We start from the raw sequence: 144,179 nt of genomic DNA on the forward strand, positions 1-144,179 counted from the left end.
TGAGTTCTCCAATACCTCCCTCTCGGAGGACACTTAAAGATAAGGTTTCTAGAGCCTCCCTAGGCCTAACAAATTTGAGCAGTGCACCCACCCCTCACAGTTTGACAGCAACTCTCTCTCGCTGTAGCCAAATCATAGCTAAAACATTTGATAAATTATCCAACCCAAATTCAGAATGACAGTCCTTAGTGTTTACTTTGAGTCTATGACTCGAATTCAAGCTTCTCAACCTGGCACACATCATCACGGTTAGAATGTACATTTATAAACGGCACCTTTTATTGTCGGTAATAACTTTTCTCAATACAGCCCCCCCCTTTGTCCCTGTTTTCCTGTCGCGAGTGCCCTGGTAAGGAAAGATTGGTATCTCAATGCATTCTTAGTTTAAATTGTTCAGTGTGTAGACCCCCCCCCCCCTTCTCCCGGCACTTATCATTCTAGCGTGTCTTCTTCAGATATCATTACAGTTCATCTTCCCAACGGCACATGTAACTCTTGCCTGTCACATTTGATGGCCCTTGATAATGTCCCGATTTCTAAATGGATACATCTGTTTTTCCCACGTACACGAGTCTCTCACCTGAGCCGCTACCACCATTCTGTCTGGTCCATTTCTCCCACCAGCACACCAGCATGAGAGAAGTTTGTATGTTCTCTCTCCACATTCACTCCATATGCACGGTCTCAGGACTCCGGTGCATTCCTGCCACCGGTACACAGGTTAATGGCTCGGACTCAGATAGGAGTGTTAAAAGTCACTGTCGCATTGAACGCCTTTGTCACTCTTTCTTCAGCCGGTTAGGGAGGGTTTTGAGTTTCACACACACTGTGGCCAAAATATTCCTACATGTATTAACACACCATCTGACAACACCTTCCATGATAATCTCAAGAGAAGACAGATCTGAACAACAGTTTAGTTCAATTAATTTCTGTTTCAGGAGATCCAGACTGACACAGTTTCTGTTTCATTTTTGAGTGTGCTCCCTGAGGTTACCGCTGGAGGGCACCCTTACTTTTTTTCTAGTGTCCAGGTTACCCTGATTGTTATTATTGGTTTCACCTGTGTTGATTTCCCTCTTGGTTCACCTGTTGACTGGCTTTTTAGGTTCCTCTGTGGACAGGTATCTTTGCTTAGATCTTATGTTTTGATTAGTGTGCTTGTGTGCTATTGCGTTGTTTTTTTCTGTGAAGACCTTAGTAAATGTCCTAGATTTACCCTTACCTCTGCCTGCTGTGTTTCTCTGCGCCTGGGTTTGTACTAGCATTATTGTCACACAGACAAGCATTGACTATATGACAAATTATTACAATCCCAATTTTCTTAATAACGTTATCACTACGACAAATGTCAAAGGGCATAACAACATACAGTTGCTATTGAAACCACTTTCAAAATTAGTTCATACTCCCTTATTTTACTGGCGACTTCTCGGAAGAGTTACCAGATCAGGGAGTTAGCACCCTAACCCTTCGTGGAATCCTAACCATCCAGCAGACCCAATCTGGTGAAATTTGTATCGAAACATTTTTTTTGGGGGGGGTTTGGTAACCCCTATGCTAATTCCTCGTGACACCTCCCCCCTTTCGTCCATTCTAGAAATTTATTTCAGAATAAGACAACATAAAATGTAAAACTATTTCATAATAAAACCACAGAACATGTCTCATGAGATCAACCCCCCCAAAGGTTTTCTGAGTTTTTCAAGGAGTGTTTGGACAGATCATTTAAATGTTTTTACCTCTTTAGAATCCATCCCTCTGGCATTTCTCCTAGATTCTTCAACCCAAAATATTTTTCCCTTTGGCAAATTTTGCCAATTTCTCATCATAAGGAATCCGTGATATTTGTTCCCTGGCATCTATTAAAAAGTTGTGTAAGACGTGATCTCATACGTATTCTTTCACATAGAAAATCTAATCTCTATGAACCACTATCGAGCGAACCGGGGCCATACATCGCTATGTGAATGTTTCCTGTCCTGCTATTTTCCGCTGCGTTTCTTTGTCTTACCTTGGGCATTGAAACTATATTTAGTGACTTTCCCTGTGGCCGTATTAACCCCTCGCACGTCTGCGAAGTGAGCAGTGTGTCACGACTCCTACCGAAGGTGGCTCCTCTCCCTGTTCGGGTGGCGCTCGGCAGTCGTCGTCACCGGTCTACTAGCTGCCACCAATACCTTTTCCCTTTTCTGTTTGTTTTGTCTGTTTAGTTTCACCTGTTCCTTGTTGAGGTTGATTAGTTGGGCTATTTAAGCCGGTAGGCCCGCCTGCTCTTTGTGCGGGCTTAACTATTTTTCCCACTGTGTTACTGTGTGGCAGTACGTATTGTGTTGGGCATTTGTTATTGTGCGCCCGGTATTCTTGGCGAGCGCTATTTTTTCCCTGTGCGTAATAAACGCTATCCTGAACTCGTCCGGCTCCAGCGCACTTCGAGGGAGTACGATGAAGCGGCGGCTGGGTGCCAGGGTTTTCTACTCCAGCTCGAGTTGTACCTGGCTACCGTGAGGCCGACTCCCTTGGGGGAGGAGAGTGTGAGCGTCCTCGTCTCCTGCCTGACGGGTCGAGCTCTGGAGTGGGCCAACGCTGTCTGGAATGGCCCAGACTCGGCGAGGGAGCACTATCCGGAGGGAGCGGGGGAGCGACTATTCCACGTCAGGCATGAGAAGAGGAGCGCGCAGGACTTTGCGTTGGAGTTCCGGACCTTGGCCGCTGGGGCCGGGTGGAACGACAGGGCCCTGATGAACCACTACCGGTGCAGCCTCCGGGAGGACGTCCGCCAGGAGCTAGCGTGTCGGGACGCCACTCTCTCCCTCGACGAACTTATAAACATGTCATTCCGGCTGGACAATCTGCTAGCTGCCCGCGGGTGTTCAGAAAGGGTCCTGTCAGTTCCATCTCCTAGCCCTCCTGCTCCCATTCCTATGGAGTGGTCAGCTGTGGTCGGAGAGGACACACGGCCGACCGGTGCTGGAGGAGTCCGTCTGGGAGTCGAGAGGGCAGGCAGAACACTTCTCGGTCACCCCAGGTGAGTCAGCATCAAACTCACCCAGAGCCCCCTGTTGGTCACATGTTTGTATTATTTTTTTCCCTTGATTTTTCTCCCTCTTCCCAGCATAAGGCGCTAGTATATTCAGGCGCAGCTGGGAACTTTATGGATCGCGGACTCGCCCTCAAGCTGGGAATTCCGCTGGTGCCGATAGAGTCCCCCCTTCCCCGTGCACTCCCTAGATAGCCGGCCATTAGGGTCAGGGCTGGTCAGGGAGGCCACGGTTCCACTGGACATGGTAACGCAGGGGAATCATAGGGAGAGGATTAGTCTCTTCCTTATCGATTCACCTGCGTTTCCAGTGGTGCTGGGGGTCCCCTGGCTGGCCAGTCACAATCCCAGGATTTCGTGGAGACAGGGGATTCTCCAGGGGTGGTGAGAGGAGTGTTCAGGTAGGTGTATGGGAGTTTCCATCGGTGCCACGGCGGTGGAGAGTCCAGACCAGGTTTCCACTGTGCGCATTCCCTCTGAGTATGCTATCGCTTTCTGTAAGAAGAGGGCGACTAAATTACCACCTCATCGACAGGGGGATTGTGCGATAAACCTCCAGGTAAACGCTGCGCTTCCCAGGAGTCACGTGTACCCATTGTCACAGGAGGAGACGTTGGCTATGGAGACACATGTCACGGAATCTCTGGGACAGGGGTACATTCGGCCCTCCATTTCACCCGTCTCCTCGAGTTTCTTTTTCGTGAAGAAAAAGGAGGGAGGTCTGCGTCCGTGCATTGATTATAGAGGTCTCAATTCCTTCACAGTGGGGTTTAGTTACCCGCTACTTTTCACGAAACTACGAGTGGAAAACCGTGTTTAGTACCACATCGGGCCATTATGAGTACCTCGTCATGCCGTATGGGTTAAAGAATGCTCCAGCCGTCTTTCAATCCTTTGTAGACGAGATTTATTTCAGGGACCTGCACGGGCAGGGAATGGTTGTATATATCGATGATATCCTGATCTATTCTGCTACACGCGCCGCGCATGTGTCTCTGGTGCGCAAGGTGCTTGGTAGACTGCTGGAGCATGACCTATATGTCAAGGCTGAGAAGTGTGTGTTCTCCAAACTAGCCGTCTCTTTCCTGGGTTATCGCATTTCCACCTCGGGGTGGTGATGGGGGTGGTGATGGAGTGTGACCGCATTAAGGCCGTGCGTAATTGGCCGACTCCAACCACGGTGAAGGAGGTGCAGCAGTTTTTAGGGTTTGCCAATTACCACCGGAGGTTTATCCGGGGTTTTGGCCAGGTAGCGGCCCCCATTACCTCACTGCTGAAGGGGGGGCCGGTGCGTTTACGGTGGTCGGCAGAGGCTGACAGAGCCTTCAATCGGTTGAAGGGCTGTTCACTGATGCGCCTGTGTTGGCGCATCCGGACCCCTCTTTAGCGTTCATAGTGGAGGTGGACACGTCTGAGGCTGGGGTGGGTGCCGTGCTATCACAGCGCTCGGGTACGCCACCGACACTCCGCCCCTGCGCTTTCTTGATGTGGGGGACCGGGAGTTGTTAGCTGTGGTAAAGGCCCTGAAGGTGTGGAGACACTGGCTTGAGGGGGCTAGGCACCCCTTTTTCATCTGGACTGACCACCAGAATCTGGAGTATATCCGGGCAGTGAGGAGACTGAATCCGCGTCAGGCAAGGTGGGCCATGTTCTTCACCCGATTTAGGTTCACAATCTCGTATAGACCAGGTTCCCTGAACACGAAGGCTGACGCGCTGTCCCGTCTCTATTACACAGAGGATCGGCCCATCGATCCTACTCCCATCCTTCCAGCCTCTAGGCTGGTGGCACCGGTGGTATGGGAGGTGGACGCGGACATTGAGCGGGCGTTAGGGGTGGAACCTGCGCCTCCACAATGTCCTACAGGTCGCAAGTACGTGCCGCTTGGTGTTCGTGATCAATTGATTCGGTGGGCTCACACACTACCCTCTTCGGGTCATCCTGGTGTGGCGAGGACAGTGCGGGGTCTTAGGGGGAAGTACTGGTGGCCCACCTTAGTTAGGGACGTGAGATTCTATGTCTCTTCCTGTTCGGTGTGCGTCCAGAGTAAGGCTCCTAGGCACCTTCCTAGAGGGAAGTTACAACCCCTCCCCGTTCCACAACGGCCGTGGTCTCACCTGTCGGTGGATTTCCTTACCGATCTTCCCCCGTCTCAGGGGAACACCACGGTCCTGGTTGTTGTGGATCGGTTTTCTAAGTCCTGCCGTCTCCTCCCGTTGCCCGGTCTCCCTACGGCCCTACAGACTGCGGAGGCCCTATTTACCCACGTCTTCTGATCGGGGTTCACAGAGGACATCGTCTCTGATCGGGGTTCCCAGTTCACGTCCCGAGTGTGGAGGGCGTTTATGGAACGTCTGGGGGTCTCGGTCAGCTTGACCTCCGGTTATCACCCCGAGAGTAATGGGGATTTTACTGAGTTATAAGGAAATCAATCAATAAAAATTAATTAATTTGGCCCTAATCTATGGATTTAACATGACTGGGCAGGGACGCAGCCATGGTGAGCCGATGCCTTCCCAGGACCACCGCCCTTGGGAGCAAGGCCCACCCACTGGGGAGCCAGGCTCAGCCAATCAGAATGAGTTTTTCCCCACAAAAGGGCTTTATTACAGACAGAAATACTCCTGTTTCATCAGCTGTTCGGGTGGCTGGTCTCGGATGATCCCGCAGGTGAAGAAGCCTGATATGGAGGTCCTGGGCTGGCGTGGTCTGCGGTTGTGAGGCCGGTTGGACGTACTGCCAAATTCTCTAAAATGACATTGGTGGCTTATGGTAGAGAAATAAACATTGAATTCTCTGGCAACCGTTCTGGTGAACATTTCTGCAGTCATGACAATTGCACGCTCCCTCACATCTGTGGCATTGGGTTGTGACAAATTTGCACATTTTAGTGGCCTCTTATTGTCCCCAGCACAAGGTGCACCTGTGTAATGATCATGCTGTTTAATCAGCTTCTTGATATGCCACACCTGTCAGGTGGATGGATTATATTGGCGAAGGAGAAATGCTCACTAACTGGGATTTAAACAAATTTGTGAGAAACATTTATTTCAGCTCATGGAACATGGTACCAACACTTTGAGTTTATATCTTTTTTCAATTATAAATACACACACACACACACACACACAGTACCAGTCACAAGGGTTTTTCTTTATTTTTTACTATTTTCTACATTGTAGAATAAACTATGAAATAACACACATAGAATCATGTAGCAACCAAAAAAGTGTTAAACAAATCAAAATATATTTTAGATTCTTCAAAGTAGCCACCCTTTGCCGTGACAGTTTTGCACACTCCTGGCATTCTCTCAACCAGCTTCCCCTGGAGTTCCCACATGCTGAGCACTTGTTGGCTGCTTTTCATTCACTCTGTGGTCCAATTCATCCCAAACCGTCTCAATTGGGTTGAGGTTGGGTGATTGTGGAGGCCAGGTCATCTGATGCAGCACTCCATCACTCTCCTTCTTGGTCAAATAGCCCTTACACAGCCTGGAGGTGTGTTGTGTCATTGTCCTGCAGAAAAACAAATTATAGTCCCACTAAGCGCAAACCAGATGGGGTGGCGTATTGCTGCAGAATGCTGTGGTAGCCATGTGTGCCTTGAATTCTAAAAAAATCACCTACAGTGTCACCAGCAAAGCACCATCACACCACCTCCATGCTTCACGTGGTGTTCACACATGAGGCGATCATCTGTTCACCTACTCTGCGTCTCACAAAGACACAGCGGTTGGAACCAAAAATGTTACATTTGGACTCATCAGACCAAAGGACAGATTTCCACGTGTCTAATGTCCATTGCTTGTGTTTCTTGGCCCAAGCAAGTCTCTTCTACTGAAGGCCTGATTTATGCAGTCTCCTCTGAACAGTTGATGTTCAGATGTGTCTGTTACTTGAATTGCGTGAAGCATTTATTTAGGCTGCAATCTGAGGCTGGTAACTCTAATGAACTTATCCTGTGCAGCAGAGGTAACTCTGGGTCTTCCTTTCCTGTGGCGGTCCTCAAGAGAGCCAGTTTCATCATAGCGCTTGATGGTTTTTGCGACTGCACTTGAAGAAACGTTCAAAGTTCTTACTTTCTGGATTGACTGACCTTCATGTCTTAAAGTAATGATGGACTATCGTTTCTCTGCTTATTTGTGCTGTTCTTGCCATAATATGGACTTGGTCTTTTACCAAATAGGGCTATCTTCTATATACCATCCCGACCTTGTCACAACACAACTGATTGGCTGAAACTCATTAAGAAGGAAAGAAATTCCACAAATTAATTTTTAACAAGGCAACCTGTTAATTGAAATGCATTCCAGGTGACTACCTTATGAAGCTGGTTGAGAGAATGCCAAGAGTGTGCAAAGCTGTTTGGCAAAGGGTTGCTACTATGAAGAGTCTCAAATATAAAATATATTAAAATTAGTTATTGTCTGGTATCTCCTTGCTAATGTAGGTGGGATTACTTTGTACAATACCATATTCTGTGATAATTGACAAATAGTTTCAAAAAGTAAAACGTTTAACTCATTGCAATATCATCACATCTATTTTAGTCTACTCTCCTTGTATTTTATATTATATTCTATTCATCCCAAAAGCATCAACCCACTGGGCATACTGGTTGAATTAATGAAATTAGGTTGAATTGTCATCTGCACAACGGGATGCTTTTCTACCCTAATGGGGCACTACCAGGCCTATACAGAAGATGGCGTACGTGTGCTATCGTCAAGGAATATCATGGTGGACGGCAGAGAAGCTTCCATTATCCTGCTTGTCGTTCATGGTGTATATTTCAAAACTGGAGTTGATTTTGATAGTGTTGATGAAATATGTCTAGTTGCATTGTATTCCCCTAAGGCTAATTGTAACCTTTTGTATCAACCATCTTTACCTGTACCTGAGTATCCTCTGACTGGACTCCGACTTTCCGACAAATTACCATTCCATATGTTTATCAGAAGGAAAGACAAGTCTACAACAGATGTTATATTAGAGTATTTTTATTTTTGTCCTTGCTATGCGGGATCCTTGTGACGTCCCAACTCTGACGTCACTGAATTGAAGTGGTTTATCTAATCTAATGGTTTAATTAAGGTTAGGGCAGGGTTCAAACGTTCCAGATAGCACTAGACTTTTCCTTTTGGTGCATATTTTTTAGGACAATTCTATTGAAATACAGACATTTAAACAATATATTATATGTCTGTGCAAATATCATTACACATTTTGAACAAAAAAAACAGAAAGAAAATAAAAAAACATTCTACAACATGAACAGGCCAGGCTGTAATACATTTTCATGTTGCGGCTAGGACATGTTTCCCCACCAGGTGGTGCACTTTCACCACTTCTCGCCTGAGGCGGGTTGTGTGACTGGGACATCGAATTAATTAAATTGAACAAACTGTTCTCGAAACTACTACAGATCCTGCAATTTAGGTTTCAAGCCGATATGAGCTTAAATAATTAATTAATGTGACAAATAGATTCTAGTCCTGTCACATGAAATGTTGATTGTGTTGCATTGCTCTTCAGCTACTCTTTTACTTTCATACTACACCATGTCAATCAGAGGAGGCTGCTGGGAGGAGCTATAGGAGGACAGGCTCATTGTAATGACTGGGATGGTATGAAGAATCAAACATGTTTCCATATGTTTCATGTGTTTGATACCATTCCATTAATTCCATTCCAGCCATTGCAATGAGCCTATCCTCATATTGCTCCTCCCACCAGCCTCCACTGATATCAATGCAGTCAAACAATGACCAAACCCTGTAATCATATTCCCAGCTGTATAAGAAACGAGAGCATATTTCAACACCATTTAGACTCAAGCTTGGAGAAATTAAAAAAAACTTTATTATGAACAATTTGAGTAAACCAAACTCTCGATTTTTTTTCTTTCTTTCTCAAAATCATTTATTTACTATAATACATAGCAGATGTTAAAATCTTAAGAGTTTGTACACCGGCTTGAATGAGGCAGATCTTATGAATAAAATACGGTTGTGTTTTATTGAAACTACACAAAAGGTATATTCTATCTAGCAGCTGCACACTCCTTTCTCCCCTTCCACCACATTATCTGGAGTGTCTCTATAGAGAATAGCAATAATAGGTTGTCTGAAATGGCATCCTATTCCCTATATAGTGCACTTCTTTTGAACAGGATCCATAGGGCTCTGGTGAAATGTAGTGAACTACGTAGGGAATAGGGTGCCATTTAAGTCACAGCCTTAAGTCACAGAAATGTCTTTGATCTGTCAATCTGTTTCCCCCTTCATCCCACCAAGCTCCTCTCTCCCTCTACTTACACTTTTCCTTTCCAGAACATTCTAAGCAGCATCTTTTACTTACAGCAAAACAAAATTCCGTACCATTTACAAAGAAGCAATGGTTCTTTATTCATAAGATGAATGGCATTAAGTACACAGTCAATTAATCTAGCCCAAACATTTTTGTACATCATACCACAAATAAATCTGATTATAGTAGGTTTTACAAGATTATACAGAATTTCAGTACCCCATGGTATTTTGCTATATCAGCAATCTTATCTGCTGATATATATATATATATATATATATATATATATGTATATATATATATGTGTATATATATATATGTGTATATATATATATGTGTGTATATATATATATGTGTGTATATATATATATGTGTATATATATATATGTGTGTATATATATATATGTGTGTGTATATATATATGTGTGTGTATATATATATGTGTGTGTATATATATATGTGTGTGTATATATATATATAATTTCACCCCCTCTATTTAAGGGAAACAATTAGACAGATAACCAAAATATGATATTAAGAGTTAACTTGCATGGCAAAAATAATGAATGAACAATAGATACAATTTCAGCCCTGTTTCAATGTTCCCTCAATCAAGTTAGATAAAAAAATATCACCTGAATGAAAGCGGTTAATATTGAGTTGTAATTTCAGTCTTTTTTTTTTATTGTTCATTTTTTGGAGGCAAAAAAATACATGCAAATTTAGTTGAACAAACAGAAGAACACAAAGGTCTCTTATTGGTGAGTATCACCACCGCCAAGACATTTCATCAATTAAACAAAACAAAGTTGAACAAAACAAAACAAGAGAGACTGAGACTGCTTTGCAATGCGTTCATTTCAGAGTTAACACAGAGATGTGCCAGCAGGGTTCTAGTAGTGGGATGCTTCCTTCATAAGCTTCAGGAATTGCATGAGTTCTGCTCCAATAGGAGATAGAAGGCCAGTCTGTCTGTCTGTCTTATGTCCCGGTCTGGTGCAGTACAGCATCAGTCTTTCACGTAGAGTCCCCTCCCTCCCAAACAGTGCGAGGCATTGGGAGCAGGTAGAGAGACAAAGCCTGCCAACGTTCACTGTCTTTCTGACCCTCAAACCATTCAGATAAAAATGTAAATCATACTGGTAAAAATACAAGAATCCATCATCATCATCATCATCATCGCCAAATCATAGAAAAATAAACAAGCAGAAGAATATCTACGCTGGTAGAAGTATCATAACAGATGGTGCATCATCTAACGTCAAGTTCACTTGAATGAATAAAGGGTTTAAAAAAACAAAGCACAACTAGTATAAATATATTTTCCTTATATTTTGCAAGGTGTTGTAGAATTTAGCAAATCATTTTTGCATCGCATGTTTTTGTCCCTCTGCTGGAGGCATACAGCATCTTTATTACTGTGTATTACTGTACAGCACTGAATGTTTTTTGCTCCTGGTGGATAGCTCGATGAGTCAGTCACCCCTGAATCCAGTCAGTCGCCCAGAAAGGGGAGCAGAGAACAAAGTTGATCATTTAGTAATGTTGTTGTTTTGTTTTGCAGTCAGAGGGACTCCAAAGGGAAGGGAAAGGAGGACACATCACATCCCCCTATGTCCCCCCACCAGCCCAGCCTTATACCTACCCCACCTGGGTCCTCCAATCCTGGGGCTTGGGGGGATGGGTGGGGGGGTCTATATGAGTGGTTCAGGCTGCAGGGACATACTGTGCTGGATCTGCTGGGGCTGAAGAGGAGGGGGCAGCTGCAGGGGCCTCAGGGCCTCCACCATGCTGTGACAGTGGTGGGGTGGTGGGGTGCTCTCGGTGCTGGAGCTCTCCTGGATGTCTCCGCCGTAGAAGAAGTAGTGGCTCTGCTGGATGAAGGACTCGATGACAGACTGGTTGAGCTTGGTGGTGGAGAGTGTGTCCTTGTTCTCAAAGTCGGGACGCATCAGCGTGGGCCAGAAGCAGATGGATAGATTGTCGGCCGTCATCAGGGTGGTCTTACTCTGCTGGCTCACCCTGGGAAAACACACAATTTCACTGATTTATTCCAACCATACTTATTTTGTACTTTATTTAAAAAATAAAGAATCAGGTACTCAATTAGAGGGGATTGCAGATAACTCTGGTCTCCAGAACAGTAGCTCTACACTAAATATACCTTCCTAATATTGAGTTGCATTCTTGATACACACAGGAAACTGTTGAGCATGAAAAACCCAGCAGCATTGCGTTTTTTGACACAAACCGGTGTGCCTGGCACCTACTACCATACCCTGTTCAAAGGCACTTAAATATTTTGTCTTGCCCATTCACCCTCGTCTCAATTGTCTTAAGGCTTAAAAATCCTTCTTTAACCTGTCTCCTCCCCTTCATCTGCACTGATTGAAGTGGATTTAACTTCTTATGGCTGGGAGGCAGTATTGAGTAGCTTGGATGAATAAGGTGCCCAGAGTAAACTGCCTGCTACTCAGACCCAGAAGCTAAGATATGCATATTATTAGTAGATTTGGATAGAAAACACTCTGAAGTTTCTAAAACTGTTTGAATGATGTCTGTGAGTATAACAGAACTCATATGGCAGGCAAAAACCTGAGAAGAAATCCAACCAGGAAGTGGGAAATCTGAGGTTTGTAGATTTTCAACTCTTTGCCTATCCAAGATAGTGTAAATTTGGTCCGATTGCACTTCCGAAGGCTTCCACTAGATGTCAACAGTCTGTAGAACCTGTTGCAGGCTTCTACTGTGAAGGGGGAGAGAATGAGAGCTGTTTCAACCAGAGGTCTGGCAGAGTGCCATGAGCTCAGTCTCGCGCGCACCCGTGAGAGTTAGCTGCGTTCCATTGCATTTCTAAAGAGAAAGGAATTCTCCGGTTGAAACATTATTGAAGATTTATGTTAAAAACATCCTAAAGATTGATTCTATACATCGTTTGATATGTTTCTACGAACAGTAATGGAACTTTTTGACTTTTCGTCAGGACCTAGTGCTCGCGCCTCCTGAGTTTGGATTTGTGACCTAAACGCGCGAACAAAAAGGAGGTATTTGGACATAAATGATGGACTTTATCGAACAAAACAAACATTTATTGTGGAACTGGGATTCCTGGGTGTGCATTCTGATGAAGATCATCAAAGGTAAGTGAATATTTATAATGCTATTTCTGACTTCTGTTGACTCTGTTGACTTTTATGTCTGAGCGCCGTACTCAGATTATTGCATGGTGTGCTTTTTCCGTAAAGTTTTTTTGAAATCTGACACAGCGGTTGCATTGAGAAGTGGATCTATAATTCCATGTATTTTCATCAACATTTATGATGAGTATTTCTGTAAATTGATGTGGCTCTCTGTAAAATCACCGGATGTTATGGGAGCAAAACATTACTGAACATAATGCGCCAATGTAAACTGAGATTTTTGGATATAAATATGAACTTTATCAAACAAAACATACATGTATTGTGTAACATGAAGTCCTATGAGTGTCATCTGATGAAGACCATCAAAGGTTAGTGATTAATTTTATCTCTATTTCTGCTTTTGGTGACTCCTCTCTTTGGCTGGAAAAATGGCTGTGTTTTTCTGTGACTAGTTACTGACCTAACATAATCGTTTGGTGTGCTTTCATCGTAAAGCCTTTTTGAAATCGGACACTGTGGTGGGATTAACAACAAGTTTATCTTTAAAATGGTGTAAAATACTTGTATGTTTGAGGAATTTTAATTATGAGATTTCTGTTGTTTGAATTTGGCGCCCTGCACTTCCACTGGCTGTTGTCATCTCGATCCCGTTAGCGGGATTTCAGCCGTAAGAAGTTAACAAGTGACCTCAATAAGGGATCAAAGCTTTTCCCTGGTCAGTCTCTGTCATGGAAAGAGCAGGTGCTTGTAATGTTTGTATACTCGGTGTATATCACAACAGAAAACGGAATTATGTTTATGTAGCATCTCCACGTATCACTACGTTTTCTCCCTACTGAACACGACCCGGTCCAACTACACGACTGTATGACATGCTTGTTTCCATGACTATTGTCACATAACAAACATCATGTATACTTTGCAGCTTACTTCAGACATACTTCAAATTGCACCCAGTATCAGTCAGCTGAAGGCCTGAGACTGTTTCTGATCTAGGGTCACAGGGTTGTCTCTTACCTGTTCAGGTGAGTGATGACGTATTTAAACACCTTGTAGTTCACTGCAGGGAAATTCCTTACTATTTCTTTCAGCACTTGGAGTCTTTCTATGTGGTCCACAATTTCTGAAAGGAGGAGGAGGAGAACAGAGTTTTTACTCATTCCTTCCCTTGGGAGTAGAAGAAAAAATGAAAGGAGTATCACGAAGCCGACCGGGCTGCCAATGACCTCCCACACAAGAAACACATTCAAACACTAGCTAGACCTTCAGCAGATACAACACCAGCCCACTACGTTGACAGTACTACATACCAAAATACATAGTCCATGAGCCGGACCCCCAGATTGGGGCTGTCGGTATAATCTGGGGGCGCAATGTCTCATAGTGATTTTCTTGTCACTCTTTCTCCAATTAATAACAGCATCAATATGCACTCCTGTGTTGGATGAGTAGGCCTAACTCCACGTAAGATTGCCAAGTAATACGAGATGTAGGGACAAACCATGTATTAGGACGTCAACTCTGTCAAGGCATTTAACATATCATCTAATATTAGACCAATCACAGCCTGCCAATTAACTCTGACCAAAGTGCTATTGTGGAGGTCAACCGTCCGAGACTACTGGGCTAATCAATAGTTAGAGCGTCATGAGAGGAATATGAGTGTTTGTGTTATGTGTCCCAGAGGCTGGCCAGGGCCTGAGACCAACGCTGCATCCCAGATGGCAACCTATTTCCTTTATAGTGCACTACTTTTGACCAAAGTACTACACTCCATAGGGAATAGGGTTGTATTTGGGACGCAGTCTGAGACTTGGAGGTCCTAGTCCAAACTAGAGGTCGACCGATTAATCGGGGCCGATTTCAATAACAATAATAATAACAATCGGAAATCTGTATTTTTGGGCGCCGATTTGCCGTTTTTGTATTTTTATTTTTTTAATTATTTTTTTAACACCTTTATTTAATCTTTATTTAACTAGGCAAGTCAATTAAGAACACATTCTTATTTTCAATGACGGCCTAGGAACGAGGCAGAACGACAGATTTTTAACCTTGTCAGCTCGGGGGATCCAATCTTGCATTGATTACATTGCACTCCACGAGGAGCCTGCCTGTTAGCGAATGCAGTAAGCTAAGGCAAGTTGCTAGCTAGCATTAAACTTATCTTATAAAAAACAATCAATCAATGACTGTCATTGCTCCAATGTGTACTTAACCATAAACATCAATGCCTTTCTTAAAATCAATACACAAGTATATATTTTTAAACCTGCATATTTAGCTAAAAGAAATCCAGGTTAGCAGGCAATATTAACCAGGTGAAATTGTGTCATTTCTCTTGCGTTCATTGCACGCAGAGTCAGGGTATATGCAACAGTTTGGGCAGCCTGGCTCTTTGCGAACTAATTTGCCAGAACTTTACGTAATTATGACAACATTGAAGGTTGTGCAATGTAACAGGAATATTTAGACTCGTTAGATAAAATACGGAACGGAATAAACGTTTTGTTTTCGAGGTGATAGTTTCTGGATTAGTCAAAGGTATATGGTTTAGAGAGAAATAGTCGACGCGTTATAATTCCTGTGATAACTTGCGGCTGAATTTGAAAGGGGTTCCTTCGTTATTTTACCGTTCATGTCTTCCATAGAGAATGTCTTGATCTACTTCAAATAAGGTCTGTGTTTCGTGCAGGCTTAAACCGCCTCGACGTTTTGATACCCGTGTAAATCTCACTAGGATAAGGTAACGTTTGTCAACATATTTTCATAAATCTACTCTACAATTTTTTTTATCTTCGCTTATAATTTGCCAATATTGATCAGAGTTACCTTGTCCTATGGATATCTACACAGTTATAAAATTGGCACGGTGATGTAAGCCTACACGAAACACAGACCTTATTTTAAGTGAATCTAAAAATATCCTATGGAATAAATGAAGGAACCGCTTTTCAGATTTTGCTAGTTGTCATGGGAATTATGACTCGCACTTTGGTTGTCAATTCTTACCATGCCCATTATTAAAATAGGATTTCCTGCATATAGAAATTAAAGTTTTTGTTTTCAACATTCATCACAGGTAACTTAAACTCTATTTTTATTCAAACAGTTGAGAGTATTTGTCTCCTAAGCAGACTCTTCAGTATCATTGTCACTTCAGAGCTGTGTGCGTGTGTGTATTTATGTATTATATTAAGTTAAAATAAAAGTGTTCATTGTTCATTCAGTATTGTTGCAATTGTCATTACAAAAATGTGTGTGTGTGTGTGTATGATATATATATATATATACATATATATATTTAAAAATATATATATTTTTTTAATAAAATCGGCCGATTAATCGGTATCGGCTTTTTTTGTCCTCCAATAATCGGTATCGGCATTGAAAAATCATAATCGGTCGACCTCTAGTCCAAACACCTCCACATTATGCTACTTGCAGAATGATCATTTCTACAGAGCTGCTCCAAACTCTTAGAGACAAGCTCCAGGGCTCTCTCTCTTCCTCCACCCATCTCCCGCTCTGTCTCTTTCCTTCCTTCCCTCCATCCAGGGGACAGTAGATGGAGGCCTATTTCTGGGACATTAATCTGCAGCAGTGAGCCAGAGAGGAGGCCGACAGCCGGGTTGGTTTCAACACTGATCCAGGATCACATGACTCCAGCTCGGAGATCATACAGAACCACACATGCTGGGGCCTCCAGCGACCGGGAGTCCCATGGGGCGGCGCACAACTGGCCCAGCGTCGTCCGGGTTAGGTCGGCAGGGATGTCCTTGTACAATCACGCTCTAGCGACTCCTGTGGCGGGCCGGGCGCAGTGCACGCTGACACGGTCGCCAGGTGTTTCCTCCGACACATTGGTGCGGCTGGCTTCCGGGTGTCAAGAAGCAGTGCGGCTTGGTTAGGTTGTGTTTCGGAGGATGCACGGCTGTCGACCTTCACCTCTCCCGAGTCCGTACGGGAGTTGCAGCGATGAGACAAGACCGTAACTACCAATTGGATACCACGAAATTGGGGCGAAAAAAAAATATATATAAAAATTAAACACACATGTTGTGTCCCAAATGGCACCCTATTCCTTATATATTGACTATCCTATGGGCCCTGGTAAAAAGTAGTGCACTATATAGGGGAAAGGGTGCCATTTGGGACACAGCGAGCCAGGCAGACAGGGGGAAAAGATGCAGATGCATGAAAATCGTTTGGCATCCTTGGGCAGGAATTTGTCTTTCAGGAAGACGACTGTAAACCGAGTGTGATGTGACTTAGAGGTGTTAATTCTAACTGGGGTTAGAATGTTAATGCAGGCTTGCAGTTCTACAGCAAAAACACAGAGAGCAGTGTGTATACAGTCGTGGCCAAAAGTTTTGAGAATGACACAAATATTAATTTTCACAAAGTCTGCTGCCTCAGTTTGTATGATGGCAATTTGCATATACTCCAGAATATTATGAAGAGTGATCAGATGAATTGCAATTAATTGCAAAGTCCCTCTTTGCCATGCAATTGAACTGAATCCCCAAAAAAATTTCCACTGCATTTCAGCCCTGCCACAAAAGGACCAGCTGACATCATCTCAGCGATTCTCTCGTTAACACAGGTGTGAGTGTTGACGAGGACAAGGCTGGAGATCACTCTGTCATGCTGATTGAGTTCGAATATCAGACTGGAAGCTTCAAAAGGAAGTTGGTGCTTGGAATCATTGTTCTTCCTCTGTCAACCATGGTTACCTGCAAGGAAACACGTGCCGTCATCCGTGCTTTGCACAAAAAGGGCTTCACAGGCAAGGATATTGCTGCCAGTAAAATTGCACCTAAATCAACCATTTATCGGATCATCAAGAACTTCAAGGAGAGCGGTTCAATTGTTGTGAAGAAGGCTTCAGGGCGCCCAAGAAAGTCCAGCAAGCACCAGGACCGTCTCCTAAAGTTGATTCAGCTGCGGGATCAGGGCATCAACAGTACAGAGCTTGCTCAGGAATGGCAGCAGGCAGGTGTGAGTGCATCTGCACGCACAGTGAGGCGAAGACTTTTGGAGGATGGCCTGGTGTCAAGAAGGGCAGCAAAGAAGCCACTTCTCTCCAGGAAAAACATCAGGGACAGACTGATATTCTGCAAAAGGTACAGGGATTGGACTGCTGAGGACTGGGGTAGTCATTTTCTCTGATGAATCCCCTTTCCGATTGTTTGGGCCATCCGGAAAAAAGCTTGTCCGGAGAAGACATGGTGAGCGCTACCATCAGTCCTGTGTCATGCCAACAGTAAAGCATCCTGAGACCATTCATGTGTGGGGTTGCTTCTCAGCCAAGGGAGTGGGCTCACTCACAATTTTGCCTAAACACAGCCATGAATAAAGAATGGTACCAACACATCCTCCGAGAGCAACTTCTCCCAACCATCCAGGTTTGGTGATGAACAATGCCTTTTCCAGTATGATGGAGCACCTTGCCATAAGGCAAAAGTGATAACTAAGTGGCTCAGGGAACTAAACATCAATATTTTGGGTCCATGGCCAGGAAACTCCCCAAACCTTAATCCCACTGAGAACTTGTGGTCAATCCTCAAGAGGCGGGTGGACAAACAAAAACCCACAAATTCTGACAAACTCCAAGCATTGATTATGCAAGAATGGGCTGCCATCAGTCAGGATGTGGCCCAGAAGTTAATTGACAGCATGCCGGGGCGGATTGCAGAGGTCTTGAAAAAGAAGGGTCAACACTGCAAATATTGACTCTTTGCATCAACTTAAAAATTGTCAATAAAAGCCTTTGACATTTATGAAATGCTTGTAATTAAACTTCAGTATTCCATAGTAACATCTGACAAAAATATCTAAAGACAATGAGGCAGCAGACTTTGTGAAAATGTATATTTGTGTCATTCTCAAAACTTTTGGCCACAACTGTACATACAAAGAGAGAGAAGTGTGTATACATACAGAGAGAGAGAAGTGTGTATACATACAGAGAGAGAGAGGTGTGTATACATACAGAAAAAGAGAGAAGTGTGTATACATACAGAGACAGAGAGAAGTGTGGATACATACAGAGAGAGAGAGAGAAGTGTGGATACATACAGAGAGAGAGAGAAGTGTGGATACATACAGAGAGAGAGAGAGAGAGAGAGAAGTGTGGATACATACAGAGAGAGAGAGAGAGAGGTGTGGATACATACAGAAAAAGAGAGAAAAGTGTATATACATACAGAGAGAGAGAGAGAGAGAGAAGTGTGTATACATACAGAGAGAGAAGTGTGTATACATGCAGAGAGAAGTGTGTATACATACAGAGAGAAGTGTGTATACATACAGAGAGAAGTGTGTATACATACAGAGAGAGAAAAGTGTGTATACATACAGAAAGAGAAAAGTCTGTATACATGCAGAGAGAGAAGTGTGTATACATACAGAGAGTGTGTATACATGCAGAGAGAGAAGTGTGTATACATAGAGAGTGTGTATACATGCAGAGAGAGAAGTGTGTATACATACAGAGAGAGAGAGAGAGGAAAGTGTGTATACATACAGAGAGAAGTGTGTATACATGCAGAGAGAGAGAAGTGTGTATACATACAGAGAGAAAAGTGTGTATACATACAGAGAGAAGTGTGTATACATACAGAGAGAAAAGTGTGTATACATACAGAGAGAAGTGTGTATACATACAGAGAGAAAAGTGTGTATACATGCAGAGAGAGAAAAGTGTGTACACATGCAGAGAGAGAAAAGTGTGTGTACATGCAGAGAGAGAAAAGTGTGTATACATGCAGAGAGAAAAGTATGTATACATGCAGAGAGAGAAAAGTGTGTATACATGCAGAGAGAGAAAAGTGTGTATACATGCAGAGAGAGAAAAGTGTGTATACATGCAGAGAGAGAAAAGTGTGTATACATGCAGAGAGAGAAAAGTGTGTATACATGCAGAGAGAGAAAGGTGTGTATACATGCAGAGAGAGAAAGGTGTGTATACATGCAGAGAGAGAAAAGTGTGTATACATGCAGAGAGAGAAAAGTGTGTATACATGCAGAGAGAGAAAAGTGTGTATACATGCAGAGAGAGAAAAGTGTGTACCGTAATTTCCGGACTATAAGCCGCTACTTTTTTCCCACGCTATGAACCTCGCGCTTTATACAATGACGCGGCTAATTTATGGATTTTTCCCGCTTTCACAAATTCATGCCGCCAAAAAACTGAGCACCGTCACATAATGTGACGTAAATCGAGCGCGCTCAAACTTCCCATCATTCTGATTACGGTAGTCATTTTGTCACCCTCATCATGGCAAAGACACGGAGAAATGCATATGATGCAGCTTTCAAGTTGAAGGCGATCGATCTGGCTGTTGGAAAAGGAAATAGAGCTGCTGCACGGGAGCTTGGCCTTAATGAGTCGATGATAAGACGTTGGAAACAGCAGCATGAGCAACTGACTCAGTGCAGAAAGACAACAAAAGCTTTCAGAGGGAAGAAAAGCAGATGGCCCGAACTAGAAAATGAGCTTGAAGACTGGGTCAACACACAGAGAGCAGACGGCCGAGGTGTTTCAACTGTGCAGATCCGACTGAAAGCCAAAACAATCGCCACCGCAATGAAGTTTGAGGATTTTAGAGGTGGACCATCTAAGATTTATGAGACGTAAAGGCCTGTCCATCAGGGTACGGACGAGTCTGTGTCAGCAGCTCCCTCCCGACTACGAGGAAAAAGTTTCAAACTTCCGTAAATTCACTGATGCAAAGATAGCGGAGCATTCCATCGGCCCGCACGACATCATAAATATGGACGAGGTTCCTCTGACGTTTGACCTGCCTCTCACTCGGACTGTCAACAGGAAAGGCGAATCATCCATCACGCTGAAAACAACTGGGCATGAAAAAACGCACTTCACCTGTGTTCTGAGCTGCACGGCATCGGGAGAAAAGCTTCCACCGATGTTGATTTTCAAACGCATGACGATGCCAAAAGAAAAATTCCCGAGAGGAATTGTTGTGAAAGTCAACAAGAAAGGATGGATGACGGAAAGCCTAATGCATGAATGGCATACGGAGTGTTACGGCAAGCGACCGGGAGGATTCTTTCACAAGAACAAGGCATTGCTCGTGTTGGACAGCATGAGGGCCCACATAACAGATTCTGTGAAAGAAGCCATCAAGAGGACAAACTCAATTCCAGCTGTGATTCCTGGGGGCACAACAAAGTATTTGCAGCCACTCGACATCAGTGTAAATCGTGCATTTAAGGTGGCGCTCCGTGTTCAGTGGGAGGCTTGGATGACAAGTGGGGAGAAATCCTTCACTAAAACGGGCCGCATGCGAAGAGCAACTTATGGTCAAGTCTGCCAGTGGGTCCTGACAGCGTGGAGCATTGTCAAAAGATCCACTATCATCAACGGGTTTCGAAAGGCTGGACTGCTGCGTGTTGAAGAGGGCAGCATGAGCTCAGCGGGGAATTCGCCTCCGGATGAAAGTGACGAGAGCGACAATGAAAACGATCCAACATCGGATGAAGCAATTCTGAGGCTATTCAACTCCGACACCGAAGGAGATGACTTCAGTGGTTTCAGTGCACAGGAGGAGGAAGATAGTGACCAATGACTTTCTTGGTAGGCTACTGTTTACTGCTATTTTTTTTATTTTTGTTACAAGCCGTGTTTCGTTAAAGCCTATTTATTTTTGTTACAAGCCGTGTTTCGTTTAAAAGCCTATTTATTTTTGTTACAAGCCGTGTTTCGTTTAAAGGCTGTGTAAAGTTCATTTGTTTCAATGTACCGGTAGGCACCTGCGGCTTATAGACACGTGCGGCTTATTTATGTACAAAATACATATTTTTTAAAAATTCAGTGGGTGCGGCTTATATTCAGGTGCGCTTAATAGTCCAGAAATTACGGTATACATGCAGAGAGAGAAAGGTGTGTATACATGCAGAGAGAGAAAAGTGTGTATACATGCAGAGAGAGAAAAGTGTGTATACATGCAGAGAGAGAAAAGTGTGTACACATGCAGAGAGAGAAAAGTGTGTATACATGCAGAGAGAGAAAAGTGTGTGTACATGCAGAGAGAGAAAAGTGTGTGTACATGCAGAGAGAGAAAAGTGTGTACACATGCAGAGAGAGAAAAGTGTGTATACATGCAGAGAGAGAAAAGTGTGTATACATGCAGAGAGAGAAAAGTGTGTATACATGCAGAGAGAGAAAAGTGTGTATACATGCAGAGAGAGAAAAGTGTGTACACATGCAGAGAGAGAAAAGTGTGTATACATGCAGAGAGAAAAGTGTGTACACATGCAGAGAGAGAAAAGTGTGTATACATGCAGAGAGAGAAAAGTGTGTACATATGCAGAGAGAGAAAAGTGTGTATACATGCAGAGAGAGAAAAGTGTGTGTACATGCAGAGAGAAAAGTGTGTGTACATGCAGAGAGAGAAAAGTGTGTATACATGCAGAGAGAGAAAAGTGTGTATACATGCAGAGAGAGAAAAGTGTGTACACATGCAGAGAGAGAAAAGTGTGTATACATGCAGAGAGAGAAAAGTGTGTGTACATGCAGAGAGAGAAAAGTGTGTGTACATGCAGAGAGAGAAAAGTGTGTACACATGCAGAGAGAGAAAAGTGTGTATACATGCAGAGAGAGAAAAGTGTGTATACATGCAGAGAGAGAAAAGTGTGTATACATGCAGAGAGAGAAAAGTGTGTATACATGCAGAGAGAGAAAAGTGTGTACACATGCAGAGAGAGAAAAGTGTGTATACATGCAGAGAGAAAAGTGTGTACACATGCAGAGAGAGAAAAGTGTGTATACATGCAGAGAGAGAAAAGTGTGTACATATGCAGAGAGAGAAAAGTGTGTATACATGCAGAGAGAGAAAAGTGTGTGTACATGCAGAGAGAGAAAAGTGTGTGTACATGCAGAGAGAGAAAAGTGTGTACACATGCAGAGAGAGAAAAGTGTGTATACATGCAGAGAGAGAAAAGTGTGTATACATGCAGAGAGAGAAAAGTGTGTATACATGCAGAGAGAGAAAAGTGTGTATACATGCAGAGAGAGAAAAGTGTGTACACATGCAGAGAGAGAAAAGTGTGTATACATGCAGAGAGAGAAAAGTGTGTATACATGCAGAGAGAGAAAAGTGTGTATACATGCAGAGAGAGAAAAGTGTGTACACATGCAGAGAGAGAAAAGTGTGTACACATGCAGAGAGAGAAAAGTGTGTATACATGCAGAGAGAGAAAAGTGTGTACACATGCAGAGAGAGAAAAGTGTGTACACATGCAGAGAGAGAAAAGTGTGTGTACATGCAGAGAGAGAAAAGTGTGTACACATGCAGAGAGAGAAAAGTGTGTATACATGCAGAGAGAGAAAAGTGTGTACACATGCAGAGAGAGAAAAGTGTGTATACATGCAGAGAGAGAAAAGTGTGTGTACATGCAGAGAGAGAAAAGTGTGTGTACATGCAGAGAGAGAAAAGTGTGTACACATGCAGAGAGAGAAAAGTGTGTATACATGCAGAGAGAGAAAAGTGTGTACACATGCAGAGAGAGAAAAGTGTGTACACATGCAGAGAGAGAAAAGTGTGTATACATGCAGAGAGAGAAAAGTGTGTGTACATGCAGAGAGAGAAAAGTGTGTGTACATGCAGAGAGAGAAAAGTGTGTATACATGCAGAGAGAGAAAAGTGTGTACACATGCAGAGAGAGAAAAGTGTGTATACATGCAGAGAGAGAAAAGTGTGTATACATGCAGAGAGAGAAAAGTGTGTGTACATGCAGAGAGAGAAAGGTGACTGACTGGTACTAAGAGAGGCACTATGAGGGGCATGGAGGAAACGGCACAAAGGCCTGTTCAAACTAAATGTGTAACTAAAGACAAAAGCTTTCAAATGGGGGGGAGGAGGGGACAGAGCTAATCCTAATTTATATACATTATATACAGTGCATTCAGACTGGGGCGAAGGTTCACCTTCCAACAAGACAACGACCCTAAGCACACAGCCAAGACAATGCAGGAGTGTCTTCGGGACAAATCTCTGAATGTCCTTGAGTGGCCCAGCCAGAGCCCGGACTTGAATCCGATCGAACATCTCTGGAGAGACCTGAAAATAGCTGTGCAGCAACACTACCCATCCAACCTGACAGAGCTTGAGAGGATCTGCAGAGAAGAATGGGAGAAACTCCCCAAATACAGGTGTGCCAAGCTTGTAGCTTCATACCCATGAAGACTCAATGCTGTAATCACTGCCAAAGGTGCTTCAACAAAGTAAAGGGTCTGAGTACTTATGTAAGTGTGATATTAGTGTTGCCATCCCCACGGCCTCCACAATGGATCAGTCCACTCAGACAGGCTCCAATCACACAGGTGTCTTGTACACCATTCTTTTTTCTTTTTTTTAATTGGGATAATGCTTGACTAAAGAAATCTCGGTCGAACAACAGCATATTGATTAAACAATCAACCAATCGACTAAATGAGGTCAGCCCTACAGTAAAATAAACAACACAGAAATGAACCGAGCAGGACAAGGACAGACTGGGGCACTGTAGAGTAAAATACCTTCTATTTAGCAGTACTTTAGAGAGAGAGAGGGGGAGATAGACAGATATGGAGAGAGAGGGAGATAGAAGAGAGACAGAGATAGAGAACTGGTTGAACCCCTCTTCTCTAGCTGCTGTGTGTGATTTAAGGGGGAGGTCTGAGGCGCTGGGTGTCAACCCTCCCCACAGCTGGTAGTTAGTGAGTTAGGACACTGGCCTCTACAGACCAGACATGGGTTGATATAAGATGTTTTTTCTTTCAATAGCATTTTGTTGAGCCTGCCTGAGAATGCCAGATGGGCAGGGTTTGTACTGCCACGGTTGGGAGTTGTGCACTGGGCAAGCTTAACCAAGCGTAGCTAAAAGCATTTGAAAGAGACACAATACTATCTGAACCCAGGTCAGCCCTCCAGAGAATGTGTAGCTAACAGTACAGGATAGTACTCACTGGCTGCCTCCACCAGCTCTGGGTGCAGGGTGTAGGGGATGAGAGGGCCAGGTAGGTCAGAAAAAAAGGCCTTCAGAGCCCCCGCCACAGCATTCACAGCCACATCCATCACTATCAGGTCCATACTGTGGTCTGTAGGGAGAGAGAAAGGGGGACAGGGTTAGACTGGAGGGGGGCTACAGAGACAGAGAGAGGGGAGAGAGTAAGAGGGAGAGGGAAGAGAGTAAAGGGAGAGCGAGGGAAGAGAGTAAGAGGGAGAGAGAGAGGAGAGGGAAGAAAGTAAAGGGAGAGAGAGGAGGGAGAGTAAGAGGGGGGAGAGAGTAAAAGGGAGGAGGGAGAGAGTAAAAGGGAGAGGGAGGGGAGAGAGTAAGAGGGAGGGGAGAGAGTGAGAGGGGAGAGAGTAAGAGGGAGAGAGTAAGAGGGGAGAGAGGGGGGAGAGTAAGAGGGAGAGAGTAAGAGGGGAGAGAGAGGAGAGAGGGGGGAGAGTAAGAGGGAAAGAGAGAGGAAAGAGTAAGAGGGGAGAGAGAGGGGGAAAGCGAGAACGAGAGCGGGAAGAGTAAGAGGGACAGAGAGTTGGTGAGACAGTAAGATAAAGAGTGGTGAGAGGAGGAAGAGGCTGAGAGAGAACGAGCTGGTGAGAGCAGGACAGGGCCTAAGATGAACTGACAGCTGTCAGAGTAGATCTCTCTCCCAGAGAACGGAAAGGGAAAGAGGGAGAAAAATGCACTTAATTCCCCAAATTCCTGTGGTGAAAGAAGTGAGAGGGTGAAAGAGAGTGAGTGAGAGAGAGTGAGAAAGAGTGATAGAGAGTGAGAAAGAGTGAGAGAGTGAGAAAGAGAGAAGTGGCTTCGGTAAACAGTGTAACGTGGATAGGAAGTCATTTGGCCACTCGATGGAAGGAAGGCTGCCCCCCAGGGAAATACAGACAACCTTACGCAGTAATTCAGTCCCAGGCAAAATAACATAACATAACATTGATTGCTTGTGTAAGTCAAGCTATAAGGCAAATTGGAGTCATTTTGACTTGGTCCGGGCGTATATAGAGACCATATTTACTGCACTACACCCCAAACAGTATTTATAACTTCTAAATGTAAAGATAATAAGGAAAACAGTGAGTTTGTGAAGATAATAAGGAAAACACTGAGCTTGTAAAGATAATAAGCAAAACATTGAGCTTGTAAAGATAATAAGCAAAACATTGAGCTTGTAAAGATAATAAGCAAAACATTGAGCTTGTAAAGACAATAAGGAAAACATTGAGCTTGTAAAGACAATAGGCAAAACATTGAGCTTGTAAGGATAATAGCAAAACATTGAGCTTGTAAAGATAATAAGCACAACATTGAGCTTGTAAAGACAATAAGGAAAACATTGAGCTTGTAAAGATAATAAGGAAAACATTGAGCTTGTAAAGACAATAAGGAAAACAGAGAGCTTGTAAAGACAATAAGCAAAACATTGAGCTTGTAAAGATAATAAGCACAACATTGAGCTTGTAAAGATAATAAGCAAAACATTGAGCTTGTAAAGACAATAAGGAAAACATTGAGCTTGTAAAGACAATAAGCAAAACATTGAGCTTGTAAAGATAATAAGCAAAACATTGAGCTTGAAAAGACAATAAACAAAACATTGAGCTTGTAAAGACAATAAGGAAAACATTGAGCTTGTAAAGATAATAAGGAAAACATTGAGCTTGTAAAGATAATAAGCAAAACATTGAGCTTGTAAAGACAATAAGGAAAACAGAGAGCTTGTAAAGATAATAAGGAAAACACTGAGCTTGTAAAGATAATAAGGAAAACATTGAGCTTGTAAAGATAATAAGGAAAACATTGAGCTTGTAAAGATAATAAGCAAAACATTGAGCTTGTAAAGATAATAAGCAAAACATTGAGCTTGTAAAGATAATAAGGAAAACACTGAGCTTGTAAAGATAATAAGGAAAACATTGAGCTTGTAAAGCTAATAAGGAAAACAGAGAGCTTGTAAAGACAATAAGGAAAACAGAGAGCTTGTAAAGATAATAAGCAAAACATTGAGCTTGTAAAGATATAAGGAAAACATTGAGCTTGTAAAGATAATAAGCAAAACATTGAGCTTGTAAAGACAATAAGGAAAACATTGAGCTTGTAAAGACAATAAGGAAAACAAGAGAGCTTGTAAAGATAATAAGGAAAACACTGAGCTTGTAAAGATAATAAGGAAAACAGAGAGCGTGTAAAGATAATAAGGAAAACATTGAGCTTGTAAAGATAATAAGGAAAACATTGAGCTTGTAAAGATAATAAGGAAAACAGAGAGCTTGTAAAGATAATAAGGAAAACAGAGAGCTTGTAAAGCTAATAAGGAAAACAGAGAGCTTGTAAAGATAATAAGCAAAACATTGAGCTTGTAAAGATAATAAGCAAAACATTGAGCTTGTAAAGACAATAAGGAAAACATTGAGCTTGTAAAGATAATAAGGAAGACATTGAGCTTGTAAAGATAATAAGCAAAACATTGAGCTTGTAAAGATAATAAGGAAAACAGAGAGCTTGTAAAGATAATAGGGAAAACCCTGAGCTTGTAAAGATAATAAGGACAACATTGAGCTTGTAAAGATAATAAGGAAAACATTGAGCTTGTAACGATAATAAGCAAAACATTGAGCTTGTAAAGATAATAAGCAAAACATTGAGCTTGTAAAGATAATAAGGAAAACAGAGACCTTGTAAAGATAATAAGGAAAACATTGAGCTTGTAAAGATAATAAGGAAAACAGAGAGCTTGTAAAGACAATTAGGAAAACAGAGAGCTTGTAAAGATAATAAGCAAAACATTGAGCTTGTAAAGATATAAGGAAAACATTGAGCTTGTAAAGATAATAAGCAAAACATTGAGCTTGTAAAGACAATAAGGAAAACAGAGAGCTTGTAAAGATAATAAGGAAAACATTGAGCTTGTAAAGATAATAAGGAAAACAGAGAGCTTGTAAAGATAATAAGGAAAACAGAGAGCTTGTAAAGCTAATAAGGAAAACAGAGAGCTTGTAAAGATAATAAGCAAAACATTGAGCTTGTAAAGATAATAAGCAAAACATTGAGCTTGTAAAGACAATAAGGAAAACATTGAGCTTGTAAAGATAATAAGGAAAACATTGAGCTTGTAAAGATAATAAGCAAAACATTGAGCTTGTAAAGATAATAAGGAAAACAGAGAGCTTGTAAAGATAATAGGGAAAACCCTGAGCTTGTAAAGATAATAAGGAAAACATTGAGCTTGTAAAGATAATAAGGAAAACATTGAGCTTGTAACGATAATAAGCAAAACATTGAGCTTGTAAAGATAATAAGCAAAACATTGAGCTTGTAAAGATAATAAGGAAAACATTGAGCTTGTAAAGATAATAAGGAAAACATTGAGCTTGTAAAGATAATAAGGAAAACAGAGAGCTTGTAAAGACAATTAGGAAAACAGAGAGCTTGTAAAGATAATAAGCAAAACATTGAGCTTGTAAAGATATAAGGAAAACATTGAGCTTGTAAAGATAATAAGCAAAACATTGAGCTTGTAAAGACAATAAGGAAAACAGAGAGCTTGTAAAGACAATTAGGAAAACAGAGAGCTTGTAAAGATAATAAGCAAAACATTGAGCTTGTAAAGATATAAGGAAAATATTGAGCTTGTAAAGATAATAAGCAAAACATTGAGCTTGTAAAGATAATAAGGAAAACACTGAGCTTGTAAAGATAATAAGGAAAACACTGAGCTTGTGAAGATAATAAGGAAAACACTGAGCTTGTAAAGATAATAAGGAAAACAGAGAGCTTGTAAAGACAATTAGGAAAACAGAGAGCTTGTAAAGATAATAAGCAAAACATTGAGCTTGTAAAGATAATAAGGAAAACAGAGAGCTTGTAAAGATAATAAGGAAAACATTGAGCTTGTAAAGATAATAAGGAAAACAGAGAGCTTGTAAAGACAATTAGGAAAACAGAGAGCTTGTAAAGATAATAAGCAAAACATTGAGCTTGTAAAGATATAAGGAAAACATTGAGCTTGTAAAGATAATAAGCAAAACATTGAGCTTGTAAAGATAATAAGCAAAACATTGAGCTTGTAAAGACAATAAGGAAAACAGAGAGCTTGTAAAGATAAGGAAAACACTGAGCTTGTAAAGATAATAAGGAAAACATTGAGCTTGTAAAGATAATAAGGAAAACACTGAGCTTGTAAAGATAATAAGGAAAACAGTGAGCTTGTAAAGATAATAAGGAAAACACTGAGCTTGTAAAGATAATAAGGAAAACACTGAGCTTGTAAAGATAATAAGGAAAACATTGAGCTTGTAAAGACAATAAGCAAAACATTGAGCTTGTAAAGACAATAAGGAAAACAGAGAGCTTGTAAAGATAATAAGGAAAACACTGAGCTTGTAAAGATAATAAGGAAAACACTGAGCTTGTAAAGATAATAAGCAAAACATTGAGCTTGTAAAGACAATAAGCAAAACATTGAGCTTGTAAAGACAATAAGGAAAACAGAGAGCTTGTAAAGATAATAAGGAAAACACTGAGCTTGTAAAGATAATAAGCAAAACATTGAGCTTGTAAAGACAATAAGCAAAACATTGAGCTTGTAAAGACAATAAGGAAAACATTGAGCTTGTAAAGATAATAAGCAAAACATTGAGCTTGTAAAGACAATAAGGAAAACAGAGAGCCTGTAAAGATAATAAGGAAAACACTGAGCTTGTGAAGATAATAAGGAAAACACTGAGCTTGTAAAGATAATAAGGAAAACAGTGAGCTTGTAAAGATAATAAGGAAAAAACTGAGCTTGTAAAGATAATAAGGAAAACATTGAGCTTGTAAAGATAATAAGGAAAACATTGAGCTTGTAAAGATAATAAGGAAAACACTGAGCTTGTAAAGACAATAAGGAAAACATTGAGATTGTAAAGATAATAAGGAAAACACTGAGCTTGTAAAGACAATAAGGAAAACAGAGAGCGTGTAAAGATAATAAGGAAAACACTGAGCTTGTAAAGATAATAAGGAAAACAGAGAGCGTGTAAAGATAATAAGGAAAACATTGAGCTTGTAAAGATAATAAGGAAAACATTGAGCTTGTAAAGATAAAACAGAGAGCTTGTAAAGATAATAAGGAAAACAGAGAGCTTGTAAAGCTAATAAGGAAAACAGAGAGCTTGTAAAGATAATAAGCAAAACATTGAGCTTGTAAAGATAATAAGCAAAACATTGAGCTTGTAAAGACAATAAGGAAAACATTGAGCTTGTAAAGATAATAAGGAAAACATTGAGCTTGTAAAGACAATAAGCAAAACATTGAGCTTGTAAAGACAATAAGGAAAACAGAGAGCTTGTAAAGATAATAAGGAAAACACTGAGCTTGTAAAGATAATAAGGAAAACACTGAGCTTGTAAAGATAATAAGCAAAACATTGAGCTTGTAAAGACAATAAGCAAAACATTGAGCTTGTAAAGACAATAAGGAAAACAGAGAGCTTGTAAAGATAATAAGGAAAACACTGAGCTTGTAAAGATAATAAGCAAAACATTGAGCTTGTAAAGACAATAAGCAAAACATTGAGCTTGTAAAGACAATAAGGAAAACATTGAGCTTGTAAAGATAATAAGCAAAACATTGAGCTTGTAAAGACAATAAGGAAAACAGAGAGCCTGTAAAGATAATAAGGAAAACACTGAGCTTGTGAAGATAATAAGGAAAACACTGAGCTTGTAAAGATAATAAGGAAAACAGTGAGCTTGTAAAGATAATAAGGAAAACACTGAGCTTGTAAAGATAATAAGGAAAACATTGAGCTTGTAAAGATAATAAGGAAAACATTGAGCTTGTAAAGATAATAAGGAAAACACTGAGCTTGTAAAGACAATAAGGAAAACATTGAGATTGTAAAGATAATAAGGAAAACACTGAGCTTGTAAAGACAATAAGGAAAACAGAGAGCGTGTAAAGATAATAAGGAAAACACTGAGCTTGTAAAGATAATAAGGAAAACAGAGAGCGTGTAAAGATAATAAGGAAAACATTGAGCTTGTAAAGATAATAAGGAAAACATTGAGCTTGTAAAGATAAAACAGAGAGCTTGTAAAGATAATAAGGAAAACAGAGAGCTTGTAAAGCTAATAAGGAAAACAGAGAGCTTGTAAAGATAATAAGCAAAACATTGAGCTTGTAAAGATAATAAGCAAAACATTGAGCTTGTAAAGACAATAAGGAAAACATTGAGCTTGTAAAGATAATAAGGAAAACATTGAGATTGTAAAGATAATAAGCAAAACATTGAGCTTGTAAAGATAATAAGCAAAACATTGAGCTTGTAAAGATAATAAGGAAAACAGAGAGCTTGTAAAGATAATAAGGAAAACATTGAGCTTGTAAAGATAATAAGCAAAACATTGAGCTTGTAAAGACAATTAGGAAAACAGAGAGCTTGTAATGATAATAAGCAAAACATTGAGCTTGTAAAGATATAAGGAAAACATTGAGCTTGTAAAGATAATAAGGAAAACATTGAGCTTGTAAAGACAATAAGGAAAACAGAGAGCTTGTAAAGATAATAAGGAAAACACTGAGCTTGTAAAGATAATAAGGAAAACACTGAGCTTGTGAAGATAATAAGGAAAACACTGAGCTTGTAAAGATAATAAGGAAAACACTGAGCTTGTGAAGATAATAAGGAAAACAGTGAGCTTGTAAAAATAATAAGGAAAACAGTGAGCTTGTAAAGATAATAAGGAAAACACTGAGCTTGTAAAGATAATAAGGAAAACACTGAGCTTGTAAAGATAATAAGGAAAACATTGAACTTGTAAAGATAATAAGGAAAACACTGAGCTTGTAAAGACAATAAGGAAAACAGTGAGCTTGTGAAGATAATAAGGAAAACATTGAGCTTGTAAAGATAATAAGGAAAACATTGAGCTTGTAAAGATAATAAGGAAAACATTGAGCTTGTAAAGATAATAAGGAAAACATTGAGCTTGTAAAGATAATAAGCAAAACATTGAGCTTGTAAAGATAATAAGGAAAACAGAGAGCTTGTAAAGATAATAAGGAAAACACTGAGCTTGTAAAGATAATAAGGAAAACATTGAGCTTGTAAAGATAATAAGGAAAACATTGAGCTTGTAAACATAATAAGCAAAACATTGAGCTTGTAAAGATAATAAGCAAAACATTGAGCTTGTAAAGATAATAAGGGAAACAGAGAGCTTGTAAAGATAATAAGGAAAACATTGAGCTTGTAAAGATAATAAGGAAAACAGAGAGCTTGTAAAGACAATTAGGAAAACAGAGAGCTTGTAAAGATAATAAGCAAAACATTGAGCTTGTAAAGATATAAGGAAAACATTGAGCTTGTAAAGATAATAAGCAAAACATTGAGCTTGTAAAGATAATAAGGAAAACAGAGAGCTTGTAAAGATAATAAGGAAAACACTGAGCTTGTGAAGATAATAAGGAAAACACTGAGCTTGTAAAGATAATAAGCAAAACATTGAGCTTGTAAAGATAATAAGGAAAACACTGAGCTTGTGAAGATAATAAGGAAAACACTGAGCTTGTAAAGATAATAAGCAAAACATTGAGCTTGTAAAGATAATAAGGAAAACACTGAGCTTGTAAAGATAATAAGGAAAACACTGAGCTTGTGAAGATAATAAGGAAAACACTGAGCTTGTAAAGATAATAAGGAAAACATTGAGCTTGTAAAGATAATAAGGAAAACAGAGAGCTTGTAAAGATAATAAGGAAAACATTGAGCTTGTAAAGACAATAAGGAAAACATTGAGCTTATAAAGACAATAAGGAAAACATTGAGCTTGTAAAGATAATAAGGAAAACATTGAGCTTGTAAAGATAATAAGCAAAACATTGAGCTTGTAAAGATAATAAGCAAAACATTGAGCTTGTAAAGATAATAAGGAAAACATTGAGCTTGTAAAGATAATAAGCAAAACATTGAGCTTGTAAAGATAAGAAAAGAAACAGAAGAGAAAAAGAAAAAATACATTTCGGTGAGAGGATCGCAAGTAAAATAGTGAGTTGACAATTGCAGCTGTGTTTTACCTTGATCAAACTGCTTCTGAATATTGTCTTGATCAGTCTTGTTACCACTCACGCGATACAGGCCCTCTGTCGTAAGTCCTGGAGGACAAAAGAACAGACATATTTAGAGCATAAGTACAGGCAGTGTGAAGCTACTACTTGACCTGCTATCAACATGGTTCCACTGTGAAAAGGGCAGAAGAAGTTTAAAGACACTTTTCCATTTAGCAATGATTTCAGATCAGAGAAAAATAAAACACAGACACAACCACCGTGATATTAAGCATGGCCCGAGACGATTTTTACACACACACACACACACACACACACACACACACACACACACACACACACACACACACACACACACACACACACACACACACACACACACACAGTGTGAAGGAGGTGAAGGAAGAGGCTGTCAGTTTTGAGGGGTAGAGGATAAACAGGCCCTGGCCCTGGGATACAATAAGCAGCACCTCCAAACCTAATCTAACCAAACCAAACCTAACCACACCTAACCAAACCTAACCTAACCAAGCCCAACCTAACCTAACCTAACCAAACCTAACCAAACCTAACCTAACCTAATCTAACCAAACCTAACCACATCTAACCAAACCTAACCTAACCAAGCCCAACCTAACTCAACCAAACCTAACCAAACCTAACCTAACCTAATCTAACCAAACCTAACCACATCTAACCAAACCTAACCTAACCAAGCCCAACCTAACCCAACCAAACCTAACCAAACCTATCCTAACCTATCCTAACCAAACCTAACCTAACCACACCTAACCACACCTAACATAACCAAGCCCAACCAAACCTAACCTAACCTAACCAAGCCTAACCAAACCTAACCAAACCTAACCAAACCTAACCTAACCTAACCTAACCAAACCTAGCCTAACCTATCCTAACCAAACCTAACCTAACCTAACCAAACCTAACCAAACCTAACATAACCAAGCCCAACCAAACCTAACCTAACCTAACCAAGCCTAACCACACCTAACCAAACCTAACCAAACCTAACCTAACCAAGCCCAACCAAACCTATCCTAACCTAACCAAACCTAACCAAGCCCAGCCAAACCTAACCTAACCTAACCTAACCAAACCTAAACTAACCAAACCTAACCAAAACCTAACCTAACCTAACCTAACCTACTTACAAACCAGCCCAATAGCCAGGCCTATTTAGATGATTATTCATATTAAACATGATGAGGCATTGTCCTTGCATCGTCTAGAGACAGTCATTTGTCATTTTTATTAGGATCCCCATTAGCTAACGCCGTAACTCTAGCTAATCTTCCTGGGGTCCAACACCAATTAACAATACATTATAAATAACCACAAATCAAGACTTCACAAACATTCAACAAGTAGACAATACAGACAATTAAAATACCTGACAGGAAACACATTTAACATTCAGTTGATAATTTCTACTTCCTGTCCAGTCATATGGTCTATAGCATTAGATGTTCTTTCTATTTCCTGTCCAGTCATATGGTCTATAGCATTAGATGTTCTTTCTATTTCCTGTCCAGTCATATGGTCTATAGCATTAGATGTTCTTTCTACTTCCTGTCCAGTCATATGGTCTATAGCATTAGATGTTCTTTCTACTTCCTGTCCAGTCATATGGTCTATAGCATTAGATGTTCTTTCTATTTCCTGTCCAGTCATATGGTCTATCACATTAGATGTTCTTTCTATTTCCTGTCCAGTCATATGGTCTATAGCATTAGATGTTCTTTCTATTTCCTGTCCAGTCATATGGTCTATAGCATTAGATGTTCTTTCTATTTCCTGTCCAGTCATATGGTCTATAGCATTAGATGTTCTTTCTATTTCCTGTCCAGTCATATGGTCTATAGCATTAGATGTTCTTTCTACTTCCTGTCCAGTCATATGGTCTATAGCATTAGATGTTCTTTCTACTTCCTGTCCAGTCATATGGTCTATAGCATTAGATGTTCTTTCTATTTCCTGTCCAGTCATATGGTCTATAGCATTAGATGTTCTTTCTATTTCCTGTCCAGTCATATGGTCTATAGCATTAGATGTTCTTTCTATTTCCTGTCCAGTCATATGGTCTATAGCATTAGATGTTCTTTCTATTTCCTGTCCAGTCATATGGTCTATAGCATTAGATGTTCTTTCTATTTCCTGTCCAGTCATATGGTCTATAGCATTAGATGTTCTTTCTATTTCCTGTCCAGTCATATGGTCTATCTCATTAGATGTTCTTTCTATTTCCTGTCCAGTCATATGGTCTATAGCATTAGATGTTCTTTCTATTTCCTTTCCAGTCATATGGTCTATAGCATTAGATGTTCTTTCTATTTCCTGTCCAGTCATATGGTCTATCACATTAGATGTTCTTTCTATTTCCTGTCCAGTCATATGGTCTATAGCATTAGATGTTCTTTCTATTTCCTGTCCAGTCATATGGTCTATAGCATTAGATGTTCTTTCTATTTCCTGTCCAGTCATATGGTCTATAGCATTAGATGTTCTTTTATTTTTCTTGAAGGTGGATTTACTTTTTGCCTGAGAAATATGTATTGGTAAAGAGTTCCATTCAGCTATGGCTCTACATAAAAATGTAGATTTAAGGCGATTTGTCCTGTGCTTGGGTTGTCTTAGATGCCCTGAATTTACCTGTCTGGTTTGTTGGTTATGTGTGTTGCTAGTATGTACTAACTGGTCTGAAAAATACTGTGGGTTTTTGAAAAATATAACATTCCTAAAGAAAATCAGAAGACTGGATAGTAATTTGTTTTCAACGTGAAGCCATGAGAGATTGTGATGCATTTGGATAATATTCATATAGATAGAGCAATGAAGAGCTAATCTGGCAGCCCTGTTTTGAGCCATTTGGAGCTTTTTTATATCTTTGCTGCTGATGACCATATAACTGGACACTACTCTAAGTGTGATAGGACCAGGGATTGACCATATAACTGGACACTACTCTAAGTGTGATAGGACCAGGGATTGACCATATAACTGGACACTACTCTAAGTGTGATAGGACCAGGGATTGACCATATAACTGGACAGTACTCTAAGTGTGATAGGACCAGGGATTGACCATGTAACTGGACAGTACTCTAAGTGTGATAGGACCAGGGATTGACCATGTAACTGGACAGTACTCTAAGTGTGATAGGACCAGGGATTGACCATATAACTGGACAGTACTCTAAGTGTGATAGGACCAGGGATTGACCATGTAACTGGACAGTACTCTAAGTGTGATAGGACAGGTTGGTTGTTTAGCAACAAAACCGACGCATTGCGCAACTATGGGGCAAAACAGACGGGGTTGGCTTAGACTGTTGACAACATGTCAATTATATTTAGTCTCCAATGTTTATTGTAAACAAGACATTGAATCAAGAACAAGATAAAACTAACTGAAATGAGCCACCTACTATTCTCCTCATGGCAGTTTGTTGTCATTGTGCTAGCTATCTGGTCATCCAGAATCACAAAAGCACACAGCCTTCTGCCCCACTTAAGCGTGCACATCGTTTTCGTGACGTTGTCAGCTAACCTGTCTAAACAATCTGAACTCCCCTCACATTGTCCATAATTTATTAATGGTTCATGTTTCTATCCATCATTGCATGATGAGACACAATAGCGTGTTTGCAGCATCAGTTTGCCGGTTGGATGGTTGTCAGTCACACCAGCTGATCTGGGGACAGCACTTGGGGAGCATCTGACCAGCAGAATAATGCAGGCACTGTGTGTGTGTGTGTGTGTGTGTGTGTGTGTGCATCTCAGACACAGAGCTGAGCAGCGCTGAGGCACACACACACACACACACACACACACACACACACACACACACACACACACACACACACACACACACACACACACACACACACACACACACACACACACACACACACAGGCATACAGGCACACACATAGTGTGGGACTAGCTAGCTACAGTACACATTCCTGAGATGCTGTAACATGTCAGAGCAGGTCCTCTCTTAGATTACTGATGTGATGGCACAGTGTGTTTATATAATCATTTATTATATAGTGAAGAACAGGGGTACAGGAAGAGGGGAACGGTAGGAGCTGAATGTAATATATAGTGAAGCACAGGGGTACAGGAAGAGGGGAACGGTAGGAGCTGAATTTAATATATAGTGAAGCACAGGGGTTCAGGAAGAGGGGAACGGTAGGAGCTGAATTTAATATATAATGAAGCACAGGGGTACAGGAAGAGGGGAACGGTAGGAGCTGAATTTAATATATAATGAAGCACAGGGGTACAGGAAGAGGGGAACGGTAGGAGCTGAATGTAATATATAATGAAGCACAGGGGTACAGGAAGAGGGGAACGGTAGGAGCTGAATGTAATATATAATGAAGCACAGGGGTACAGGAAGAGGGGAACGGTAGGAGCTGAATTTAATATATAATGAAGCACAGGGGTTCAGGAAGAGGGGAACGGTAGGAGCTGAATTTAATATATAATGAAGCACAGGGGTACAGGAAGAGGGGAACGGTAGGAGCTGAATGTAATATATAGTGAAGCACAGGGGTAGAGGAAGAGGGGAACGGTAGGAGCTGAATGTAATATATAGTGAAGCACAGGGATACAGGAAGAGGGGAACGGTAGGAGCTGAATTTAATATATAGTGAAGCACAGGGGTTCAGGAAGAGGGGAACGGTAGGAGCTGAATGTAATATATAATGAAGCACAGGGGTACAGGAAGAGGGGAACGGTAGGAGCTGAATTTAATATATAATGAAGCACAGGGGTACAGGAAGAGGGGAACGGTAGGAGCTGAATTTAATATATAATGAAGCACAGGGGTACAGGAAGAGGGGAACAGTAGGAGCTGAATTTAATATATAATGAAGCACAGGGGTACAGGAAGAGGGGAACGGTAGGAGCTGAATGTAATATATAGTGAAGCACAGGGGTTCAGGAAGAGGGGAACGGTAGGAGCTGAATTTAATATATAGTGAAGCACAGGGGTACAGGAAGAGGGGAACGGTAGGAGCTGAATGTAATATATAATGAAGCACAGGGGTACAGGAAGAGGGGAACGGTAGGAGCTGAATGTAATATATAGTGAAGCACAGGGGTAAAGGAAGAGGGGAACGGTAGGAGCTGAATTTAATATATAGTGAAGCACAGGGGTTCAGGAAGAGGGGAACGGTAGGAGCTGAATTTAATATAAAGTGAAGCACAGGGGTAAAGGAAGAGGGGAACGGTAGGAGCTGAATTTAATATATAATGAAGCACAGGGGTTCAGGAAGAGGGGAACGGTAGGAGCTGAATTTAATATATAGTGAAGCACAGGGGTAAAGGAAGAGGGGAACGGTAGGAGCTGAATTTAATATATAGTGAAGCACAGGGGTTCAGGAAGAGGGGAACGGTAGGAGCTGAATTTAATATATAATGAAGCACAGGGGTACAGGAAGAGGGGAACAGTAGGAGCTGAATTTAATATATAATGAAGCACAGGGGTACAGGAAGAGGGGAACGGTAGGAGCTGAATGTAATATATAGTGAAGCACAGGGGTTCAGGAAGAGGGGAACGGTAGGAGCTGAATGTAATATATAATGAAGCACAGGGGTACAGGAAGAGGGGAACGGTAGGAGCTGAATTTAATATATAATGAAGCACAGGGGTACAGGAAGAGGGGAACGGTAGGAGCTGAATGTAATATATAATGAAGCACAGGGGTACAGGAAGAGGGGAACGGTAGGAGCTGAATTTAATATATAATGAAGCACAGGGGTTCAGGAAGAGGGGAACGGTAGGAGCTGAATATAATATATAATGAAGCACAGGGGTACAGGAAGAGGGGAACGGTAGGAGCTGAATTTAATATATAATGAAGCACAGGGGTACAGGAAGAGGGGAACGGTAGGAGCTGAATTTAATATATAATGAAGCACAGGGGTACAGGAAGAGGGGAATGGTAGGAGCTGAATTTAATATATAATGAAGCACAGGGGTACAGGAAGAGGGGAACGGTAGGAGCTGAATTTAATATATAATGAAGCACAGGGGTACAGGAAGAGGGGAACGGTAGGAGCTGAATTTAATATATAATGAAGCACAGGGGTACAGGAAGAGGGGAACGGTAGGAGCTGAATTTAATATATAATGAAGCACAGGGGTACAGGAAGAGGGGAACGGTAGGAGCTGAATTTAATATATAATGAAGCACAGGGGTTCAGGAAGAGGGGAACGGTAGGAGCTGAATGTAATATATAATGAAGCACAGGGGTTCAGGAAGAGGGGAACGGTAGGAGCTGAATGTAATATATAGTGAAGCACAGGGATACAGGAAGAGGGGAACGGTAGGAGCTGAATTTAATATATAGTGAAGCACAGGGGTTCAGGAAGAGGGGAACGGTAGGAGCTGAATTTAATATATAATGAAGCACAGGGGTACAGGAAGAGGGGAACGGTAGGAGCTGAATTTAATATATAGTGAAGAACAGGGGTACAGGAAGAGGGGAACGGTAGGAGCTGAATTTAATATATAATGAAGCACAGGGGTACAGGAAGAGGGGAACGGTAGGAGCTGAATTTAATATATAATGAAGCACAGGGGTTCAGGAAGAGGGGAACGGTAGGAGCTGAATTTAATATATAATGAAGCACAGGGGTACAGGAAGAGGGGAACGGTAGGAGCTGAATTTAATATATAATGAAGCACAGGGGTACAGGAAGAGGGGAACGGTAGGAGCTGAATGTAATATATAGTGAAGCACAGGGGTACAGGAAGAGGGGAACGGTAGGAGCTGAATTTAATATATAATGAAGCACAGGGGTTCAGGAAGAGGGGAACGGTAGGAGCTGAATTTAATATATAGTGAAGCACAGGGGTAAAGGAAGAGGGGAACGGTAGGAGCTGAATTTAATATAAAGTGAAGCACAGGGGTTCAGGAAGAGGGGAACGGTAGGAGCTGAATGTAATATATAATGAAGCACAGGGGTACAGGAAGAGGGGAACGGTAGGAGCTGAATTTAATATATAATGAAGCACAGGGGTACAGGAAGAGGGGAACGGTAGGAGCTGAATGTAATATATAGTGAAGCACAGGGGTTCAGGAAGAGGGGAACGGTAGGAGCTGAATGTAATATATAATGAAGCACAGGGGTACAGGAAGAGGGGAACAGTAGGAGCTGAATTTAATATATAGTGAAGCACAGGGGTACAGGAAGAGGGGAACGGTAGGAGCTGAATTTAATATATAATGAAGCACAGGGGTACAGGAAGAGGGGAACGGTAGGAGCTGAATTTAATATATAATGAAGCACAGGGGTTCAGGAAGAGGGGAACGGTAGGAGCTGAATTTAATATATAATGAAGCACAGGGGTACAGGAAGAGGGGAACGGTAGGAGCTGAATTTAATATATAATGAAGCACAGGGGTACAGGAAGAGGGGAACGGTAGGAGCTGAATGTAATATATAATGAAGCACAGGGGTACAGGAAGAGGGGAACGGTAGGAGCTGAATTTAATATATAATGAAGCACAGGGGTTCAGGAAGAGGGGAACGGTAGGAGCTGAATGTAATATATAATGAAGCACAGGGGTACAGGAAGAGGGGAACAGTAGGAGCTGAATTTAATATATAGTGAAGCACAGGGGTACAGGAAGAGGGGAACGGTAGGAGCTGAATTTAATATATAATGAAGCACAGGGGTACAGGAAGAGGGGAACGGTAGGAGCTGAATTTAATATATAATGAAGCACAGGGGTTCAGGAAGAGGGGAACGGTAGGAGCTGAATTTAATATATAATGAAGCACAGGGGTACAGGAAGAGGGGAACGGTAGGAGCTGAATTTAATATATAATGAAGCACAGGGGTACAGGAAGAGGGGAACGGTAGGAGCTGAATGTAATATATAATGAAGCACAGGGGTACAGGAAGAGGGGAACGGTAGGAGCTGAATTTAATATATAATGAAGCACAGGGGTTCAGGAAGAGGGGAACGGTAGGAGCTGAATTTAATATATAATGAAGCACAGGGGTACAGGAAGAGGGGAACGGTAGGAGCTGAATTTAATATATAATGAAGCACAGGGGTACAGGAAGAGGGGAACGGTAGGAGCTGAATTTAATATATAATGAAGCACAGGGGTACAGGAAGAGGGGAACGGTAGGAGCTGAATTTAATATATAATGAAGCACAGGGGTTCAGGAAGAGGGGAACGGTAGGAGCTGAATGTAATATATAGTGAAGCACAGGGATACAGGAAGAGGGGAACGGTAGGAGCTGAATTTAATATAAAGTGAAGCACAGGGGTAAAGGAAGAGGGGAACGGTAGGAGCTGAATTTAATATATAATGAAGCACAGGGGTACAGGAAGAGGGGAACGGTAGGAGCTGAATTTAATATATAATGAAGCACAGGGGTACAGGAAGAGGGGAACGGTAGGAGCTGAATTTAATATATAATGAAGCACAGGGGTACAGGAAGAGGGGAACGGTAGGAGCTGAATGTAATATATAGTGAAGCACAGGGGTAAAGGAAGAGGGGAACGGTAGGAGCTGAATTTAATATATAGTGAAGCACAGGGGTACAGGAAGAGGGGAACGGTAGGAGCTGAATTTAATATATAATGAAGCACAGGGGTACAGGAAGAGGGGAACGGTAGGAGCTGAATTTAATATATAGTGAAGCACAGGGGTACAGGAAGAGGGGAACGGTAGGAGCTGAATTTAATATATAATGAAGCACAGGGGTACAGGAAGAGGGGAACGGTAGGAGCTGAATTTAATATATAATGAAGCACAGGGGTTCAGGAAGAGGGGAACGGTAGGAGCTGAATGTAATATATAGTGAAGCACAGGGGTTCAGGAAGAGGGGAACGGTAGGAGCTGAATTTAATATATAATGAAGCACAGGGGTACAGGAAGAGGGGAACGGTAGGAGCTGAATGTAATATATAGTGAAGCACAGGGATACAGGAAGAGGGGAACGGTAGGAGCTGAATTTAATATAAAGTGAAGCACAGGGGTTCAGGAAGAGGGGAACGGTAGGAGCTGAATTTAATATAAAGTGAAGCACAGGGGTAAAGGTAGAGTTGAACGATAAATGGCAGGTGGAAATCCAGATGAATCCCACACTCCCTATTCCCTATATAGTGCATTACTTTTGATCCTTTGGGACACGGCCCTAGCTTAGTTATGAAATGAACAGCAGTGTCTTATGGGAATGGGAAGCGTAAATTTCCTCCCCAAACGGCCCTGCAATTTGTTTGAAAGAGTGTGTATTTGTGTGTGTGTGTGTGTGTGTGTGTGTGTGTGTGTGTGTGTGTGTGTGTGTGTGTGTGTGTGTGTGTGTGTGTGTGTGTGTGTGTGTGGTGTTAGGCCCCTCCTGACACACACACAGAAAACACTACACAAGAGCAGCTGCTTTACGAGAGGCACTGGGGACATTTCCATGCATGATAAGATAGAGATAAGAGCTTCTACTTTATAGTGCAGAGTGTAACACTGACTCCCTCTTAATGCTGTCATTCATGACTTATGTTCATATTTCCTGTAACTATTTCATTTGAAGCCAGTTAAGCTATGTTTCCTGTAACAACTAAAAAGCCATTCAATGTTTGTTAGGGTCTATTCTGAGAAGCGACCGAAAGCATCATACTAAGACAGCGCTAGGGCTAAATAACCCAGTCTAACGACTTACTTTACATACAGACATGCAGGTCACAGCCATAGAATCTATCTAGCCTAATCTTGTTCTACTCATTCTATTTCTATGTTCACAGCACCTGTCAGTTCTAGAGGTCGACCGATTATGATTTTTCAACGCCGATACCGATTAATCGGCCGATTTATTTATTTGTAGTAATGACAATTACAACAATACTGAATGAACACTTTTATTTTAACTTAATATGATACATCAATAAAATCAATTTAGCCTCAAATAAATAATGAAACATGTTCAATTTGGTTTAAATAAGGCAAAAACAAAGTGTTGGAGAAGAAAGTAAAAAAGCTAACGTTTAAGTTCCTTGCTCAGAACATGAGAACATATGAAAGCTGGTGGTTCCTTTTAACATGAGTCTTCAATATTCCCAGTTAAGAAGTTTGAGGTTGCAGTTATTATAGGAATTATAGGACTATTTCTCTCTATACCATTTATATTTCATATACCTTTGACTATTGGATGTTCTTATAGGCACTATAGTATTGCCAGTGTAACAGTATAGCTTCCATCCCTCTCCTCGCCCCTACCTGGGCTCAAACAAGGAACACATCGACAACAGCCACCCTCGAAGCAGCGTTACCCATCGCCCCACAAAAGCCGCGGCCCTTGCAGAGCAAGGCAAACAACTACTTCAAGGTCTCAGAGCGAGTGACGTCACCGATTGAAACGCTATTAGCGCGCACCCCGCTAACTAGCTAGCCATTTCACATCGGTAACACCAGCCTAATCTCGGGAGTTGATAGGCTTGAAGTCATAAACAGCGCAATGCTTGAAGCACAGCGAAGAGCTGCTGGCAAACGCACTAAAGTGCTGTTTGAATGAATGCTTACGAGCCTGCTGCTGCCTACCACCACTCAGTCAGACTGCTCTATCAAATATCAAATCATAGACTTAATTATAACATAATAACACACAGAAATACGAGCCTTTGGTCATTAATATGGTAAAATCCGGAAACTATCATCTCGATAACAAAACGTTTATACGGAACCGTTGTGTATTTTATCTAACGGGTGGCATGCCTAGTCTAAATATTGCTGTTACATTGCACAACCTTCAATGTTATAATTATGTACAATTCTGGCAAATTAATTACGGTCTTTGTTAGGAAGAAATGGTCTTCACACAGTTCGCAATGAGCCAGGCGTCCCAAACTGCTGCATATACCCTGACTCTGCTTGCACGGAACGCAAGAGAAATCGGTCCTAATTAATCGCCCATTCCAATTAATCGGTCGACCTGTGTGTGTGTGTGTGTGTGGATGCTGATGGGCCAAGGTTTTTGACTGGAAGGGACCCTGCCTGCACTTTAGTCAAATAACTGGGAAGAAGGTTGCAGCCAAAGACAATAAGAACAAAATGAACTCAACTGGGGGAGGGAAGCACAATAGGGAAGTTACCCGAATTGAGATGTGTTCTACAAGCCGGATGTTTCATTGTCCTGCTCCCTAACTACACATTAACTGAACATCACCTCCACTACTACTACCACCACCACTACTACAACCACTACCTTCACTACTACTACCTCCACTACTACTACCTCCACTACTACAACCACCACTACTACAACCACTACCTTCACTACTACTACCTCCACTACTACTACCTCCACTACTACAACCACTACTACTACAACCACCACTACTACAACCACTACTACTACCTCCACTACTACTACCTCCACTACTACAACCACCACTACTACAACCACTACTACTACAACCACTACTACTACCTCCACTACTACTACCTCCACTACTACAACCACCACTACTACAACCACTACTACTACCTCCACTACTACTACCTCCACTACTACAACCACCACTACTACAACCACTACTACTACAACCACTACTACTACCTCCACTACTACTACCTCCACTACTACAACCACCACTACTACAACCACTACTACAACCACCACTACTACCACCACTACTACTACCTCCACTACTACTACCTCCACTACTACTACCTCCACTACTACCACCTCTACTACTACCACCACTACTACAACCACCACTACTACAACCACTACTACTACAACCACCTCTACTACTACCACCACTACTACAACCACCACTACTACAACCACCACTACTACTACCACCACCACTACTACTACCACCACTACTACTACCACCACTACTACAACCACCACTACTACTACCACCACCACTACTACCACCACTACTACAACCACCACTACTACTACCACCACCACTACTACAACCACTACCTTCACTACTACTACCTCCACTACTACTACCTCCACTACTACTACCACCACTACTACCACCATTACTACTACAACCACTACCTTCACTACTACTACCACCACTACTACTACCACCACCACTACTATAACCACTACCTTCACTACTACTACCTCCACTACTACTACCTCCACTACTACAACCACCACTACTACAACCACTACTACTACCTCCACTACTACTACAACCACTACCTTCACTACTACTACCTCCACTACTACTACCTCCACTACTACAACCACCACTACTACAACCACTACTACTACCTCCACTACTACTACATCCACTACTACCACCACCACTACTACTACCTCCACTACTACAACCTCCACTACTACCACCACTACTACTACCTCCACTACTACTACAACCACTACCTTCACTACTACTACCTCCACTACTACTACCTCCACTACTACCACCACCACTACTACAACCACCACTACTACCACCACTACTACTACCTCCACTACTACTACCTCCACTACTACTACCTCCACTACTACCACCTCCACTACTACCACCTCCACTACTACCACCTCCACTACTACCACCACTACTACTACCTCCACTACTACTACCTCCACTACTACTACCTCCACTACTACTACCTCCACTACTACCACCTCCACTACTACCACCTCCACTACTACTACCTCCACTACTACTACCTCCACTACTACCACCTCCACTACTACCACCACTACTACTACCTCCACTACTACTACCTCCACTACTACCACCACCACTACTATAACCACTACCTTCACTACTACTACCTCCACTACTACTACCACCACCACTACTATAACCACTACCTTCACTACTACTACCTCCACTACTACTACCTCCACTACTACTACCACCACTACTACAACCACCACTACTACTACCACCACTACTACTACCACCATTACTATCACTAATACCACTACTACCACCACTACTACCACCACTAATACCACCACTACTACTACCACCACCTCCACTACTACTACCACCACTAATACCACTACTACGCTCTAACCACTAGACTGCCTGCCGCCCCACTAGGCTGCTGTTGCCACTGCCGCTACCACTACCAATACTACTACCACTACCAATACTACTACCACTACTACTACCACTACCAATACTACTACCACTACCACTGCCACTACTACTACCACTACCAATAGTACTACCACTACCAATACTACTACCACTACCAATACTACCACCACTACCACTACTACTACCACTACCAATACTACTACCACTACCAATACCACTACCAATACTACTACCACTACCAATACTACTACCACTACCAATACTACTACCAATACTACTACCACTACCAATACTACTACTACTACCACTACCAATACTACTACCACTACCAATACTATTACCAATACTACTACCACTACCACTACCAATACTACTACCAATACTACTACCACTACCAATACTACTACTACTACCAATACTACTACCACTACCAATACTACTACCACTACCAATACTACTACCACTACCACTACTACTACCACTACCAATACCACTACCACTACCAATACCACTACCAATACTACTACCACTACCAATACTACTACCACTACCAATACTACTACCACTACCGATACTACTACCAATACTACTACCACTACCAATACTACTACTACTACCAATACTACTACCACTACCAATACTACTACCAATACTACTACCACTACCAATACTACTACCACTACCAATACTACTACCACTACCAATACTACTACTCCCATTATGTCTCTGTCTGGGAGTCAGAGCACTTGATTAAGTGATTAGCATCATGTTCTACATATCACTATACAAAGTTAGCCTGGTCCCAGATCTGTTTTTGCCATCTTGCCAATGCTAACTCCTATGGTCATTGTCAGGAGTTGGCAGGTGCAAGACAGCACAAACAGATCTGGGACCAGGCTAGTACAGAACATAAGCTCTCTTTACAACTACAACTTTCATAAATAGTGTAGCAGACTGATGGCAGCACTAGAATCTTTGCATTTCAAAATCTGACCTCCAGCGGTAGATAAACTTCTGATATCCTTTTGGATGGGCGTGACCGGTAGTTCCTCACGACGTCATAACGTCCTAGAAACAGTGGAACAATCCACTATAGCGTTTAGTTTAACTGCCGGGCAGCTGCCTGGATTGTTTTATGACTAACTTTTATCTGCTGCAACGGAAACAATAAAATCCACTAACCTGGCCTCTGCTTGTCACATGATGCTAGTACAAAAGGTCAGCAGTTAGCTAGAGTTGTACTCTACCACTGCTTCCATAATGTTGTTGAACACAAATATATATATAGAGTTTAGGCTTAAATAATGTAGCCTGTGTGCTGTCAGTAATTCCCCTAGTTTAAATTCCAGGCCAAACAAGTGCGGCATCAAAACTGTTAATTGAAACTAAATAGAAGCCAAATTCTTCTAGGTAACAATGGTATGAGAAATATGCTTTGTTAAACCAGTCAGGGGGCAGGGTTGAGCAAATTGGGGTCTTCACTATCCTACACTATCCTTCACTATCCTACACCAGTAGCAGCAGCAGCTCACAGATTCCCATCCACACGCCACAGGAAATTGGTTTAAAAATAAACCGTGGTTTATTAAATCCATTCATCACAAGACCTCAACTAATTCAGTCAGAGAAATAAAACAAGGAAGCTACTATCGCCCAAATGACCTTGACTGTTGTGGTGGTGACTGAACCCAAACATCACAGCCAAATCTATTGCAATGTTCTGGTCGTTTGTAGCTAGTATCTACTCTGTCATCTATCCTGTATGGAATAGTCTAGGAGCCCTATTCCATCCTCAGCGGTGAGAGGCGGAGGCTCAGGCTAGTGCTTTGTGCATCCTAAATGGCACCTTATTTCATATACTTACTTCTGACCAGGGCCAAAAGGCCTGGCAGGCATAATTCCAGTAGTAGCCCATCCTCCAGCAGCAGTAACAGTTACTGCACTGTGTCAAGAGACCAGAGCATCCGAGCCAACTCATCAATTTCCAGCCTAGTGCGTTAATAACTGTCCTTCCTTGCAGCCCTCTGCGCCCATAAATCACCAGCCCAAGATGCAATGCGGGGGTGGGGGGGTGACTAGTCTGTGTCCCAAATGGCACCCTATTCCCTATATAGTGCACTACTTCTGACGTAGTACTAGGGCTTTGGGCAACAGTAGTGCATTTTAAAGGGAATAGATGAGCAACCAGACACCCATTCCTCACACACACCTTCAACACTGACTCAATATCCAGACACCCATTCCTCACACACACCTTCAACACTGACTCAATATCCAGACACCCATTCCTCACACACACCTTCAACACTGACTCAATATCCAGACACCCATTCTTCACACACACCTTCAACACTGACTCAATATCCAGACACCCATTCTTCACACACACCTTCAACACTGACTCAATATCCAGACACCCATTCCTCACACACACCTTCAACACTGACTCAATATCCAGACACCCATTCCTCACACACACCTTCAACACTGACTCAATATCCAGACACCCATTCCTCACACACACCTTCAACACTGACTCAATATCCAGACACCCATTCTTCACACACACCTTCAACACTGACTCAATATCCAGACACCCATTCCTCACACACACCTTCAACACTGACTCAATATCCAGACACCCATTCCTCACACACACCTTCAACACTGACTCAATATCCAGACACCCATTCTTCACACACACCTTCAACACTGACTCAATATCCAGACACCCATTCCTCACACACACCTTCAACACTGACTCAATATCCAGACACCCATTCCTCACACACACCTTCAACACTGACTCAATATCCAGACACCCATTCTTCACACACACCTTCAACACTGACTCAATATCCAGACACCCATTCCTCACACACACCTTCAACACTGACTCAATATCCAGACACCCATTCCTCACACACACCTTCAACACTGACTCAATATCCAGACACCCATTCCTCACACACACCTTCAACACTGACTCAATATCCAGACACCCATTCTTCACACACACCTTCAACACTGACTCAATATCCAGACACCCATTCCTCACACACACCTTCAACACTGACTCAATATCCAGGACCAGCCAGACAGGACACTTATAGTAGGCACAATTACAACTAAGCGTCATAGCTGGAGTCTTTTGTCATTCGAGCAAGGCAAGATTACCTCATCATTGATTCCCTTATCAAATGTAATTTGGTCTCTACCGTTTGCAGTAAAATGGTCAAATAACCCAGCAGGCCAGTGTTGAAACAATTTAAACTTGGACCACAAGCTTGGATAGACAAGACACATAACTGCTTCTCTCCTCGCTGGGGCTGAGTGAGCACACCCTAATCCAGTTTGCATTCCATATGCCACCCTATTCCCTAGATAGTGCACTACTTTTATCCAGAGCCATTTGGGCCCTGGTTAAAAGTAGTGCACTAAATAGGGAATAGGGAGCCATTTGGGAGGTAGTAGCAGAGTAAAGGAGTGAAGGATGAGCTCATAGATGTCAAGCCCAGTTTCCAGAGCAGAGCGCTGTCTGTCTGAGTGTCTGTCTGTGGACGTAAGGTGTTATCACACAGGAATGTGTACAGATACAGCAGAGCGAGCTGTAAGAAAGCAGCTCCACTGGCACCGGAGAAGATTAAGCAGAGGGAGGGAAGGAGGAGAGGAGGCACAGCAGCTCTTATCTGGGGCCTGCAGCACAGTGCTGTCCCTCATGCTGCTACTGCTCCGACTAGAAGAGAGGAGGCAGTCATTATCATTTACTTCTTCTCTCTCCTTTTCTCTCTCTCCCCCTATCCTCTCGTCATCTCTCTACCTCTACTTGTCTCTCTCTCTCCCTCCCTCCCTCCCTCTCTCCGTCAGGGATGATACAGGGCTGTCTGGACTGACTCAGCTATACAGGAAACCTGGGCAGAGACTGGCTAATCATGAGAGGAAGGAAGAGAGCTGGGTATTGGAATCCATAATGAGAAGTCTGGTAACCTGACCATGTTACCTAAAGTCACCACTGACGTACAGTGAACAGGGTAAAGAACTGGGTACAGGGTAAAACAGGGTAAAGAACTGGGTACAGGGTAAAGAACTGGGTACAGGGTAAAACAGGGTAAAGAACTGGGTACAGGGTAAAAAAGGGTAAAGAACTGGGTACAGGGTAAAACAGGGTAAAGAACTGGGTACAGGGTAAAGAACTGGGTACAGGGTAAAACAGGGTAAAGAACTGGGTACAGGGTAAAGAACTGGGTACAGGGTAAACAGGGTAAAGAACTGGGTACAGGGTAAAACAGGGTAAAGAACTGGGTACAGGGTAAAGAACTGGGTACAGGGTAAAACAGGGTAAAGAACTGGGTACAGGGTAAAACAGGGTAAAGAACTGGGTACAGGGTAAAACAGGGTAAAGAACTGGGTACAGGGTAAAACAGGGTAAAGAACTGGGTACAGGGTAAAAAAGGGTAAAGAACTGGGTACAGGGTAAAACAGGGTAAAGAACTGGGTACAGGGTAAAGAACTGGGTACAGGGTAAAACAGGGTAAAGAACTGGGTACAGGGTAAAGAACTGGGTACAGGGTAAAACAGGGTAAAGAACTGGGTACAGGGTAAAACAGGGTAAAGAACTGGGTACAGGGTAAAGAACTGGGTACAGGGTAAAACAGGGTAAAGAACTGGGTACAGGGTAAAACAGGGTAAAGAACTGGGTACAGGGTAAAACAGGGTAAAAAACTGGGTACAGGGTAAAGAACTGGGTACAGGGTAAAACAGGGTAAAGAACTGGGTACAGGGTAAAGAACTGGGTACAGGGTAAAACAGGGTAAAGAACTGGGTACAGGGTAAAACAGGGTAAAGAACTGGGTACAGGGTAAAGAACTGGGTACAGGGTAAAACAGGGTAAAGAACTGGGTACAGGGTAAAACAGGGTAAAGAACTGGGTACAGGGTAAAACAGGGTAAAGAACTGGGTACAGGGTAAAGAACTGGGTACAGGGTAAAGAACTGGGTACAGGGTAAAACAGGGTAAAGAACTGGGTACAGGGTAAAGAACTGGGTACAGGGTAAAACAGGGTAAAGAACTGGGTACAGGCTAAAACAGGGTAAAGAACTGGGTACAGGGTAAAACAGGGTAAAGAACTGGGTACAGGGTAAAGAACTGGGTACAGGGTAAAACAGGGTAAAGAACTGGGTACAGGGTAAAACAGGGTAAAGAACTGGGTACAGGGTAAAACAGGGTAAATAACTGGGTACAGGGTAAAACAGGGTAAAGAACTGGGTACAGGGTAAAACAGGGTAAAGAACTGGGTACAGGGTACAACAGGGTAAAGAACTGGGTACAGGGTAAAGAACTGGGTACAGGGTAAAACAGGGTAAAGAACTGGGTACAGGGTAAAACAGGGTAAAGAACTGGGTACAGGGTAAAACAGGGTAAAGAACTGGGTACAGGGTAAAACAGGGTAAAGAACTGGGTACAGGGTAAAACAGGGTAAAGAACTGGGTACAGGGTAAAACAGGGTAAAGAACTGGGTACAGGGTAAAACAGGGTAAAGAACTGGGTACAGGGTAAAACAGGGTAAAAAACTGGGTACAGGGTAAAGAACTGGGTACAGGGTAAAGAACTGGGTACAGGGTAAAGAACTGGGTACAGGGTAAAACAGGGTAAAGAACTGGGTACAGGGTAAAACAAGGTAAAGAACTGGGTACAGGGTAAAACAGGGTAAAGAACTGGGTACAGGGTAAAACAGGGTAAAGAACTGGGCACAGGGTAAAACAGGGTAAAGAACTGGGTACAGGGTAAAACAGGGTAAAGAACTGGGTACAGGGTAAAACAGGGTAAAAAACTGGGTACAGGGTAAAGAACTGGGTACAGGGTAAAGAACTGGGTACAGGGTAAAGAACTGGGCACAGGGTAAAACAGGGTAAAGAACTGGGTACAGGGTAAAACAAGGTAAAGAACTGGGTACAGGGTAAAACAGGGTAAAGAACTGGGTACAGGGTAAAACAGGGTAAAGAACTGGGTACAGGGTAAAACAGGGTAAAGAACTGGGTACAGGGTAAAACAGGGTAAAGAACTGGGTACAGGGTAAAACAGGGTAAAGAACTGGGTACAGGGTAAAACAGGGTAAAAAACTGGGTACAGGGTAAAGAACTGGGTACAGGGTAAAGAACTGGGTACAGGGTAAAGAACTGGGTACAGGGTAAAACAGGGTAAAGAACTGGGTACAGGGTAAAACAGGGTAAAGAACTGGGTACAGGGTAAAACAGGGTAAAGAACTGGGTACAGGGTAAAACAGGGTAAAGAACTGGGTACAGGGTAAAACAGGGTAAAGAACTGGGTACAGGGTAAAACAAGGTAAAGAACTGGGTACAGGGTAAAACAGGGTAAAGAACTGGGTACAGGGTAAAGAACTGGGTACAGGGTAAAACAGGGTAAAGAACTGGGTACAGGGTAAAACAGGGTAAAAAACTGGGTACAGGGTAAAGAACTGGGTACAGGGTAAAGAACTGGGTACAGGGTAAAGAACTGGGTACAGGGTAAAACAGGGTAAAGAACTGGGTACAGGGTAAAACAAGGTAAAGAACTGGGTACAGGGTAAAACAGGGTAAAGAACTGGGTACAGGGTAAAACAGGGTAAAGAACTGGGTACAGGGTAAAACAGGGTAAAGAACTGGGTACAGGGTAAAACAGGGTAAAGAACTGGGTACAGGGTAAAACAGGGTAAAGAACTGGGTACAGGGTAAAACAGGGTAAAGAACTGGGTACAGGGTAAAACAGGGTAAAGAACTGGGTACAGGGTAAAACAGGGTAAAAAACTGGGTACAGGGTAAAGAACTGGGTACAGGGTAAAGAACTGGGTACAGGGTAAAGAACTGGGTACAGGGTAAAACAGGGTAAAGAACTGGGTACAGGGTAAAACAAGGTAAAGAACTGGGTACAGGGTAAAACAGGGTAAAGAACTGGGTACAGGGTAAAACAGGGTAAAGAACTGGGTACAGGGTAAAACAGGGTAAAGAACTGGGTACAGGGTAAAGAACTGGGTACAGGGTAAAACAGGGTAAAGAACTGGGTACAGGGTAAAACAGGGTAAAGAACTGGGTACAGGGTAAAACAGGGTAAAGAACTGGGTACAGGGTAAAACAGGGTAAAGAACTGGGTACAGGGTAAAACAGGGTAAAGAACTGGGTACAGGGTACAACAGGGTAAAGAACTGGGTACAGGGTAAAGAACTGGGTACAGGGTAAAACAGGGTAAAGAACTGGGTACAGGGTAAAACAGGGTAAAGAACTGGGTACAGGGTAAAGAACTGGGTACAGGGTAAAACAGGGTAAAGAACTGGGTACAGGGTAAAACAGGGTAAAGAACGGGGTACAGGGTAAAACAGGGTAAAGAACGGGGTACAGGGTAAAACAGGGTAAAGAACTGGGTACAGGGTAAAGAACTGGGTACAGGGTAAAACAGGGTAAAGAACTGGGTACAGGGTAAAACAGGGTAAAGAACTGGGTACAGGGTAAAACAGGGTAAAGAACTGGGTACAGGGTAAAACAGGGTAAAGAACTGGGTACAGGGTAAAACAGGGTAAAGAACTGGGTACAGGGTAAAACAGGGTAAAGAACTGGGTACAGGGTAAAACAGGGTAACGAACTGGGTACAGGGTAAAACAGGGTAAAGAACTGGGTACAGGGTAAAACAGGGTAAAGAACTGGGTACAGGGTAAAACAGGGTAAAGAACAACAAATTGTTGAGCTCCAGGCCAGCTGTGTCATAGGGCTCTGGTCAAAAGTAGTGCACTACGTAGGGTATATCAATTAACTAAGACCCTTAGTATTAACAGAGCAATAATAACCACAAATTGTCAGACTGATATTGATGGCAAAATGATCTCTACCACAAAGCCTAATATATAGCTAAGTGTTCATTAAGTTTTCCGGTGGCTTGTTGTTGTGATCACTGGAGCTTGTCTGAGGTGTTAGCCTGGGACCAATCCTCAAGTGAGACTACGGTCAGTCAGACCCTATTCCCTATACAGTGCACAACTTTTCATTATGGTCAAAACCCTACGGGCTCTGGTCAAAAGTAGTGAGTGCACTATGTAGGGAATAGGGTGCCATTTAAGATGCCATTTAAGTCAGACAGCTCCTCCTCCTGTCAGACTGTAGTGGTGGACATCTGTCCCTCTCTGAGCCAAACTGACACAACCACCATCGCATCATTTGATTCAACTCATCTCAAATGTTTTATGAACAGATGGGGCACATTTTAAAAATAGACCCTTTACTTCTCAAACTGTAGCAACTGCATAATAATTTTCAGTGTGTGTGTGTGTGTGAGAGAGACAGTAAATGAGAAAGATGTACATCACTGTTCCACTTTCCTTTCACCTCTCTCTCTCTCTCCCTCCCTCTCTCTCTCTCTCTCTCTCTCTCTGTCCCTCTCTCTCTCTCCCTCTCTCTGTCCCTCTCTCTCTCTGTCCCTCTCTCTCTCTCTCTCTGTCCTTCTCTCTCTCTCTCTCTGTCCCTCTCTCTCTCTCTCTCTCTCTCTCTCTCTCTCTCTCTCTCTCTCTCTCTCTCTCTCTGTCCCTCTCTCTCTGTCCCTCTCTCTCTCTCTGTCCCTCTCTCTCTCTCTGTCCCTCTCTCTCTCTGTCCCCCTCTCTCTCTCTGTGTCCCTCTCTCACTCTGTCCCTCTCTCTCTCTGTCAATTCAATTGACTTTATTGACATGGCAAGTTCATTATTACTTACATTATCAAAGTATACATATCGAAAATTTTAAATAAAATATATATGTATATATATACAAAATATATATATATATTTATATATAAATAAATGGTGGGACCAACAACAATAATAATAGTAGTAGTGGACATGGGATTACCATTAACAACAACTACAACAACAATATTAATCAGAACAACAATACATTAAAGCAACAGTAGTAGACCAGTCTCAACATGACTGAGAAGACACATGACCTGGTATGAAAGACAAAACAAAACAAGATGGGAAATATTATCAACATTACTTTGCACTTTTCACGGGCTGTCCCTCAGGTTGTGGCAGGAGGACACATACTTGGCTGCCAAAACTACATATTTTGGCTTTTCACCCAATAAATATTAGATTTCTTCTTCATCTTTTATAGTTTCAAAATCTTTGTATTGAATTATAATTTTGGGAAAGAAATATTCTCTTAGGTCTGAGTATTTGTCACAGTGTAATAGGAAATGCAGCTCTGTCTCTACCTCTCCCCTGGAGCAGAGTGAGCACAGCCTGTCCTCTCTGGGCAGCCAGGTATGTCTGTGACGACCGGTCTCTATAGCCAGACTGTGCTCACTGAGTCTGTACCTAGTCAATGTTTTCCTCAGTTTTCTATCAGTCACAATGGTCAGATAGTCTGCCACCAAGTACTGTCTGTTTAGAGCCAAATAGCATTGAAGTTTACTTAGATTTTTTGTGGTGTCTTTCCAATAGGTGATATATTTTTCTTTTTGTTTTGTGATGACTTGGTTGGGCCAGATTTTCTGAGGGCTGTCCTGAAGCTCTATGGGGTTGGTTTGGGTTGGTGAACTGAGCTGGCTGAGGGGACTCTTCTCTGTCCCTCTCCCTCTCTCTCTGTCTGTCCCTCTCTCTCTCTGTCCCTCTGTCTCTCTTTCTCACTCTCCTCTCTCTCTCTGTCCCTTTGTCTCTCTCTCTCTGTCCCTCTCTCTCTCTCTGTCCCTCTGTCTCTCTCTCCCTCTCTCTGTCTCTCTCTCTCTCCCTTTCTCACTCTCTGTCCCTCTCTCTCTGTCTCTCTCTCTCTCCCTGTCCCTCTCTCTCTCTCTCTGTCCCTCTCTCTCTCTCTCTCTGTCCCTCTGTCTCTATCTTACTCTCTCTCTCTACCTCTCTTCTCTCACCAGGGACAGCAGTAGCAAACCAAAGCTACATGAGTTGTCTTATTGTAAAAGATGAACAGCTGTGTGGCCCATTAAAAATCCTGGCCTGGATATAATGGGATAGAATGTGATGGATTATTATGCTAGCAACAAAAAAGGCTTGTAAATAAGAAAAATCTGAATTCTTCTAAACAGTTTATTAAAATTGACCTAATAGGAACACAATGTATGATAAGGCCTTGCTGATAATCTACTGGGGAATATACTTCATGTTTTGATTAGCCATAGATATTGATGTTGACGTCACATTGACAAAATGACTTTCTGATCAACAGCTAGGCTACATTCTTTTGCTTCCTTAAACTTTCTCAATACTTTTCTTTTTTGCTGGCAGGTTAGAAAGGTATGACCCTGTAAGTAAGCATTTCACTGTAAGGTCTACACCTGTTAAACTTTCATTTGATTTGAGTAGTTTGGTGGATTTGTCTGAAAAGTGCCAAATGTACTCTCTCATTCACACACACACACACACACACACACACACACACACACACACACACACACACACACACACACACACACACACACACACACACACACACACACACACACACACACACACACACACAGGTCTAACGCTAATCACGCTAGGAGTGTTAGATAGGCGTATAACACAATGATCTGCACATTCAAACACTTCCCTCCAGCATCCCTGAGAAACATTCATACCTGGGGTGAAGTAGCTATGCTGGCTAACTGTGTGATATGGGGAGGACTATAAGTCAAGCCACGATGCCAGGGCCCCTCAACTTCAAGCATAGAGCCATGAAAACTGTTACATAAACAACAATACATGTTCTATAGTGTAACAGTGTGTGTGTGAGCGTGTGCTAGTACATCGGTCAGTTATTTGGCCCTGGCTGACATACCAACAGTTGTTGAAGAACAGAGAACAGGAACTCTAGTGACTCGGTGCTGTGGGTGGGTAGGGCTGGCTGATGGAGCCACAGTACAGTTACTGCGTCCCAAATGGCACCCTATTCCATATGTAGTGCACCACTTTCGACCAGGGCTCTGGTTACAATTAGTACACTATGTAGGGAATATGGTGCCATTTGGGACACAAACCAGTGTTTAGCGCCTGCTGGCAGGGAGTATTCTGTTCAGGCAGTGTTGTGTTGTTCTGCCATTGTGAGGCTGATGTGACGGGCAGCAGAAGAGGCAGCGGAGGGCCCCCCCTGGTGCCTGTGGTGGGGACTCACTAGGGAGGGACGGTGGCACTGGCAGGCAGCTCTGAACAGGGTTGTGTTCCATAGGGAGAACATGTTTTGAATAGGTGTGAAACAAGGAGGCACCACTTGATCTTGTCCAATAAGAATATAGATTTTTGTTTTGCGTTGCGTGTTCTACTGAACAAGACCCATGCCTGCTGTTATACACCGGGGCCTCCTAGGGTCAGCACCAGGCTAGAGGACGTGGAGGTGGAGGAGTGCTTATCACCAGCCAACCCAGCCTGCTTGCAGCCACAGCTAGAGAAGAACGGGACCTGATTCGTGTAGAGTCGACAGCTCTGTCATATCCAACTCACTCAAGCTCCCTCTGTGACATCCCCTGGCCCCACACTGAGGGGAGAAAGCAGAACACGCTGCCAAAGGGAATAACAGGAGATTGTTTTGTTCAACATGGACAGCTAAGCGTTCGCCCTATCCGCCAAGATCTTGATAAAGCAGCCTGCCGCATCATCACAAACTTCCCCAGCTGGAAGCAAGGTGCTTGAGTCACATCCGTCAGGGGAAGAGAAGAGACAACACAACAGCAGCAAAGCAGAGGTCAGATCGTCGGTTCCAGTATTAGTTCAGAAGCCCCATGCATAATTGATTGTTGTTTGTGTCAATTGACAAATTAATCAGTCTGGTGGGACACAGATCCCTAGTGTCATAGGAGGTGTGGGGGATAAGAGGAGATGGAGGGGAGAGTCAGCAGAGCAGGAAGTGAGTCTTAGTCCAGCTGACAGGAGGGAAGAGAGCCAGGCAGGTGGTACCTGCAGGCACAGCACAGGGCACAGCAATGCCCCAAAGGCTGCTATCTGGAGCACAGGGCCTGCCATGTCATGCCTAACTCCACAGAGCAGAGTCCACCCACACAGAGCAGAGTCCACCCACACAGAGCAGAGTCCACCCACACAGAGCAGAGTCCACCCACACAGAGCAGAGTCCACCCACACAGAGCAGAGTCCACCCACACAGAGCAGAGTCCCCCCACACAGAGCAGAGTCCACCCACACAGAGCAGAGTCCACCCACACAGAGCAGAGTCCACCCACACAGAGCAGAGTCCACCCACACAGAGCAGAGTCCCCCCACACAGAGCAGAGTCCCCCCACACAGAGCAGAGTCCCCCCACACAGAGCAGAGTCCCCCCACACAAAGCAGAGTCCACCCACACAGAGCAGAGTCTACCCACACAGAGCAAAGTCCACCCACACAGAGCAGAGTCCACCCACACAGAGCAGAGTCCACCCACACAGAGCAGAGTCCACCCACACAGAGCAGAGTCCACCCACACAGAGCAGAGTCCCCCCACACAGAGCAGAGTCCCCCCACACAGAGCAGAGTCCCCCCACACAGAGCAGAGTCCACCCACACAGAGCAGAGTCCACCCACACAGAGCAGAGTCCACCCACACAGAGCAGAGTCCCCCCACACAGAGCAGAGTCCCCCCACACAGAGCAGAGTCCCCCCACACAGAGCAGAGTCCACCCACACAGAGCAGAGTCCACCCACACAGAGCAGAGTCCACCCACATGAGAGCAAAGTCCACCCACATGAGAGCAAAGTCCACCCACATGAGAGCAAAGTCCACCCACACAGAGCAGAGTCCAGCCCCACAGAGCAGAGTCCAGCCCCACAGAGCAGAGTCCAGCCCCACAGAGCAGAGTCCAGCCCCACAGAGCAGAGTCCACCCCCACAGAGCAGAGTCCACCCCCACAGAGCAGAGTCCACCCCCACAGAGCAGAGTCCAGCCCCACAGAGCAGAGTCCAGCCCCACAGAGCAGAGTCCAGCCCCACAGAGCAGAGTCCAGCCCCACAGAGCAGAGACCAGCCCCACAGAGCAGAGTCCAGCCCCACAGAGCAGAGTCCAGCCCCACAGAGCAGAGTCCAACAACACAGAGCAGAGTCCAGCCCCACAGAGCAGAGTCCAACCCCACAGAGCAGAGTCCAACAACACAGAGCAGAGTCCACCCCCACAGAGCAGAGTCCAACCCCACAGAGCAGAGTCCAGCCCCACAGAGCAGAGTCCAGCCCCACAGAGCAGAGACCAGCCCCACAGAGCAGAGTCCAACAACACAGAGCAGAGTCCAGCCCCAGTACCAGAGCACAAGGCCTGCAATGAAGCTTAAACAAGCCCCAGAGGCTACTGCTGGAGCTGGATCGAAGGGAGGCTTGGCTAATAGATCTGATCATGGCCCTACTAGTGCTCCTCCCTCCTCCCTCACTTGTGCCTGGCTCACCACTAACCAGGAAACATGACTCTACAGCTCCTCCCTCTCCTCCTGGGCCTGGCTCACCACTAACCAGGAAACATGACTCTACAGCTCCTCCCTCCTCCCTCTCCTGTGCCTGGCTCACCACTAACCAGGAAACATGACTCTACAGATCCTCCCTCCTCCCTCTCCTGTGCCTGGCTCACCACTAACCAGGAAACATGACTCTACAGCTCCTCCCTCCTCCCTCTCCTGTGCCTGGCTCACCACTAACCAGGAAACATGACTCTACAGCTCCTCCCTCTCCTTCTGGGCCTGGCTCACCACTAACCAGGAAACATGACTCTACAGCTCCTCCCTCTCCTCCTGGGCCTGGCTCACCACTAACCAGGAAACATGACGCTACAGCTCCTCCCTCTCCCCCTGGACCTGGCTCACCACTAACCAGGAAACATGATGTTACAGCTCCTCCCTCTCCTCCTGGGTCTGGCTCACCACTAACCAGGAAACATGACTCTACAGCTCCTCCCTCTCCTTCTGGGCCTGGCTCACCACTAACCAGGAAACATGACTCTACAGCTCCTCCCTCTCCTCCTGGGCCTGGCTCACCACTAACCAGGAAACATGATGTTACAGCTCCTCCCTCTCCCCCTGGGCCTGGCTCACCACTAACCAGGAAACATGACTCTACAGCTCCTCCCTCTCCCCAGCTCCTCCCTCTCCCCATGGGTTTGGCTTACTGAGGCCCTACCTGAAAACTCCTACCTGGATGGGCCGGAACAAATCACCTGAACATCTAATTCCACCGAGGCTCAACGGCAATGTGCTGCAGGGCATTATGGGAGAGAGAGAGAGAGAGAGAGAGAGAGAGAGAGAGAGAGAGAGAGAGAGAGAGAGAGAGAGAGAGAGAGAGAGAGAGAGAGAGAGAGAGAGAGAGAGAGAGAGAGAGAGAGAGAGAGAGAGAGAGAGAGAGAGAGAGAGAGAGAGAGAGAGAGAGAGAGAGAGAGAGAGAGAGAGAGAGAGAGAGAGAGAGAGAGACTAACAAAATATATAAAATAATATAATAAACCTAGATAAGAATAAGTTGAGACAGAAGAAGACTAACAAAATATATAAAATAATATAATAAACCTAGATAAGAATAAGTTAGAATATTTATTTAAAACATTTGACTATTTCCTATTCAATATTGACTGTAGTACAGTGAGTATTCTTGAGGGCGAAATCTGTTGTTTGACATTGACGGCTAGCGTGAGTAACTCAGAGACTAGCATGACTGGGGCCTGACAATCATTGACCCATTGAGGAGCAGAGTAATCCCTGAGGCTGAGGAGAATGCTAAACAGGAAGCCGCAGCCCCATCTTCAGATCCAGGGGCTAAGTGTGCACACACTCATGCATACACTATTGTGAAAGAGCTGACTGATGCTTTTCCACTCAGCATAAAGTCACTTTGAATCCTGAAAAGGCATATGGTCATTTTAACTGCATCAAATCAAGCTTTATTTATACACCACATTTCAGAAATGGAATTCAACGCAACGTGCTTCACAGGAAAAAACAATGAAAATAAAAGCTGAAATATTTACTACACAACAAACATAAAATAAAATCCAAAAGAATGACACAAACTGAACGATTAAAAGCACCCTAAGGAAAAGCAAAGCTAAAAAGATATGTTTTAAGATCTCCTTTAAATATGTCCACAGTTTCAACCCCCCTCAGGTTCTCTGGCAGGCTATTCCAGAGGCTGGGGGCATAATAACTAAAGGCCTCTGCAGGCCTCTTAGAAGAATCTTAAAATTATTTCTAAAACTCACAGGCAGCCAGTGCAGAGACCTTAAAACTGGTGTAATGTGTGCTCACCATCTGGTCTTGGTCAGTACCCGTGCTGCAGCATTCTGTATGTTTTGCAGTTGACCAATCGCTTTCTTGGGTAGACCAGACATGAGAGCATTACAGTAGTCAAGCCTGCTTGTAATAAAAGCATGGATGAGTCTCTCTGTATCAGCCTGAGAGAGAAACGGCTGCACCTTGGCAATGTTCCTCAGGTGGTAAAAAGCTATTTTGTTCACATTCCTAATGTGTGATTCGAAATTTAGTTCAGAATCTAAAATAACACCTAGGTTTTTTTACCTAGTGTTTTATCTTTATTGCCTGTGAATTCAAATGTGCAGCAGATTCTCTCTCTGTGCTTTGGCTCCAACAATAAGTACCTCGGCCTTGTCTTGATTTATTTGGAGGAAGTTGTATAATAATATAATATATATAATATAATAATTTATCCGTGAGCTGCTCTGAGTCCTCTCTCTGCTCAGCCTCTTGCCTGGTGTCTGTTAGTAACGTTAAAGCACCAGTGATCCGTTCTGAGACCCTACTGATCAGCATCTTGCCTGGTGTCTGTTAGTAACATTACAATACCAGTGATCCGTTCTGAGACCCTACTGATCAGCATCTTGCCTGGTGTCTGTTAGTAACATTACAATACCGGTGATCTGTTCTGAGACCCAACTGATCAGCATCTTGCCTGGTGTCTGTTAGTAACATTACAATACCGGTGATCTGTTCTGAGACCCAACTGATCAGCATCTTGCCTGGTGTCTGTTAGTAACATTACAACACCGGTGATCTGTTCTGAGACCCAACTGATCAGCATCTTGCCTGGTGTCTGTTAATAAAATTACAATACCGGTGATCTGTTCTGAGACCCAACTGATCAGCATCTTGCCTGGTGTCTGTTAACATTACAATACCGGTGATCTGTTCTGAGACCCAACTGATCAGCATCTTGCCTGGTGTCTGCTAATAACATTACAATACCGGTGATCTGTTCTGAGACCCAACTGATCAGCATCTTGCCTGGTGTCTGTTAATAACATTACAATACCAGTGATCCGTTCTGAGACCCTACTGATCAGCATCTTGCCTGGTGTCTGTTAATAACATTACAATACCGGTGATCTGTTCTGAGACCCAACTGATCAGCATCTTGCCTGGTGTCTGCTAATAACATTACAATACCGGTGATCTGTTCTGAGACCCAACTGATCAGCATCTTGCCTGGTGTCTGTTAATAACATTACAATACCGGTGATCTGTTCTGAGACCCAACTGATCAGCATCTTGCCTGGTGTCTGTTAATAACATTACAATACCGGTGATCTGTTCTGAGACCCAACTGATCAGCATCTTGCCTGGTGTCTGTTAATAACATTACAATACCGGTGATCTGTTCTGAGACCCAACTGATCAGCATCTTGCCTGGTGTCTGTTAATAACATTACAATACCGGTGATCTGTTCTGAGACCCAACTGATCAGCATCTTGCCTGGTGTCTGTTAGTAACATTACAATACCGGTGATCTGTTCTGAGACCCAACTGATCAGCATCTTGCCTGGTGTCTGTTAGTAACATTACAATACCAGTGATCTGTTCTGAGACCCAACTGATCAGCATCTTGCCTGGTGTCTGTTAATAACATTACAATACCGGTGATCTGTTCTGAGACCCAACTGATCAGCATCTTGCCTGGTGTCTGTTAGTAACATTACAATACCAGTGATCTGTTCTGAGACCCAACTGATCAGCATCTTGCCTGGTGTCTGCTAATAACATTACAATACCGGTGATCTGTTCTGAGACCCAACTGATCAGCATCTTGCCTGGTGTCTGCTAATAACATTACAATACCGGTGATCTGTTCTGAGACCCTGATCAGGACATACTGAGGTGAGGCCTCAACATGAAGGCTGACACAGAAGTGCTAACCAGGTCAATATTTCCAAATATAATTTGGTCTCAGTTACTTGTGTGTGACAAATGTAGGAGTAAATCCGTTATGCTCACGGAATACCAATGCACTCATCTCCTTTACTTACTGTATAACCTACGTTTTATGTACACAAATGTTACTTTGAGAAGACAGTCGTCCTGTATTGTGACCCCTCATCCATCTGTTGTGGGTTAAAGGGGAATTTTACACCAAATAAATGTTCACGTGTATTTCTAGTCTCCAAATATCATAATTTACTGTACGGTTGCATCATAGCTATCGAAACACCCCGTCTGTAAAAAAAGGTTGCATAGCCTCGTCAAATCATCATACAAGACTTTGCACTTCGAACCTGCCCTTCTATGCCAGTGATTCTCAGAAAGCTGCACACTCTAGCTGACTCCACCTCTTGCTCTGTACAACTGACGGTGAGCGTGTAATTAAAATGATCTTCTATGTTTAGTAGAGCCCATGCCCGCGACGTTCAGGCCATACCATTACTTCTGTCCAAAAACCAAAGTTTGAAATAACTGCATTAGTAAATCCATTCGCTGCTCCTCACTATGTCACCCGCTCCCTGCAGGCTGCATGTGCTCTGTGTGTGTGTGAACAATGGCTCCGCTTGGGGTGCTCAATGACGAGACATGAGAGCACGGCTGTAAGCTACTTTTCATCACTTTAAACTATGACAAAACTCAACAAACATTATTTTCTGTGAAATAATCTCTCCTGTGTTATATAACCCAGTGCCACCGACGCAGGCCGCTCCCGAGGACTGTGGGCTCTCATTCTCCGAGGTCGACGTAAGTAAGATATTTAAGCATGTTAACCCTCGCAGTGCTGCCAGCCCAGATGGAATCCCTAGCCGCGTCCTCAGAGCATGTGCAGACCAGCTGGCTGGAGTGTTTTTCAGACATATCCCAGTCTGCTGTCCCCACATGCTTCAAGATGTCCACCATTGTTTCTGTACCCAAGAAAGCTAAGGTAACTGAACTAAATGACTATCGCCCCGTAGTACTCACTTCTGTCATCATGAAGTGTTTTGAAAGTCTAGTTAAGGATCATATCACCTCCACCCTACCTGACACCCTAGACCCACTTCAATTTGCATACCGTCCAAATAGATCCACAGATGATGCAATCGCCATTGCACTGCACACTGCCCTATCCCATCTGGACAAAAGGAATACCTATGTAAGAATGCTGTTCATTGACTACAGCTCAGCCTTCAACACCATAGTACCCTCCAAGATCTTCATTAACCTCTCTTGGGGACGTGAGATGTTAGCATCCCACCTCTTCAACAGCTAGTGAAACTGCTGGGCGCCAAATTCAAATACAGAAATACTCATTATAAAAATTCAGAAAACAAAACATAGGTTTAAAGATTAACTTCTTGTGAATCAAACCACGGTGTCAGATTTAAAAAATGCTTTACAGCGAAAGCATACCTTACGATTATTTGAGAACACAGCCCAGCAGACAAATCATTACAAACAGTAACCAGCCAAGTAGAAGAGTTACACAAGTCAGAAATAGAGATAACATTAATCCCTTACCTTTGATGATCTTCATATGGTTGCACTCAGCAGACATTCATTTACTCAATAAATGTTCCTTTTGTTCGATAAAGTCTCTTTATATCCAAAAACCTCAGTCTTGTTTGCGCGTTTTCTTCAGTAATCCACAGGCTCAAACGCAGTCAAAACAGGCAGACAAAAAATCAAAATTGTATCCGTAAAGTTCATAGTAACATGTCAAACGATGTTTATATTCAATCCTCAGGTTGTTTTTAGCCTAAATAATCGATAATATTTCAAATCAAATCAAATTTTATTTGTCACATACACATGGTTAGCAGATGTTAATGCGAGTGTAGCGAAATGCTTGTGCTTCTAGTTCTGACAATGCAGTAATAACCAACGAGTAATCTAACCTAACAATTCCACAACTACTACCTTATACACACAAGTGTAAAGGGATAAAGAATATGTACATAAAGATATATGAATAAGTGATGGTACAGAAAGGCATAGGCAAGATGCAGTAGATGGTATCGAGTACAGTATATACATATGAGATGAGTAATGTAGGGTATGTAAACATAAAAGTGGCATAGTTTAAAGTGGCTAGTGATACATGTATTACATAAAGATGGCAAGATGCAGTAGATGAAATAGAGTACAGTATAAACATATACATTATATTAAGTGGCATTGTTTAAAGTGGCTAGTGATACATTTTTGATCAATTCCCATCAATTTCCATTATTAAAGTGAGCTGGAGTTGAGTCAGTATGTTGGCAGCAGCCACTCAATGTTAGTGGTGGCTGTTTAACTGTCTGATGGCCTTGAGATAGAAGCTGTTTTTCAGTCTCTCGGTCCCAGCTTTGATGCACCTGTACTGACCTCACCTGGGATGATAGCGGGGTGAACAGGCAGTGGCTCGGGTGGTTGTTGTCCTTGATGATCTTCATGGCCTTCCTGTGACATCGGGTGGTGTAGGTGTCCTGGAGGGCAGGTAGTTTGCCCCCAGTGATGCGTTGTGCAGACCTCACTACCCTCTGGAGAGCCTTCCGGTTGTGGGCGGAGCAGTTGCCGTACCAGGCGGTGATACAGCCCGACAGGATGCTCTCGATTGTGCATCTGTAGAAGTTTGTGAGTGCTTTTCTTCAAGCATCCTGAGGTTCACAACGCTGTCTGTGTGGGTGGACCAATTCAGTTTGTCCGTGATGTGTACGCCGAGGAACTTAAAACTTACTACCCTCTCCACTACTGTCCCATCGATGTGGATAGGGGGGTGCTCCCTCTGCTGTTTCCTGAAGTCCACAATCATCTCCTTTGTTTTGTTGACGTTGAGTGTGAGGTTATTTTCCTGACACCACACTCCGAGGGCCCTCACCTCCTCCCTGTAGGCCGTCTCGTCGTTGTTGGTAATCAAGCCTACCACTGTTGTGTCGTCCGCAAACTTGATGATTGAGTTGGAGGCGTGCATGGCCACGCAGTCGTGGGTGAACAGGGAGTACAGGAGAGGGCTCAGAACGCACCCTTGTGGGGCCCCAGTGTTGAGGATCAGCGGGGTGGAGATGTTACCTACCCTCACCACCTGGGGGCGGCCCGTCAGGAAGTCCAGTACCCAGTTGCACAGGGCGGGGTCGAGACCCAGGGTCTCGAGCTTGATGACAAGTTTGGAGGGTACTATGGTGTTAAATGCTGAGCTGTAGTCGATGAACAGCATTCTCACATATGTATTCCTCTTGTCCAGATGGGTTAGGGCAGTGTGCAGTGTGGTTGCGATTGCGTCGTCTGTGGACCTATTGGGGCGGTAAGCAAATTGGAGTGGGTCTAGGGTGTCAGGTAGGGTGGAGGTGATATGGTCCTTGACTAGTCTCTCAAAGCACTTCATGATGACGGAAGTGAGTGCTACGGGGCGGTAGTTGTTTAGCTCAGTTACCTTAGATTTCTTGGGAACAGGAACAATGGTGGCCCTCTTGAAGCATGTGGGAACAGCAGACTGCGATAAGGTTTGATTGAATATGTCCGTAAACACACCAGCCAGCTGGGATGGGATGCCGTCTGGGCCTGCAGCCTTGCGAGGGTTAACACGTTTAAATGTTTTACTCACGTCGGCAGTGAAGGAGAGTCCGCAGGTTTTGGTAGCGGGCCGCGGGCCGTGTCAGTGGCACTGTATTGTCCTCAAAGCGAGCAAAGAAGTTATTTAGTCTGTCTGGGAGCAAGACATCCTGGTCCACGACGGGGCTGGTTTTCTTTTTGTAATCCGTGATTGACTGTAGACCCTGCCACATACCTCTTGTGTCTGAGCCGTTGAATTGCAACTCTACTTTGTCACTATACTGACGCTTAGCTTGTTTGATTGCCTTGCGGAGGGAATAGCTACACTGTTTGTATTCGGTCATGTTTCCGGTCACCTTGCCCTGGTTAAAAGCAGTGGTTCTCGCTTTCAGTTTCGTGCGAATACTGCCATCAATCCACGGTTTCTGGTTTGGGAATGTTTTTATAGTTGCTGTGGGTACGACATCGCCGATGCACTTTCTAATGAACTTGCTCACCGAATCAGCGTATTCGTCAATGTTGTTGCTGGACACAATGCGGAACATATCCCAATCCACGTGATCGAAGCAGTCTTGAAGCGTGGAATCAGATTGGTCGGACCAGCGTTGAACAGGCCTGAGCGCGGGAGCTTCTTGTTTTAGTTTCTGTCTGTAGGCTGGAAGCAACAAAATGGAGTCGTGGTCAGCTTTTCCGAAAGGAGGGCGGGGGAGGGCCTTATATGCGTCGCGGAAGTTAGAATAACAATGATCCAGGGTTTTATCAGCCCTGGTAGCACAATCGATATGCTGATAGAATTTAGGGAGTCTTGTTTTCAGATTAGCCTTGTTAAAATCCCCAGCTACAATGAATGCAGCCTCAGGATATGTGGTTTCCAGTTTATATAGAGTCAAATAAAGTTTGTTCAGGGCCATCGATGTGTCTGCCTGGGGGGGTATATATACGGCTGTGATTATAATCGAAGAGAATTCCCTTGGTAGATAATGCGGTCGACATTTGATTGTGAGGAATTCTAAGTCAGGTGAACAGAAGGACTTGAGTTCCTGTATGTTGTTATGATCACACCACGTCTCGTTAATCATAAGGCAAACCCCCCCGACAAAAACGTCGTCAATATAAAAGGTAAACAAGAAAGGCACTCTCTCGGTCGTGCGCAAGAAAAAGCTCTGTGACACTTTAGGGTCCACTCATTCAGACTGCTCTTACTTACTCATTTTTCAGAATACAAGCCTGAAACAATTTCTAAAAACTGTTGACATCTAGTGGAAGGCATAGGAACTGCAATTTGAGTCCTAAGTCAATGGATACTGTAATGGCATTGAATAGAAAACTACAAAACCAAAAGAAAAACTACTTCCCGAATTGATTTTTCTCAGGTTTTCGCCTGCCAAATCAGTGTTATGTTATACTCACAGACACTATTTTAACAGTTTTGGAAACTTTAGCGTGTTTTCCATCCAAATCGACCAGTTATATGCATATCATATCTTCTGGGCCCGAGAAGCAGGCAGTTTCATTTGGGTATGCTTTTCATCCAAAATTCCGAATGCTGCCCCCTACCCTAGAGAAGTTAAGCTCGAGGCCCTGGGTCTGAACCCCGCCCTGTGCAACTGGGTCCTGGACTTCCTGACGGGCCGCCCCCAGGTGGTGACAACACCACTTCGCTGATCCTCAGCACAGTGGCCCCACAAGGGTGCGTGCTCAGCCCTCTCCTGTACTGACATAACAATAGTAGGCCTGATTACCAACAATGACGACACAGCCTACAGAAAGGTGGTGAGGGACCTGACAGAGTGGTGCCAGGAAAATAACCTCTCACTCAACGTCAACAAAACGAAGGAGTTGATTGTGGACTTCAGGAGACAGCCGAGGGAGCACGCTCCATCCACATCGACGGGGCCGCAGTGGAGAAGGGGAAAAGCTTCAAGTTTCTCAGCGTACACATCCCTGATAATCTGAAATAGTCCACCCACACAGACAGTGTGGTGAAGAAGGCGCAACAGCGCCTCTTCAACCTCAGGAGGCTGAAGAAATTCAGCTAGGCCCCCTAAGACCCTCACAAACTCTTACAGATGCATCATTGAGAGCATCCTGTTGGGCTGTGTCACCGCCTGGTATGGCAACTGCACCACCCGCAACCGCAGGGCTCTCCAGAGGGTGGTGCGGTCTGCCCAAAGCATCACCGGGTGCACACTGCCTGCCTTCCAGGACACCTACAGCACCCGATGTCACAGGAAGGACACATCAACCACCTGAGCCACGGCCTGTTCACCCCGCTATCTTCAAGAAGGCGAGGTCAGTACAGGTGCATCAACGCTGGGGACGAGAGACTAAAAAACATCTCAAGGCTTCAGACTGTTAAATAGCCATCACTAGCTGGCTACCGCCCGGTTACTCAACCCTGCACCTTACTGCCTCTAAGGTGGAATCACTGGTCACTTTAATAATGTTTACATACTGTTTTAATAATTTCATATGTATATACTGTGTTCTAGTCAATGCCATCCTATTCAACTATTGCTGTGTATATACACTATTCTATCCTATGTATTCTACAGATATACTCAATATTCTATCCACATACTGTCCATTATGTCTATAATTTCTATGCATCCCATTACATATATACACCTACCTTTACAGAGATTTGGGTTCACTTTGAAATTTCCTTGTTTATGAAAGAAAAGCAGATTTTTTGTCCATTAAAATAACATAACATTTATCAGAAATACGGTGTAGACATTGTTAATGTTGTAAATTACTATTGTAGCTGGAAACGGCAGATGTTTTAATGGAATACCTACATAGGCATACAGAGGCCCATTATCAGCAACCATCACTCCTGTGTTCCAATGGCACATTGTGTTAGCTAATCCAAGTTTATAATTTTAAAAGGCTAATTGATCATTAGAAAACCCTTTTGCAATTATGTTAGCACAGCTGAAAACTGTTGTGCTAATTAAAGAAGCAATAAAACTGGCCTTCTTTAGACTAGTAGAGTATCTGGAGCATCAGCATTTGTGGGTTCGATTACAGGCTCAAAATGACTAGAAACAAAGAACTTTCTTCTGAAACTCGTCAGTCTATTCTTGTTCTGAGTAATGAAGGCTATTTCATGCGAGAAATTGCCAAGAAACTGAAGATCTCGTACAACGCAGTGTACTACTCCCTTCACAGAAGGCTCTAACCAGAACAGAAAGAGGAGTGGGAGGCCCCGGTGCACAACTGAGCAAGAGGACAAGTACATTAGAGTGTCTAGTTTGAGAAACAGACGCCTCACAAGTCCTTCATTAAATAGTACCCGCAAAACATCAGTCTCAACGTCAACAGCGAAGAGGCGACTTCAGGATGCTGGATGCTGGCCTTCTCGGCAGAGTTGCCCATCTTAATCTGTTATTTTTATTGGCCAGTCTGAGATATGGCTTTTTCTTTGCCTCTTCACTGTTGACGTTGAGACTGGTGTTTTGCGGGTACTATTTAATGAAGCTGCCAGTTGAGGACTTGTGAGGCATCTGTTTCTCAAACTAGACACTCTAATGTACTTGTCCTCTTGCTCAGTTGTGCACCGGGGCCTCCCAATCCTCTTTCTATTCTGCTCTCTCTCTATGTGACCCAAGCCTAAGTACTAGTCTGCGTCAGTCTGAACATGCTTCTTATGCACATATGTGCAGTCAGTCATTATTTCATTCTCTTTTCCTTTCCTCCATTTAGTGATGTGGAGAGTAAGAACGTCCATAGCGGCAGGAGAGAGAAAGTGAGAGAGCGAGAGAGAGACATGGAGAGAGAAAATGGGAAGCAACGGGTGTCTGTTAATTGAATGTGATTGCTCATTTTGTTTCAGCATTCCTCAGACTCTTGATGAAGCCAGCTGCCCTCTTCCTGCACTCTGCAGCACTGTGCTGTTGTATGTTATGTTCAGCGATCCGATGATAGCCTAATACCTATAAGAACTATTTTATTAGCACAGAACTTCCAGTCCAGTTGAAACTAAGGCCCCCAGAGCTAAATCCAGGCCCTGTCTGAGTCATGTCAGGCCCTTGTCATTTAAAACTAATAGAAGTCACAGTATTTGGGTGAGCCTGATCTGTAGGGAAACAGACATTAAAGCAGCAGCAGCAAGGCCTCTCTCTCTCAGGTCTCCATCCCCATTCTACCAGTTCTAGTGTCCACAACACCATGCAAAGCCCCTCATCCCCCAGTCACTACAATCTAGTGAGGGTCACACAGACAGCAAGAAACAAGCAAACTTGTTGAATGAGTAGTGTCTTCAGGTAGAGAAAGAAAACATTTAAAAACTAGACACAATGACTGACACGTGAAGATGTATGACAGTGTTTCCACTAGTGCCGGCGTGAAGATGTATGACAGTGTTTCCACTAGTGCCGGCGTGAAGATGTATGACCGTGTTTTCCTCTAGCGCCGGCGTGAAGATGTATGACAGTGTTTTCCTCTAGCGCCGGCGTGAAGATGTATGACAGTGTTTTCCTCTAGCGCCGGCGTGAAGATGTATGACAGTGTTTCCTCTAGCGCCGGCGTGAAGATGTATGACAGTGTTTTCCTCTAGCGCCGGGGTGAAGATGTATGACAGTGTTTCCACTAGTGCCGGCGTGAAGATGTATGACAGTGTTTCCACTAGTGCCGGCGTGAAGATGTATGACAGTGTTTCCACTAGCGCCTGCGTGAAGATGTATGACAGTGTTTCCTCTAGCGCCGGCATGAAGATGTATGACAGTGTTTCCACTAGCGCCGGCGTGAAGATGTATGACAGTGTTTCCACTAGCGCCGGCGTGAAGATGTATGACAGTGTTTTCCTCTAGCGCCGGCGTGAAGATGTATGACAGTGTTTTCCTCTAGCGCGGGCGTGAAGATGTATGACAGTGTTTCCTCTAGCGCCGGCGTGAAGATGTATGACAGTGTTTCCACTAGCGCCGGCGTGAAGATGTATGACAGTGTTTTCCACTAGCGCCGGCGTGAAAATGTATGACAGTGTTTTCCTCTAGCGCCGGCTGTCGGCTATACAGCCGGTTACACACTAATTTTCAGATGTACTTTTTTCACTTAAATTAACTAGGCTACTTTTTACATTTCGCAAGTCATAAAAAAAGACAACCGAGCCCTTTCCCGCTAGAATGAACGATACGCATCTTCTAGCAATCTATTGATAGGACAGGCGCCTGTCAGTCACAAAGTGTGCGATTTCAGAGAAGCACCTCTAGTTTGAAGGTCTGAAGTCTGTCCTGCCTCCTGGGTCTGTGTGTTGTGTACACTGTGGTTGCAGTCAAATGTCTTTATACGGAGGGAGAGAGCACGATGCTCCTTCATCGTCTGTGAGTCAATTTGCATGTCCCATATAATGTCGAAATCCACTTAGCCTATTGTTTTCTGGCACATTCATTTCTTTTCTTTTGCTTGTTTCATATGCAGCCACGATGTGCTTGTACGTAGGCTTACTGTGCTTTGATTGACGAACAGCAAGCTTGACTAGTTTATAAATGGTGTTGAACTGACTGAATGAAGTCAATCTCATACATCCTTGCCACTCATAAATCATACAACTTAGTTATATGTCCATGGTATCACATCGGGACATGTGAGCTAAAGATCTCTTTTGTAATTTCGATATGAAGTCCATTAGGACTTGCCAGACAGTGACGTTGAAGTGAGTGACTCATCAGTAGCCTACCGAATTGCATCGGTAAGAGAGACGTTTATTTGGCTCCCTAATTTGCACACTGGTAGGCTTTTTGGCGACTATCTGCAGATAAATTATGAAACCATTCGATGAAGATGGTGAATCCTACTCACTGCAAGGGACAAAAGGTAGGCTAGTTGAGAGAGAGCCTCACTCTGGTCCAAAATACGATACAAAAAAACTGATTGAATTGATTTAAAAGCTAATGTTACTTCTATGGTATTTTCTAAAATATTGATATAAAGTAGGTCTACTGTTCAACGTGTTGACAATGGAGAAGTCAACAGCTGCTTTCTGTGTAGCAAGGCTCATGATTAACACCTGCTTCATTCTTCAATCATACCTGTATTATAGATAGCTGAGAAAAGGCCTCTTAAAAGAAAGCTTGAAGCCTGTGGAAGCCAGCAGACTCTTTCAAGATTCTTTAAGAAGAAACCTGTGGATCAGTTGTTAAACAAGTCTTTTTTGGAATAAATGACATACTGCAATTCACAAAGAGAGTTGCAAACACTTGTTGACATTTTTTCACTAATTTAACTGATGTCATTCTATCTTCTCTTAACGTGTATGGAACTTATTTGAGCATCTGTTCCTTTTATTTTAGAGACCAATTTGTTCATTTGAAAAAGTGGCCATCACACAATTTATTTTGTGGCACACACACACAATGTAACATTTTATTTTTTATTCAAGATCATTTAGGCAATTTACATTTTTCAGTTTTAATAAAATACATAATTCGAAGAACAAATATAATTGTGGGAAGTCATATATTGCTGTAAAATACATGAATCTCAAGAGAAGATGGGTTAAATGTTTAAAAGGTTTAATGTGCTCTTACTTAGAAAATAGTCCTGATCATATAGGCCTAGTTCGAGATGATATAAAAAAAAACAATACACTGAATTCATACATTTTCAGTCATTTAAATTGTAAACACAATACAACAACAATGTTTTCCAATCTGTGTATTTCGGATGGAATCAAAGCAATAGAATGTAACAGAGAACACCAAAATAGAGCTTGTTCGGCAAAACAATCTTAACTGGCTGGCTACTTTTTCTATTAGGCTGGGTACTCCATGTGCTTGTGGGAAACACTGGTATAATGACGATGATAACATGGCAATGATTTCTGAAGGCTGACGGTGACGCATGATGGTTGTTGGCTTAGCCCTGCGTGCACAAAGGGCAACATGGAGCCCTGGCTTGGCTTGCAACTACACACAGTGAGGCTAGCAATCTCTCCCAGGCAGATACAACTGGCTCCCAGAGCAAATGACCCAAACACTTCATCACTGTCAGTGTGCATCAGCCATTAACTACTCTGTGGTTCAACACACACGCACATGCACACGTACACACATGGTCAAAGAAAAAATACACACAGACACACATGGTCAAAGAGAAAATGCACACACACACAACATGGTCAAAAGAGAGAAACACACATACAGTCACACACACACACGCACCAGTCTATAACCCTCGCCACCACAGAACACACACCAGTCTATAACCATCGCCACCACAGAACACACACCAGTCTATAACCCTCGCCACCACAGAACACACACCAGTCTATAACCCTCGCCATCACAGAACACACACCAGTCTATAACCATCGCCACCACAGAACACACAACCAGTCTATAACCATCGCCACCACAGAACACACACCAGTCTATAACTATCGCCACCACAGAACACACACCAGTCTATAACCATCGCCACCACAGAACACACACCAGTCTATAACCATCGCCACCACAGAACACCAGCGGCCAATCGTTGAGTACAGAAATAGGCTCCCACCATCAAACATAACCACAGGATCCAGTCTGGTACCATTTCTCCACCACCAGAATGTGCCCTACTTCCATCTCCAAACATCCACAGGCACCACAAACAGGAACTATTTCATCCAACCACACAGCAGTGTGCTGGGCTTGTTTCATTGCCACACAGCCTACTGCTTCAAAGGCATGTAAACCTGCCACAAACTAGGCTACTCAGATCCGTGTGAAATTCACCTCTGATATTCACCACAATGTTGGCTTGTCTGAGACCTCAGGCTTCTCACTCACTGGGTATTGATGAGTCAATACCAGTCAATGTTTCCATTGAACACGGCGGTCATGTTCAGGTTTCAAGTTTTTTTTTTTCGTCATATACACATGATATGTATGGGGTACACAGTGCAATGAAATGCTTACCTGCAGATTCACCTCTCGAAGTAGGGGGGGAAGATGCCCCTGATACCAATAGCCTAGCAAGCAGGAAGTTTCCAATGACTACTACTGGAATGAATTTACTCTATTCCATTGACTTCATAGCAAACAAAAAATAATCCACTTTTTTACTGAGCTTGGTTTAACATATGTTCAGAGATTACGTTCAACCCCCCAAAAATAAATGGAAAACCCACTTTTTTTAAATGTAGAAAATAAATAAAAATAATGCTGCATTGAGGGTTCACTGCAGTCAGAGATTATATCATTTCCAGTTCCAGACACTAAGTTAAACTGCATATTTACAAATCAGATATCATTACGAATAACCTAGAGGGAGACTTCTCCTGCTGCATTCAAAATATTGGTCGGCATTAGCATTAGGCTAAGTGAGAGAATAATGGCCAATGAGATTTCCAAATGCATCAACATCAAATTCCAGTTAATCATTCACCATGCCCAGTCATCGCCCTCCCCTCTTCTGACCCCCATTAAACACAATTTATTAGTGGGGGAAAAGGAAGCGTTTAATGAAATCCTCAATTGAGTGTGTAAGCAGTTAGAGGAGTCTTCTCTCCCCAGTCATGGCTTACATCTGGCGACTGATGCACTTTGCAGAAACTAAGGCGAGTCAAGCCCTTTGATTCACTGCAAGGGGAAACAATATTGCTACAATGCTACGTTTGACTACTAAAGGACTGTGAACAAATGTAGCTGGGCATGTCAGTGAATAAGCTTGTTTAAAACCCATGGGCCGAATGAATCACTAGATTAACCCCTAACATTACATGAGATCCAACAATTAATAGGATCAAGTGCGCTAAGTAAGAGCTTAAGCACATGTTAAGCAAGTTAAGTCGATACAAACAGGCGGGGAATCTAAAAAGGAATCATACTATACCTGTAATAAATGAATCCTCTCTTCTTTCTGGAAATCAGTGGTTTGTAATGCAATAACAGTAAACTCAACCACAATGACGTTCTGTCATAAAGGTCATGCCAGTCAGTTGGAGCAGAGGGGTTATCATATTATCACACAACTGAAATCCCAAGAACTGTCAGCTAATAGTGAAAAGGCAGCATGAATGAATGCCACATTTTGTTAGCAGCAGCCACAAAAGGCTCAAGTGAATTCCGACCAAATAGCATACATATTTGGGGTAGCCTATGTTTTCACACACACACACTACCACAGGATCATGCTCACACAGTCAAATAGTAACAACAACTCAAATCAGGGTTGAGGGAGAACTGATATAAAATAACCTACCAGTGCGTTCAATGTAGTCCACACACTTCTCAATGAACAAGGGGATTGGCCGGTCCGGGGTGACCAGGTTCTGTAGGGGAACACCAAAGTAGTGGCTCTCCCAATTCCTCCGTGTGGGAGGGTACAAAGGTTTTGTGGCCTTGGATTTTGGCTGTGAATTGAAGGAAAACATAATAGCATCGTTTTCAAAACAAACTACAGAAATGAAGTTCATCCTTTCAATTCTTCAAAAGATTTGTCATTCCCCACAAGACTTAAGCTCTAATTGAAAAAGAAAGTGTAAAACACCTTGCAAGAACTTACAATTTGTTCCCAGGTTTTTTTTGTTAATGTTCTGTTGCCTGATTATCAAAGATAGCAAAATGTTCAAACAATGAGAGTATACTTAATGGCAGTGGTGCTACTGTAGTGAAAAACTATTCATGATTCTAATATATGAAGTTTGGATATTAACCAAAACATTTGTGTATGATTGTCCTGTTATGTGCAGACAAAATCATTTTACAAAATTAAGAATGAAGTAAGCTCCTTGAAATGTCATTGTGAGTGTGGACCTACTGTACAGTACTGTAGTGAAAATGTGAAGTGGACAGCTTTTATGTCCCAAATGTCACCCTATTCCCTATATAGTGTACTACTTTTGATCAGAGACCATAGGGCTTTGGTCAAATGTAGTGCACTATATAGGGAATAGGGTGCCATTTGGACCATAAAAGTTGTCCACTGATTCATGCCTCAGTGCACTTCCTCCACACCCTGGGAACTCTGCCTTCCTCCAAATGCCTTTAACAGACCAGACTACAATACAGTGGGATGCCCAACTCTCCTCTCACTCCTCAACTATGGCGGTCATATTTAACCGTGATTATGTTGTCATTGCTTGTGTTATATCCCATGTTAATTGCTAAGGAATGGGAGTGCATGCTTGGCCAGGAGAAAGTGATGTTGCAACATTCAACAGAAAGTACAAGTCACATTTACTCTCAGTGTGATAGTTCAAACATTGATTTTCTTCAATGCATGAGAGCAGACCATTCTGAATCTGTGTTATAGTAATCATGAGAGCAGACCATTCTGAATCTGTGTTATAGTAATCATGAGAGCAGACCATTCTGAATCTGTGTTATAGTAATCATGAGAGCAGACCATTCTGAATCTGTGTTATAGTAATCATGAGAGCAGACCATTCTGAATCTGTGTTATAGTAATCATGAGAGCAGACCATTCTGAATCTGTGTTATAGTAATCATGAGAGCAGACCATTCTGAATCTGTGTTATAGTAATCATGAGAGCAGACCATTCTGAATCTGTGTTATAGTAATCATGAGAGCAGACCATTCTGAATCTGTGTTATAGTAATCATGAGAGCAGACCATTCTGAATCTGTGTTATAGTAATCATGAGAGCAGACCATTCTGAATCTGTGTTATAGTAATCATGAGAGCAGACCATTCTGAATCTGTGTTATAGTAATCATGAGAGCAGACCATTCTGAATCTGTGTTATAGTAATCATGAGAGCAGACCATTCTGAATCTGTGTTATAGTAATCATGAATCAGAATGCCTACCTTTTTAGGTTCCTTTGTCTTTGGCGTTTTCTTCTTTTTCTTCTTCATGTCATCCTGCTCTGGATCAGAGGTGATGGCAGGGTTGTCTATCCCTCCCTTCCAGGGGTCCGCAGGGGACAGCAGGGGGTCTTCCTCGCTGCCCCGATGGGCCCTGCCCTTCTTCTTCTTCTGCATGGCCGGCCCAGACTCATCATCGCTGACGTCGGAGTGGACACGTCTGTGGTACATCTTGGTTTTGCTGAAGAGTATTTTTGAGCGGTGCTTATACTTGGAGGGCCTCCTGCTGGCCTGCGCCTTGTGGTCAAAGCCGTTCTCCTCGTCCCCGTGTAAGACGTGAAGCCCCTCAAACGAGTTGCGCATTTTGAGGGTCCTGCTGTGGGTGTCCTCCGGGACAGCGTAGATGTTGTCGATAAAGCCCTTTGATTTCAGGAGAGTGTCTACGGGGTCTGCGTAATTGTCGGACGCCTCGACGTCTTCACCGTGGGCCATGGGGCTGCGTTGTCGTCTGTTGCTCCTCATCCCAGCCTCAATGGTCTTCAGGAGATTGGGGTCCAACTTCTTGACGTTGGGCTTGGATAGTATAGGCTTGGGTCTAACCGGGGGAGGCACTCTGTGGTTGCGCTCTTGGTCACCGACAGGTGTGTTATGGACAGGGTACTCGTTCCCCTCCAGATCGATCCTGCACTTTCCACGTTCGCTAAACGTTGGAAGAAGCTGCACGTCGTCCCCGATGGGGCTGTAAGGCGGAGGGGCCTCTGTGTCGTCCTCTGAGTCAGGGTAGTAACTGTAAGCAGGGGAATGGCTGTGGGGAGACTGGGGGAAGACATCTTCACTCGCACCCGTGCAGTCTCGAGAGCTGTCAAACATGAAGGCGCTCTCGATGCTGCTCTTTTTCTCTAGCACCTCGTTGAAGAACGGCGTGAAGACTTCCGTCTGACGATGGTACTGAGACAGAGAGTAGAGAGCTGTGAATTTGGCGGTTATCTCTGTAGCGATGTGCTCCCCTTCAGTCATGAGGTCTTTGATTGGGTCATTCTCAAAGAAGTCTGCTTGACTGTCTGTGACGGCCACCATTTGAACAGGAATGACATCTTGGACCTCCGCCAGGAAAGCTCTGAGCATCGCCATGGAGGACTTGCGTTTTGCTGAGTAGACCAGGATGTATCCATGGACGAGCTCGTCCTTCCTGATTCCGATGGAGGAGTGGTAGGAGAGGACAGTGACCTGTATTCTTCTGCGACTGTCGCCGATGATTTTGTTGAGGATCAGAGTGTTACTTTGGCCAGGTTGCCCAGCGCTGCAGGAATGTGAATCGAGGAAAGGTGAGAGGATGAGGTCTACGCTAAATGGATCCCCACACACGGCACACATAACAATCCTCAAGTCTGTCTCTGACATGTCTTTGATGGATGGCAGAGGGCTCATCACATCAAAGTTGTGCTTTAGTCCTTCTAATACTCCTCTGAGAGCCTGTTTAATTTGGAACTCGTTAAACTTCCGTGGAAAGGTAGCAGAAGGTATATCTACAAAGGTGCACTGTAGCTTATTTGCAAGCTGTTGGCCCTGATGCCTTAAGATAGGCATATTTTTGCAAACACTGTCTCTCTGGTTTGCTAGGATTAGAATGAATGGCAATGGTGGAGCGTATCTCTCCCTCCTGTTCTGTGCAATCTCTGCCCTGATTCGCCCTACGCAGTCGCCAATACAATTTAGCGACTCTATGGAGCTGAAGACACAGAAGATTCCATGAGGTTTGAAGGTCGACGCCCACGTATGGCTAAAGAGCAACGTTGAGTTGACATCAACAGGCAGAAGCTCCAGTTCATATATTTTCCCATCCAGGGTGTACTCATCGTCTGTGGACTGGGCTCGGATTTCATTTGCAAGTTCTTGTGCGAGACCCTCCCTTCCCAAGAGACACAAATTGACTTTATCAATGTTGGCACTGTTATAGTAGAGATTAGAGCGACCATGGTCCAGCTGAACTAGCCTGTTAGCCAGTACCTGCTCGACATTTATGTCAACGCAGCTCTGTCCACTCAGACACGTCTCCTTCGTAGGGTGGTAGACGAACCCGATGTGCTTGAGAAGAAGTGACTCCCTGTCCGGGGCCAGTTTCTGCAGGGCTCTGTATCTGGGCTCCTCGTTGAGCACAGTGTGGATCTCGCTCATTTTGTCACAGCTTGGGGTGGCGTTTAAATCAAGGTCATAAAACAGCTCTGCGTGTTCAAAAAGCATTTCCTGAAATTCCTCTTTGGCCCTTTCAACTATTTCCTGCTGATGCTGGCTGTAAACATCCCTGCGATCAGATTCACTGATATACTTGTAGGCCTCGTCCTCCATGACAAAACACATGACCTCTTCCCAGGGTTGTCCAGGGCTGATGAAATGGACTCTATCCAATGTCTTCTTGAATCTATTCTTCATTTCTAACCGCATTTTCTCTGAGAACAGATGCTGGACATGGTTCTGAAAAATCTTCTCCCCTTCCAACGTTTTGAGGAGATCAAAGGGCACTCTTCTGTCGTTGACTTTGTCAATTTGGTCCGTCTCATCCCACGGAGTGTGTTCCAGCACCACAAACCAGAAATGAAACTCAGCCCTGCTCTTCAAGATACTTTGAGCCTCCGACCAGCTCAGGTTCTCGAGTTCTTCCAAGTTGTTGAGCAAGTTATTGAGAATTTTTGGCAGGCTCGAGAAGTATTCTGCCCTCCTTTTCCTGATATGTTCCTGCTTCAGCTGTTCGATGTGCTTGTTGAGGGTGTTTCTAGCTTTTCGGGTGCCTTCCAAGTTGATGTATTCCTCATAGTCAGGGTGGTTTTTCAACATGTTACTCACTGTTTTCCAACTTGTGTGATAATCTCTGACGGTTTGTACAATCCTCTTTTCAAACTTGTCGGACACTGTGGCTACTAACTGTCGCTGAACTTTATAGGCCTCCAAATAAGGAATGATTTTGGGTTTGCCTCGTGGTTTGTCCATCTGCTGGGTCAACGCGTTAAAACAGAGGTCTACATTGATTCTAGATCGAGCTGACGTTTCTACCACCAGGAGGTTCTTTTTGCTTGCAGCGAACACCTGAAGGTCCCTTAGATACTGCTCCATGCACTCGTCACATTTAGTTGCAGCAATGACGATGGGCTTTTTCGATTTGACCATTTGAGAATAAAGGCTGTTGACAAATTTCATCTGATCCTCAAATTTCCTATTGCAGCCTTTGCTCACGTCTATGCACAATAAAAAACCGTCAATGTTCAGTTTCCCATCGGCCATCTGCTTCTGATCAAAATCCTGTTCCAGGCCAAGCTGGTCGGTGCAAATGTACATCAGCTTCTCAGCAGACTGTAGCTTGGAGGCTGCAGCCCTTTTACTATAGGGCTGCAGGTTTGTGCTGCGATGTGGCAAGAAAGTCTGATCATCAATGAACTCCGTTTGTTCAATGATTTGAATTTTACACTCGAGCCCGTCATCGCTTCGGTGTGGCACTTCACCCCAGTAGAGGAAGTGATCATTGTTCACCACGCGACCTCCAAAGTCAATTGTGCTCAACACAGAAGTGTGCTCAGTATAGTAGCCGTCAGCGTTGGAACACACATATCTGTTGCATAGGCAGGACTTGCCCACGCCACAGTTGCCCTTCTCCTTCTCTGTCCCTGAGAGGCCAACAACACTGACAGCATATGTTAGGGGGCGTGCCTCCTTGTTCTTGGCCATTATATTCCCCCTGTCATTGCTTTGTCAATTTCAAGAAAAGTTTCTACCAGCACAGCTATCATTCCACTCCAATTGGTTAGATAGGGTGGTGGTGCACATTCATGGCTTTCTCCCTTTAGTGGTGAATCCCTCTATCCTCCTAGATCCTCGAGCTGCGATAGGGCAGCTGGTTCTCCATTATTATGACCTCCCTGAAAAAGAAAGTGTATAATTGAACTACACATACATAGGAACACGTACCAAATGGCACCCTATTCCCTTTATAGTGAACAACTTTTGCAAACAGTCCACAGGACTAATGATACAATCTGAACAGTTACAGTAGACTATTTCCGCTCTAGAGACTGTCAGTCATATGAGGCAATAACCTACAACAGAGGTTAACCTGCAAAAAAAATGTGATAACCTGCAAATAAAAATGTTGATAAATCCTGTACTGTCTGTAGGAGTGTAACAAAAAAGTTCCTTGTTCAGTGTCAGTGACTCTTTTCATGAGTAATCCCCCCCCCCCCCACAGATATTAGCCATTCCATTTTAAAAAACTAATTTTATCAAATTTGTGCAGAAGATAAAAAATGTTATGCAACTTCAGACTTGGAGGCAGTGACCTAGAAATAATGAAAAAAGCATAGAGAGACAAGATCATAATTTAGTTATTTATCAAATCCCAGAAACCTACTATTCATCATCATTCAATATGGATTATATTTCAGTTTACTCCAGCAATACTTTTGTTGCAGATGTTACTAGAGAACTATTGCACCTGTCATCATTGAACCGTTTGACAACAATACTGTCTATTTGTTGCACTTCGCATGTTCGTCCCCTAAGAATCATGCAACACACCCCATCATGACATCTTACAAAGCAAACAGTCCAGTTTTGACGTCCGATTTATAATACTGTAGTTACACCGGTCCCACGCTTCTAGTATTAAAGAGGAATTTAGCTATTGCATATCTACTGGATTTTTTGTTATTATCGAGATGTGTGACTAGTAACGTTACTGCCCAGGTGAGAAGGTAGCCCATCACTAGCAAACCATTGTAGTACCTGCCTGTGGTTACATTTCTTTCCAGTCTGCTACGTTCTGAACGGTGCGCCCTTCTAAACCCCAGTCATTGATGAATGATAATGGTATTCAACCAAGAATGTCATTGCCAGGGAGGCACACCAATCAAAACTCAAAAGCAATCCTCTACCACGAGATGTAGAGGTTATTCAAAAGCACGACGCTGCTCTGGACAACTTGTCAGTAACAATTATCATCTTGCAACAATCCGAGGTTCATTAGTTAGCTAGCTAATGTACCTGTCCTAGCTTAGCTAACATTAACTGCGTGCGAACTATCAAGCAAGAAACGTCCAGCAAGTGAAACTGTCACACTTCCAATTAGGTTGCTAGCAAACGTGGTTTGCTTTATCTGCATACGGTTACAATTATAATAACCCATGCAATAAAAGGTTACGTCTGTCTATGCCATTGTAATCAGAAACTATGACAATGATAACCCCATCATCAATGGCATTTGGTTGGAAGAATGACATGTATAGCCAACTCAAGGGCCTAAGCTAAAATCGCTTGCTTCCAGAGTAGTCTCTGGCTGAGCTTAGCCCACCAGCTAGCTGTAGCTAACACTGCCTAGTTAGATAGCAAAATAGTGGTAGCTGGTCGAACAATAATACATTTCACTCAGCGCAAAATACAAACGAATGACCTTGCCGGAATATTTCGTTACCTCCCTTGATCCTTAATTAAAAAAACATTGAATTTATTTGACACAGACAATTTTATCCAGGGTGTAGCAAATGAAGAAACTCGATTCAGTCCATTCCAAATGCATTCCCCTACCTAACATGGTCGCTCCCAGCTCCGAGACCACGAAAAAAGGTAGCATTCCAAGTGTATTATTTTACTCCAGCAAATTAAATTTTTCAACGGCTCGTGCACTGCAATTCACGGGGAACGTTCCGTGTATCCTCTTTCTATTCCAAATGTGTTTGTTTTTATATATTTTGTTTAATTGGTGGTATGCGTTTAATCGGAGACCTGCTCACTCCTCTCTCTCTCATCCCAGTCAGTAATGGCGACTGATACATCCTGCTCTCACCCACTCTCTCTCTCTCTCCAGTAACTTTTCCATTAGGGCTCAAAGCAGGGGCGCGACGCTCGTGCATGGTTGCTATGTAATTGTGTGAATTAATCATGTCTGGAAATAGTATTAGCTAATGCCTGAATATTTGGTGGCTTATTTTTGTGATAGTGATTAGAGACCAGTGATTAGGGATCAAGTCCACGAGATGGCACATTGTCAACCAGAATAAACATCTACGTAGAGAATGTAATAACCTACATTGTTCAATAGTGCATAAGCTTGAACCATCTAGTTTTGCAAATACAGTAGGCTACTGACACATCTTTGTGGTTAAGTTATAGTGTGGAGCCAAACCAAGTTATTACATGGTTATAGCAAGTTTATTACAGGGATATGCACATCTGAAAGAAGCCATCTGAAAATGTTCAGTAACATTCATGTGAATTACAATAATATTTAATGAGGGGTTTATATGACAGACAAACCTAGTTTTTTTCCCAAAATAGTCTACAGCTCTCTGGAGAAATGCAACGGCAGGTTTATAATACTACACAATATGCTGCTCACCCTAAGGCCTTTACTTTCAATGCTCCGCTAGTGGATTCTAGGCAGATTTGCAAAACCTTGTTTGTTAAGCTCTTGCTTTTATCTTGACTTAGAGGGAAGGGGGAATCCCTACAGCTTGTCTCTTACTCAACCATAGCCTACATTTCTACACATTTTTTACACTGTTCTATACACATTAGTGTCTTCTGTTGATGTTTAATTTGTCATTGAAGTGGAAATTCATTGTAGAATACATTTCAACCTGATTTGGTTCTATCCAGGAGGTATAATTCATTTCAACCTGATTTGGTTCTATCCAGGAGGTATAATTCATTTCAACCTGATTTGGTTCTATCCAGGAGGTAGAATACATTTCAACCTGATTTGGTTCTATCCAGGAGGTATAATTCATTTCAACCTGATTTGGTTCTATCCAGGAGGTATAATTCATTTCAACCTGATTTGGTTCTATCCAGGAGGTACAATTCATTTCAACCTGATTTGGTTCTATCCAGGAGGTACAATTCATTTCAATCTGATTTGGTTTTATCCATTAGGATTGACAGAGCCCTAGTAGATAAACTATGCATATGCAATGATGGTACATGATGATGTTCAACTTACATGTTGTCATGTGCATGTAAAAAATCTGCATCAAGCATCTTATGCAAAAATGTGATAGGAAGTAAGTTTATAAGTGGACTGATCATTGTATTAAAGAAAGTGTGTCCCTCACAACTGACAGACACAAAGTTATCAACCCTTTTATACAAGCCTTTTCTACATTGAGTTGGAAATCCAGACATCGCTGTGCTGTTTTATTGTTAGTCATCATAATGCAATAGCCTTTAACAGTGAAGCTGAGAGTCCAAGCTCCATTGTCTGGGTCTGTTTTGGGCTCAGCTGTCCCTCTGCAATTGTTGCGACACAAAACACCAGGGACGAGCAGGAAAGCTGAGGGAGCTTTGTCCAATTGTTTGTGTCACTTAAGTGTTCATATTTTCATGTTATCCTTCAAACTAAAATTGTGTTTTTAATAGTTCTATGCACTGTTGTTTTGATGATGGCACACTGAAACAGAGTGTAAATATTCTAGTGAGAGTGGGCATTCTCTCCCGACCAACGCTGAATGATGGAGAGAAAGTGGGAGTTGTTTCACACAGGATCCCAGTGTTCTGGGTTGGCATCTGCCAATATGAACAGGAACAAGGCATTGGAATCAGAGCCTTAGTTTTATTTTACAATTTTTATTGAACCTTTATTTAACTAGTTAGTTACAAACTTAACAGACTCAGAGCCAAAAGGCTCACTGCCTCTCTTTCTCTCTCTCTCTCTCTCTTTCTATTTCTCTCTCTCTCTCTCTCTCTCTCTCTCTCTCTCTCTCTCTTTCTATTTCTCTCTCTCTCTCTCTCTCTATTTTTTTCTCTCTCAGTGCTTTGCAGCTTACATGTCAAAGGTCAATCAATATAACTTTCACACAGTGTCATCAGTGTCATTGTTGTCACAAGTGATGTAGTAAAAAGAGGAAGAGGGAATGTATTTATTAGCCAATGGTTTAATTCAAATCAGTTCCAAGAGCAGACTATGTGTGAGGTTGCCATGCAAGTGTGAAGCTGGTGATGGAACAAGAACAACCTGTAAATAGATGTGATGATTCCTAGCAACAGGCAGTAAGTAGTGTGTTCTCATCTGATGTAAGTGTTGGTTGAGAATCTCAACTATTGGTCCTTACACCCTCCTTGTCCTCAGAACAATAAGGTAATTGCCTTCTCTTTCAACTACCCTGCACGATCAGTATAGTCTGAGTCTACCGCCGCCCTGACTCAGGGGTGTGACTACTTATGTAAATAGATATTTCTGTATATCAGTTTCAATAAATTTGCAAAAGATTCTAAAAACATGTTTTCACTTTGACATTATAGAGTTGTGTGTAAATGTTTGAGAGAAAAATATATATTTAATCCATTTTGAATTCAGGCTGTAACACAATAAAATGTGGAGTAAGTCAAGGAGTATGAATATTTTCTGAAGGCGCTGTATAAGTAAGTTGACATTTTCGATGTCTTGTGGTTGTTATGAAACACTCATGTACTGCTTATGAATGTGGTATGTATGGTTATAAGTGTATGAAGTCCTATACCCTTTAAATAACTGTTCATTCTGCTTTTGGCCCTCTTCATGTCAATGATGCGGAGTGGTGTTATCATAAGGAACCATAAGAATTCATTCCTCTTTGAGCAAAAACTAGTTGGGTTTTCCATGCGCAACAGGGTTGTCACGGCTGTCGTAGGGAGGAGACCAAGGTGCAGCGTGGTGAGCGTACATTTTCTTTTATTTAAATAAATGACACCAACAAAACAAGAAACAAGAAAACAACCGTGAAGCTAAAGGCTATAGTGCCCACAACATAGACAACTTCCCACAGAGACAGGTGGAAAAAAGGGCTACCTAAGTATGGTTCTCAATCAGAGAAAACGATAGACAGCTGTCCCTGATTGAGAACCCTACCCGGCCAAAACATAGAAATGCAAATAATAGAATATAGAATACCCACCCCAACTCACACCCTAACCAAACCAAAATAGAGACATAAACAGTACCCCTCCCAAAGGTGCGGACTCCGGCCGCAAAACCTAAACCTATAGGGGAGGGTCTGGGTGGGCATCTATCCGCGGTGGCGGCTCAGGTGCGGGATGCAGACCCCGCTCCACCACTGGCTCACCCCACTTTGGCGGCACCTCTGGTGCGGGGACCCTCGTCGCCGACCCCGGACTGGGCACCCTCGTCGCGGGCCCCGGACTGGTCACCCTCGTCGCGGGCCCCGGACTGGGCACCCTCGTCGCGGGCCCCGGACTGGGCACCCTCGTCGCGGGCCCCGGACTGGGCACCCTCGTCGCGGGCCCCGGACTGGGCACCCTCGCTGCGGGCTCCGGACTGGAGAACGTCGCTGGAGGCTCCGGACTGGAGAACGTCGCTGGAGGCTCCGGACTGGAGAACGTCGCTGGAGGCTCCGGACTGGAGGCCGTCGCTGGAGGCTCCGGACTGGAGAACGTCGCTGGAGGCTCCGGACTGGAGAACGTCACTGGAGGCTCCGGACTGGAGGCCTTCGTTGGAGGCTTCGTGCCATGACTCCTCACTGGAGGCTTCATGCCATGGATCATCACTGGAGGCTTCATGCCATGGATCATCACTGGAGGCTTCTTACTATGGATCATCACTTGAGGCTTCGTGCCATGGATCATCACTGGAGGCTTCATGCCATGGATCATCACTGGAGGCTTCGTGCCATGGATCATCACTGGAGGCTTCTTGCCATGGATCATCACTGGAGGCTTCGTGCCATGGATCATCACTGGAGGCTTCTTGCCATGGATCATCACTGGAGGCTTCGTGCCATGGATCATCACTGGAGGCTTCTTGCCATGGATCATCACTGGAGGCTTCGTGCCATGGATCATCACTGGAGGCCTCTTGCCATGGATCATCACTGGAGGCTTCGTGCCATGGATCATCACTGGAGTGAGGAGACGTATGGGCAGTCTGGTACGTGGTGCTGCCACAGGGCTCACCAGGCTGTGGAGACATAAAGGAGGATTAGTTCTGGGCGCAGGCACAGGACTCACCAGGCTGGAGAGACATACAGGAGGCCCTGTCCTTGGCAGAGGCACCGGATACACTGGGCCGTGGAGGCACACTGGAGGTCTCGAGCTAGGAGCCTGCACAACCCGTCCTGGCTGGATGGTTACTTTGGCCCGGCACATGCGGGGCGCAGGCACAGGACGCACTGGGCTGTGCAGACGCACCGGAGACACAGTGCGCAGAGCCGGCGCAGGATATCCTGGGCCGTAGAGACTGGCGGCCAGATGCGCCCTCCGACCTGGCTGGATGCCCACTCTAGCCCGGCCGATTCGGGGAGCTGGAAGGTAGCACACCGGGCTGTGCAGGCGCACTGGAGACACCGTGCGCTCCACCGCATAACACGGTGCCTGACCAGTACGACGCTCACCACGGTAAGCACGGGGAGTTGGCTCAGGTCTCCAACCTGACTCACTCCAGTCCCCGTGTGCCATCAATAACACTACAGTACAGCCTGTACAGGAGAAAACTCACAACATCCAAATGGTTCTGTCATTTTCAGCAATAGGTCTTAGTCTGCATTATAAAACGTATGCTTTTATACGTTTGAAACAGATGACAAATAGTCAGGAAAATGTAAAGTGACTCAATGAAAACAACCCATTGATGTTCAGTTTTGCTTAAGGCTGCATTTATATTATGTGGCGGGGAGGGGGGGGGGGGGGGGGGGGCACTAAGGGCTGAAGCTACTACCAGCTTCAAGTCTGTCTGTGTTAGTGAGTGTTTGTGTTCAATTCACAACAATGGTGTCTTCATGCTCTCTGTCTGCAGGTTAAGGCGTCGGTGAGAGTTCACTATCAATTGGACCCTTGATCACCTGAGAGAAATCGTCTGTCGCCTCCATTTAACCTCAGTCTGCCCTGCTTGTGTAGATGGCACCAAGCCACCTGTCACATCCATGTATTTATTTATATGTTTATATGTCCTTTTAGCTAACAGGTGGAAGGAAACAAGACTAAAACGTTTTTTTTCTGTGCATTAGCCAGGAAGGCCACAGCATGTGAATAGAAAGCAGTGTTCAGCCGAGGAAACAGTCTCACAGTGGAAACAAAGCTTGATTAATCCCTGTAGCTTTGTGTTGTGGTGATGCTGATTTCTAATGGTCAATGTTTGGCATTATTTCTGATCTATAACTATTATCTCCTTAAGTTTCAAAAGGCTATAGCTTCCTGGGAGAGATGGGGGGCATTTCTTGTAACATCCAATACAGCACTTATAGTGCATTAGTATTTTGGCTGAAACACAACATACTGTAGGCCGTATACAAGGAGCCACTAGAATAACCACCACCATCATATCTGTCTTAATAATCGTAAGGTCCATCTGTCTTAAGAATAGGCCTTAAAACATTGCAGAACACTTCATACTATATTGACTGCCTTCTTGCTATCGCTATTGAAACTACAGTGACTATATGGGTAAATTATTAATCTGAAGATAGTGATGTCATTTACGGCAAGTGTGTGCTATATCTCTTTTTCTATGGGCTTGAAAGGTTGTCAAACAAACACTCACAAATAGAATTCCCCTCAAACCGATGTACAGTGTATAATCACCTCTACGTTTTGGGAAAAATAAAGGCATATTGGATTTCTTTTTTTGCTTGGATCAAGTCCTGGTACAGAAGCGGATGTCCTTGAGAGCTGATTGTGCAGTTGCTACATATTACTATAGCAACCTAAGCTTTATTTTTAATTGAACCCTGAGGCCGAGGCAACATTAGTGAGCTCCTCCATTTCATCCATCCCCACCACTGGCCCATGCCTCAGACACACGTCCTTCAGCAGCAGACATAGAGAGCAAGGTAAAGATGTTGATGCGCCCAGACCAAGTCTCACACACCACCCAGCCATGCCCATAGACACAACATTCCTATAATGGACTTAGCCCCTCAGACCACATCAATTTGAATGCCTCCTCAGCACCCACCTATTGACTGGAAGGTGGGTCCCCATTCTAAGAATTACATTTCTATGGGCATGCCCGCCCAGACATCAAAAACCCAGCTGCAGGCCAATACCCCAGCTTTCTTCTGTCTGTCTCTCAAGGGCTGTTTTCCTAAAAAAAGTTACAACCACTTTCTGTTTTGTTTCCTTGCCACGATACTAATGAGTATCGCAATACTGGTATGGTCCCGGCTCTACACAGTACCCCTGCTTCATCTAAAATCTCCTTCTCCACAATCATGAATTATTCACCTCCCCAACCCTCAAATCTCCCTCTTTATCTCCTCAGATCTACAGTCTCCTGCCAGTTGTGTTTGAGAGTCCCTCTACATCTTAGCCTGTGCCTCACTGGGCTCTTTGGTCCCGTGTTTACTCTGGAGCTGCAGGGGAAGAGGTGAGCCCTAATAAGCTCCAAACCAGGCAGGACACTGAAATAAGGAACTCCAAATTGAAACAACTGAATCAAATCTGACTCAAAGGAGAGTAAAGAATGTGTATCCTGATACCAAAGAAAGCAGTATTTGTATTTGTATTTCCAATGTGTATCTGACACTGCTGTGTCTTAGGCATAGGATATCATCCAATTTACATGGATCGTTTCCCCTGTTGTGCACTGAACAGAGATTCTAGGCTCTGAAAGCAAGTCATTTTTCAGCTCTGCTAGCAGTGTGTTGAGTCTGCATGTCGTTTTTCAGCTCTGCTAGCAGTGTGTTGAGTCTGCATGTCGTTTTCAGCTCTGTTAGCAGCGTGTTGAGTCTGAATGTCGTTTTCAGCTCTGTTAGCAGCGTGTTGAGTCTGCATGTCGTTTTCAGCTCTGTTAGCAGTGTGTTGAGTCTGAATGTCGTTTTCAGCTCTGCTAGCAGTGTGTTGAGTCTGAATGTCGTTTTCAGCTCTGCTAGCAGTGTGTTGAGTCTGCATGTCGTTTTTCAGCTCTGCTAGCAGTGTGTTGAGTCTGCATGTCGTTTTTCAGCTCTGCTAGCAGTGTGTTGAGTCTGCATGTCGTTTTTCAGCTCTGCTAGCAGTGTGTTGAGTCTGCATGTCGTTTTTCTGCTCTGTTAGCAGTGTGTTGAGTCTGCATGTCTTTTTTCTTCTCTGTTAGCAGTGTGTTAAGTCTGCATGTCGTTGTTCAGCTCTGTTAGCAGTGTGTTGAGTCTGCATGTCGTTTTTCAGCTCTGTTAGCAGCGTTGAGTCTGCAAAGTTCTAGAACTCTCAGCAGTATGCAGAGAGCAGAACAGGAAGACAGATGACTGGAGTGTGTGGGGTGCTGCTGCAGTCCCCCCTCCGCTTCCCTCCACCCTACCTCCCCCACCCCTTCACTCCTGTTCTGCCCTCCCAGTGACACAGCACAATTGCAACCAGCTGCTGCTGTTTACCCAGAGCCCTGCCGTAGCTGCATTGGCATGGCAATGGATCAACGCTAGGGCCTGCCAGGCAGGGCAGGGACCCCAAGGTCAAGGGAGATGGGGCCATGGATAGGGGGGAAAGGGGGGGATAAGGAGTGGGGAGATTGCCTAGAGCTGGAGTGGGAGAGACTTCATCCACCACCACCATGAACACCAACTCCATCCTACCCTGCAGCTACGTATAGTCTTAAGCTTTATCTAATTGGGACGATGAGGTCTGGAGATTGTATTATCATGATATGAATCTGTCTGATAATAAGTTCAAAGACAAGTTTTTTTTTTAGGTCACGGCATACAGCAATAGCAGGGCTCTGTATTTTGAATGGCAGGTTTAATAACTGATTTTAGAAGGTGAAAGTATCCCTGCCTGCAGAGTGCAAAAAAATTCTGATGTTTTTTTTGGTCTCTGAAAATCCATTCTTCTCTAATTTTGGAATGCAGGATGTGGCTTATACAACAATAGAGAGTTATAGTTCATTTAGTTGCTGACAGAAGCAGAGCGAACTGTTGGAATGACACCCAACTGAATTCATGGGTATATTTAACGGAAAAGACAAACCATCTTTTCAATCAGAGATTTTCAAAATTAACCATAGGGTAAAACTATTTTTCTAAAAGTATAGCACTCAAAGAAAAAAAACTACTTAACATAACCTCAATCAATAAAATATGTATGTCTCGTGTAGAATTTATGTTTTCACTTAGGATGATTTATAGCAATAAATATACAACATGAAGAAGACTTATTTTTACATCTTAAATATTTTAGCACTTTAATGGAGTGCATAGCATGTTATGATGTTATGGCATTTTCAAACTCTTTAGACACACACATATTAATTTTATTTTCCTTACTGTCACGACTTCCGCCGAAGTCGGTCCCTCTCCTTGTTCGGGCGGCGTTCGGCGGTCGACGTCACCGGCCTTCTAGCCATCACCGATCCACTTTTCATTTTCCATTTGTTTTGTCATTGTTTTCTACACACCTGGTTTCAATTCCCCCATTACATGTTCATTATTTAACCCTCTGGTTTCCCCCATGTTTGTGTGCGTGTTTGTTTTATTGTAAGGCTGTATCTGACGGCTGGTATTATTGTTGCCGGGTTTTGTTGTTACGCCCGTTTATTTCGTGGTACCGGTATTTTTCCAGCACTATAGTATTGTGTTTGTACTGGTGTTTTCTTGAATAAAATACCTTGTCCACGCATCTCAGCTCTCCTGCACCTGACTCCTTTCACCAGTTACCCACAGCCTTGACACTTACACAGATTCTCAATTGTAATCTTATAAAGTGTAAGAACATAAATTCCCAATCAACATATTTTCTTGGGGCTCAGGTGTCACTGACACCAGACACCCCCCCCATGCTTTCCCAATTTCATTATAGACTTTTCTTCAGGAAGTACCGTACTTCATTCCATAAGTACGGATATCTGACGGTCAGTGACTCTATCGGTCTTTGTATCATGGTATGTTTATTGCAGTAAAGACTGAGGATACGTCCCAAATGACACACTATTGCCCCTATATAGTGCACTACCTTTGACCAGAGCCATATAGGCCCTGGTCAAAATAGTGCACTAAAAAGGGAATAGCGTGCAGACTGAGAGAAATCCCCCACCTAGAGAGGGAGATAATTTAAGTCAGCTGACCTATGTTTAACTATGCAGTTGTGTTTGTATGGGAATACCTTGCGTCTCTCTGCCTAGAAAAGCACCACGTCTGGGCAAGAACCGCTGGCAGCTGCCCATAGGGAAGAGTGCCAGTCACTAAGGAGTCACTCAGTACTGAATCAAATACTCACTGAATGGATTTCTCCCACTCTCTCTCTCCCACAAATACACACACACACACACACCCTCTATCTGTCAGAGAAAGAAATCTGGAGGAAGAACTTGGCAAACAAGGCCATCCTCTACACGTCCTTTTCATCTGTAAAGCATCCAACCTGTCCGGTGTCTATAAGATCCATGGCACACCAATAATTACTGTACACGGGAGTCATCATTTTGGACCCTTTGGCTTTTTCCTCCTCAGTGCTGGCGTTGTCAGGTGTGACTGTGTAGCCTTGAGCTAGCAGGTCTGCCAATCAGTATCTCCCTCATTTCACCTCATTTGTTACAGCCACCTTTCATCTTTCTCTAAGTCTCACTTCTCCGTCTTCGCTTTACACCGTTCCCCTTTCAGGAATACATCTAGACTTACTGGAGGGAGATTTTTATTTTTAGAGGAACTTGTGCTTTTCTGATGGACACAAACAAATTATATACTGCCTGATTTAGTTATTTATTATATGGTTGTTGTAATGATATTTTGGAGATCAACTAGCATTATACCGAAAGTTGACCTAAAGTCAATGGACGTTGGTTTGTACAGTATAGACAGTGTATTCGGAAAGAATTCCGACTCCTTGACTTTTTCCACATTTTGCTAATTTTATTCTAAAATATATATATTTTTAAATGTTCACTCATCAATCTACACAAAATAACCTAAAATGACAAAGCAAAAACAGGTTTGTAGAAATGTTTGCAAATGTATATAAAATAATAATTGAAACATCACAATCACATAAGTATTCAGACCCTTTGCTATGAGACTTGAAATTGAGCTCAGGTGCATCCTGTTTCCATTGATCATCCTTGAGATGTTTCTACAACTTGATTGGAGTCCACCTGTGGTAAATTCAATTGATTGGACATGATTTGGAAAAGCACACACCTGTCTTTATAAGGTTCCACAGTTGACAGTGTATGTCAAAGCCAAGAACCCGATGGTCACTCTGAAATAGCTCCAGAGTTCCTCTGTGGAGATGGGAGAACCTTTCAGAAGGACAACCATCTCTGCAGCACTGCACCAATCTTTTATTTATTTTACCTTTATTTAATTAGGCACATTTTTTAAATACATTTTAGAATAGGGTGTAACATAACAAAATGTTGAAAAGGTCAAGGGATCTGAATTCTTTCTGAATGCATTGTATATATGGGATTAAAGACAATATCATGCTGATCAGTGTCCCTAAAAATGAAGGTCAAGTTGAGGTGAAATAAGTGTACAGAACTGAAAACATGACTTGAATGGAAATAAATTGACCACAATAATGTTCAGTTCTTTAAACAGAACCACAAATAGATGGCTGCACTAGTGGGCCTTCCTCTTTAATGGGGACCATCTAAGCAGAAGTGCATCCTATCAACAACCAGTCTCAACCCCAGCCAGTGTCTCCAGACACAGGACAGGCCTCAGCAGTGGTGTAAAGTACTTAACAAAAAATACTTTAAAGTACTACTTAATACTGTATAAGACATTTGAAATGATTAATACTTTAACTTTTGATACTTAAGTATATTCTAGCAATTACATTTCCTTTTTAAACTTAAGCATATTTAAAACCAAATACTTTAAACTTTTACTCAAGTAGTATTTTACTACGTTAAATGCACTTTTACTTGTCATTTTGTCATCAAGAACTAGTCTGAAGGGGTTTGGTAGGAACTCTCAGGCTGCTTTCACGGGCAGCCCAATTCTGATATTTTCTTCCACTAATTGGTCTTTTGACCAATCACATCAGAGCTTTTTCAGAGTTGATCTGATTGGTAAAATGACCAATTAGTGAAACAAATATCAGAATGGGCTGCCTATATAAACGCAGTCATACTCTGTTCTTAAAATATAGAACAGCATGCAAATGAATAACCACAGCTACACAGGAACAGCAGTAAATGTTCAATGCTCATTGACCTGATAAGACACTGAGCTGTCTGGCTTGACTTTCATGGCGGTTGGTTTGGTTGAAAGTGAAACAGCTGCTGTAGTTAGATGAGTCTAGGGAGTGACAGAAATATGCGGGAAGTAGTCCTGTTGACGCACGTCACAGAGCGCTCATCCCACTCAGGCCGAGGAAATAAATATCACCAACCTGGACTCATGGGCAGACATGACATAGTAAATGTAAATCCGAGAAAGTCCAATTAGTTTGATATGTTACGATTTGTATGGTATGTATACATTTGTGGATGTCCATAATCCATTTAGTATATTTAACAAATTGTAAATTCGTATATGTTACGAATTACAATTAATACAATATGTTTTTCCAAAAACCAATTCTTACAACATTTTTCAAATTTGCAAAACGAGATGTTATGAATTTCTATTTGTTGTCGCTAACATTAGCTAAGTGGCTAAGGTTAGCTAGGCTAGGGGTAGCTAACATGCTAATTACTTGCAAAGTAGCTAAACAGTAAGTAGTTGCAAAGTTGCTAAAATGCTGATGTCGTCCATGATGAGATTCGAACATGCAATCTTTGGGTTGCTAGATGTTCACGTTATACGCCTGACCAGCCACCCTACTTTAGTTTTTGCCTTAAGTAACCTTCTGTCATATGTAACCATACCAAATGTAACTTATCACACTAATTTGAGCGTTCCAGATTTACATTCAATATGTTACATCTAGTCTATGAGACCAGGCTGATATGACTGTTGGTTGGGGATGTTTGATTGGATATGCAGTGCCACAAGGTGTTTATAGAGAGTAACTGCAACTCTTGTTAGGCTTCCAAGTCAAGTGGGCAATAGTAGGTTGTTTATTTTCATCTCTGACTTAGTAACATGTTGCATTTCATGAAGATGGAAGATTGTGTAAATATTATTAAAAAAAGCACAACTCACCAGCCATCAAGTAAAAAACAACAACATACAACCAAAGCATTCCTTTATTTTCACCTTATGCTTTAGGACAAAAATAACAACCAATGAGTTTACTGTGGACTGTACATTGTGGTCTCAAGGTTTAAATTAAACTTGTTGTATTTGAACATCAGACTGAACACAATCTATAGATTGAATACTCACCGGTTTGAAGAGACAGATTGAAACTGAACATAATGTTATCACTGTCACAACAATGAAAGCCCAATATACTGTACATCATTCAATAGAGTTAGCATGTAATATATACATGAAACTGGATCAGATAACATGGATTTCTGCAGACTCTGCGGCAACAGTGGGGGATAAGAAGAAGTGCAGTGTTCTGGTCTATTTTCTGTAGATTACTAGTTGTCCAGTTGTCCTACACAGTAGATGGCAGTCACTCAACCAGAGAGTTCTTCTAGATGCTGGACCACGGCAGACAGCACTTTTCTGTAGGCCTCAGCCTAACACAATAGGCATTGGCAGATATATATATATATTAAACAAACCCAGGTAGAAAACTAACATGGCAAACTCTCAAAAGTGTAAAACGTACACAATGTTACAGTGACGAATACACAGTTTGGTGAATTTTGGCCCATTCCTCCTGACAGAGCTGGTGTAACTGAGTCAGGTTTGTAGGCCTCCTTGCTCGCAAACAGTTCTGCCCAAAAAAATTCTATAGGATTGAAGTCAGGGCTTTTTGATGGCCACTCCAATACCTTGACTTTGTTGTCCTTAAGCCATTTTGCCACAACTTTGGAAGTATGCTTGGGTTTCATTGTCCATTTGGAAGACCGATTTGCGACCAAGCTTTAACTTCCTGACTGATGTCTTGAGATGTTGCTTCAATATATCCACCTAATTTTCCTGCCTCATGATGCCATCTATTTTGTGAAATGCACCAGTCCCTCCTGCAGTAAAGCACCCCCACAACATGATGCTGCCACCCCCATGCTTCACGATTGGGATGGTGTTCTTCGGCTTGCAAGCCTCCCCCCTTTTCCTCCAAACATAACAATGGTCATTATGGCCGAACAGTTCTATTTTTGTTTCATCAGACCAGAGGACATTTCTCCAAAAAGTACGATCTTTGTCCCCATGTGCAGTTGCAAACCGTAGTCTGTCATTTTTATGGCGGTTTTGGAGCAGTGGCTTCTTCCTTGCTGAGTGGCCTTTCGGGTTATGTCGATGTAGGACTCATTTTACTGTGAATATAGATACTTTTGTACCTGTTTCCTCCAGCATCTTCACAAGGTCTTTTGCTGTTGTTCTGGGATTGATTTGCACTTTTCGCACCAAAGTACGTTCATCTCTAGGAGACAGAACGTGTCTCCTTCTTGAGCGGTATGATGGCTGCGTGGTCCCATGGTGTTTATACTTGCGTACTAGTGTTTGTACAGATGAACGTGGTACCTTCAGGCATTTGGAAATTGCTCCCAAGGATGAACCAGACTTGTGGTCTACAATCTTTTTCTGAGGTCTTGGCTGATTTCTTTAGATTTTCCCATGATGTCAAGCAAAGAGGCACTGAGTTTGAAGGTAGGCCTTGAAATACATCCACAGGTACACCTCCAATTGACTCAAATGATGTCAATTAGCCTATCAGAAGCTTCTAAAGCCATGACATAATTTTCTGGAATTTTCCAAGCTGTTTAAAGGCACAGTCAACTTAGTGTATGTAAACTTCTGACCCACTGGAATTGTGATACAGTGAATTATAAGTGAAATAATCTGTCTGTAAACAACGTGCTTCTACACCTGCATTGCTTGCTGTTTGGGGTTTTAGGCTGGGTTTCTGTACAGCACTTTGAGATATCAGCTGATGTAAGAAGGGCTATATAAATAAATTTGATTTGGAAAAATTACTTGTGTCATGCACAAAGTAGATGTCCTAACCGACTTGCCTAAACTATAGTTTGTTAACAAGAAATTTGTGGAGTGGTTGAAAAAAGAGTTTTAATGACTCCAACCTAAGTGTATGTAAACTTCCGACTTCAAATGTAGCTCAATCTCACAAATGTGTATTTTGTCCTTACCAAGGTCATTTGAAAATAATTTAAGTAAGACCTTTTTCATAATTATGTGGAGTTGATACAAAGTGGCATTTAGCATCCAATGCTCTTACTGGGATATTGACTTTTCTGAACATTTATGCTCCTCTGCGTGCATCCAGCAAGGCAATATCCTGAGGAGTGGACACAATCACTGCTCCTGCTATTGGGATATTCTGAGTGATTGATAACTGAACATCTCCAGTTCCAGGTGGCATGTCAATAGCCAGGTACTCCAGCAGTCCCCCATCTACCAGACAATGGGTGCTACATCCTCGACCAGAAACTCCATGGACATACTGAGGACAGAAGGATGAGAGCCATGTAGAGGACAGTCAATGATTCAATGAATGATTTGGTTGCTCACCTCCCTCCCCTGTCACTTGCAATTATAGATAAATATACTCACCAAGGAATCCCAAAATTCACAAGTGGTCTCAGAGATTGTCTGAAAGCACAAATAAAGTAAACACCACACAGCTTTGTAGGTACTCTGTTCAATGTGATCTCTATAATGAATGTACAAAGCTAATACATCACTGTTATTCCTCAAGCTAGACTACATGCAGAAGTCTCCTACTGTCAGTTAGTTCTGGGTTCCCCTTCCGGTTCATCAGCTTAGGAACTGAGGGACCGTAAACATCAGCATCTAAGATGCCCACTCTTTTACTCTGAGTGCAGAAAAGATACATGAAGAGCAATTGAGTGGACAATGGGTAGTACAGCAGTAGTAAAATGGAGAGAGAGATTGTCATGGTTCTGCACAACTATTTGGGCAGAAATTGGTATGTGTAACAGGGTTATATTGGTGATTCCCCTTGCCACTTTATTGTTAAGCCAATGGGTTTTTGGTTTTAGTCTTGTCTTGCCTTCACCTACTCAACATGGCATCTTATTGGCTGGTTTGCGTAGCTTGCTTACGAGGGAGGATGTTTCCGTTAGAATCGTCCCAGTAAACAAGCACCAAACCAGCGGTAAGTTGTTGGTTGCAAAGCACTGTACGTCAAAAGGGATTTTTATACTCCCAAGTGATGATTTAAATGTACAATTTATATCAATTTGTTTGTAAATGTTATTCAAAAATCACACATAAGATGCAGCGTTTTTTTGTGAATATTTGTTGTGCATTTTGTTATAGAGAATTCCAGCTAATACTAGCTAGCAACTTACTGTGTCTGGTGGGGGGGGGGGGGGGGGGGGGGTACGTATATTTTGTACAGTGCGTGAGTGCAGAGTTGGATGGTGAGCCGTGCATGACGTGCAATTTTGTGCTGTTCCTATCAGGTACATTGTTAAAGATATTATATGGTATATTGTAATTGTATTATTTTGGTAACTACATGCCCAGTGAACAAGCACCAAACCAGCGTGCGTGAGTGCAGAGTTGGATGGTGAACCGTGCATTGCATGACGTGCAATTTTGTGCTGTTCCTATCAGAATAAAGCTCCATGACTGGTGCTACTGGTTGGAGTTCGTGTCGATGATTGATTGTACACAACGCAAGAAGAGTACTGTTACATATGCAACAGTTATAACAAAATGTGCAAATTAATAATGATGCATGCATTCCTTACTGGATCATTAGCTGCGAATCCAACGGCCAAATTCACTGTTGAGGGGAAGAAATGCAAAAGTAGTAGGAAAGCGAATGATTACACTATATATAAATATATAGTACATGCAGTACAAAAAGATAAGGCCAAACCACTGTCTGTTGAAATGTTTGCAAATTGTAGCCTACACATTTGTGTAAATGTTTCATGAATGAGCAGCGCAGACAGCCCAATAAGAACCTGCTTAACCTGAAGTGGTTGATTTCCCAACACCCCCATTCCCTGAAGCCACCACTAACTTGTTTCACTCCAGCAATGGTTTTTTTTGCGTGCCATGTGCTGCTTCTGTCTCTCCTGCAACGCCCTCTCAGGACCTGAGGTCTGGTAAATAGAGACACAATCATGGAATGAGCAACTGAGTTTTACATGATGTAACTTGTAATGCAACTCTTATAGTGAAGAGGTGGTAGCAAGTAGTTACACAGATAAGTTTAAAAAAAAACATGCAACATTATTGGCCTCAATGGCTTGCTATGATTACTGACTAGCTAGCTTTGTAAACAGTAAACCAGAGTTAACTTGGTAGCATGTAGCAAGCTAGCCAGCTAACATTAGTTTTAAACAATTTGAGCAATAGAGCTGGAATCTTACCTTATGAAAACGTATGACATATTTGCAGCGTAGTGGTGGATGTTGAATATCCTGTCCGTAACAATGTAGGTTTATTTAGGTTAGCGGTGGTTAACTTTAATAAATGTGAGAGTTTATTGTAGCTACAGTGAGTCATATTGTGTTATTTTCCAAGTGAATGTCGATGTTTGATGACGTTTTCATGGCGTCATGAGGAGCCTGCCTCACCTGGAAGCGAGTGTCAGAAAGAGTTAAGTTTTCCGATGCTTTCCGCGTCTTTCTTTTTCCCAACGTAGTTAAGCCAAAACCACTCCCCGTTATTCAGAGGGGCGTTCTACAACGCTTTGAGCGCTCTCCAAGTCCGGAAGTGACGTGAGGCGACATTTCAGCCACTGATTATAACGTTTGCCCTTCAAGGTTGTTCTATCTCTCCGTACCTGTTTTTATTTGTCACCCAACTTCTTGCAAATTCTTTAAATAATAGTCCTGTACAAGGGATTTCCATAGCTGGTAAAGAAATTATTATAAGCCAGCTGGCTGACGATACTACACTTTTTCTGAAAGATGCTAACCAAATTCCCATATCGATCAATGTGATACAATCCTTTTCCAAAGCTTCTGGTCTATATCTTAACATTAGTAAATGTGAACTCATGGCTGTCAAAGATTGTGTCACACCTTCATATTATGGTATTCTTGTAAAAGAAGAACTTTACATATTTAGGCATAACCATTACAAAGGATCAGAAGTCTAGAGGCTTACTAAATTTTAACCCTCTTATTAAAAAAAAAACAGAAGAGGCTAAATCAATGGCTACAGAGGGACTTATCTTTAAAAGGAAGAGTCCTAATCGCCAAGGCTGAAGGCATCTCTAGACTAACATATGGTGCTCTATCTTTATATCTTGACAGTAAAATAAGCAAGGAAATAGACCAGATGCCTTTCTACTTTCTGTGGAGAAACCGTACCCATTACATTAGGAAAACTGTTGTAATGAACACTTATGAGAATGGTGGGCTGAATTTTCTGGACTTTACTACCTTAAATAATACTTCTAAGATCAATTGGATAAAACAATTCCTAAGAAGACCCACTTCTATCTGGAATTGTATTCCTCATCATGTCTTCTCTACTTTTGGTGGCCTTAACTTCATGTTGTTTTGCAATTATAATATTGACACAGTTCCAGTGAAACTTTCTGCTTTTCATCGGTTGGTTTTCTTGTCATGGTCCTTAATTTATAAACATAATTTTTCTCCACACAGATATTATATATGGAATAATCGGGATATATTGTATAAAAATACTTCTTTGTTTTTAGAATATTGGTTCTGAAATAATATCCTATTGGTGAGCCAACTGGTAAATGCAGAGGGTCTTTTACTCAGTTATAAGGAATTCTTATCACTTTACAAGGTCCCTGTAACACCTAAAGATTTTGCAATTGTTTTAGATGCCATTCCCTCCGGTGTTGCTTTATTATTCAGGAACGTGTCAAGACCTGACCTTCAGAGCCTACCTTCTTTTGACCCTGTTGACTCATCAGTAGGTAAGATTTGTTTCTCTTTTGGTCCATTCAACAACAGAGCGATACAAACCTTGTTCATGCCTTATTGGAATGGATTTATTGATAATGTCTTTTGGAAAAAAGTTTGGATGATGCCACACACATACCTGTTAACCTGTTATGGCTGCAAGGGGCAGTATTGAGTAGCCAGTTAAATCGTGCCCATTTCAAACGGCCTCGTACTCAATTCTTGCTCGTACAATATGCATATTATTATTACTATTGGATAGAAAACACTCTCTAGTTTCTAAAACCGTTTTAATTATTTCTCTGAGTGAAACAGAACTCATTCTGCAGCACATTTCCTGACCAGGAAGTGGAATGTCAGAAATCGATGCTCTGTTCAACTTCCTGCCTATACATGGGCATGATACGTAAGAGTCTACGTACACTTCATACACCTTCCCCTGGTTGTCAAGAGGCGGTGAGAGAAGAAATTTAGTGTTTATCTTGGTCTGAGGTGGAATTAAAGCTCTTTGTATGACGTGACCGTCCATTTCCTGTTTCTGGAGCGCGCGAAAGGGGACATGGATTTGCCTTCTGTTTAGCTGTCGTTATGGACGACTAACATCTCCGGTTTAGATTTTATTTGATACATGTGACCATATCATCGTAAAGTATGTTTTTTCAATATAGTTTAATCAGATTATTGAAATTTTTTCGGGAGTTTTGCCGTGTTCCGTTCTCTGACTTTGTTGACGTTGGAGAGATCCGTGCCACTTGGCAAGTGCCCATGCTAAATCAAGAGGGAAATTTGCCGTTCCAGATCCAAACAACGACTGTTCTGGACAAAGGACACCTTGTCCAACATTCTGACGGAAGATCACCAAAAGTAAGAAACATTTTATGATTCTATTTCTAATATCTGTCGTGCATGTGAACTGGTCGTCGGCGCCCAAGTGTTTCTGGCTATTGTGGCTACGCTAATATAACGCTATATTGTGTTTTCGCTGTAAAACACTTGATAAATCGGAAATATTGTCTGGAATCACAAGATGCCTGTCTTTCAATTGCTGTACACTATGTATTTTTCAGAAATGTTTTATGATGAGTATTTAGTTATTTGGCGTTGGTGTCTGTAATTTTTCTGTCTGCTTTCGGTGCAATTTCTGACTGTAGCTGCAATGTAAACTATGATTTATACCTGAAATATGCACATTTTTCTAACAAAACATATGCTATACAATAAATATGTTATCAGACTGTCATCTGATGAAGTTGTTTCTTGGTTAGTGGCTATTTATATCTTTATTTGGTCGAATTTGTGATAGCTACTGATGGAGTAAAAAACTGATGGAGTAAGAAAAGTGGTGTCTTTTGCTAACGTGGTTAGCTAATAGATTTACATATTTTGTCTTCCCTGTAAAACATTTTAAAAATCGGACATGTTGGCTTGATTCACAAGATGTGTACCTTTCATATGCTGTATTGGACTTGTTAATGTGTGAAAGTTAAATATTTAAAAAATATATATTTTGAATTTCGCGCCCTGCACTTGAGCTGGATGTTGTCATAAGTGTACCGACGTCGGGCTGCAGCCAAAACTGGTTAACAAAATTAAGGAAGTTTCCTTTGAAATTATTCATAAATATTATGCTGCCAACCACTTGATAGAAGAATTTGTATGTGTAAGATAATGACTAAAGTATTCCACCCTGAAACCTTATAACTGTGTGAAATGTGTTAGAATCATAAGAATATAATCTGATGATATGTGTAGCTTGGTTAGAATTATAACTAGGGCGTTGTATTATTTTGTAGCTATGCAAGCAGGGTGCAACTGTGAGACGAGATAACTGTAATTAATGTAATTAATTTCATTATTCTTTTGGCCAAATTTCATATTCACAAAGTGTCCAAAGAAGGGCCAAATGTAAACAGAATGGTGTTGTCGGCATAGAGGTGGATCAGGGAATCACCCGCAGCAAGAGCGACATCTTTGATATATACAGAGAAAAGAGTCAGCCCGAGAATTGAGACCTGTGGTACACCCATAGAGACTGCCAGAGGTCTGGACAACAGGTCCTCCGATTTGACACACTGAACTCTATCTGAGAAGTAGTTGGTGAACCAGGCGAGGCAGTCATTTGAGAAACCAAGGCTGTTGAGTCTGCCGATAAGAAGACGGTGATTGACAGAGTCGAAAGCCTTGGCCAGTTCGATGAAGACGGCTGCACAGTACTGTCTTTTATCGATGGCGGTGGGATTCGAAATGGTCAGTGATCTGTTTATTAACTTGGCTCTCGAAAGACTTTAGAAAGGCAGGGCAGGATGGATATAGATCTGTAACAGTTTGGGTCTAGAGTGTCACCCCCTGTGAAGAGGGGGATGACCGCGGCAGCTGTCCAATCTTTAGGGATTTTGGTCAATACGAAAGAGAGGTTGAACGGACTGGTAATAGGCGTTGCAACTGGTTCTTCTGGTCCTTTGAGCTGGATGATGACTGAACCAAAGACAGGTGAAATGGAGGAGGACAGGGAAGAATTGTCTCCACTGGAAGGAAGAAGAGAGGAGGAGAGAGCAGCTGAGGGAAAGATCTTGGAACAAAGGAAATATCCAGGAGCTAAGCCTAAAGCAACAAAGGCTTCATCCTCAACCACCAGCAGCACCAGAAGAACCAGGCAAGCACCAGGTTATCTTAAGGATTATGTGGTCGAGTTTCCGACATCAAAGGGCAAGCCCACCAGAGCTCAAAGTGGTGATGGATCAACTGTACGTTTCAGCAATCAACCATCCCCTCTGAGCCAAGGACCGGAAACTGCTTTGGAGCAGGAAAGTGGTCTACAGGAAGAACCCATGGAGGTGACTCCCACAGCACAGGTCGACCAGCTTCCTGAGGCAGGCTCCGCTCACCCCTTAACTAATGGGAAATCGTCGAGGCACTCTAGACGGAGTGGGAGTTCGACCAGTGGATACCCCTTTGGAAGTGGCCATGGCGGCCGCCGTTCACTAGCCCTCAGCGATTCACAAACCGCTGTCCTACAAGAGAGGATGAAACTATTAGCTTTGGAGGAAAGACAGGCTGACGAACGATGTCACCTATTGGATGTGCAGGCCCGTAGTGCTCTACAGGAATGGGAATTCATTGCCAAGGACCTGGCACAGCAGCGACGGCACCGTCAAGCCAGAAGGGAATTGGAGGAGGCACGGATGGTCTCATCCTTCCTGGAGAGGAATGAACAGGGAGTTGACCTGACCACCCCTCCACATGGACCTGACCTGTCTGCCTTTCTTTCCCAATCTGCCCCTCTGGTACAGCATGGCACACAGTGGGCATCCTGAAAGAGGGCTCGGGAAGCACCTATGCTCTCAGAGACCCGGCCGCATGGTTGGAGGTGAAGGCAAAGGCGAAGGCCACAATCTCAGCCATAGCCACCGGGGGAAGGAAGGAGTTTGAACGCCAGGGGGTACAGAAAAGGCCAAATCCCACTACCATGTACTTAAATAGTGAAGCCGGGGAGGAACCCGGGAAGAAGACCCCTCTCAAGAGCAAGAACATCAAATTCCAGCCTTACTGCCCATATTGCAATAGTAAGGGGCACTTCCTTGGCTCATGCCCCAGGGTAAAAAAGCTCACTCAAACTCAATTGAAGGCCTGGATCACTTCAGGCGAGCGATGCTACAAGTGTGCCCGAAGCCATAAGGCGGAGACCTGCACATTGAGGAAACCCTGCAATCGCTGTAAGGAAATCCATCTCGCCGTGTTGCATGATGTAATTCCCAAAGCACAGAAGGAGCAGAGTATGCTCATGGTAGGAGCTGCAAAGGAGCTGTACCTCGACCAGCAGAACCGGTCTCCAAGGGTCATGTTGAAGGTGGTCAAGGTCACTCTGCAAAGTGAAGGGAGAAGCATTGATACATTCACCGTTCTAGATGATGGGTCAGAAAAAACGATCATTCTCACGGCGGCCACCCGTCAGCTTAACCTGGAGGGGACCCCCGAGACCCTTAATCTCAGAACGGTGCGACATGTTGTTATCCAAATGAAAGGCTCTGCTGTGACCTTTAGCATTTCACCTTCAGGAAACATCACCAATGCCTTCACGGCAGATGGCTTGAATCTCGCGGAGCACTCCTGCCCGGTAAGTGTTCTACAGAAACAATATCTTCATCTACGAGGATTGCCTCTTCCTAACCTGGCCAGAGTAGTGCCGCTTATCCTGATTGGGTCAGACCACCCACATCTCGTGACCCCGACTGAGCCTATACGAGCTGGACCAGAAGGAGGGCCCATTGCTGTCCATACATCCTTGGGTTGGGCTGTGCAAGGTCCAACCCATCTACTTCTCTCCACCCAAGCTGTACAGTCACAGCAAGTCCTCTTCACCAGAAGCAATCCAGCTCCATCCCCCTGTGCAGCCACTGACCTCCTTCGGAATGTAGAGATGCTCTGGAAGATGGACACCTTCTCCAACCGGAAGCTACAGGAGGTCACCCGCTCGAAACATGACTCCTATGCATTAGACCTCCTGGAGAAGCGCACCACCACCACTGAACTGGATGGCGTTCAGAGGTACGCGACCCCACTGCTACGGGTACCCAACCATCCTCCTCTGGCAACCACAACACGGGCTGTTTTCCCACTACTGCGTGGAACGGAGCGACGCCTGGTGAAGAATCCTGAGCTTGCTGAAGTTCATAACCGGGAGATTCATAACCTTGTGAAGGCAGGCTATGTCACAAAAGTGACTGCTCATGAAGAGGGAAACCCACTCAGCGAATCCTGGTATCTCCCTCACCATGTTATCCAGCAACACGGTGGGAAGTACCGACTTGTCTTCAACTGTTCATTCAAAGCTGCTGGTCAAAGCCTGAATGACTGTCTACTCCCCGGACCAACCTTAGGTCCTTCCTTGCTCGGTGTACTTCTCCGGTTCCGGCAGCACTCTACAGCCATCAGTGGAGACATCAAAACCATGTTTTATCAGATTCGTCTACTGCCTTCCGACACCACACTGCTCCGGTTCATATGGCGAGATATGGAACGAGACGCAGAGCCCACCATCTATGAATGGCAAGTACTCCCATTTGGCACCACCTGCAGTCCTTGCTGTGCCATATACGCTCTGCAGAGACACGCACGGGAGCACCCAGACAGTGACCCAGAAGTATGGGATTCAGTGGAAAATGCCTTCTATGTGGATAACTGCTTATAGAGCATCCCATCCACGGCTGAAGCGAAAGCACTCCTTGATAAAGTACGGAATTTCCTGTCCAAAGGGGGATTTGAGGTCCGACAGTGGGCGAGTAAGCCAGGTCCAGTAGCAGTGAACTATGGGTATCGCAGTCTAGCGCTAACCCACAAGAGCCCACTCTACGACTGAGATGGAGCTGCAATACCGGATACTCTTGGGTACAAGCAACGCTCAGCCCTGAGTACCGAAACCCCCACTCTGCGCACCATCTATCGGACACTGGCCAGTCAATACGATCCCCTTGGGTATATCCTGCCATACACAACCCGGGCCAAAGTCTTAGTCCAGGACCTGTGGCAGACTAAGAGGGACTGGGATGAACCGATCCACCCGGCTGACCTAGTGGAACGATGGATCTTTTGGGAAACAGAGTTATCGGAGCTCTCTGAAGTCCAAATGCCAAGATGTTATGTACCACCCTGTGCTGACCAACTGGGATCATGCCTGGAACTGCATGTGTTCTGTGATGCTTCAGAGCGAGCTTATGGGGTGGTTTCCTATCTAAGAGTGGAGGATAAGGCAGGACACACCCATGTCTCCTTTGTTATGGCCAGGTCCAGGGTCGCACCTTGCCAATCCAAAGGGTCATCTACTGGAGTGATTCGACCACTGTATTGACCTGGCTCACATCGGAGTTCTGCAGGTATAAGGTGTTCGTCGGAACTCGCATTGCGGAAATCCAAGACCTAACAGAAGTCCAAGACTGGAGGTATGTTGATAGCATAAACAATCCTGCTGATGACGTTACTCACGGTAAAACCCTTAAGGAACTGGCTCAACCCCATTGCTGGAGCTTGGGGCCACCATTCTTGTCCCAACCAGAGAACGAGTGGCCGACAGCCCCCAGGCGTGCGGCTCCTCTGCAACCAACTGAAGCTCATGAGTTAAGGAAGTCCGCCCAATGCTACAGCATCTCTACGGAACCAACAACAGCTCTCCCTGACCTAGCACAATCCCAAACACTGCCGGATCTGATCGCCGCCACAAACCAGACCTCAGATGGGGTGGCTTCTATACCCACCTCCCTCGCGGCAGAGACACTACTCCTCCAGCATGCACAAGCAGTTAGCTTCCCTGAAGAGCTAAAAGCTCTGAAAGCCGGTAGGGAAGTTGCTAAGGAGAGCTGTCTTCTCTCTCTCGCCCCAGAATATGATCAAATCCTTGGAGTGATCAGAGTCGGAGGGAGGCTGCGCCAAGCAGAAGTTTTGGACCCCGATGCTATCCACCCAATTATCCTTGACTCCAGACACCCTCTTACCAGGCTCCTCATCAAGAGTTATGATGAGAGGCTTCTCCACCCAGGGCCAGAGAGGGTTTATGGGGAGATGAGGCGGAAGTACTGGATACTTGGAGGACGAGGAGCCATTCGTAAGCACCAATACGCCTGCGTAGAATGTCAGAGATGGCGGGCCGGAGCCACTGTGCCCAAAATGGCAGATTTACCCCCTGCTCGCTTGCGCCTCCTCAAACCACCCTTCTGGTCAACAGGAGTAGATTGCTTTGGCCCCTTGATGATCAAGCTAGGTCGTCAAGTGGAAAAGCGCTGGGGCATTCTATTCAAGTATTTGACGACTAGGTGTGTCCACCTGGACCTACTGGAGAGTTTGGATACTGAAGCCTTCCTCATGGCCCTACGGCAGTTTATCTCCCGACGGGGGAAACCCTACGAGATCCTGGCTGACAGATGCACAAACTTCAAGGCAGGAGAAGCCAGGTTGGAGGAAGCCTTCCAAGCCATGGAACCCAGCCTCCAGGATCAGCTGATGGACCAACAAATCTTATTCAAATTTAACCCTCCAGGAGCTCCTCATTTTGGAGGAACATGGGAGCGAGAGATCAAATCTGTAAAGACGGCCTTACGAGTCGTCCTGGGGGACCAAACTGTCACTGAAACTGTCTTGCGGACCGTCCTGATAGAGGTGGAAGGGATATTGAACTCCAAACCCTTGGGATATCTCTCTGCAGACATCGCTGACCCTGATCCAGTTACACAGAATATGCTCTTGATGGGATGCCGAGATGCGTCACTTCCTCAAGCCATGTATGCTGATACCAACCTCGTTGGCTGACCATTTCTGGGCCCGATTCATTCGGGATTACCTACCAAGCCTACAGCACAGAGGGAAAGGACGGGGAGCAATGAGCCTTTTTGAGGAGTGTGGAATTTAACAAATGTCCAGGGTGGCTGTAGAAAAGGCCCATGGAGTTGGTGGAATAATCCTTTAATTCATGGCCACTTACTCAGCTGGGCCAGGGACGCTTTAATTAGGTCAGGTGGCAATGACCGACAGATCTCATCCACATAAAAGGAGGAAAACGCCATCGCCTGATCTCGCTGCTTTCTCTTCCTTAATTCTGTCTGCTCCAGAAGTTCTGTGCGTCCATGAATCCACGTAAGTCCACCGACTCAGTTCAGATGAAAGGTAACAATCTGTTGCGATCGGGAGAGTGGGCCATCAGTTATTGTTTATAGTTATTACCGTGGAGCGCGGCTTGGAGCGCACGCTTCTAACATATGGTGTAATGTGAATTGTCAATGATTGCGGCCCTACGGATCCTCATAGGCCAATTATGCAATCGATATGGTTAATATGTAATTAAATTAAATTGGCCTATGAGGATCCATAGGGCCGCGATAATTTTAAAAAGAGGGTCCAGATTGTCTAGACCAGCTGATTTGTACGGGTTCAGGTTTTGCAGCTCTTTCAGAACATCTGCTATCTGGATTTGGGTGAAGGAGAAGCTGGGGTGGCTTGGGCAAGTAGCTGCGGGGGGTGCGGTGCTGTTGACCGGGGTTCGGGTAGCCAGGAGGAAAGCATGGCCAGCCGTAGAGAAATGCTTATTGAAATTCTCGATTATCGTGGATTTATCGGTGGTGACAGTGTTTCCTAGCCTCAGTGCATTGGGCAGCTGGGAGGAGGTGCTCTTGTTCTCCATGGACTTTACAGTGTCCCAAAACCTTTTGGAGTTAGAGCTACAGGATGCAGATTTCTGTTTGAAAAAGCTATCCTTTGCTTTCCTGACTGACTGCGTGTATTGGTTCCTGACTTCCCTGAAAAGTTGCATATCGCGGGGACTATTCGATGCTAGCGCAGTCCGCCACAGGATTTTTGTACTAGTCGAGGGCAGTCAGGTCTGGAGTGAACCAAGTGCTGTTCTTAGTTCTACATTTTTTGAAAGGGGCATGCTTATTTAAAAGATGGTGAGGAAATTACGGTGGCAGCTACTCGGTGGCAGCTAGCTAGCTGTGATGATCAGGAGTAATGGTCCAGAGCTTATGGCAGGAATCCGGTGTTGTAGTGGAGAAAACAGTCCGATACTGGCAGGCTGGCAAGTATTATCCAGGCTAAAAGAGGCTGGTGTCTGTGCAAAAGGTAAAGGAGTGCAGTGGCTAACAATGACTAAATAGCTAGTAGCTAATTAGCTGGTTAGCTCCTGATGGCTAGCTTCTGATGGAGGTTTTGGCTATTGCCGGAAGGTATATTTAATTTAAAAATGGAAAAAGAGATTGAAAATAATTTGAAATATATACAAAAAAGATGAAAAATACAAAATGTACACGAGAGAATGACAAACAACGTCTGCACTGCTACGCCATCTTGGAACCAAAAAAAGATGCAAGTTTTCCACGTTTATGTTTCTTCTCTGTAGTTTTGCCTGACTGTCACTTTTTCATGTAATGATTCCTTTTATGCTTTATCATCTGAAACAGGCAGACATTGTTTGACATCGTTTTAGAGTGACTGAAAAGACAGGTTCTCCACAAGCAAGATCTGTTCTTCAGCAGTGTCTCTATGCAATGCTTCAAGTCAAACCTGCAGATGATCAGTCTGAGGCTGAATGGGTGGAGGTACTACTGAATTATGTTCTACTCCTTTTTCAAATGCAAATATGGTCTATACTAGTGAGAGTGCATGCTAATAATAAGAATTGCACCTTGCCTAAGATAATAATTTGGAGTTTTCATAAGATTTCATGTTTTCAGATTGACAGAGGGATGATGGTATATATCTGCTTTTTCAAATGCGCTACAGAGGACATTATCCCCAAAATGGGTAGGTGTTCAGCTTTTCCAGTTTTGGACAATAATGCAATAATGCACCTACCTAGGCTTCGCAAGACTGTGAACAGTAAATGTTACTGTTCTTCAATGAATCGTAAAGCAGTATTGCTACTGAGTGGTTATTAATCACTTTGCTATACTATACTCTACAGCGAACACTCTGCTCAACTTGAAACTGTGTGAGGCTGACTCTGGGAATTATGTGTCAGTGCTGGACCTGCCTGGGAGCGTTCTCATCGTGCCTCAGGCTACACTGGGAGGCAAGGCCAAAGGGAAGGGCATGCAGTACTACAATAACATTGGGAAAGAAGAGGGCCTGCAGCTGTATTCTAACTTTGTCTCCTTCTTTGAGAAGGAACTGGCTTTGACCAGTAAGAGTAGTGAGACTGCAACCATCATCAAACATGGAACTTATGGGAACAGACAAGTGCTGAAGCTGGATACCAACGGACCATACACACACCTGATGGAGTTTTGAAACTTCCAATATCAATTACATTTCACATTGAATGACCAATTGCACTCTTGTCCCTGAAATGGTGGTACTGTATGCATAGATCTAATAGTTTTTATTATAAGGCGTGTGTTTGTATCAAGTTCTTTTGTTAAATTATAAAAATGTAATACGATAATGAAGTCAAAAGAAAGTCTGAACTCAACTGAAATATTTGTTTTGACATCCATGTTGCAATTTGTGAATTGGTTTATGAATGGAAACTTGGGACATCTAGTGGGGATTTATAAGCACTGCACCAGCAACACAAAAATATAAATGCAACATTTACAGTTCATATAAGGAAATCAGTCAATTGAAATGAATTCACTAGGCCCTAAGTTATGGATTTCACATGACTGGGAATACATATATGCATCTGTTGGTCACAGATACCTTAAAAAAAAGGGAAGGGGCGTGGATCAGAAACCAGTCAGTATCTGGTGTGACCACCATTTGCCTCATGCAGCGTGACACATCCCCTTCACATAGAGTTGATCAGGCTGTTGATTGTGGCCTATGGAACGTTGTCCCACTCTTCTTCAATGGCTGTTGCTGGATATTGGCGGGAACTGGAACAATCTGTCGTACACGTCAATACAGAGCATCCCAAACATGCTCAATCGATGGTGACATGTCTGGTTACATTAAATTCTCTGGCAACAGCTCTGGTGGACATTGCTGCAGTCAGCATGCCCATTGCATGCTCCTTTAACTTGAGACATCTGTGGCATTGTGTTGTGTGACAAAACTTCACATTTTACATTTTAGAGTGGACAAAGACACGGTGGTTGGAACCAAACATCGTAAATTTGGACTCGAAGACCAAAGGACAGATTTCCACTGGTCTAATGTCCATTGCTCGTGATTCTTGGCCCAAGCAAGTCTCTTATTATTAATGTCCTTTAGTAGTGCTTTTTTTGCAGAAATTTGAACATGAAGGCCTGATTCACGCAGTCTCCTCTGAACAGTTGATGTTGAGATGTGTCTGTTACTTGAACTCTGTGAAGCATTTATTTGGGCTGCAATCTGAGGTGCAGTTAATTGCCGATTTCTGAGGCTGGTAACTCTAAAGAACTTATTCTCTGCAGCAGAGGTACCTCTGGGTCTTCCTTTCCTGTGGCGGTCCTCATGAGAGCCAGTTTCATCATAGCGCATGATGGTTTTTGCGACTGCACTTGAAGAAACGTTCAAAGTTCTTGAAATTCTCCGTATTGACTGACCTTCATGTCTTAAAGTAATGATGGACTGTTGTTTCTCTTTGCTTATTTGAGCTGTTCTTGTCATAATATGGACTTGGTCTTTCACCAAATAGGGCTATCTGAATACCTACCCTACCTTGTCACAACACAACTGATTGTCTCAAACACATTAAGAAGGAAAGAAATTCCACATATTAACTTTTAACAAGGCACACCTGTTAATTGTTAAATAACACCTGTTAACACCTGTTAAATAATAATGTCCAGTTTCTTCTACTTCTTTGAGACTTGTGCTGTATAGTTTATAACTGTGGCAATGAACGCAACAAAATACACATTTTTAACACACAGGGTATCTTTTGTCTGGTAGCAAACATTTACTACAGGCTGTGGTGTATCCACTACCATCTCTTCACTAGCATCTCTTGTTTTCTAAATGATTTTAATCGCCTCCTAAAAAGAAAATTCAATTGTCCGCTCTTACTTTTGCCACCTCAATTTCCTTCACCCTTACAGGGCACTCCAGGAACTCAGGATCATGATCCCCACCACAATTACAACACCGTCGTCCTTCTACACACCGTTCTTCAGTATACGTCTGCACACACTTGAAACATGGCCAAATCCTTTACAATTCTTACAATGCAGTGGTTTGGGGAAGAAAGCTCTTACGGTGTATCTTACATAACCAAGCTTCACATGTGTAGTTATTTGCTCTTTATCAAAAAACAACAGGACCGACAGACTTTCTTCTTTTTCTCTATTCACCCAGCGAGTCAGACGCCAGGCACCAAACACACCAGGAATTATCTTCAGGTATTCAACCTGAACATCTGTCTTCACCCCTGAGATGACTCCTTTCACAGGTTTTCTACTCCGAAGTAAAAAACACAAAACTTCTGTTGTCCGGATTAGAGCTGTGGCGTTCACAAAATTTCGTCAGCATATGATTGTCAAGCAAATAACAAACACATTTACACATGACTGGGAAGGCGCACTTGAGGGAGAGTGCGAGGAGCAGGCACAGGACGTACCTGACTGGGCAGGTGCACTTGAGGGAGAGTGCGAGGAGCAGGCACAGGACGTACCGGACTGGGAAGGTGCACTTGAGGGAGAATGTGAGGAGCAGGCACAGGATGCTGTGCCTGGACTGGGCACCAACACAGAAGAAGGCTCTGGCCTAGGAGCTGGACTGGACGCCGTGCTCAGACTAGGCATTGGCGCAGGGAAAGGCTCTGGCCATGGAGCTGGAGGTTCCGGACCGTTGACCGTCGCCGGAGGTTCCGGACCGTTGACCGTCGCCGGAGGTTCCGGACCGTTGACGGAGGTTCCGGACCGTTGACCGTCGCCGGAGGTTCCGGACCGTTGACCGTCTCAGGAGGTTCCGGACCGTTGACCGTCTCAGGAAGTTCCGGACCGTTGACCGTCTCAGGAGGTTCCGGACTGTGGACCGTCGTTGGAGGTTCCGGACTATGAAACATTGCCGGAAGCTCTGGACTGGGAACTGTCGCCGGAAGCTCTGGACTGGGAACTGTCGCCGGAAGCTCTGGACTGGGAACTGTCGCCGGAAGCTCTGGACTGGGAACTGTCGCAGGAAGCCTGGTGCGTGTGGCCGGCACTGGTGGTACCGGACTGGTGACATGCACCTCAGGGCGAGCGCGAGGAGCAGGCACAGGATGCACCGGACTGGGAAGGCGCACTGGAGGCCTAGTGCGTGGAGCCGGGACAGGTGGCGCCCGACTGGTGACACGCACTTCAGGGCGAGTGCGGGGAGCAGGCACAGGACGTACCTGACTGGGGACACGCACTTCAGGGAGAGTGCGAGGAGCAGGCACAGGACGTACCTGACTGGGGACACGCACTTCAGGGAGAGTGCGAGGAGCAGGCACAGGACGTACCTGACTGGGGACACGCACTTCAGGGAGAGTGTGAGGAGCAGGCACAGGACGTACCTGACTGGGGACACGCACTTCAGGGAGAGTGCGAGGAGCAGGCACAGGACGTACCGGACTGGGGACACGCACTTCAGGGAGAGTGCGAGGAGCAGGCACAGGACGTACCGGACTGGGGACACGCACTTCAGGGAGAGTGCGAGGAGCAGGCACAGGACGTACCTGACTGGGGACACGCACTTGAGGGAGAGTGCGAGGAGCAGGCACAGGACGTACCGGACTGGGAACACGCACTTCAGGGAGAGTGTGAGGAGCAGGCACAGGACGTACCTGACTGGGGACACGCACTTCAGGGAGAGTGTGAGGAGCAGGCACAGGACGTACCGGACTGGGGACGCGCACTTCAGGGAGAGTGCGAGGAGGAGACACATGACATACCGGACTGGAGAGGCGCACTTGAGGCCAGAAGTGTGGAACCGTCACAGGTTGCACCAGACTGCTAACCGGATCCTCTGGTCGGATGTTGAGCAGAACACACTTGCACAACATCTCTCTCATCTCACCCTCTCCCAACTTCGCCATTGCCTCCCTGACAGTCTCTGGCTCTGCTCAGTCGCCAGCTCCATGTGCTCCCCAACCCCAAAAAACTTGGGGTTGTCCTTGGGCTTTCTGTAGCCTTGAACCCTGTCGTCGTCGCTGTCCTCCATTATCTCCTTCCGATGTCCAGAAATCCTTCACCTGGTGAACACGCTGCTTGGTCCTGGTTTGATGGGATATTCTGTCACGTTCGCTGGAATAAATGTCGGACCAAGGCGCAGCGGATGTTGAGTTCCACATTATTTATTAGAAAGTGAAACTAAGCAAAGACAAAAACAAATAAACAATAAACTAACAACGAACCGTGACTACAGCGATGCTACGTGCACTAACTCAAAACACAATATCCCCTCAACACAGGTAGGAAAAACAGCTACTTAAATATGATCCCCAATTAGAGACAAAGATTACCAGCTGCCTCTAATTTGGAATCATACAAATCACCAACATAGAAAATAAACTAGAACACCACATAGAAATAAATAAACTAGATCACCCCCAGTCACGCCCTGACCCACTTCACCATAGAGAAACAATGGCTCTCTATGGTCAGGGCGTGACAATTTGCTTAGAATTCTATGGCATTATTTTCCATTATTTTATAGTATGAAGAATACAATTGAATAAAGCTGAATAAAATATAAATTTTTCTCCAAATGATTTGAGGGAGAGCGCACATGCGGCTATTCTGTGTTGAGCGTTTAACAAAGAAATAGGTACTCCTATATGCTTAATTTAGAGTTATTAATTATTATTAACGTTTGTTCTAAAAAGGTTGGGCTATATGTTATGATTTTGAATACATTGTAAGGCTGCATGATGCAACTCTAATGATGATTTGAAAAAGGTTGCTTGAAAGGCATGAGCTCTACTTTGTTTTTTCCCAGGCTGTACACACTTCATTAGTCTCTCCTTCCCAATTTGACAAGCACTTGATCATGTCTAGAATTTCATGGCGAGCATCCCTTTGTGGCCGTAATGCACCCTAAAAATATCCATGCCTTTTGCGGCCAGCGGCATTTGTGCCCTTCCCCTTCCCCATCACGTGATCGGGTCTTTCTCACAGGTTACAAGTGAAGACAGACACATCTGGGACGCAACTGCGTCCTTATCCAATTCCGAGGTGCATATTGAAGATATTGGAAGAACTGTCCACAATTACTTTTTGTCAGCAAACATGATGAATAGTCCTAATGAACAGCAAAAGCACTAGCCTATGTCAATCTACCATCCCCCATAGTACAAAAGTAGACCTATTCTGTGCAAGAAATAAATATCCCAAACACAGTCTGGGACAGTTGTGGGATGCAAGTTAATACAACCACTAGCATCAAAAAAAATGTTTTGTGCAACGTGGCTGACGCAACAGATCAGAACATTTAGCTTAAACTGTTGATAAACTATTAGGCTATTTCTTCACATTATAAGCACAATAATACACACATGGCAGTAGGCTATAAGCGCGAATGTTCCATTAGCGTGAAAACACCATTACCAAAAGTGGCTGCAAATGCGATTATGCATGTAATGCGTTTATTATAAAGGTGCATCTTTATGGTGAAAACTTTCTTCCCTAAACTTGAAAATCACTCGCTGCTTATGTACAGTTGAAGTCGGAAGTTTACATACACCTTAGCCAAATACATTCATCTTAGTTATTCACAATTCCTGACATTTAAACAGAGTAAAAATTCCTTGTCTTAGGGCAATTAGGATCACCACTTTATTTTAAGAATGTGAAATGTCAGAATAATAGCAGAGACAATTATTTATTTCAGCTTTTATTTATTTCATCACATTCCCAGTGGGTCAGAAGTTTGCATACAGTCAATTACTATTTGGTAGCATTGCCTTTAAATTGTTTAACTTGGGTCAAACGTTTCGGGTAGCCTTCCACAAGCTTCCCACAATAAGTTTAATTTTGGCCTATTCCTCCTGACAGAGCTGGTGTAACTGGTTTGTAGGCCTCCTTGCTTGCACACGATTTTTTAGTTCTGCCCACACATTTTCTATAGGATTGAGGTCAGGGCTTTGTGATGGCCACTCCAATACCTTGACTTTGTTGTCTTTAAGCCATTTTGCCACAACTTTGGAAGTATGCTTGGGGTCATTGTCCATTTGGAAGACCGATTTGCGACCAAGCTTTAACTTCCTGACTGATGTCTTGAGATGTTGCTTCAATATATCCACATAATTTCCCTGCCTCATGACACCATCTATTTTGTGAAGTGTACCAGTCCCTCCTGCAGCAAAGCACCCCCACAACATGATGCTGCCACCCTGTCCTTCACGGTTGGGATGGTGTTCTTCGGCTTACAAGCCTCCAACTTTTTCCTCCAATCATAACGAAGGTCATTATGGCAAAACAGTTCGATTTTTGTTTCATCAGACCAGAGGACATTTCTACAAAAAGTACGATCTTTGTCCCCATGTGCAGATGCAAACCGTAGTCTGTCTTTTTTATGGCGGTTTTGGAGCAGTGGCTTCTTCCTTGCTGAGCGGCCTTTCCGGTTATGTTGTGTATAGGACTCGTTTTACTGTGGATATAGATACTTTTGTACCTGTTTCCTCCAGCATCTTCACAAGGTCCTTTGCTGTTGTTCTGGGATTGATTTGCACTTTTCGAACCAAAGTACGTTCATCTCTAGGAGACAGAACGCGTCTCCTTCCTGAGCGGTATGACGGCTGCGTTGTCCCATGGTGTTTATACTTGCGTACTATTGTTTGTACAGATGAACGTGGTACCTTCAGGCGTTTGGAAATTGCTCCCAAGGATGAACCAGTCTTGTGGAGGTCTACACATTTTTTTCTGGGGTCTTGGCTGATTTCTTTTGATTTTCCCATGATGTCAAGCAAAGAGGCACTGAGTTTGAAGGTAGGCCTTGAAATATATCCACAGGTACACCTCCAATTGTCTCAAATGATGTCAATTAGCCTATCAGAAGCTTCTAAAGCCATGACATCATTTTCTGGAATTTTCCAAGCTGTTTAAAGGCACAGTCAACTTAGTGTATGTAAACTTCTGACCCACTGGAATTGTGATACAGTGAATTATAAGTGAAATAATCTGTCTGTAAACAATTGTTGGGAAAATGACTTGTGTCATGCACAAAGTAGATGTCCTAACCGACTTGCCAAAACTATAGTTTGTTAACAAGAAATTTGTGGAGTGGTTGAAAAACGAGTTTTAATGACTCCAACCTAAGTGTATGTAAACTTCCGACTTCAACTGTATGTCAGTTAGTGTAATGATCTTCGTCTTCATCGGATGAGGAGTAGGAAGGATCGGACCAAAATGCAGCGTTGTAAGTGTCCATGATAATTTATTATATCAGAACACGAAAAATACAAAATAACAAAGTGAATGAAAGAAATTAAAATCGAAACAGTTCTGTATGGTGAAAACACAGATACAGAAAACAACCACCCACAAACAAAAGTGGGAAAACAGGCTACCTAAGTATGGTTCTCAATCAGAGACAACGATTGACAGCTGCCTCTGATTGGGAACCATACCAGGCCTAAACATAGAAAACAACACCTAGACATACAACATAGAATACCCACCCACATCACACCCTGACCAAACAAAAAATAGAAACATACAAAGCAATCTACGGTCAGGGCGTGACAGTTAGGCTCTAAACCCCTTGTAAAGCGGATTAATGTACTTAATTTTAAGAATTTATTTGGCCATTTTAGTTGTGTTGCAAACCTTATCAAAACATGGGCTAGGCTACATGAGATGTGCGACTAGGATTCAAAAAAGTCAACAACAAAAAAGGCAGTTTCTTATGCTAGGCATCATTCATCAGTGATAGGCTAATATTGTAACCCATCAGACTATTCTTGATTTAATCTTGTCTTTACATATACTAAATAATATATGTGTGAAATTTGTTTTTATTTAGGATGGACCCTTGTGATGCACTTGTCTCAAAACAGGGGCAGCTATTTGGGGTTTTGGGGTCTTAGGCTGGGTTTCTGTACAGAACTTTGTGACATCGGCTGATGTAAAAAGGGCTTTATACATACATTTGATTGACTGACGTCATCTATGCACTTAAGTAGCGAATGTGGGACTCTTTTTAGTAGAGGCCACCACTCTGTTTTCTCTTGTAATTGCATAGCCTATAGAAATGTTGCGAAACATGAGCTCATGGGCTCTCATGAAGTGTTTGATTAGATTTTCGAAAACATTTGCATTGATGTCAGAATGATTAGAGGGACAATAGAGTGCTGAGTACCAGGCAGTTAGCACGTTTGGTAGGCTACTAATGACCATCAGCAGCATCAGAGCTTGGAGAAGCCTAGTTACCGTGACTAAACGGTCACGTGGAATTTGACTGCCTTCACGACTCATGACCGCCGGTGCGGCCAGCCCTAGTCACGATTCTTTTGAGTCCCACTGCAATCGTCCTCTGCTTTTCAGAAATACAATTAATCAAAATAAGACCACTCCTGGTCACTCTGACAGACTCCACTTTTCCAGGCGCATACTTCACAATTTTCAACACCCAAAACGGGTTTCCCACATATGCATCCTTACTCAACAAACGCATCTGTAACGACTGTTGGAAGGAGAGGACCAAGGTGCAGCGTGGTACGTGTCCATGTTTATTTAATGAACACTGAAATAACAAAGCGAACGACCGAAACAGTTCTGGCTGGTGCAGACACACAACAGAAAACAACTACCCACAAACACAGGTGGGAACAGGCTACCTAAGTATGGTTCTCAATCAGAGACAACGATAGACAGCTGCCTCTGATTGAGAACCACACCCGGCCAAACACATAGAAAAGGACAACATAGAACAAAACATAGAATGCCCACCCCAACTCACGCCCTGACCAAACCAAAATAGAGACATAAAAAAGGAACTAAGGTCAGGGCGTGACAGCATCCCAACAAGAAGCGATTCATTATCATTTACACACGTATCATCCACTCCAATTTTAGACAATTTCCTTTTTGTTCCAGTTTTCAATACTATTGTTGTCCATTCAGAACATTCATCTTCACCAAATTTACTCGACGCGCTGCTTAATTCGAACTCAGCATCCACTTCCGCCATCTTTTCTTCAGGCTCGACCTTTCCGGATTGTGCTGTCAGTGTCCGTCTCCCTTTAAAAACAAATGAATTAAATAAAAAAACATGAATAAATAAAAAAGCCTGCTTTGGGGGAGGGACCGAACAGGGCCAGAGCAAGAAGCACAGCACAACACGAGCTGTAGTGCTTCAGAGATTTGGAAAAAATGTAATATTTAAACTAAACAAAAATATAAACACAACATGCAACAATTTCAAAGATTTTACTGAGTCACAGTTTATATGAGGAAATCAGTCAATTGAAATAAATAAATTAGGCCAGAATCTATGGATTTCACATGACTGGGAATACAGATATGCATCTCTTGCTCACAGATACCTTAAAATAAATGGGCCTTAGGATCTTGTCACGGTATGTCTCTGCATTCAAATTGCCATCAATAAAATGCAATTGTGTTAGTTGTCAATATGCATGCTCATACCATAACCACACCAACACCATGGTTGGTGTGGTTATGGTAGAGAAATTAACATTAAATTGACTGGCAACAGCTCTGGTGGACATTCCTGCAGTCAGCATGCCAATTGAAAGTTCCCTCAAATTCTTGAGACATCTACGGCATTGTGATATATGACAAAACTGCACATTTTAGAGTGGCATTTTATTGTCCCCAGCAAAAGCTGCAGCTGTGTAATAATCATGCTGTTTAATTAACTTTAATTAATTTTGATATGCCACACCTGTCAGGTAGATGGATTATTTTGGCAAAGGAGAAATGCTCACCAATAGGGATGCGTTTATATTTTTGTTCAGTGTAGGTAGGTCCAGCCAGGTAGGTATGTCTGGCCAGGTAGGTAGGTCCAACCGGCCAGGTAGGTACAGTAGATCCGGCTGGTCGGACAGGTATATATGTCCGGCTTGGCCAGGTAAGTATGTCCGGCTGGCCGGTCGGCCAGGTAGGTAGGTCTGACTGACCGGCCAGGTAGCTAGGTCCGGCACAGTAGGCAGGCCAGGTAGGTAGGTCAGGTAGATAGATCCATCCCGCCGGCCATCTATGTAGTACTGTGCGCCTCCCATAGTCTATTCTTGACTTGGGGACTGTAAAGAGACCTTTGGTGGCATGTCTTGTGGGGTAGTCATGGGTGTCCGAGCTGTGTACTAGTAGTTTAAACAGACACCTTGATGCATTCAGCATGTCAACACTTCTTACAAAAACAAGTAGTGATGAATCTCTCCAGTTTGAGCCATGAGAGATTGACATGCATATTATTAATGTTAGCTCTCCATGTACATTTAAGGGCCAGCCGTGCTGCCCTGTTCTGAGCTAATTGTAATTTTCCAAGGTCCCTCTTTGTGACACCTGACCACATGACTAAACAGTAGTCCAGGTGCGACAAAACTAGAGCCTGTAGGACCTTCCTTGTTGATAGTGTTGTTAAAATGGCAGAGCAGCGCTTTATTATGGACAGACGTCTCCTGATTTTTAGCTACTGTTGTATCAACATGTTTTGACCATGACAGTTTACAATCCAGGGTTAATCCAAGCAGTTTAGTCACCTCAACTTGCTCAGTTTCCACATAATTTATTACAAGATTTAGTTGAGATCTAGGGTTAAGTGAATGATTTATCCCAAATACAATGATTTTAGTTTGTTAAATATTTTGGACTAAATTATTCCTTGCCACCCATTCTGAAACTAATTGCAGCTCTTTAAGTGTTGCTGTGATTTCACTAGCTGTAGTAGCCGACGTGTATAGTGTTGAGGCCAGTGGCATGTCATTAGTAAAGACTGAAAAAACTAATGAGCCTAGACAGCTGCCCTGGGAGATTCCTAATTCGACCTGAATTATGTTGGAGAGGATTCCATTAAAGAACACCCTCTGTGTTCTGTTAGACAATTAACTCTTTATCCACAAGCAGGGGGTGTAAAGCCATAACACACAGACATATTCAATCTCTCCCTATCCCAGTCTGCTGTCCCCACATGCTTCAAGATGGCCACCAATGTTCCTGTTCCCAAGAAAGTGAAGGTAACTAAACTAAATGACTATCGCCCCATAGCACTCACTTCTGTCATCATGAAGTGCTTTGAGACTAGTCAAGGATCATATCACCTCCACCCTACCTGATACCCTAGACCCACTCCAATTTGCTTACCGCCCCAAAAGGTCCACGAAACAATCGCCATCACACTGCACTCTGCCCTATCCCATCTGGACAAGCAAGTTAAAGTGTACAAATATTTGGGTGTGTGGGTTGATGATAAGCTGAGCTTCACTGTGCATGTAGAGAACTTGATAAGGAAGCTCAAGCTGAAAATAGGATTTTATTACCGGCATAAGGCTTGTTTTTCTTTTGAGGCCAGGAAGGAGCTGGTACGATGTACATTACTGTCGGTTTTAGATTTTAGTGATGTTATATATATGCAGGTCTCAGCCACTACCCTGAGAGCACTTGATTCAGTGTATCATGCAGCCCTCAGGTTCATTACAAATCAGAAACGTCTAACACATCATTGTGATCTCTACAGCGCTGTTGGCTGGTCGTCATTGACCTTGCGTAGGCTTAAACACTGGTATACACTGATTTATAAGGCCATATTGGGTAAAATGCCATTTTATCTCTGTTCTTTTTTAGTCAGGTCAGTAAATAAATATCAATTACGGTCCCATTCTGATTTGCTTCTAACAGTACCAAAAATTAGAACAGGTCATGGTAGAAATAGTTTTAGCACCGTGGTCCTGGAATTCTCTCCTGAACATTTTAAAATGTGATGATCTAGTTTCGTTGGTGGAGTTTAAACACTTGATCGATGTATATATCATAAAAGAGTGTAATTGTTTTTAGGCCAGCTGTTTTTAGTCAAGATGTTTGTGTTTTTAATATAATATGTAATTGTTGTACTGTATGTGTGTTTATAGTTTTGTTGTGTTAGTGTATGTAAGTTGTTTTGTCTGAAACGTTGTTCCCCCTGCAGCTATTGGACCAGGTCTCTCTTGGAAAAGAGATATTATCTCAATGAAAAAAAACCTGTGTCAATAAAGGTAAATTAAATGTAAAATTAAAAAAACAAGAGGAATACCTATGTAAGAATGCTGTTCATTGACTACAGCTCAGCATTTGACACCATAGTACCCTCCAAACTCGTCATTAATAGGCACCGGGTCTCCACCCCACCCTGTGCAATTGGGTCCTGGACTTTCTGACGGGCCACCCCCAGGTGGTGAAGGTAGAAAACAACTTCAAGAAACAGCAGAGGGAGCAACCCCCCATCCACATTGACGGGACAGTAGTGGAGAAGGTGGACATTTTTAAGTTCATCGGCGTACACATCACGGACAAACTGAAATGGTCCACCCACACAGATAGCATGGTGAAGAAGGCGCAACAGCGCCTCTTCGACCTCAGGAGGCTGAAGAAATTTGGCTTGTCACCTATAACACTCACAAACTTTTACAGATGCACAATTGAGAGCATCCTGTCGGGCTGTGTCACCGCCTGGTATGGAAACTGCACCGCCCTCAACCGCAAGGATTTCTAGAGGGTAGTGCGGTCTGCACAACGCATCACCGGTGGCAAACTACCTGCCCTCCATGACACCTACAGCACCCGACTTCACAGGAAGGCCAAAAAGATCATCAAGGACAACAATCACTGCCTGTTCACCCCACTATTATCCAGAAGGCGAGGTCAGTATAGTTTCATCAAAGCAGGGACAGAGAGACTGAAAAACAGCTTCTATCTCAAGGCCATCAGACTGTTAAACAGCTGCTGCCAAAATACAGTCTCAAATCTCTGGCCACTTTAAGAAATTGATTTAATAAAGGTATCACTCGTCACTTTATATAATGCCACTTAAATAATGTTTACATATCCTACATTATTAATCTCATATGTATATACTGTATTCTATACCATCTACTGCATCTTACCCATGCCTGCACGGCCATCGCTCATGCATTTATTTATATGTACATATTCTTATTCATTCCTTTACATTTGTGTGTATAAGGTAGTTGTTGTGAATTTGTTAGATTACTTGTTAGATATTACTGCACTGTCAGAACTACAAGCATGAGCATTTCGCTACACTCACATTAACATCTGCTAACCATGTGTATGTGACCAATAAAATTTGATTTAATATGTTTTTCCATCAGCAGGCTATGATCCATAATGTCAAAACCTGCACTGAAGTGTAACAAAACAGCTTTTTATCATAAATTTCTCTCAGCCAATCATCAGTAATTTGTTTAAGTGCCATGCTTGTTGAATGTTCTTCCCTATAAGCCTGCTGAAACTCTGTTGTAAATTTGTTCACAGTAAAATAGCATTGTGTCTGGTCAAACACAATTTTTTCCAAAAGTTTACTAAGGGTTGGTAACATTAGTAAATGGGATAAGCAATTTCATAAATGTGTCAAGTGCAGCATCTGGTTGCTCCTCATTACACACCACGGACCAACACATATTCTTTACATCAACAACATAGGAATCATGTCTCTCTTTTCAGCACTTACGATCAATTTTCTGCTCTGATACGATTTGTGGTTACGGGTCCAGGTAAAAAGAGACACATTTTGCCACATTTGATCACAGCTTCTGTCCATCCACGGCCTGTTACGTAGGTGTGTGTCTTTGTCTGTGGTATCTGTCCTCTGCTATGTGATCAGAGCAGAGTTTTTATATTGTTTATTTTCACTCAATGAGGAATTAAATAGTGTTTGTGGGTTGGTGGTTTTCCTTTGAAAGTGAAATTCAGCCCTCACTTTTTTTTCTTATAGTTCTATGTCCCTTTTTAGCTCTCTTTATCACAGAGATAGGTTTGCTACTTTTTTAATTAAACTTTTTAAACTCAATTTTAGTGACTGTGTGACTGCTGTTACAATCATTTTGGCTCGACCTCAGGCTCTAAATTATTAATCTCCTGTATCCTGGACAGGACCCAGATTCTGGAACAGTTTACTGAGTCTCTGAAGCAGTTGAAGGGTTTCCGGCAGCAGACTGTTCAGACTCACGTGACCTCCGCTCTCTCCAGTGTCCTGAAGGTAAACACTCAGAGCCTGAACTCTGACATCTTGGTAGGCCTGATAGCCTTACCTTTTGCATTACCAACCTATACAATATGATGTTTTTGTACTCTAAAACCCCCTACTACGCTGCATGGCTGCTGAGGGCCTGTCTCGCCTGGTACAAGTGGTCAACGACCCTGCATTCACCCTCTCCATGACCCTGCTCAGCTTCGACAAGTGAGTGGACAACCCCCAACCCCTTACCACACACATACTGGACTGATTTGCCTTTGGCAGTGATATTGTACAATGTCTTGCACTGTCTTCATTTAGGACGCTATATTAGCGTGCATGCTAAGCTAATGTTGTGACATTTGTGTGTTGGTTGGACAACAGTTTATCAGTTTCACAGTGTGTTGGACCTCAGATTGATTCTATCTCACCCCCCACCAGGTTGAAGACCGCCCGGGATGCTGTGAGGCGTACGGGTCATGCCCTGGTGCTGGGTGCCCTGTACCGCTATGTAGAGGCCATCAGCTCCCCCCAGCACCTCAGTGCTTGGGCATCCTCTTCACCCTGTCCCAAGACAGCATTTCCCGAGAGGTCCAAGTACAGAGTTTGTTTCTATTGTCACCCACTCAACAGCTGTTATGGACAGACCCTGTACGTCACTTCCTCAGCACCTCAAAAAGACGTTGAAAAGGTCTATAGGGAAATAAAAGTCCCTGTTGGGAACTTGGCAACTGTTTCCTCTTTGTCTGTACAAGAGGTGGGCGCTACACTCGCTGTCCAAGGGTGAGGGACCTGGATGGTCCTCTCCACCATGGCCATGTGAAGGCCAGCATCACCCTGGTGCTGAGGCTGCTGCTCTCTATCCCCCCCCACCCATGTAGAGGTATACCAGAGCCTGGGCCGCTGCCTAAACTCCCTCATCACCACCCTGGGACCTTACCTACAAGGTGACTCCCATACTTAATACAAAGACTGTAAAGGATAATCTGATAGAGAAGAAAAAGAGGGGTTTCTTTTACAATATGAGGACCTGACCTACAAGGTGACCAAACTCATAGGCGCACACTGAGTCACTGTAAAGTAGAAATCTGATACCAGAGAAAATACCATACATTTCTTGCATTGATTTACAGAATGTGACTTAATGTAGCATGTTGACGTTTATTTTAATTTTTATTTCACCTTTATTTAACCAGGTAGGTCAGTTGAGAACACGTTCTCATTTACAACTGCGACCTGGCCAAGATAGAGCAAAGCAGTGCGACCCAAACCACACGGAGATACACAAGGAATAAACAAATGTACAGTCAATAACACAATAGAAAAGTCTATATACAGTGTGTGCAAATGCAGTAAGATTAGGGAGGTAAGGCAATTAATAGGCCATAGTGGCGAAATAATTACCATTTAGCAATTAAACACTGGAGTGATAGATGTGCAACAGATGAATGTGCAAATAGAGATACTGGGGTGCAACAACAATGAGCAACAACAAAAAATAACAGTATGGGGATGAGGTAGTTCGGTGGGCTATTATCAGATGGGCTAAGTACAGGTGAAATGATCGGTTTATTGGGGTGAGTCTTGTCCTTGAGGCAGAACTGAGTGATTTCCACTAGATGGGCCAGCTGTAAAGTCAAAATTGGTTATTGTCATGCCCTGACCTTAGATATCTCTGTTTTTCTATATATTTTGGTTAGGTCAGGGTGTGACTAGGGTGGGTACGCTAGTTTTTGTATGTCTAGGGTTTTTGTATGTCTAGGGGTTTTTGTCTGTCTATGTTGGCCTGATATGGTTCCCAGTCAGAGACAGCTGTTGGGAACTGTCTCTGATTGGGGATCATATTTATGTAGCCATTTACCCCTCTTGTGTTGTGGGATCTTGTTTTTGTATAGTTGCCTTGTGCACTGCAATACTGCACGTTTGTTATATTCTTTGTTGTTTTTGTTGTAAGTTTCACTATTAGAGAATGTGGAAATCTACGCATGCTGCGTCTTGGTCCGATCCTTTCAATGAACGTGACAGAAGATCCCACCACACACGGACCAAGCAGCAGTGTTCAAGAGGAGCAGGGATCCTGGGCATGGGAGAAAAGAGAGTGGAGGACATCCTGGACCTGGGAGGAGGTTATGGCAGGGAACAAGACCCTGCCATGGAAACAGCAAGGGAGGAACGGCGACGATACGAGGGGACGCGGCTAGCACGGAAGCCCGAGAGGCAGCTCCCAACATTTTTGGGAGGGGGCACACGGGGAGATTGGCGGAGGTAGGGTTTAGACCTGAGCGCATTCATAGCCAGGTGTGCTCTATTCCAGCTCCCCGCATTTGCCGCGCTAGAATGGGCATCCAGCCAGAACGGGTTGTGCCGGCTCAGCGCTCCTGGTCTCCAGTACACCTCTTCGGACCAGGATATCCTGCGCCGGTTTTCAAAACCTTCTGGTATGTGAGGATTTTTCAAATAGATTGAAACATACTATAAGATCATTATTCTGATATGGTTCCCAATCAGAGACATAGAGACACTGTTTATCGTTGTCTCTGATTGGGGATCATATTTATGTAGCCATTTTCCTATTTTGTGTTGTGGGATCTTGTTTTTGTATAGTTGCCTTGTGCCCTGCAATACTGCACGTTTGTTATATTCTTTGTTGTTTTTGTTGTAAATTTCACTATTAAAGAATGTGGAACTCTACGCACGCTGCGCTTTGGTCCGATCCTTTCAATGAACGTGACAGTTATATTGTAAAACTTCATCAAAACAAAAAATAGCTTTTTGGTTTTAATTCAAGCTTTGGGTTAGCATTGTGATTAAGGTTAGAGATTAAGCTTTAATGACTTTGTGGCTGTGCCAGCTAGTGACCACTCTGCAGAGCTGCCTACAGAATAAGATTCATAACGAAAAACACTAACCTGCATTAATGTATCTATCAATAATACAGTATCATATTTATTTTTAAAGACTTGAAAGGTGTAAAGTTTCACTTTGACACTACACAATGACTCAATAGTGTGTCTGACCCATGTTGTTCTCCCCCAGACAAGGGCCAGTGTGTGTCGGCCCTGCGGACATCATGCCTGGTGGGCTGTGCTGTGATGCAGGACAGTCCAGACTGTCTAGTCCAGGCCCAGGCCATCTCCTGTCTGCAGCACCTGCACATGTTCGCTCTGCGCCACATCAACCTGGCTAGCCTGGTGCCCAGTCTCTGTGTAAGTAGTGGCCCAAGCTAATGCTAACTAATACATAAATGTGTCCTACCTAGCCAATGCTAGCTCTAAAGATAAGCTTTGCCCTACTTGGCCTAGCCAATGAGAGATTCTTAATTGGGCAAAAGTATGTACTCTCCTCGAATCCTCCGTCATCCTCTCCTCCATGACCCAGAAACCGAGTGGTCGCCATATGTAGTACGGCCGGGAATTGCCAGGGACCTCACGATAGGATATTTTCACAATACTTAGGTGCGGATTCTATGTGTATAGCGATTCGATACTGCAATTTGTTTAGCGATTTGTGTTTCCAAACATATTGCTCACTATATGTCTGCTGCAGAGAGATGAGAGACCATTAGAATATTAGTTTTGATCAGTCATGGGAATAAAAGTGCTGAAAACCTGTTGGCTCACTGTTTAAAAAGAAGACGGAGAACAAGTTATAACAAGCTAAAGGATGAAAAATACCAGAGTTTTGATGCAGGTACAGCTGACTACCGCTAGCTAAAGGTACCTAGCAAAAATAATTGATACTTGGAGTCAAAGTATCAATATAATATCGTCCAAAATAATATTGCAATATGTAGCTATACATTTTTTCTCCCCCATCACTAATATGTAGGAGAGTGTCAATTCGATAATAGGCAAACGGAGGAGGAAGAGGAGGCTCAAATGTATCCTACTGTGGAAGAGTTTTGAAATCTGCCACACACCCTTTGAAACAGCAATTGCAATAGTTCCAAGATGGCGTAGCAGTGCAGACGTGTTTTGTTCGTCCTCTAGTGTACTTTTCATCTTTTTTTGTATATATTTCAATTTTATTTTCAATCTCTTTTCCATTTTAATTCAATTATACCTTCCGGTAACCTGCCTCACCCAATGTGATACGGAACCGCTATTTTTTTATTTTTTTTAGCTAACCAGCTAATTAGTTACAAGCTATTTAGTCATTGTTAGCCACTGCTAGCGGCCTTTACCTTCTGCACAGATACCAGCCCTTTATTTATTTTTTTGCCTGGATAATACTCGCCAGCCCACCAGTATCGGACTGTCTCTCCACTACAATTCCGGATTCCTGCCGTAATCCCTGGACCATTACTCCTGATCTTCACAGCTAGCTAGCACCCACCGAGTTACCCAGTACCGAAGCTATCCCTGAGGCCCACCTCCCGGCCTACTCAGTTGTTCACCCGGACTCCACCCAAACACGGCTAGAACCCACTACTCCACCGGATCCTTGCCGTAAGCTCTGGACCTTGGCACCGGATCACCGCTGCTACCGAGAGGCTATAGTGGCTAACGCCCCTGCCCCGAAGCTAGCACCAGTTAGCCGTGAGCCATGCGCATCTCCCGGCTAGCAAACAAAATGACTACAACTACAATACCTCTTTCGCCATCTGGCTTGGATCCTTTGTCGACACGGCGCCCTGCTGCACCACCACAACTGGTCTGCCGACGAATACTCCATCCGCTGTGCCTTCAACCGGCCTCCGTCAGATGTCGGAGCAGACGCTTCTACTAGCCCCGGGCTACTAACTTTAAACGCTGTGTCGCCCGCGTGCTAGCGTAGTAGCGACTACTCCGCGGCTTCCCTGTTCCATCTATTGCTGCCCCCTGGACCCTATGATCACTTGGCTACATAGCTGATGCGTGCTGAACTGTCCATTAATCACGGTACTCCATTCTGTTTATTTTTTGTTTATCTGTCAGCCCCAGCCGCAAACTCAAGCCCTGTGTGTAGTTAACCGACCCTCTCTGCCTAGTCATCGCCATTTTACCTGTTGTCTTAGCTGATTAGCTGTTGTTGTCTCACCCGTTGTTGTCTTAGCTAGCTCTCCCAATCAACACCTGTGATTACTTTATGCCTCGCTGTATGTCTCTCTCAAATGTCAATATGCCTTGTATACTGTTGTTTAGGTTAGTTATCATTGTTTTAGTTTACAATGGAGCCCCTAGTTCCACTCATCATACCTCTGATACCTCCTTTGTTCCACCTCCCACACATGCGGTGACCTCACCCATTATAACCAGCATGTCCAGAGATACAACCTCTCTTATCATCACTCAGTGCCTGGGCTTACCACGCCCAGAAATCTGCTCCTTTTATTCTTTGTCCCCAAGGCTCTAGGGGACCAGTTTTGATAGCCTTTAGCCGTACCCTCATCCTACTCCTCCTCTGTTCCTCGGGTGATGTGGAGGTAAACCCAGGCCCTGCGTTTCCCCAGGCACCCTCATTTGTTGACTTCTGTGATCGAAAAAGCCTTGGTTTCATGCATGTCAACATCAGAAGCCTCCTCCCTAAGTTTGTTTTACTCACTGCTTTAGCACACTCCGCCAACCCTGATGTCCTTGCCGTGTCTGAATCCTGGCTTAGGAAGGCCACCAAAAATTCTGAGATTTCCAACTACAACATTTTCCATCAAGATAGAACTGCCAAAGGGGGACGAGTTGCAATCTACTGCAGAGATAGCCTGCAAAGTTCTGTCATACTTTCCAGGTCTATGCCCAAACAGTTCGAGCTTCTAATTTAAAAAATGAATCTTTCCAGAAATAAGTCTCAAACTGTTGCCGCCTGCTATCGACCCCCGTCCGCTCCCAGCTGTGCCCCGGACACCATTTGTGAATTGATCGCCCCCCATCTAGCTTCAGAGTTCGTTCTGTTAGGTGACCTAAACTGGGATATGCTTAACACCCCGGCAGTCCTACAATCTAAGCTAGATGCGCTCAATCTCACTCAAATCATCAAGGAACCCACCAGGTACAACCCTAAATCCGTAAACATGGGCACCCTCATGGACATTATCCTGACCAACTTGCCCTCCAAATACACCTCTGCTGTTTTCAATCAGGATATCAGCGATCACTGCCTCATTGCCTGCATCCGCTATGGGGCCGCGGTCAAACAACCACCCATCATCACTGTCAAACGCTCCCTAAAACACTTCTGCGAGCAGGCCTTTCTAATCAACCTGGCCTGGGTATCCTGGAAGGATATTGACCTCATCCCGTCAGTCGAGGATGCCTGGTCATTCTTTAAAAGTAATTTCCTCACCATCTTAGATAAGCATGCCCCGTTCAAAAAATGCAGAACTAAGAACAGATATAGCCCTTGGTTCACTCCAGACCTGACTGCCCTTGACCAGCACAAAAACATCCTGTGGCGGACTGCGCTAGCATTGAATGGTCCCCGCGATATGCAACTGTTCAGGGAAGTCAGGATCCAATACACGCAGTCAGTCAGGAAAGCAAAGGCTAGCTTTTTCAAGCAAAAATTTGCATTCTGTAGCTCTAACTCCAAAAAATTTTGGGACACTGTAAAGTCCATGGAGAACAAGAGCACCTCCTCCCAGCTGCCCACTGCACTGAGGCTAGGTAACACGGTCACCACCGATAGTTCCATGATAATTTAACATTTCAATAAGCATTTCTCAACGGCTGGCCATGCCTTCCTCCTGGCTACTCCAACCCCGGCCAACAGCTCCGCCCCCCCCGCAGCTACTCGCCCAAGCCTCCCCAGCTTCTCCTTCACCCAAATCCAGATAGCAGATGTTCTGAAAGAGCTGCAAAACCTGGACCCGTACAAATCAGCTGGGCTAGACAATCTGGACCCTCTCTTTCTAAAACTATCCCCCGCCATTGTTGCAACCCCTAATACCAGCCTGTTCAACCTCTCTTTCGTATCGTCCGAGATCCCTAAAGATTGGAAAGCTGCCGCGGTCATCCCCCTCTTCAAAGGGGGTGAACATATAGACCCAAACTGTTACAGACCTATATCCATCCTGCCCTGCCTATCTAAAGTCCTCGAAAGAAAAGTTAATTAACAGATCACTGACCATTTCGAATCCCACCGTACCTTCTCCGCTGTGCAATCCGGTTTCCGAGCCGGTCACGGGTGCACCTCAGCCACGCTCAAGGTACTAAACGATATCATAACCGCCATCGATAAAAGACAGTACTGTGCAGCCGTCTTCATCAACCTGGCCAAGGCTTTCGACTGTGTCAATCACCATCTTCTTATCGGCAGACTCAATAGCCTTGGTTTTTCTAATGACTGCCTCGCCTGGTTCACCAACTACTTTGCAGACAGAGTTCAGTGTCTTAAATCGGAGTGCATGTTGTCCGGACCTCTGGCAGTCTCTATGGGGGTACCACAGGGTTCAATTCTCGGGCCGACTCTTTCCTCTGTATATATCAATGATGTCGCTCTTGCTGCGGGTGATTCCCTGATCCACCTCTACGCAGACGACACCATTCTGTATACTTCTGGCCCTTCCTTGGACACTGTGCTAACTAACCTCCAAACAAGCTTCAATGCCATACAAAACTCCTTCCGTGGCATCCCGCTGCTCTTAAACGCTAGTAAATCTAAATGCATGCATTACAACCGATCGCTGCCCGCACCCGCCTGCCCGACTAGCATCACCACCCTGGACGGTTCCGACCTAGAATATGTGAACAACTATAAATACCTAGGTGTCTGGTTAGACTGTAAACTCTCCTTCCAGACTCATATTGAACATCTCCAATCCAAAATCAAATCTAGAATCGGCTTTCTATTTCGCAATAAAGCCTCCTTCACTCACGCCGCCAAACTTACCCTAGTAAAACTGACTATCCTACCGATCCTCGACTTCGGCGATGTCATCTACAAAATAGCTTCCAATACTCTACTCAGCAAACTGGATGCAGTCTATCACAGTGCCATCTGTTTTGTTACCAAATCACCTTTGCGACCTGTATGCTCTAGTCGGCTGGCCCTCGCTACATATTCGTCGCCAGACCCACTGGCTCCAGGTCATCTATAAGTCTATGCTAGGTAAAGCTCTGCCTTATCTCAGTTCACTGGTCACGATAACAACACCCACCCATAGCACACGTTCCAGCAGGTATATCTCACTGATCATCCCCAAAGCCAACACCTCATTTGGCCGCCTTTCCTTCCAGTTCTCTGCTGCCAGTGACTGCAACGAATTGCAAAAATTGCTGAAGTTGGAGACTTTTTCCCCCCTCACCAACTTTAAACATCAGCTATCTGAGCAGCTAACCGATCGCTCCATCTGTAAATAGCCCACCCAATCTACCTACCTCATCCCCATACTGTTTTTATTTTATTTACTTTTCTGCTCTTTTGCACACCAGTATCTCTACTTGCACATCATCATCTGCTCATTTATCACTCCAGTGTTAATCTGCTAAATTGTAATTATTCGCTCCTATGGCCTATTTATTGCCTACCTCCTCATGCCTTTTGCATACACTGTATATAGACTTTCTTTTTTTTCTACTGTGTCATTGACTTGTTTATTGTGTTATTGGCTTGTTTATTGTTTACTCCATGTGTAACTCTGTGTTGTTGTCTGTGTCACACTGCTTTGCTTTATCTTGGCCAGGTCGAGGTTGTAAATGAGAACTTGTTCTCAACTAGCCTACCTGGTTAAATAAAGATAAATAATGTCACGCCCTGACCTTAGAGAGCCGTTTTATTTCTCTATTTGGTTAGGTCAGGGTGTGATGTGGGGTGGGCATTCTATGTTTTGTTGTCTAGGTTTCTGTATTTCTATGTTTTGGCCGGGTGTGGTTCTCAATCAGGGACAGCTGTCTATCGTTGTCTCTGATTGAGAATCATACTTAGGTAGCCTTTTTTCCCACCTAATGTGTGGGTAATTATTATTTTCCGTGTGTGTTTGTGTGCACCTCGGTTGCGTCATGTTCTTTGCTGTTTACCTGTTTGTTTTTTGTTTGTTTAGGTTTCACTTTAATTAAAAGATGTGGAACTACTGTCACGTTCGTTATAGCGATGAGACCAAAGCGCAACGTGATTTGAATACATCTTCTTTAATGAAGAAAGAACACAGAACGAACTATACAAAAACAACAAAACGAACGTGAAGCTATATAATAATAGTGCTGACACAGGAAACTAACCATAGACAGGACAAAAAACATATATCACCCTTGTCACACCCTGACCTAACCAAAAATAATAAAGAAAACAAAGAATACTAAGGTCAGGGCGAGACAGTACCCCCCCCCCCCCCCAAAGGTGTGGACTCCCGGCCGCACACCTAAGCCTATATGGGAGGGTCTGGGTGGGCATAACTCCGTGGTTCTGGTGAGGGACGTGGACCCCGCTCCACTTCTGACTCGGCCCACTTACGTAATGTCTCTGGAGCGGGAAACCTCACCACCGACCCCGGACTAGAGGACGCCACTGGACTGATGGTTGAGTCTGGAGTGAGTGGCGCCTCTGGACTGACGGGCGGCTCTGGCGCCTCTGGACTGGAGGGAGACTCTGGCAGATCCGGACTGGAGGGAGACTGGCAGATCCGGACTGGAGGGAGACTCTGGCAGATCTGGACTGGAGGGAGACTCTGGCAGATCCGGACAGGAGAGAGACTCTGGCAGATCCGGACTGGAGGGAGACTCTGGCAGATCCGGACTGGTGAGCGGCTCTGGCAGCTCCTGACTGACGGACGGCTCAGGCAGCTCCTGACTGACGGGCGGCTCCTGACTGACGGGCGGCTCAGGACAGACGGGCGGCTCAGACGGCTCAGGACAGACGGGCGGCTCAGGACAGACGGGCGGCTCTGGCGGCTCAGGACAGACGGGAGAACCTGTAGGGAGGAGACGGAGAGACAGCCTGGTGCGTGGGGCTGCCACAGGACCCACCAGGCTGGGGAGACCTACAGGAGGCCTGGTACTTGGAGGAGGCACCAGAAGGACCGGGCTGTGGGGGAGCACTGGAGCTCTGGTGCGCAGCCTTGGCACCACTCCCCCAGGCTGGATGACTACTCTAGCCCGGACCCTCCAGAGTGCAGGCACAGGTTGAACCGGGCTGTGGGTGAGCCCAGCACGAGCGGAGCGCAGGCATAGGACGCACTGCACGCAGCACGCAGAGCCGGGAACAGGATACCCTGGACCGAAACGGCGTACCGGAGACCAGACACGCTGAGCCGGTACAATACAATACGCCCTGGCTGGATGCCCACACACGCATGACACTTTCGGGGGGCTGTCCTATAGCGCACCGGGCTATGGGCGCGTACTGGCGACACCGTGCGCTTAACCGCATAACACGGTGCCTGACCAGTAACGTGCTGCTTAAAATAAGCACGAGGAGTGGGCTCAGGTCTCCAACCTGACTCTGCCCACTCCCCGTGTGCCACCCCCAAAAATGTTTTTGGGGCTGCCTCTCGTACCTGTCGCGCTGCCGTGCTGCCTCCTCATATCGCCGCCGCTCAGCTTTCGCTGCCTCCAGCTCTGCCTTGGGGCGGCGATATTCCCCAGCCTGTGCCCAGGGTCCTTTTCCGTCCAAAATCTCCTCCCATGTCCAGGAGTCCAGAACTCGCTGCTGCCCGATACCACGCTGCTTGGTCCTTGGTTGGTGGGTGATTCTGTCACGTTCGTTATAGCGATGAGACCAAAGCGCAACGTGATTTGAATACACCTTCTTTAATGAAGAAAGAACACAGAACGAACTATACAAAAACAACAAAACGAACGTGAAGCTATATAATAATAGTGCTGACACAGGCAACTAACCATAGACAGGACAAAAAACATATATCACCCTTGTCACACCCTGACCTAACCAAAAATAATAAAGAAAACAAAGAATACTAAGGTCAGGGCGTGACAACTACATGCACGCTGCGCCTTGGTCGATTTATGACAGGGAGTTTGAGGATAGCGATCGTGACAAATAAATAGTTTTCTTTGATGAAAAAAGCATGCACACATTTAAAAATGATAAGCCTCTTATCCTTCTGTCTATAAAATGTCTAGCACAACGAGCTACATGTCTTTTTCCGCTTTACACATGTATTCTGGGATTCCACCTCTGTAAACGTCATTTGCCTGATGACAGGCTAGAGAACGAGTCTCATTTCATACAAGCGCATTTGTTTCCTTCCCTAGACTCCCCTCCTCGACTATACCTTTGACTCTTTTCAAAAGGAGGAGAGGATGGAGAAGAGGACGTGAAGGATCCTAGGTAGCTAATTAGCTAATGTCATTCCTAGCTAATGCTAAGCTAGTGAGCTAATGATTCCATTAGGCTGGTGTCAGCAATCACTCAGACACACACACACACACACACTCCAACACACTCCATAGAAATAGAACTACCTAGTTGAACACAGTTCTTTTTTTGAATGTTGATGACATTTAAATAAATAAAAAATGTGTTAAACCAGGCAGCCCCAGAGAGTGTTTGTGCACCTCTGTCGTGATGGAAGCATTCTCTCTCATACAGGAGATCTTGTTGGATTATTCTATGTTGGTAGGTTCCTTCTTGTAATTGGGAGAGGGGAATCCGATTTCCATGTCAATGCAACACATTTTCTTGCAGTGGCAAGGGCGATTTCTGTCAATTTGATTTTGAAGTTATTCCTCATTTACATTTGTGAAGTTACCCAGAAGGCATATTTGAGGGACAAGTGGGAAAGGGACCTCAATAATAAAGGCCAGGGTGTCACAAACATCACTCTCTCGATTTACGTACATCTGGTTTTGGGCATTGTTGCATTAGCAATGAGTACACTCTTAATAAAAATATGTGTGTGTCATTGTTAGGTTTGGTAAAGTCATATCTCCAAAAGTGCTTCTGAGAAAGTTTCTTAACTGTAAATAACAAAATAAATTATTATTGGATAACTGTTATTTCTCTTTATGTTGCTCAAATGACATAAGTACCCCATCTATATAACAATGTTCTAAATGACATAAGTACCCCATCTTTATAACAATGTTCTAAATGACATAAGTATGCCATCTATATAACAATGTTCTAAATGACACAAGTACCCCATCTATATAATAATGTTCTAAATGACATAAGGTCCCCATCTATATAACAATGTTCTAAATGACATAAGGTCCCCATCTATATAACAATGTTCTAAATGACATAAGGTCCCCATCTATATAACAATGTTCTAAATGACATAAGGTCCCCATCTATATAACGATGTTCTAAATGACATAAGGTCCCCATCTATATAACAATGTTCTAAATGACATAAGTACCCCATCAAAATAACAATGTTCTAAATGTGTTATTCCCTTCTCATGCCAACAATGAAAAATGTTGCTATCCAAGATTATTGGCAGGAGTCTGTTTGCCACAGGGGTGTTTTGGGTGACAAGTCTTGTTTCAGACCAAATAACTTCAATAATTTCATACCAAGATTTTACTAAATTGATGGTACAGGGATTGCTTGTTTTTGTTGATATAGTCTTGGGGTTCCACTTGTAGATAATATTACTCCCAACCTCTTCATTAAGAGCAAACATTTCCATCTGAGTGCAATAAGGGGCTGGTTCAGTTTGAAATAGGAATGAAATGAATATCATTTGCGCTGGCCAGTAATACATCTTGAAATTTGGTAGCGGAGACTATAATCCCACGTTAATTTGTCCAGGCTCACCTTTGGGGTTTTACGGTTCCATACAAATTGTCTTATGGTCTTGTTAAAGGACTTAAAGAAACTCTCGGGTAGGGATATGGGTAAAGATATAAAATAGGTACATCATCTTAGGCAGAATGTTCATCTTAATACAGCTAATTCTCCCAAATACTGTGAGAGGCAGATATCTCCATCTATTCAAGTCATCCACCACCTTCTGAACCAAGGCAGAGTAGTTAAGCTTGTACACATTTCTTAAGTCATTATCAGCTGTGATTCCTAGATATTTGAACCCCTATGGCGACCATCTGAACAGACCCGTTCGTTCACAGATGCTATAAAAAAAAAGCAAGTCAGTGGAAGTTTTTTACTTTTGTCCATGTTGAGCCTACTTTCTTATCAGTGTTTTCTTTGTCACCCTGTTGATTTTCACTTTGGTTGTCCTTTTTTGTTTCTTTTAGTTTATCTTCTGTGAGTTTGAACTAACCCGATCAGGCATCCACAGCGAGCATGAACTGATGCCGTCCTTCCTTCCTTCTTTTTTAAAATGTAATCTTTATTTAAAGAGACTCTTTATTATGAGACTCTCTTATTTACAATGACGGGTTACCCCGGACGACGCTGTGCCAATTGTGCGCCGCCCTATGGGACTCCCAATCACGGCCGTCACCAGGGACTGTAGTGACGCCTCTTGCACTGAGATGCAGTGCCTTAGATCGCTGCGCCACTCAGGAGTTGTTCCTTCCTTCCCTCTCTCCCTCCCTCCCTCCTTCCTTCCTTCCCTCCCTGACAGCCCTCTATCAGGGGTAGTGCCAAGGATTTGTTTTGCATCAGTGGATCGTTTCTCAAAGTCCTCTCTTCACAATGGATGGCTAATCAGATCACTAGTTTAGGTCAAGGGGCAAAAACAGTCACTAGTCTCTGTCAACTGCTTTTTGCTCTATTTATCAGAGCAGTGAGTTCTGAAAAATGATGACCATGACCAAATGACCATAAGTGTAACGGCGTTCCTCCTCCTCTTCATCCGAAGAGGAGGAGCAGGGATTAAACCAAAATGCAGCGTCTTGATATGACATGATTTATTTAAACTAAAGACGAAAACACGAACTTCACTTGAAACTAAACAAAACAACAAACGGAGTAGACGAACCTGAACATAAGAACTTACATGACACGAAGAACTCACGAACAGGAAAATGACTACACAAAACGACGAACGAACGAAACAGTCCCGTATGGTGCAAACAAACACAGACACAGGAGACAACCACCCACAACAATCAATGTGACAACACCTACCTTAATATGGCTCTCAATCAGAGGAAATGAAAACCACCTGCCTCTAATTGAGAGCCATATCAGGTCACCCTTTAACCAACATAGAAACACATAACATAGACTACCCACCCAAACTCACGCCCTGACCGTCAAACACATACAAAATAACAGAAAACCGGTCAGGAACGTGACATAACCCCCCCCTCAAGGTGCGTACTCCGAACGCACCACCAAAAGTCTAGGGGAGGGTCTGGGTGGGCATCTGACCACGGTGGTGGCTCAGGCTCTGGGCGAGGTCCCCACCCCACCATAGTCAATCCCAGCTTACGTCTCCCCCTTAGAATGACCACCCTCATCTTACACCCACTTAATTTAACTGGTAACTTTAAGATAAGGGGCAGCACCGGGACAAGGGGCAGCACCGGGATAAGGTAGCTCAGGACAGAGATATAGCTCAGGACAGAGAGGTAGCTCAGGACAGAGAGGTAGGTCAGGATAGAGAGGTAGCTCAGGATAGAGGGGCAACTCCGGACTGAAGGGCAGCTCCGGACAGAGAGACAGCTCTGGACTGAGGGGCAGTTCTGGATAAATGACCGCTCTGGGCTGAGGGGCAGCTCATGACTGGCTGACGGCTCTGGACGCTCATGGCTAGCTGACGGCTCTGGACGCTCATGGCTAGCTGACGGCTCTGGACGCTCATGGCTGGTTGGCGGCTCTGGACGCTCATGGCTGGTTGGCGGCTCTGGACGCTCATGGCTCGCTGGCGGCTCTGGCAGATCCTGTCTGGTTGGCGGCTCTGGCAGATCCTGTCTGGTTGGCGGCTCTGGCAGATCCTGTCTGGTTGGCGGCTCTGGCAGATCCTGTCTGGTTGGCGGCTCTGGCAGATCCTGTCTGGTTGGCGGCTCTGGCAGATCCTGTCTGACGAATGGCTCTAGCGGCTCCTGACTGACGAACGGCTCTGACGGCTCGGGACAGACGGGCGGCTCTAATGGCTCGGGACAGACGGATGGCTCAGACGGCGCTGGGCAGACGGATGGCTCAGACGGCGCTGGGGAGACGGATGGCTCAGATGGCGCTGGGGAGACGGATGGCTCAGATGGCGCTGGGGAGACGGATGGCTCAGATGGCGCTGGGGAGACGGATGGCTCAGATGGCGCTGGGGAGACGGATGGCTCAGATGGCGCTGGGGAGACGGATGGCTCTGGCCGGATAAGGCGCACTGTAGACCTGGTGCGTGGTGCCGGAACTGGAGGCACCGGGCTAAGGACACGCACCTTCAGGCTAGTGCGGGGAGCAGGGACAGGGCACACTGAATTCTCAAAGCGTACCTTGGGCCTGGTGCGTGGTACCGGAACTGGTGGTACCGGGCTGAGGGCACGCACATCAGGACGAGTACGGGGAGAAGGAACAGTGTGTACAGGGCTCTGGAGACGCACAGGTGGCTTAGTGCGTGGTGCCGGAACTGGAGGCACTGGGCTGGATACACGCACCATAGGGAGAGTGCGTGGAGGAGGAACAGGGCTCTGGAAACGCACTGGAAGCCTGTTGCGTGGTGTAGGCACTGGTGGTACTGGGCTGGGGCGGGGAGGTGGCGCCGGAAATACCGGACCGTGCAGGCATACTGGCACCCTTGAGCATTGAGCCTGCCCAACCTTACCTGGCTGAATGCTCCCCGTCGCCCGACCAGTGCGGGGAGGTGGAATAACCCGCACCGGGCTATGTAGGCGAACCGGGGACACCATGCATAAGGCTGGTGCCATGTAAGCCGGCCCGAGGAGACGTACTGGTGGCCAGATATGTAGGGCCGGCTTCATGACATCCGGCTCAACGCTCAATCTAGCCCTACCAGTGCGGGGAGGTGGAATAACCCGCACCGGGCTATGCACACGTACAGGAGACACCGTGCGCTCTACTGCGTAACACGGTGTCTGCCCGTACTCCCGCTCTCCACGGTTAGCCTGAGAAGTGGGCGCAGGTCTCCTACCTGCCCTTGGCCCACTACCTCTTAACCCCCCCCCAAGAAATTTTTGGGGTTTCTTCACGGGCTTCCGTGCTAGCCGCGTACCTTCATAACTCCGGTCTTGAGCTTGATTCTCCGGCTTCCAGCCACGTCTCCTTGCTGCCTCCTCATACCACCGCTCCTGGGCTCTCGCTGCTTCCATCTCCTCACGAGCGCGGCGATATTCCCCAATATGAGCCCAGTGTCCTTTTCCCTCCAATACTTCTTCCCATGTCCAGGATTCCTGTTTCGTAGGCCACTGCTCGAACTCACGCTGCTTGGTTCTGGTTCGGTGGGTGGTTCTGTAACGGATTTCCTCCTCCTCTTCATCCGAAGAGGAGGAGCAGGGATTCGACCAAAACGCAGCGTTGTGAAATGACATAATGATTTATTGCAAGACGAAGACAGACACGAAATACACTTGATAATTTACAAAATAACAAAACGAATGTAGACTGACCAGAACGTAAGAACTTACATGTAACGAAGAACGCACGAACCGGAAAAACAGACTACACAAAAGAACGAACGTACAAACAAACCGAGACAGTCCCGTGTGGCGCGACAAACACAGACACAGGAGACAACCACCCACCACAAACAAAGTGAAAACACCTACCTTAATATGATTCTCAATCAGAGGAGATGATAACCACCTGCCTCTAATTGAGAACCATATCAGGTACCCAAAACCAACATAGAAACAGAAAACATAGACTACCCACCCAAACTCACGCCCTGACCGTCAAACACATACAAAATAACAGAAAACCGGTCAGGAACGTGACAATAAGTAGTAAAGATTGATTGATGACACTGGTCTAAACAACAAACAACATATCATGTGGTCACTGATGCAAGTACAACTATAATTCCCAGTATCTCAGCTGTTAGATTTTTCCCACACTCCTCTAGCTTGGTCCCAGATCTGTTGGCGCTGTCTTGCCAACTCGTTGACAATGACCTAACAATGATTATAGGGGTTGGCAAGACCGCAATAACTGATCTAGAACCAGGCTAATACTCCTCCCCTCTCCTCTAAAGGGGCTTCTGTTTGTTTGATATGACAGGATGATTAACAGCATCATGGCACCAGGGAGGACTCGTTTCTAGTCTCCACTCCCAGGGAGCTAATAACACTTTTCTGTTGCTTGTTGTTTGTCTTCTGCTGTGTAACTCACAGTCTGTTCTCTTTTCTGTCAACCCCTGGTTTGAAATAGGATTTTCCAGTTAGCAGGCAAAATCATTTGGGATTCAGTTGTTGACACACAAACTTTGAAAGTAATTGCTTGTTGAAATATCCCTGATATTTTGGTTTCGCTAGCTGCTCACAGCAATTATTATTTTGTATCCATTCCAGCATGATGTTGAGCTGAACATTTATTAATAATCTATGATAGTGTTTCTACTGGGGTTTTGAACAGAGGAGTAGTCACACTGTTAAGATGGATAGACTGGGTCCTGTAATGAAATGTGATCTGACTCACTCTTAGTTCACTTCTTCTATGCTATGAATTGTTATGTTTCAACCAAAGTGCTAATCGCTCCTTTATTATGAGACTCTCCATGTGCTACTATCACTTTAAAACACAGAGAGAATGGTCACCCTCTCTACAGGTGTTAGGGTCTCTATGTAGCCTTGATATGCTGTGTTGCTTAAGTGTGTGTTGATGTCTGTGTGCGTGTGTCTCTGTGCGTATTGTTTTCTCTCTCTGTGTGTGTGTGTATGTATATACTGTATGCATGCATGCGTGTCCCTGTGTGTGTCTGTGTGTCTGTGTGTGTGGTGTGTGTGTGTAGGTGAACCTGTGCAGCTCTTACCTCTCTCTGCGTCGTGCTGTGGTGGCCTGTTTGAGACAGCTGGCCCAGAAGGAAGCCCTGGAGGTGTCAGAGCACGCTGTGACCCTGATCAAGGCACTGCCGCGCAGGAACAACACACCCCAACATGAGTACTCCATTCTGCCACCTCTGGTCTCTTGGCCCTCCCACCCCTACGGGAGGGCAGCTCCCTCTCAGCCCAGTCCAAGCTCTTCTCTGTCCGGGCACCCAAATGGTGGAATAAGATTCCCCCTGAAGCTAGGACAGCAGAGTCCATGGCCATCGTCCAAAAATATCTGAAACCCTACCTCTTCAAAGAGTATCTTAAATAATCTCACAGCACCCCCAGCTCGCACCTCCTCCTCACCCCGACCTCCCCACCGCCAAAAAAAAGCACTCGCACTTCACACTCGCGCTTGACTTTTTCCCCCCTTACCAGCTCTGACTTTGTTGACAACTACTTAATTGAGGAAAAATGTACTTACTATGACTGTGGTATGTGGTTGTCCCACCTAGCTATCTTAAGATGCATGCACTTAAGTCGCTCTGTAAGTCGCTCTGGATAAGAGGGTCTGCTAAATTACTAAAATGTAAAAATACTAACCCTGACTGTATTGCCGTTTTGTGTTGTCTGCCTCTTCACTGTGTTTTCTGGCTCTTCTCCTAGGTGTACATTGTGGTGGTACAGAGCAGCAGCAGACAGAGGGAGAACCCCATCCCAGGCCCAGGGAGGCAGGGGGAGCAGGCTGGTTTCCCCCTGCTAGAGGAGGGCTGTGGGGGTGCTGGAGAAGCAGCAGACAGAGGGAGAACCCCATCCCAGGCCCAGAGAGGCAGGGGGAGCGGGCTGGTTCCCCGCTGCTAGAGGAGGGCTGTGGGGGTGCTGGAGGAGCAGGGCTGTTGAAGCTAGTCCAGACTGACCTGGCTACTCTGAGCCGTCTGTGTCTGGCTGCCCTGCAGGACTACACTCTCCTCACCCTTCCCCAGGACTACTCAGCACAGCTACCTGTTACAGGTGAGGACACTAGCAGGACATGACTACAGCACTACAGGTGAGGACACTAGCAGGACATGACTACAGCACTACAGGTGAGGACACAAGCAGGACATGACCACAGCACTACAGGTGAGGACACTAGCAGGACATGACTACAGCACTACAGGTGAGGACACTAGCAGGACATGACCACAGCACTACAGGTGAGGACACAAGCAGGACATGACCACAGCACTACAGGTGAGGACACTAGCAGGACATGACTACAGCACTACAGGTGAGGACACAAGCAGGACATGACCACAGCACTACAGGTGAGGACACAAGCAGGACATGACCACAGCACTACAGGTGAGGACACTAAGCAGGACATGACTACAGCGCTACAGGTGAAGACACTAGCAGGACATGACTACAGCACTACAGGTGAGGACACTAGCAGGACATGACTACAGCACTACAGGTGAGGACACTAGCAGGACATGACTACAGCACTACAGGCTGCAGGTGAGGACACTAGCAGGACATGACTACAGCACTACAGGCTGCAGGTGAGGACACTAGCAGAACATGACTGCAGCACTACAGGCTACAGGTGAGGACACTAGCAGGACATGACTGCAGCACTACAGGCTACAGGTGAGGACACTAGCAGGACATGACTGCAGCACTACAGGCTACAGGTGAGGACACTAGCAGGACATGACTACAGCACTACAAGCTACAGGTGAGGACATTAGCAGGACATTACTAAAGGCTACAGGTGAGGACACTAGCAGGACATTACTACAGCGCTACAGGTGAGGAGACTAACAGGACATGACTACAGCACTACAGGCTACAGGTCATGTTCTGGGCCTGGTGGGGTTGTCTGTGTCACTGGGTAGATGGTGGTTCATGTGGGTAGATGGTGGTTCATGTGGGTAGATGGCAGTTAATGTGGGTAGAGAGTAGTTCATGTCGGTAGATGCTCTGAGTTATTAATCAATGTGTGCCTGTAGTTGGGATGGGATATTGCATTGGTTTAACCAT

General features: G+C 44.0%; 1 protein-coding gene and 1 long non-coding RNA gene across 2 annotated transcripts; both read right to left on the reverse strand.

Annotated features, from left to right (window-relative positions):
• Window positions 1-10,006: 10,006 nt before the first annotated feature.
• LOC120022990 (rho GTPase-activating protein 5-like) lies at window positions 10,007-82,866 on the reverse strand. Its single transcript, XM_038966941.1, has 7 exons — window positions 82,643-82,866; window positions 77,078-80,982; window positions 75,508-75,658; window positions 32,569-32,646; window positions 24,469-24,600; window positions 13,512-13,617; window positions 10,007-11,373 (listed from the first exon to the last, which is right to left on the reverse strand). The coding sequence occupies exons 2-7, from the start codon at window positions 80,789-80,791 to the stop codon at window positions 11,046-11,048; spliced, it is 4,509 nt and encodes a 1,502-aa protein (XP_038822869.1). The 5' UTR covers window positions 80,792-80,982; window positions 82,643-82,866; the 3' UTR covers window positions 10,007-11,045.
• Window positions 82,867-97,074: 14,208 nt separating this feature from the next.
• LOC120023651 lies at window positions 97,075-99,529 on the reverse strand. Its single transcript, XR_005472724.1, has 5 exons — window positions 99,378-99,529; window positions 99,026-99,107; window positions 98,748-98,782; window positions 97,582-97,620; window positions 97,075-97,471 (listed from the first exon to the last, which is right to left on the reverse strand). It is a non-coding gene; the product is annotated as an uncharacterized LOC120023651 (long non-coding RNA).
• Between the last annotated feature and the right edge of the window lie 44,650 nt (window positions 99,530-144,179).

The sequence above is a fragment of the Salvelinus namaycush genome, chromosome 28 (genome assembly GCF_016432855.1).
Source record: "Salvelinus namaycush isolate Seneca chromosome 28, SaNama_1.0, whole genome shotgun sequence".
In the NCBI taxonomy this organism is placed as follows: domain Eukaryota; kingdom Metazoa; phylum Chordata; class Actinopteri; order Salmoniformes; family Salmonidae; genus Salvelinus; species Salvelinus namaycush.

Bases quoted from the DNA above. Each gene is read 5' to 3' on its own strand.
- LOC120022990 (XM_038966941.1), bottom strand. From the start codon at position 80,791: ATGGCCAAGAACAAGGAGGCACGCCCCCTAACATATGCTGTCAGTGTT. The intron at 24,601-32,568 runs GTAAAACACAGC...CTCTCCCTACAG, and splicing joins TCAGAAGCAGTTTGATCAAG to ACCACAGTATGGACCTGATA. The intron at 13,618-24,468 runs GTGAGTACTATC...TCCTCCTTTCAG, and splicing joins AGAGCTGGTGGAGGCAGCCA to AAATTGTGGACCACATAGAA.